Source organism: Teleopsis dalmanni, chromosome X, assembly GCF_002237135.1.
Source record: "Teleopsis dalmanni isolate 2A chromosome X, ASM223713v2, whole genome shotgun sequence".
Taxonomy (NCBI): domain Eukaryota; kingdom Metazoa; phylum Arthropoda; class Insecta; order Diptera; family Diopsidae; genus Teleopsis; species Teleopsis dalmanni.
The window spans coordinates 53,038,317-53,161,437 of NC_051848.1; the positions used below are offsets into that span (position 1 = coordinate 53,038,317).

At 28.0% G+C, this 123,121-nt stretch overlaps 2 protein-coding genes across 2 annotated transcripts in view; one reads left to right on the forward strand and one right to left on the reverse strand.

Moving 5' to 3' along the window:
• Positions 1 to 1,922, forward strand: part of LOC119687968 (leucine carboxyl methyltransferase 1) — a 6,897-nt gene extending 4,975 nt beyond the window's left edge. The window contains exons 4-5 of the mRNA XM_038102539.1: positions 1,260 to 1,564; positions 1,642 to 1,922. Coding sequence (XP_037958467.1) covers positions 1,260 to 1,564; positions 1,642 to 1,678 — 342 coding nt within the window. The 3' untranslated portion in view covers positions 1,679 to 1,922. The remainder of the gene's footprint in view (positions 1 to 1,259; positions 1,565 to 1,641) is intronic.
• A 20,693-nt stretch (positions 1,923 to 22,615) lies between these two features.
• Positions 22,616 to 104,312, reverse strand: LOC119662265 (neurogenic protein big brain). The gene is made up of 5 exons (XM_038071857.1): positions 104,087 to 104,312; positions 91,689 to 91,855; positions 88,175 to 88,301; positions 25,707 to 25,914; positions 22,616 to 24,101 (listed from the first exon to the last, which is right to left on the reverse strand). The coding sequence occupies exons 1-5, from the start codon at positions 104,272 to 104,274 to the stop codon at positions 22,767 to 22,769; spliced, it is 2,025 nt and encodes a 674-aa protein (XP_037927785.1). The 5' UTR covers positions 104,275 to 104,312; the 3' UTR covers positions 22,616 to 22,766.
• Between the last annotated feature and the right edge of the window lie 18,809 nt (positions 104,313 to 123,121).

Genomic DNA, 123,121 nt, shown 5'->3' on the forward strand with positions numbered 1-123,121 from the left:
ACAGTTCCTTGAAGTGTTACAAGAATATATTTTTTTCTAACTCTGAATCTCTTCTCGCAATCAAAAATGGAAGAACTGGTTTTTTTTTTTTTTGATATAAGAGTCTATTATTTTTATTATTTTTTTATACAATATATATTCACAAATAAAAAAAACTATTAAAAACATTAAAATTCCTATAAATGGAAGAACGTTCAACGTTACCAAATTGGCTTCGTTGATATACTAAAGGATTTAATCAACGTTACCGACAAGGCTTCTTCACCAAAAAAAAAACCACGTTGGTATACTGGGAAGCCAGTCAACGTTACCGATAAAGCCACATTGGTGGTATTTAGACTAATCTAAATACCTTGTTGAAATGCTGTCGTTGAATCCTCGGTGCTATCTGCTTTGGTAAGCGTTGTGTTGCGAAGTGTTCTTCAGTTCAGTTTTTGCCACCTTTTATATGCAAATCTTGTTACGGGACTTCTGGTTTCAGTACTCCTTTGTACTCTGTGTAGCACCTCTTGAATTTGTTCTTGCCTGCCAAATCATTCTATTGTCACCGAACTGATTTGTTAGTGTTCTTCTTCAATTGCAAAAACACCACAAATGATCTAGCAGTGCTCCAGTGCATTGGTTTATCAACAAAATTTCTATACTGTTCCAACGAGAAATGGTTAGTGTTATTGATAAAAAAAAAACTACACCCAAGAAAATGGCTGGTAAAAATAAATTTATTTAAAATTATTAATTAAATACATAAATTTATTGTGGTGACAGCTGAAATTAATAAAGGCGTCGCAGTATGTTATGTATATATAGCTTTTGGGTGCCCCTTTCCTTAACACATTCACCAATATTTCCGGGATTAACATTTTGTAGACACGCTCATTAATCAATGTTTACGGCTAGTGCTAACATGTTCATTCTTCTACCCACTATCACGAGAAATTGTGAAATCGAAACGACTGTTTTAGCTAGTTGAGGAGGATTTGTTCCTTCCTCCATTTCACTTAACCTAATCTAGACTATACTTCTCCTAAAATCAATCAATATTGATAAATTGTTTGGACTACAAATGATCAAACGATCGATATATTCTAGCGCATAATAGATCAATCATTTGATTAATTAAATTTTAATTATATACATAAATATGTATATACATTTATGTATATATTTATATATTATTTTATTGTTTTAAATAATTTTAAAACAAACTAAATAGACTTAAAGAGTGTAAGATAAAAATTCAATGTCTATATATCAATTAGGTAAATATGAAGGACAGATTTGGTGAAGTAATGCTGAACAATCTGCGCAGTCGTGGCTGTAGTTTAGCTGGAGTTGAGTCATGTATATCATTGGATACACAAGTTAATCGATTTTTGGAATGCGGCTGGAGTGGTAGCCGTGCATGGGATATGGTTCAAGTATATCAAAGCATCTCGCCAGCTGAACGTCATCGCATCGAAAGATTAGAAATGTTAGATGAGGGCGAACTGTTATTGCAACTATTTCAGCATTACTGCCTTGTAGTGGCTTGGATAGGTGAACTATTTCAGGACATTGAAATAACGTATGTTAAAAATTAAAACTATTTATTTTCATAAAAAAAACTTAACTTAATATTAATAATAATATTTATTGTTTTAGTGTTGAAAAGCGCATGTCTTCGCTGAACATCGATTAAAGGCTGAACAAATTTATTAATGGAGTGATGTTGATCCATTAAAATCGTCGTTATGGTTTCCATTGAATTGGTCAGATATAGTTATAGTTTTTCGAAAATAATGAAGTGGATGACGGTTTACTAATATAAATTCAAATAAATTTGAAAAAAAATTTTTTTTTGTTGGCAACTTAAATTTAAAAATATCGTAATAAAATTATTCAGTGTTAAATGTGCTTTTTTAATGAGCAGCGTCGATTTTATTTTTATATTTGTAATACCAAAATATATATTTTATATATATTTTTGTTTTTTGTTTTTGCTTATCATTATATATTAATGTGATTTTAATATTATATTTGTTATCTCTTTATGAAATTGTATATTCAAAATGAAGCTCAAAGTTATTTCTAAAGAGTTGGCATATATTTAAGATATCAATATGTTTATGAGTTGTAAACTTTATAAAACACATAACAAATAGAAAAACTATTAAAATTTAATTATTACACAAAAGTCACATATTTTCTATAATTTTATAATTAAACATTTTAATAATAGCAAAAAATAATAACAAATTGGTCATTAAATTAAACAATATATATTAAAAATTATTTTATTCTTACAATTATATCTTGTTGAAAATTATATTTATTTACCTATATTTTTTTATTGCTTTTTTTCTTGAGATTATATTAAAAATTAAAAAATTGTAAAATATATGAACAAACTAATTTGTTACCAATTTTATATAAGTTATATGGCCCTATGTTTCTAAATAAAATCATGAAATACACAGTATATATACATATGGAGATGTGTATTTATAAACTATGCATTATATATTAAAAATATTTGTGGTTATTTATATACTCGAGTTATTTTCTGTATATATAAATATTTACTTTATGCATACGTATGTATATACATCTTGTGTTGATGGTATGTCGGTGATAAAAAATTATTGATAATAAATTATTAAAAAATTACATAGTTTGAAAAACGAAGTTGCAATATTTTTTTTTATATATATGCATAGACGTATATATAAAAAATTTTTAGTATCAGTGATAAAATATTTTTGTCAGGATTTTTTTTCATATACTCATTGTTAAAAAGTTACTTAATTATTTCGAAAGAAAAAATGGTTGCAATATTTTTTTTATATAAATTTGCTTTGTTTATATTTAATTTTTAATCATTGTCTAACAATGCAAAAACTTTTTAAATTGTTATCTATTACTATTTGTTAATTATATTTATCAATATCTGAAAAATTTATTTATATCAAATTGTATAAATACATGTTTATTTAATATTTTTAAGTTTTCTTAAAATCGTTTTAAAAATACTTGTATTAAATATTAAAAATATTCCACATCAATTAAAAAATATATTTTATCTTCAATATAGCACATTGTAAAATAAACAAATGTAGCTTTTTTTAATTTTATAAAAATTTATACTGAATAATTTTAGTATAATAATGATTATATATTTTCAAAAATTTAAATTTTGTAAAATAATTAATGTATATATATTATTGTTATATATATAAAGAGCGTTTCCTAGTTACCACTTAGAGTTATAAGGTAATTCCTTGTTCAAAGAAACAAAGAAAATCGTACGAGAAGGCGGAACCATTTTTAATATTTACCAATATCTACTCGAAATGTACCTTAATTCAGAAACACTAAATATTTTAAAAATTGTCTGTAATTCTTTATGTTTATATAAAGCTCATACTTTTTTGATTTGTTTAAATTTATAAATTTATATAAAAAATTTTTGTTGTACTTTATAAAATTTTGTTATATTTACAAAGTCAAACTTATAAACTGTGATTTTTTTTTTGTTAAACTTTTTCCCCACAAAGCATAAGAAAATTATTATATATTTTTTAAAATTGTTTGAAATATGACCAAGTAAGCTTTTGATACCATATAAACCATATTATATGTATATACTTATAAAGTAAAAATTCTCTCACTTAAGAGGTGTGGCGAAAAGCCTTTAATTGTTTCTAGGTAAGATTAGACTTTAGGTTTCTAAGAGTTCTTTGACATTATCAAACAACAGTGTTCCAAGAATTATAGCTTTGCTTCTAACCAAGGCTGAACATCAACACAATATGTGGGCGCTTGATACTTTTTCATCTGAACAGAGGTGGTAAATATCTTCAATTAGAACTTTTAAGTCCCGATAATATCTTGCCTATTAAGCACTGATCGATACAATTTCGCCGGTTCAGTTCTACTCAAATTAATTGGTTTCCTAGTTTTAGATGGGGTTATAAATAGTCATATTCATTTAGTCTTTACACAAGTTACGTTTTCCCAACTGAATTCTACTTTTTGAAGCAAAGAGAGAATTTATATAGTCTTACATATAGCATAGTATTGATTACCCTCTAAATATATACAGAATAACTAATAAAGTTCATGGCTGCGCCTTTCATAGGTTTATGAATTGGTAGATTTGTTTTGTGTTGGCATAAGTTGCTTCAGTTGTGAGACAACTGTTTGCTTTTTTATAGAAAGAGGAGATTTACATAGATTTACAGGTATTGATATGATGAACGTAACTAAGCAATTCATGGCTGTGGTTTTCAGTGCTAACTGGTCCGCTATACAGTTGCTACGGTAGTCATTATATCTTGGAATCCGCATGGTGGATACGTTATTGTGTCTATTCATCTTGTTTAGATTTATAATACAGGACAGAACAATTAAAATTTTGATATTTGGAGAGTGTAAGACTATTATGGCTGCTTTGATGTCAGTAAAAAATGTAATATCGGTCTCTATTTTCCAAAAGCATATCATCAGCAACATTACGTGCTATCATTTCTCCTGTGTGATACTTTGTGTTTAAATCGGAGTTAATTCCTAATTTAACTTTAATATATAGTTTAGAGACGCTGTTATTAATAACGATAAAAAATTTTCCATTCAAAACGGAATTCGACTCAACGGTATAGCTTTAAAGAGCTATCCGCCCAGCAAGGGTGTTTGTTCAACACGACTGTCTGTTCTGTAGGAATGTCTGTTCTACAGGAGTGTGTTTTACAGACGTGTCTGCGCTACAGACGTGTCTGCTCTTCCAAAGCGTCCACTCTACTGAGGTGTTTTGTTCACAGAGGTGTCTGCTTTACAAAGGCAGCCACCCTACTGTGGTGTCCGTTCTACAAAGACGTCCGCTCTACTGACGCGTTTTCTTTACAGAGGTGTCTGCTCTACAATTGTCAGGAGTGTCTGCTCTACAGAAATATCTGTAGTAGAAGTATCTGTAAGTGCACCCGTTCTATAGGAGTGTCATCTCTACAGAGGTGTCTGTTCTACAAACGTGTCTGCTCTACAGAAATGCCTGTTCTATAACTGTATCCGGTCCATAGGGGTGTCTGTTCTACAGGTGTGTGCATTTTACAGTTGTGTGCTTTAAATAAAGTGGTCCGTATATATGTGCTTCACAAAAATTTTTTAATATATATGGATCTATATAGTAAATAATATTTACAGTTTAATATTTACTTTTTAATATTTACTGTATGAAGGGTATTAAAACTGCAGCAAAGCCCATTAATGTTTCAAATATTGTTTAATGATTTTTAAAAGATGATAAAATTCTAAATAAAATGTATATGGCAATAAAATCGTTATTTCTCTATCGTTATATATATTGAGAACAATGAGAAGCAAAACTTATTAAAGTTTAAATTAAATATGATATTATATATTTTGAATTTTTGTATACAAAATATAAGCAAAAATATGTATAGTTATATTACAAACTAATATATTTATCAAATCACGTTTTATTTTAAAAATATTAAATATTTTACCTTTAATTCAATTTATTTATAAAGTAAATAAAAAATCTAATTCTTAAATGCAATTACTTTATAATACTCCTATGTCTTAAGTATTCTAATTTATTTGATTTTATAAAATATTGAAATTTTTAAATTATGCCAATTCTTTATTAGATCTTTAACAAAAAAAATTTTAAAATTGTTGGAATATATTTTTATCAAAATATATTAATTGATTAAGTTTCATTTATGTACACATATTCTACTCTTTAGATTTGTTATTAAATATTTCAATATATAACAGAAAATAAAAAAAAATTTAAACAATTTGATTATAAGTTACAAAATAAATTAATTACAAATGTGCTTTTTTTTTAATGAAAAATTAATTGATTCTATTGAAGCCAACTTTTTAAAAATAAATTTTTTTTAATAATATTAAAAATGAATTTTTCTAAGCAAAATTAAATAATTTATAAATTTATAAATAATTTGTATTGAATTTTTTATTTCAATTAGAAATTAATAAATATTTAAATTTTTTTTATTTCGCTCACTAAAATCCTTAGCAAAAAGTTTTCTAAATGTTATCTCAAAATAAAATCGTTTTCATAAAAAACACTTATCAATTTTTAATTATTTTTTTCATACATTAATTATCACATAAATTATTAAATTTGTAAATTTATTAATTAAAATATATATCATAAATTTAATTTTTTGTTTTTCATATATTTCAATTATTAATAGCTACACATAATGCTGTTTTGTTTTTTGCAACGCCAAAAAAAAAAAAAAAATATAATTAAATAATAAAAATTAAGCGGTCCTTATTTTATTGTTATAATGTGTTATGTTTATAGCAATAATTTTTTCATCCTTTGTTATATAAAAGGTCAAAATTTAAACTACACACATGAAAAAATTAATGTTTTTTGCTATTGTTATTTAATATAAAAAAATTTAATGTAATTTATAAAAATTAAAACAAACATAAATATATAATAAAAAAATTTCAATTTGCTGTGCATGTAATTAATTGAATTGTATTTATCAATATATAAAAAAAAAATATTTGTATATGTCGTTAAAAAAATTTTTTAATATTTTTATTTTTTATTTATTTTTAAGTATGAAATTTAATTAAATTTCGGTACTTTATTTTTGATATTTAAATTTATCTAAAAGTATAAATTAAATAAAATTTTGAAATGAATTAAAATTACGAAAAAAACAAATTTTACGCATTAAAATTAATTTATAATTCAATTATAATTGTAGCTTTTGCTGTAACTGCAATGAATTAAATAATAATGCATACAAATTAAGAATTAAAAAATTTAAATAATATAATAAAGAAATTATTAATGCTTCAACATTTTTTTCAACTTTTGTTTTTCAATCTACAAAAAATAATTTTTTCCGTTACCATTTGTATGTGTAAAATGTGAAATATTTTTGGTAAAAACAATAAAATAGAATTATTATTAGAATAAAACATGAAAAATTCTATATTAAACAAATTTATTATAGTTTTATCTATAAATATATAATAGAAATTAAAGTTTTGCTCCGCAATACAGTTTAAATTTGAATTCATTAAAAAAAAATAATAAATATAATATATATATATACATATATATATATATATATATATACTATACTTTTACACAGTGCAAGCTCTCTTTCACGACCACGAACAGGACTACCAATCCTGTCCTTATAAGAGAATTATCTGTTTAAAAGAATGTATTTTGTATGACAAAATAAAAAAAAAAACTTAGGACTAGCAATAAGCCAAGGTTAAGACATATATCTGTTTATCGGAGTGTTCTTTTAACTGAGCTTCACTATTTATATTTAGTATGATGAATATATAAATTTATGTATTATTGTGTATTTATGATACTAAATAATGTATGTATAAGTATATATAATATGTAAAACCAGCTAAATGAAAATATACATAAAGACATGTAGTATTTATATATTATAAGTTAATAAATTTATTCATTGTTTATATATAAAATAACTAAAATTTCATATAAACGTATATTTCAATATATATAAATTTATATACACATTAAATACATATATAAATATGTCAATATGAATAAATTAATATATGTATATGCATATAAATTCAAAACTTCATATCTATACATAAATTAGTATTGTCCATTATAAAATATACGTATGTATTGTATATATATGTATTTACTAACAAAATCATATCTATATATAGAAAGAGTACTGTCTAATGAAGTCTTTAACTGGTTTATGCAATTCATATTTCTCAATATGATGGTATATATATATATAAATATTACACACATTTATATAAAAATAAAAATTTGCTTAAAAATATATATACAATGAATATTTATAAATATGAATGTATGTATGTTTATATGTTTACAATGATTTCTATAATTATATACATATAATATATATGTACACATGTGACGTGATCAAAAATTAATAAGTATTTTTATTTTTTGAAAAAAGACATTATTTAGCATTATTCTTGTTGTTGTAATGCATATTAACTGATACTTTTTGAGTACCTGCTGGGATAAATAATCCGAGTGGATCTGAATACTGTGTTCCGTTTAGACAGCATGCTTGAGCTTAAGTATTTGTTACAAGCCCAGCGAACCGCTTGAAAACTGTGTGAAGTTTATACTGGCTAGAAGTTTATACTACAAATTTTAATTCGCAGATAAAATTGGCAAGTGCTAATTTGTGTCATCGGTTGCCAAGTAATAAAAGTCTTACTCATTTATTTGGTAAATATTAACTCAATATCGCAGCTTCATAATAGCTAACATGCTCCTTAGCTGACAGTGCAACCAATACACAATAAAGGACACGACACAATAAACAAGATACAGTACGCGCATTTTTAAAATTTTCGTTACTTTTTGATCATAAATTTTATTTTGTTATAAATTATTTATATTTATTATTTAAACTCAAATATATACATTGGTTATAGATTATAAGTTACCATACATAATATATATATTATATGTGATTATCTATGAGAAAGTCGTTCGTTTATAATATATATTATATATTAATAATATATATAATATATTAATAATATATTTAATTTTTCGCTTTTATATACTTTTATATACTTTCCCTTTTTTAATTTTATAACTTTGACAAAACTACTATAAAAATATAAATATTATATATTTAATTTGAGGGCCAACGAAATAAGTGAATTGAAAAATATTATTAACAATTATTATGAACTGTACTTACATACAGACATACATGAACAAAATTTTACATCTCTCATAGAAGAGATATTATGAAGGTTTTAATAAATCGTATATATATATATTTTATCTTAAAGTATTTTTTTTTAATGAAAATAAAATTTATAATTGTGTGTATATTAAAAAATAAAATTAAATTAAAAATAAATAAACATTGCAATTTTATTAGATCTTAAAATATTATATTGTACAAACCTTATTAATCGAAATTATTCGAAAATCTGATCCATAAGCATAAAATAAAATTAAATAAATTTATATAACATTTAAAAATATTATATATGGTATTATAGTATTTGTCGGTTATTAATCATTTATTTTTCTTTTATTATTATATTTAAAAATTTTTATTATTAATTTTTGAACATGTTTCATTCAATAATTGCGGCTTTAAGAATCGTAGTACAAGAAGATTTTAAATTAATGTAGCTAGTATATTTAAATAAATTTTATTATATTAAAATATATATACATATATAAAATCATTAATTTAAAAAAAAAAACTGTATTTGCGGATATCTCCTTAGTTAAAATAATATGTAAGAGAACATATTAGAAATGGAAAACAATGATATATGGTATATAGTATGTACAAGATTAACAACATAGGGAACAGAATATAATGTATAACTATGTATGCAATATAAAAACTGAGTTAAATTTTAACAGATAGAAGAACAAAAATATTTTGTAAACTTTTTTGCCAATTATTGTAAATTAAAACAAAAACAATTCAGTGTCCTGTATATTATCAATGTCATTCGTTAGGCTTTCATATTGGAGATATAACTCCAAAGTAACTCTTTTAATAGTCTATTATGTAGTGTTTTATGGACAAGTTGTTATTAGTCTGCGTGTTCTGTTCGGGTTAAGATAGGGATCCACAAGTTATCAAATTTTATTTCGGCCTTCAGTAAGTCAATGGTTTGTTTGGATTTGGATTTGAATCAGTTAGTACTACTACATTAATTTTTTCCTTTTATTTTACATAGCCTAGCTTAAGCTTACTGTGTTTTAAGCACCGAGATATGACACTGATGACCAGTGTGATTCTCTTAAACCTTACCACTATTTTCATATAAAAAATTACCACAATACTATTATGAATTTTTTCGGAATCATTTTGTGAACTAACAAAATATTAAAAGATCCTGTGTTTAAATAGTATTGGCGAGTTTAATTTTGACAATACTTTCGACATAATTCTACTCGTTATTTCGGTATTCGTACTGAACTCCTCTTCCTTAACGCTTATAGAAATAGATTGTTTCCAGTTTAAATTCTTATAAAGGAACTATATGGGTATAAATGTTATTCAGATCACACTCGGTAGTTCGGTATTCAAACCAAATACTACATATGAGTTTTAAACTTCCATAAGAAATAGTTATTCTCCTTTTAAAATTCATATAAAGGAGCCTTATGATTTTTAATTAATTTTTAGAAAGATTTCGAACAGTAGTAAATTGTAACAATATAATTTTTATTTTTTTTTTAATTAATTGAATTTTTGTCTGACCATCTAAGTGGTTTTAGAAATATGTCTTGTATTTAATTGAGCGTGAATAATTTTTTTGCGACTGCAGGTACTAATTGTTGAACTCGTACCCTGCCAAATTTGAAGCTCAGAGTCGGTGTTCATTAGTCAACTGAACTAAAGCCCCATACTTAACTTGTATGTTTGCACTTTTTCCTAGAGTTTTGTAAATTTGCTGTGAAAGTTTATTAACAAATCCACTTGCTGTGTTTGGTATATTAGAACGAAGTCATAAACCAACTGTAGAGTTATCGAAATATTTAATTGTACTTATTTTTAAATGTTAAATTTTAGTTCTATTCTTTTGTAGATTAATTAAATTAATTAAAAATAAATAAAAAGTTTGTTTTTACAATTTAGTAGTGTTCAAAATGTCTCTATTAAATACAATAGTTTCTATTAAGTAAAATAGTCATTACGACATTATACCATTATTATTAAATACTAGACTATGAATGCACCCCGACCAAAAACATCTATTGTGCGATTAAAAGTCCAACTAAAACAATTCTAGACTATTTATAAATCTCGTTATTGCTGTGGGCTTAATTAATCCCACATAGTTACATAATTCTTCGATGCTAGAGTATTGAAAAGTTGAATGCTTTCCCCGAACAGCTTTGATTGAAATGAAGAGTTTGCTAAAGATTCTTTTAGAGCTGCGTGGCTAACTGAAGTTAAAATCAAATCTAATTAATTTCTTAATAAAAAATATTGGTGAGGTCTAGAACTCGGTAACTGAATATTCAGCCCTCTGAATATTAGCTCAGAAGTTTTGGGAAGGACGAGTAGTATTAAATGACTGTTCATATTCATCACAATTGGTAAAAGTATTTAAAAAAATAAGTCTAAAGATACAAAATTTTCTGAAATTGTTTATGGTCCTTAATCTTTACATTATATAGATCTACATTTATATAGATTTCATAGTTTTAGTTCAAAATTAATACATGTTTAAATAATAATTTTAATATAAAGTCAAAAAATTATAATTAAAATGAAACACAGGATATATTAGGATATATAAGTAACCATATATTTTAAAAATCCTGTTATGTGAACTTTATATATAATTAGTAAAGCTTTAAATTCGATCTATGTATATCAATATTAAGAAAAAAAAAAAAATAAGAAAATTAATAATTTTATGTAAATTGTAATTGTATTAAGAAAATAAAAGTCATCTATATACATAATTGTATTTGTTTCTGTAAATGCATTTTTTTTAGTTATTATATGAGAAAATATCAATATAGATTATAAATTTATAAGAACTATAAATTATAAGAAATGAGAAAATATCAATATAGTTTATAAAATTATAAAATAGAGCCTTGAGTTTGATACATTCTCCAGACAAATATAAAAAAATTCCTGCTAAACGACCGCTGTCCCAAACGGATCTCTTTTGATCTAGTCGTGCTAGTCTCAAGTTTAAATTATTGCATAAACATAAAATATGTCATCATATTCTTATGACTAAAACAATGAACTTGAACTGTATTAATGGTCTGGGTCTATAGGCCCTACGCTCGACAAGGAGATGAAGACTACAATAAGTAAGTAAGTAAAGGTCTGAGCCTGACTTAAAAGTTATATTTTTCATATCATTTTTATTAGTGTTAGTAATTTGTGGCGATTTTCGAAACACCTGTATGTTCAGCCCAAGAATTTAGCTTGATAAAAAAATTTGTTTTGGATTTGAAAATTTTCTCACTATTCATACCATCTCTTTCTAATCGATATACATTTTTTACCATATGACATAAAAGTATTAATACCAAAAAATTATTGAAATGAAAGAGGTGTTCAAATCTAACGTGGTTTCAAAATAAAATAAATAAAATAAATGGTGTCATTCAGCCACTGTGATCGAGATTTAAGTATAGTGACCCATAATCCCTGCGCCATATAGACCTTATCAAAATACTAACAATCGTTTTTATCATTTTACTTCCTTTTTATTGACAACGAAAAAACGATATATTCTATATGTGTTCAAGCAAATTACCTAGAAGAATTGATCAACAAGTATTAAAGATTGAAGACATTGCTTCAGTATAAAGATTTCCATTCAAAAGTGATTTACGATGTTCAGTAAAAACATCTTGATCCACTGTGGCTTTATCAACCCACATCAACCCGAAATAAGAGGTAAGAGCGTACTAAATATTGAAATTATTTTGTTGCAGAACTTTTGATTGTCACGGATATTGGGAATCATTACTTACTTACCACTTGGTATACTCGCTTAATCTTTTGTTTTTAGGCAGACGTCTCCGCTGTACTATATTAATAATGATATACACCGTGATATACAATAACGTATGCCATACGTTTGCCACCGTTGCCATAGACCATTCTCTATATTCAATTAAATTACGTTCAATAAATTTATTCAAATATTTGAATACAAATATAAATATAAATACGAAATACCAAATAAAACTTAATTAATAATTATTGATTAAGATACGCAGCTGATGTAATCTATACTCTAGTTTTTTAATTAATATTTTCCATTATTTTTCCATTAAAGCTAAAATATAAATTAATATATTTTTGAAAAATGTAGACAAAAATCATTTGAACGCACAAATAATATGCTTCGCCTATAGAAAATGTGTTCTTTTAAAGCACTATTGCAGTTGATATCAAAAGTTTATAATTCTCACTCTCTTTCAATTTTTATCACATAAGTACGAAACATTTCCTATGAAGAGTTAATAATTTTTAGTTTAATGGAGTAATAAATTAAGACATATATAAATTTCTTTTAAGTATTTTTATCTATTGCATGCAAGAATTTTTAAAAAATTTTAAATTAATAAAATTTCAGTATGTGTTGGGTTTTGATATGATATGTTTCTCTCATAGAAAATGTGCTCTTTTAAAGCACTACTGCAGTTCATGTTGGTTATTATGTTATATTTTATTTACAAAAATTTTTAATTCTCAGTAATTTTAAATTTAAATCGCACAAAGAAGAAATTCTTCACAAAGTGGATTAGTTTACAGTTAATATAAATCAAATAAGTTAGATTTTATTATTGATCCTTGCTGCAGTTTAAGAGTATACTTGAACCCATATTTAAAAACGTAAAACATAGTTATAAATTATGTCGTGAATGTCACGTGTTAATACTGGGTGTTATTTTTGCAAGATTCAGATTTTAAACAAGAGGAAAAATAATATAAGTTTAGTAAATGATAGAAATACATTTTTTACGTTATATACAAAATATGAATATAATTTATAACACAATTTATGATTAAAAATGATTTAAATAATTTGCCTTGACGGAAGCATCTTAGCGACTTCCTTCTAAAGTTCCAATTTTCTGCAAAGTTTTTGAAAAATTAACAATGTATCTCACAATTGGAGTCATTGTTGACCTATCCGGATTCGTTAATAGATTCAAATACTTTTAAAAAAAATTATCTGTGAAAGTAAATCACACACACAGTCAAGGAGTCCATGCCACAACTCCATTTATAGAGTTTTTAGAGAACTGTGCTAACTCCTGTTTGTATACATTTTGTTTTCATTTTGATGAATTTTGATGAGTTCGATGCTAATACTTTCCAGTCAGATAGAAGTTTTCAAAATTACTGCTTCGTCAATGATAATTTCTCTTTTCCAAGGTAAGGAACTAGCTTTTGTAAACTTCAGCTCTCTCCATTTTATCATATATTCCTTGACTGACAACATTTGTTTTGATTCAATCAATTCCGAATGTTTCATTTATATGCTATAAACTTAGTTGAGTATTGTAACATTCGTATGGAAAAACACCGAAAAGATAGAACTCACAAACAGAAATCTGAGAAATCTCAGAAATCCTCTCTCTATGAGTCAAACTATGCTTAATTACAAGTGTATTTTAATAACAAATATGTTTTGTACAAAGAATGTAGGGAATACTGATTCACAAATGAGTGGATTTTTGCAACTTAGATTGATTTTTTGTACAGCTCACAAATACTAAACAGAAGACAACCCGTCTTTTCAAATAAAAGCCACAATGTCATCTAACATCAGACGGTAATAGGATCTCCCGACTCAGATTAAATATGGACAGTCACAGACTTTGTGACTAGAGATCACAGACACATATATTTCGGTTTTTTTTTTGAATTTATAATTTACGAATTTAAAATAGAATATAATACTAATATTGGATATTAGAATATTATTATTATTACTACCTATTCACGGACGTAAGAGTATTAATATTATCAGACTTTTGTATAAATTTCTTAGAAAAAAATAAGTTTTTATAGATTCTAACTACTCATTATTTTGGATAACATATCTCAAATGTTTTTTTTAAGTGTTCGATGATGAAAACTTACAGTTGTGTATCAACTTATTTCTCCTTCTTTAGCTGGTTTGGACTCCATACGAAAATTATTTTATCTAGACAGCAGGTTTTTTTTTTATTAATTAATGTAATTGGAAAAAAAATCGTCAGCATGATACTTGTATTTGTATATTAGCAATCATTACAGCTTAGCCATGGCAAGAGTTATTGTTTCCCTATAATATTTAATTTTTCAGTTAGTGAAAAGCATCATAAGTCACAGTGTAAGTCTTTTAACCGCTGATTTGATTGATTTGTAATACCAATACATCATCCGGAATTCAGTATGTTTGTCTTCATCGATGCCGGTGTGAATACTTTATCACTCAACAATCTACCGGAGTAGATTGTTAGTAGTATTAACTTATCTTAATATACCTATTAAATCAAATAGATTTCTTGACAGTCAGAGTTCAAAGTTGTGAATCTAATATTATGAAATCTAATACTTCTAACACATTTTTTGCTTCAATAGACAACCAAACTTTTTTGTACTAAAGATTCATATTGCAATGGATCTGAGCAGTCTAAGTGCTGTAAATCATTTCATAATTCATTTATTACAGATTATTTTAATAGATTTATTTCATACTTCACAGCTCATAAATGAAAAAAAAATAAGATAATATAATAACATTCTAAATTTTTGTTTCGATTGTTTGCTTCAAAGATGTATTTTCTTCCCATAAACTTGGTTTCACTATATCATCAGAAAATCACAATATTATATAGTAAAATTTTAATAGTATCCTGCAATTTAGGCCCCAAGTTTTACATTAGAAATTTCTATAAACCTACAGATAGACGAAGCCCTGATTAGAATATATTTAAACCGATTCTTAAGTTGAGTCGATTATCTAGAGTTGCTTGCAAATATTAACATGTAGGTATGTATTTTAATTGGAGTCTTGTAGAGTTGTTCTTTCTATCGACAAAAACTCAAGATGTAGCTTGTAACTTTTTTAGTGGCCAATCATAGTCTTCTTTGGGTTAATACGTAGTCTTAACTTCATTTAAGATTCAAGAATTATGGAAAAGTGGTTCGTATTATATCAATAATTGGTATAATGTGTAAGTGATTGTTGTATCTTATTGAGCAGTTATCGTAAGTGTCAAATCAGACATACAGTCTAATTATCGATTAATTATTTTTAAAAAAAAAATTATTTTTATAAATTTCGTCTTTACACACTTTGCTGAGAATATGTATTTTGTAAGTATACCGAATAACTGTAATCCCATAGAACATCTATCTAGGAATTAAGGTGCTAGAAATCTATCCATTTAATAAAAAAAAATATTTTCCATGTATATTAAGCTTATAAATAATCGCACGATATATTATATATTTATATCATATATTTTAAATAAATATCAAACCAAATGAGAATCAATGAGATCAATAACATTTTCAAGACGTAATAAGCAGTTATATAGAATATACCAATAAGTGCTTACAATATCCTTTAAAGCATAAATAAGCTTTATTTATGACGAAAAGAAACTAAAAGTTAAACAGATTCGAATAGCAAAGAAAATACAAGAACAAAAATTTTATTTAATTTATTGAAATTTAGCTGACTATACAACACTGTTTCGAGTTTCGCCAAGTACTCATCATCAGTGGTCTTAGGAAATATTCGAATTTCTTAATTAGTTTATAGTCCGTATATAATTTGTTTGGACTATTTTTATGGCATATTCTGAGCTTCTTTAGTCGTTTAATAAGAGACATATCTTACCTTCTCAGATTGCGTATACCTTTGTCTCGGTCAAATACTTTCGTTAATCAGTGTTGGCACATGTATGAGATTCCAATATATGTAACATCACTATATATATAATTTCATAATATAATTATATTTTATTTTTAAAATATATGTTTATGTTATGTGATGGGCTTATGTTAAATAGTTAATAATTAAAACTACTTTTAGTATTTTTAAATTTTTTTTATTATTTCATGAAACAGCAAAACATTTATTACAATCAATTTTAATATGTTCTTTTTTATCTTCACATAATTACATATCTATATACTGACAATTTTATAATTCTCAATATTTATAACAATTTAATTTTGCTTTTGATTAAACATTTATGAGATACACATATATTCAATGAGTTTTCTTTTTTGTTTTATATAATATTAATTAAAGTTTGTTCGATATATTTATTTTTATAATATGTATATATATTTTTGAAAATTTCTTATGCATATACCTAAACAAATATCTTATATTAAAAATAGAAAAACTTTTTTTTATAAGAATATAATAAAAAATAAATAAACAATATCAATATAAAAATTATATATTTGTGTTTTATATACAAAAAATTATTATTTCTATATCAAAAATTTAATAAAAATAAAATTGATATGAAATTTAAAAACAAATTGTTTTTTATTAAATTATATAATATATGAATAACAAAAAATATGACATGTGTCCAATAAAAAGTAAAAAAATTCATACTAAAGTCATTTAAAATTTAATGTATTTAATGTATAATATTTAATTGTCATTCAAACTATCTATAGTTTAAATTTTATTTAACACTCTTTTCATACACTTTTTATTAATATATAAAATAATTTAATTTTGTTTTATCTTACTTTCTTATATATATTATATATATTTATTTATATATATAAATTATATATAAAAAGTACTCCATATATTTAAAAAAAAAATAAATATAGCGGTATGTTAATAAAAAAATAAAATTGATTTGTTAAAAAAACAGATTACAAATTAAATATTCCATATAATTTTTAAATTTTAACATTATTAAACTTTTTGATAATACATATATATACTTGTATATAATAAGCATATATAAGTCAAATAATTCATAAATGACTTTGTTCATTGATCTTGAACTATTTTTCCCTCCAACACTAAATTCAAATTCAGTCTAAATAATTAATTAAATATATATTTTATTTTTACTTGTTCCTTTATATATTGTGTTTATTATATTATATGTATATATGTTCAGATAAATTTAAAATTTTATTACTATATGCAGTTGTGCAGTTTTGTGCATTTGAATTTACATTTTAAAATTAATTTTTAATTAAAAAAAATTAATTTTTGATTAACAAAAAAAAAAAATTAATTTTTAATTGAAAAATAAACATAAATAAAGCTGAATATGTTAATGAGTGTCTAAACAAATGCATATGCATTTAATATATTATATAGGTAACTTTTTTAAATATTATATATGTAAATTACATATATTTTTTATTAATATATATAATTAATAAGAATTAGTAATGCATTACTATATATTTATTTTGTAAAATTTTTATTATACGTTTGTTTGCATTGTAGAACATATATAACATTTATCATATATTTATATAGTCACAATTAGTCTTATTTAGATACTCTTCTATATTTTGCACAAATATTAATATTGAATAAATGTACATTCAATAATTGTATATTACTTATCATATATAGTATATTACTTAATATATTAGTACATATATGAAAAGCATGTAATATAAATATTAAATATTAAACATCTATACAATTACAAAATTACATATTTCTTTTAATTTTTTAATATTACTTATTACTATTATATATGTATGTATTTTAATTTATTCTTTTTTTATACATAAATTTTTTTTATTTAATTTATTTTAAGATAATAAAAAATGCTTATTAAACCGAAAAATCCATTTGATACAACAATACAATACAACTATCTCCTTTCCTCTTTTTTCTTCATATCTCAATTTGAATGGCATTAAAAGTTATTTAAGTTGCACTTGACATCTCGCTCTTTGTCAAAAAATGTAAGTCTTTAGCACATCAATAGGGAAAAGAATTTCTTCCCCTACTATTTTAGATTGTAGCATTTGTCAAAGGAACTCTCCATTTTAATACTTTTAACATATATGAAGGCTTACGAATGTATATTCTGTTGTTGTTAATGTATCGTTACTTTAAAGTTTAAGATATTTTTGCATCTCCAATTTTTTGAATTTAGGAATCTATTTACATTTATATGTTAGCTAACTACTAGTAAAAATTCTAAAACTTTTACAGATTTTCTATTTGTATTTCTAGTTGTTGTGTTAGTCTCAGCCCACTCTGTCATTTACTTTCAGTGGTTTTAGAGCTGTAAACTTCTAATTCCTTATTTTGACTTTAAGAGTTCAAGAATCATCAAAGTGTCCCTATATCTTTTGATTTTTATTTAAGTAGACAGCTGTATGTTAGTAGATATAAACATTTAATGTAGAATTAAAGTCGACTAAGATTTTTATGTGTTTTATATTTATGATCGTCTTGAAACATTTGTAGCTTAGAAATCGGTGGTATATATGGTATTATAAGTCACCTACATCTATACACTGCTTACGTTAATTAATTTTGACTTTCGCACTGCTTTCATTTCCTCTACTCATCTCTCTAAATAAACTAAAAAATCCTGCTTATTTTTTATCTAAACCTTAGTACACTAATAATTTTCTTTAAAGGTATTCTCTAAACATCATTGATTCTGATTTTTACTACATATCCTAGATACGCCACTATACTTGCTCGATATAATATTACATTAGTAACAATATCTAAGCAGTTGTAATCGGTTTTTGAAGACCTCATTACCTCAAAACAAAAAACTATATTCACACTTATTTCTTTTTGGAGCTTTGATATATATACTAACAACTATCCTTGCATCTTTACTGGCTAGACTTTGGCATGCTATTTGAACTCACTCTCATTTATCACGAACACATAATATTCGTACGCATTTGCTATCCATACCAAAGTCTAGTCAGAGCAGACGTCATCCTTTTACACCTGACCTGAAAACCCGAAAACAAAAGATTTTATTCCCACTTTTTGTCTTTTGAATCTATAATGTATTAGTAACTAACTCCTAGTAGATTAGTCTGATTATTCTATAGAACTCCTACTTATCAGAATAACCTGAAATTGAAGATCTTTATTATAAACTTGTCATACTTGTTATCTTTAATACACTAATATTTATATCATAATATAATTAAGATTATCTTTTAGAAAACTATTTCACTGATCTACTCTTTTCTATCCGTATAAATCAATATTATTTAATTTTGATTTATATTATATCTATATACATTCACAATATAATTATATATAATTATATATAATCATTAATATTTTATATCGTATTCTTTGCTAGTCTTTTTATACTTTATCCATTTCAGTGCTTTGATGTTTCCTATTTTATTTTCATAAAAATGATATACCGACTTTTTTACAATTTTTACAATTTAGTTTTCCATATTGTGGAACTGCCGAAGTCATAACTCTTTACCTTCGACTCCAACATATATAGACTAGATCACTATAATTTGTAAGACTAATATTATATTTAAAAGATCTTTTTTATTTCAATATAAAAAAATTTAAAAAAAGATTAACCAATTCACGAGTATATAACTAGCATATATTGATCTTTATGAAACAAACGTTCAAGCTATAAGCAACACATATCTTCAACTAACAAGAGAACCAATCCTAATAGACAAATTTCTGATATGATACAGATTGAAGCATAACATTACGTTCATATCATTATACTATTAACGAAAACTTTCAATAATGAAGAGCAAACCAGAATAAAACTTATTGTTTCTCTCTAAATGTAATGCATAATAGATCTATTTTGGTCGCAATGTATTCTGGTCTCTAACAATAATAATGTATATATACAATATTTATGTGTTTGAATACGATTGATCTATCTAAGGTGAGATATCTGGCTAAAGTATGATAAGACATTTAATTACATACTTTGTAATAGTCTAGCTTAACTCTAGGCCAGAAGTAGGGTTCTAAAGCGTAAACTCTCTCACCGTTTAATATGTATTTTCCGTACATATATGTTAAAGATCATATACCTTATTCTGAAATAAGGTATATGCTCCACTTAGGAGAGAAGGACAGCAGTAAGTAAGTAAGTAATATACCTTATTCTATAGAAATGATACTTTTCTTTAAGGTTTCTGATAATGAGCTGTGAATATTAATTTGGCTGTTAAAGATATCAAAATATATAATACGTAGTTCCCATATACACTGAACGATACATATACACTGTTACTTATTATAATAAAATATAAGTATCAAATCAACATCAACATACTGACAATGTGTCATAGAGATTATATCAGATTTGTAAAATTTTTTTTTTTGCTATTTGACAATTCTTATCAAATTTAGGATCTTAATATATTGAATCACATCAAATATTAACAAAAATATCTACATCAATTTATTTATTTAATTTTAAGTCAGTACAATTATATGCTTTTTAATTTTTTGGAACTATTAAAAAAAGTGTTCTTTACTTAACTGCGATTTTAGTTCTCAATAATTGGCACTGATTCATAGTTCCTTCGGATTAATGAAGACTTTTACGTTAGGGCATTAAACTTTATAGAGAACTTAACTGAAGCTGACATAATATATATATATGTATATGTATATATATATACACTTTAACTACTATAAATAATTATCGTATAAATTGTTTTTCACCTTTTGGAGAGTTTTTATATATCCATCCTTCCAACATACTAATTCAGACTTCAGGTCTTCAATACGTTAGTGTTTTTTTATTTGGAAAACATTTGGTTTATGTAGAGATTTAGAAAAATGGTTTTTAGATATATAATTACTAATTAATTGATTTTATTAATTAATAGATTTCCATCTTATGTATACAGTATCAGGTTCCTCACACACACAATATATAAAACTTCAAAGTTATTATTAATTTAAAGGTACTAAGTTATTGTTTTTTTTTTGTTTGTGAAAATCTGACAGATGCAATTGGATTTATTTTATATATACACTTAAAGTTTACTATTGTTTATTTAATATGTAAATTCTTAAAATATGTATATATACTATTGACATTTTTTAGCTTAAATTAACTTCAAAAAATTATTTTCTTTCAAATTTTCCATAAGCCTTACTCTCTTTCTATATCATCATATTTTTTTAAGTAAATCCTTATATCTATAAAAGACCAAATTTTATTAATTGGTTCAACTTTATGAAACCCATATAGGAAATGTATATATTTATATGTTCAAAAATTGTTTTTTTTCTTATAAAATATATATATGTTTGTTTATGTAAATCTAAAACTACACAAAGAGAATTCCTTTGGATGACAATGCTATATGTAATAATGTTTAGAGGCTATAAAGCCAATCTAACTTTATGAGAATAATATATCTTTAAATCTATATTGACATAAATTTCTAAAGGAACAATATCCTAAGCATATATTTTTGACATCGATTATATATATATATTACTTAATAATATTTATATTTAAGTAGTCTTAAAAGTTAGAAGGATACAAGAAAATGAGAACCTGAAAGTAACAGAGTATGTGAGAGAGAGAAAGTAAGAAAAATGTTAAGTAGATAGTTGTGTGCAAACAATAATAGTTTATGTATGAATTTTCTATATATAACATAATTATATTATAATCATATAAATATATAATTCATACATTAAATATTTATGTACAAATTTATGTGTGTTTATTTACAAAATTAATTTTATACAATTAGGTAATAATTGATTAGTTCTATTATAACATATACACTTATATATCATATATGGTTCATTAACACATTTTATTGTATATTTACATATACAATTAAAAATGTGTTTGTAAACATTTATTTAACATATACAATATATATATACATAACTATTTAAGTTATGTAGAAACTATATATATTATATATATATATATTATATACATTTATATTATATATATATATTTATTATATAAATATTAAGTTATATATTTATATTTATATTTTATATATATATATATATATATATATATATATATGTATATATATATTAAATTAATTTAATTATATTTTTCTTTATTTATACTGATATTTCTCTCTATCTCTCTTCATCTTCTCTTTTTTGTAAGTCTCACTGTTCTCATTACTTACATCATGTGTCCTGACTTATAAATTTTCTGTACTATATCTTACACATTTTTGAAATCAAGTTGTTGTGGTTGTGGTGTTGGGACCCCAAGAGAGTCTTTTTCAGTTTGGTCGCATTGGCAACATGGCATAATGTTGGTGTGATTGCTGCTGTTGTTGTTGCTGTTGCTGCTGCTGCTGTTGTTGCTGTACCATAATATGTTGTTGTTGTTGTGGTTGTGTTTGTTGTTGACCCTGTTGTGTGGGAGTACCTTGACTGGTCGCATAGGTAACTGCACAAGAGCCAACTGTAGGTGTTTGAGACGCAACTACCGGTGCGGTTACTTTACGCTCAGATTGTGTACGGATGGCTTGATTGGCCAATACTTGTGTATGACTCGGTTGTGGTGGTGGAGCATACATTAATATTGGTTCTCCATTGGCGTTGCGTGCAGGTGGTGTTACAGCTGAACCGTGATATGAACCATAGGAACTATCATCTGATTGTGCAGATTGACCGCGATGACGTGGTACGGTCATGCCATAAACTGATTCTGGACGACGTTCAAATTTAAGATTACCATCTAGTGGTGTGGGATTATGACGTGTACCATAAATTGGTTGAAAACCCTGTTGACCATCTTGTGCAGTTTGTGTTTGTTGTTGAGTTTGTTGTGGATGTGGTGACATGTGATGTTGTTGAGTTTGGGTTGCATGTTGCATTTGTGTTTGATGTGCTTGTTGTTGTTGTTGTAGCGGATGTTGTGCTTGCTGTTGCTGATTTTGTTGATTTTGTCGGATCGAGCCACGTATGCCGTAAATACTTTCAGAACGTTGTTGTAATTGATTTTGAACATTTTGATTTTGTAGATGTGATGATTGTGCTGCTTGATTTTGTGTTACACGCATTGGATATAAGCTTTGTGCTGGTACTAAAGGCCCTGGGCGTGGAACAATTTCTCGATTGATAGCTGTATTGCTCTTGGCATAGACAGATTGTGAACGATTTAGATTTGTGCGAGTGAGAGTTGGTGAGCGACAGTACATAGAACGTGTACCGCCGTATAATGGTTCATTTTGATCAAATTTCGATAATGGTGGTGGTGCAGTATAAAGATTTTGACAATAGTTGCCGCTGCCCGGTAAAGTATTTGTAGTACCTGCTTGTGGTGTATTGCCTTTAGGTTGACCACGAGGATAGCTACCTTGATATTTGTTATGCATGTTAGGTTTCTCCATGTCCAAATCATAGTTAAGATCATCTTCAGAATGTATGGATGAGGAATCATTGTCAACACTTGTTTTGCGACCATTACTACGAGAATTGAAAATGTATTCATATATTATGCCGGAAGCAATACCACCAACAAGTGGGCCAAACCAATACACCCAATGGTGATCCCATTTATTGAGCACAAATGAAGGTCCCAAAGAACGAGCAGGATTTAAGTACGGCATCTAAAAAAATAAAAATCAATGCAAATGATAGTAATATATTTTAAGACGAAATGATTAGATTTAATATATAAATATATGTATATATATATGGAATTGAAGACCTTGTTGCAAGTAGTAGCTGGCTTTAATTTTTTTTGTTAATTATATTATCGTATGTATTATCGGACATTCTAAGGAGGAGGAAAGCTATTGAAAGGTTAGCCGCAATTAGACGACTGTATAGCTATTGAGTACCGCGCTACGAAAGTCATGAAGTAACAGTATATGATTGTGGTGTTCATTTAGTTCTATTCAAAGTAGAGGTAGTAAGTGGTGAGGTAGAACAATGATATAGACAAGGGTTGTTTTATCATTTTTACCTTAACGTCAACTAAATCAACTTAACCATATCTAGTACAGGTATAGGTATGTATAATCCAAAACCATTCATCAATATTGTACAGTTCAATTTATTAGAGCTTCATAATCTGTGAAGTAGGGAAACCTTTTAGGCGTGCGGCATTAACACAATATTATGGGAATAAGTTTGGAGTCTCCAACTATGGCAGTACAAGGAACGTCAAAAATGTGGCAAATAATTTTAAATAAAAGAAATGAAATGAATTTAAAATCTACACCATTTTAACGAAATGTGTTCTAAAAAAAAGCCACACACAAAGTTATTGGCGACACAAGCAATGTCTGACCTATCTTATATCAGATGATGTTGAATAGTCTAGAGCCACTTCAAAATGACATTAACTCTATATTTTTATATATATTGAGCGACGTTGAAGAATTTTTTTTTAATAATTAAAGCTTAAGCAATAATGATATAAAAGCTGAGAAAGAAAAAAAGTATTAAGTTGATTTCTGATGAAAACAACGTGAAGAGGCACAGCAGACGGTAGTAAACGAAATGCCTATCATTTCGCAGGATAGGTTAATAACGATGAGATGCAACTGTTTTATGGAGTAGGCAATCGAGGTGCCTGAATGTGTTTGCATTTGCTTCCGCCTTTGAAGTCAACTCAAGTAAAAAAACGTACTGCAAAATTAACAAAGTTGAAGTTGAAGACTAAGGATGCTTACGCTGTTGTTGTAGTCGTCGTGTTGGATGTCAATATCAGTGGCGACAATAACAGCAGCACCATAAATCTGCGTCCACTTGCCATGTACTAATTCTTGCTTCGTTTTTTTTTCCGTAGAAAAAATTCGAATGCATATGCTCTTTTGTAACTGTAAGTATAAGTATGTGTAAATCCTTAGCGACAGATCCGTTTGGATTTAATTTTTGAAAAATCATGTACATTCCAAAAAGGCAGGTGCAACACAGTTAGCTGTGCGGAGGCACCTGAAACCTGCACTTTAATTTAGCTGTGCGCGCGTGGTGCTACCTGCTACCTGCTGCAGGCACACCATGCAATCTTTTCCCTTAAAATTTTTTTTTCCTCTCTGCATGTATTTTTTTTTCACTTTTTATATACTCAAATTTAAAGATTTTAAACAGTTTTAGATTTACTGTTAATTATTTTTTTTTTGTACATTCAAGGATTTCCATGTAATTAAAAATGTCCAATAAATTTATTTAAAAATTGTTGGTTTTTTTGACTTTGTGGAACTTACCGACACAAAACTGCAAGCGCTGTATGCTGCACCAATAGAAATTGCTGAATTGCCCATGAACTTCTTGAATGCGTCCGTCGAGACAAAGTACGTCAACACAACGACAAAAGTCAATATAAACTCAACACCGAAACGCTCCCAAGCAGCCAAGGAGGCGCTATGCGAAATCGCAGCCTGTAAATTGCCTTGATAGCCCGGGACAGTAACACTGAAATTAAAAAAAAAATATAACTATTACTAACATGCGAATATATATCAATTAAATAATATATTAAATATAATACATATTATTATTATTATGGATAGGCTGTACATGCAGTGCGACCTAAAGGATCTTCTGTGCAGATATAATATATATAACACTATACATTTCAGAGTTACAAAAAAATTCAGCTCTCACGGAGTCACTTTTTTTTTAATTCATTAGAATTCCAAAGAATTCTACATAAAATAATATTAGTCAGTAATTATACCATAACACTAATACTGTGCATTGTTCAAGTTGATATCTACTTAATATTGTTCATTGCAGAATTCAATTTTAATATCAGATGACAATATTTCAATACCAATATTTTTGATTTCAAATTGATTTGCCATCGAAATCAAGAATTAATCACAATAATAGCTAATATTAAAAACAAACTGTCGTGTGAATACAGTATAAGATAAAATATAAGTATATTAGTTAAATTGATCTAATATAAGTTATATGAAACCTTGATATTAAATTCAACGTCAACGCTTTAACTACCTTTAAAAACTTAAATAAATACAGTCAAACTTCCATAACTCGAAGTACCATTTTGCAAAGAAATTGTTCGACTTATGTAAACTTCGAGTTGAAGAATTATATCTAATTTGTTCTCTAGACCCTGTTGCACTCTATTTAGTTTAAGTTATAGAAAATTCGAGTTATAGAAGTTTGAGTTATGGAAGTTTGACTGTATACATTTTTAATAGAGTGATTTCAGGCAAGAGCATCAAAACTCCAAATTTAAGAAGACAAAAATTTTGAGAAAATAAAATGCAGCAATTACAAAGAGAATGAGCTGTGCTTAGCTATAAATGCCATAGATTTCTAGGTTCATTTGTAAAAAAATATAGCTATATAGCTTACACCGGCGGTACCGCGCCCTGCTGCTTAATACACTCCCGAATTTTAATTCTTAGCAATTCTGACTTTTGTTAATCATGTCAAACAAGGCTTCCCAATACCTAACGATAAACTTCAATGAGAGATATTCAAAAGTATAGAACACCTCCGACGTTTCAACCACTAGCACCTTTATCTCTGACTTCTTGCTAGCAATGCGCCACAAGTCCCCGCCAATACTTCACCTTATACTTCGATGAGACACATTCAGATGCCTTCATAATCCCGCTCTGTGATGATGGCTTTTGTGACTCTAATTACACAGTCTACAAATAACATATACCACACATAAATTTCCCACTATACTGCGCCCATGCTTTCTGGTTCAGACTTCTAAGCATTATCTCAATTCTCTCCTTTAATTACTGGTATAAAGTTTCATGTACTGCTTTCAGAGCAGTGGTGGACATCTCCTTTATTTATAAGAGGCTCTTTTAGTAGGTTAAATTTGTAAATAAAATGTAAAATTTGTTTCTTTTTTTTCCGGGCTCTAGCTTGTTTTTTTTTTTGTTTCATGTTACTTTAAATAATATAAAAATTATATAAATAACAGTACTAGCACTGAAGATGGTATATGAAATAGACTGAGATATATCTGTTCTAAACTACAATTTTTATTTGAAATTAACAAATCGAATCAGTGTTTTTATTTATATATTTTTTATATTATATACAGTATAATATAAATAAAAAAATGACCTAAAACACGGAAAAAAAAAAAAAAACAAATTAATTTGTATTTAAATATAAGTCAATTTAAACCGAAGTATTTCTGTTATATTTAAGTAAACTACAATTTTTATTTAAAATTAACAAATCAAAATAATGTTTTTTCATATTACATAAAGTAATATAAATAAGAAAAAACGACTTAAAGCCCGGCAAAAAAAAAAAACAAATTAATATGTATTTAAATGTAAGCCAATTTTTAAAATCCAACAAAAGTTTAACATAGTTATGTTAAGTTATGAGTGATATTGATGTTATTAACATTATTTTTACAACACTGGTGCTGTCTCCGATCTATTGAGTGATATGATAAAATGTTTAATGTTCAATTAAAATTTAATAATAAAGTTATTGCTATTCTTTTGCTGTAGTTGCTGCATTATCGTAACTATGAATTTCGAAACTCAAAACAATTAAAAGTAAATCAACAGTAAAAATAAAGGGAATAAAAAAAAACACAAAAAAATGGAAACATTCAATGAAAAGTTCCCACAATATTTTGTGCAAAATAAATTTGACCCGGTCAAAAAGTCAAGCTTCAATGTAAAAAGGTGAGCTTCTCATTTCATGCTTTTTTTGTTTTTTTTTTTGATGTGCTACAATTTTTTCTCAGAAAAATTCTATAAAAAGAAAAGAAAAGAAAATATTAAAGATGAATATAAAAGAAAAAAATCACAAAAGAACAAAGTGAAAAAAGAAGAAAAAAACAATAGCATAGGGTTTTTAATGTTAAGTTTATTTGCTACGTTTACATATTTGGCCAATATGAGTTCAGGTTGAAACAAAATATTCCCATAATTCACGTACACAACGAGACACAACACGAAGAAAATTATATTGAAATCTCAGCAACGGCAAACGCAGCAAATCATGACACCATCGCCAAATCACCAAATAATACAACAACAATCACAATAACAAAAACAACAATAAAATTATAATAACAACAACAAGACGAAGAATTGCAAGGAATCCTATAGAGCATCGTTTGTAAATAAAGATCTTTGTTTTTGTTTCTTTGATTTGGAATCACTGCAACTACGTGTGACGTAGTGCAACACAGCATGCTGGATACGTAGTAAGTAAGAGGCGCGTTAAAGGGCGCAAGCGAACATTGAGACATGGGACAGAGAACAAAAGAAGACACGGTAACGCACAGCTAAGCAAATGCTGCTATACTGCCATGCTGCCCACCTTAGAGACGCTGGACACGTTAACACTATACTAAGCTTTGCGCGCAACAACGACATAATCGCATGTTTATGGTCTTGTTAATGTGCACACAATATTCCCACGGCCATTTGCAAGCAACGCGCTATACGATATCAATGAACAACAAGAACAACAATTCACATACCTACCACACAACAACAGCGCATCTTTGGTCAACGTAACGTAACGCATCGCATCGCATCGCAACGCAGAGCAGCGCAGCGTAGCACATTGTAGAGCAAAGCAACACAGTGCAACAAAACAGCAACAAAGTACAAAATATGCCAAAATGGCTTAAATCTTAAATGAGCTGTGAAACATACAAAAAAAACAAAAACAAAAACAGAAAAAAAAAAGCACAACAAAAAAAAACCAAAACGCTTTTGCTTATGCCGCTACATCAATGCCCTTTGTTCCTTGCTAGCCCAACTTCGACGACAGCAGATTAAATAACATAAGACTGCTTTTTTTTATTGTTTTTCCTTTCATTGCTTATCATTGTTGTTGTTGCTTGTCTATTTTTAATAATATTGCTTAGCTTTTTTTGGTTTTTGTCTATGCTGAAATTAGTTTTTTCTTCCTTTCCCACAAGATAGGCAGGTATCAAGTGCAGTGCATAATTACAACATTTGATATTTACCAAGCCAAATCAAGTTAGCCAGCCAAAAGCAACAACTATCAACACACATCAAGTGTTGATGTGCAAAAGTTCGCAACAAAAGGAATAACAACAAATATAATATAAAAAAGCTTTGACAAAACCAACATCTTTCACATTGTTATTAACGTCATAATCATGGTTTACCAAAGCAATAATTCTCATATAAAATTCAGCTATAATTATGTTCAAATTGACAGAAATGTTTTTTTTTGTTTTTAACAAAAAATAAAAAAAAAACAACAACAAAACAAATAACCAAATAAAGTAAAAAAGAAAATACAAAATATGTTGACAATATTATTACCAGGTTTTACTTTTTATTTTTTTTTTGCCGTTCATTTGTTCTTTTTGCTGAGATGCTGGCCAGGTTACCACCGCACAAGCAAAAACTATGTATGTATGTATGTGCATGATTTTGTTATTTTATTTTTATTTTAAACTTAAAACAATTTTTAAAAGTTTTTATTTTAGAAAATATTTAATTAAATATTTGGTTAGAAAGTAAATCTTTGTGTCCTTCAGAATTTATAATTTTCTCATGCTTCAAGCAAAGCCAACAACAACAACAACGCAATTTTCAGCAAATCTGTCTGAAGATTGTCAACATACACACACACATATACACACTCACTTCTTGTTGGTGTGTTGAGTTTCGGCATGACTTGTTTGTTGAAAAATGCAAAGGTTAATTAAACTAACAGCTGGACTCAAGCTCAGGTTTTTGTTGTCTTCATATACCTTGACTTTGATCGCTTTATTGTGTCTTGCACAAAAAAAAAAAATAAATAAATAAATATAAAACACAGAACACAAATAAAAAGTAACATAAAAATAAAAGTAATATAAATATATAAAAAATAAAATAAAACTGAACACATACTAAATAAAATAATGTGATCAAAAATATCCAAATAGTTTTAATAGAATGAAATTTCGTTAATAAATGATTTCTAAAAAAAAACCAGGGTTTGAATTGCTTGCTGAAAATTAGCAAAAGCAACCATATTTTGACATATCATCAATAGCATGGTCCAAAAATTGCGGATTTAGTTTAACCATGAGAATGTTTTCTAAAGTTTCATGATTAAGACGATTCCGTTGATCAGATAATATCAATTTTAGTGACGAAAAAGCACGCTCGATGGTAACCTTAAATGTAAATGACATTAATTTGATTATTCATATTATGCTAAACGAATATTTTACCTGAGTTGGTGGAATTGCAAAACATGAAAATGTTTGTCTAAAGTATCACGTATTAGACACATAATATATATATATATATATATTTATATATATTAATATATATATATATATATATTATATATGAATTAATAGTTCATAATTAATATATATATATATATCTATCTATATATATATATATATCATATATATCATAAATTTAATAATTAAAATAAACATAAGTTTAGGCATAATCTAATTACAAATAAAATTATATTAATTGCATACAAATTGTACGCACACATCATAATTGACAAAGAAATAATGCGTACACATTCCCTTAAAACAAAAACAAAAAAAGAAATCCATACACATTTGCTAATAGCAAAACACAAGCAACTAACGCATAAGCAAGCACGTTGCATATATTCCAAATGCATAATAGTCAAAAATGTAAAATTGACTATTAGCAAGCAATCAAAATGAAACCAGTTTACGTTTTTTGCTGTTGCTAATGCATATTCTTATTTCATTTTCATATGCAATGCGTTAGCAATTATGCAAGCAATGCAATTAGCAACAGCAATTCAAACCCTGAAAAAAACTATTTAAAATATTTTACTGCAACGCTTACTACAGTTCTCTCTGGTCACTGGTATATAGAAAATCAGTGAAACTGAGCATTTAATACGCTCAACGAGTTTTTTAAACCTTCGGAAAAACAAAACAATTCAGCATTTCCTCTGTGAATGCCCGGCTCTGGCTTCCAGAAGAAATAGGCTTTTTGGGAACTACTTTCTTGACAGTATGTCAGACTGTTCATCGGGAAGGAAAAAAGATTTAATAAATTATCTAAATTCGACGGGATAAATTTAGTTATCTTTTTATATTTTAAGGTTTCTTGCGAGGAATGTGGTACCGAAACAGGACAAAATCACTAATTCAAATTAGCGAAAAGTTGTCTGCTAACACATCACTACAACCAACCATTGCAATTTTTCTTTCCCATACCCCATAGACAATTTTTTTTTTAAATAATGTGACAATATTTTATTTGATCAGTTAATGCTTAAACAAAAAGTACTAATGAATTTTTTTTATCATAAAAACAGTAATACATAAAGGAAAAAGTAAATAAAATAAAATAAAAGGATTAGGAGAAGCAACAAAGTTAGATTTTAACTTAACATCTTCGAGTAGTTATTCTAGGTAAGGTTATAATAGTAATTATAGGGTTTCACTTATCTCTATTTGTTTATTGTGATGTCGCTGATGTTTAATTTTCTACGCGCTGGTTAAAAACGCGATAGAGAATGTCCACATCGTCGTTGGATAGTCACTGATCGTGCTGGCTAGCTGGCGGAGACTACTGGATGCGGCAAAGAACGATTCATCTCTACAATGGACAACAAAGTAAGGTAAGTCGCATAAGACTTTGAACCTTTAATGAAATAAAGTATGTTCTCTAAAATGAGATCTTGCAGTTCATTTAGATGATGAAGAACAAGAAAACAACTGTGAAACAAATAATTCATCATCCTAGCGACTGTAAAAGGAATAACTAAAAAGATTATTTAATTTCCTAGCAGAGCCTTTCCTAGCCCAACGTTTTTTAATCAGAAACTTTCTGACAGTCAGGTAACACAATAGGATAATTCAATAGTAAATTTTTTGTCGAAACTAAAAATTGGGGCAGTGCTTCGCTGTCGTACATCGTTTTTTTCTATGATATTCGGTATAACAAATATATTTTGTGAAGAAACAAGGTAATGCTCCGTTGCTGTACATTGTTTCTTTCTATGATATTCTGCATAAAAAATATATCTTGTAGAGGAACAAGAAAGATTTATAATTAAAATAAAATTATTAAAGTAATAAAGTCAACGTTATTGATAATTTATTTCATAATTCTACAAATTTTTAGTAATATTTCTTTAATATAAAGCTTTTTAGTAAAATACCCATTGACGTCTCCTACATAGTAATATTTTCCTTTATTTCATAAATAATATTTCTACTATCTCCTAATAAAAAAAAAACGTTTTTAACAAGAGCAGTTAACAAATTTATTTACTAGTAAATTGGACTTCTACGCACCTTATGCGTTTAAAGTGTATGTTGTATATTTCAGCATAAGGTGAAGACCAATTCCATGGCATTCAATTTTTTTTAGTGATTCCAGAGAATTTGTTATCAACACGAACCTGACGTTATACAAACACCACAATAGCATAACAACCCCAATAGGCATTGTTATTTCTTTTTTTACAATTAAAAAGATTAGCGGTATTACCACTTGTAAAACCATTTAAAAGTAGAAAAAGGTCGTCGTCGTCATCCGCTCTAACAGCGATCCTTAAAAAGTTTAAAATTGCCAGCAGCGTGTTAATTTGATTAATTGTAAATGTACATATTGAACGACTTGTTTTTTTTTTGTCGTTCATTGGACTTTTGCAGTATTTGCATTGTGCTTCCCTAACAAAGGGACGAATACTTAAAAAATTGAAACAAATTTTTTTTAGGGGTTGTGGTTTCATATTAAACTCGACAGTGGCAGCACAAACAAACCGGCCACATAATTTTAAATCAATTACAATTTTGCGGCGTGATAAATTGTGCGCTCTTCATAAAACTATGTTATAAACACACACTCACACAAAAACGACTAAATGCACTGTTATCATTTGCGTGTGGTGAGTTTGTACACAGGAAAGCAGAACAGTATGGCAAATGCTGCTGTTATTTTCTGAATGTTAGTTGGTTGCATAGCTAAGCATTTTGAAGTGGTGGCAATTTCAAAATTACAATTGAATTTAAATCTTTTTTTTTTTCTACAAAAAAAAACAACAAGTGCAGTTTTAATAGTGATTTTATTTAAGTGGTTAACAATTACCAAGAGGGTTTCAATATCTCGCATAAACGCATAAAAAAGGAAAAAAAAATTGACTAAAATTTAAATATCACATTTCGTAGAGACTGACATTGATCCTGTGATAATCACACTTTGCAATCAAAATTGCTTGTCTCATTTAAATTCTTAGCAAATATTTTTAAAAATTTATTCTACAACAAGTGAAGTTTTCAATAATGAAAGCGTTGCCGCCCGGTTGGATAACTGTCAGTTGAAATGTTGAGTGCCCGACGAGGGTGGTGCTTGTTAGTTATACAATGTATAATTTTATTCCGAAGTTGAACTTATGTTAACATATCCTATGAGACAGACGGATTTTAAATACTCAAGTACTATCAACATAAAATTTTTTATAATAAGTTAAAAAAAGAAATGCAAAATAATTTTCGAACAGATTTTTAAGAATGTAAACAATATTTTTTAGTAGTATTAGGTAACCATATACATTATATTTTACACAAAATGTGTTAATAAATGGGGTTAAGCGAAAGAAAGAGACAATGGGGAAAAGGTGCATTTCATTTTATTACAAGAAATGGTCTTATGAGGCAATAGTTCTTCGAGCATAGTTTTTATAACAAAATAATATTTTGAACAGAAATTGAAAACGGATCTTTACCACAAACGGATCCCCCCTGATTATGCATTTGTATCAGGCCTTTGTTCATTTTATGTCTGATTTATTGTAAACTGATTTAAATTAATACAAACTGTTACAACAAAACCCCAGATGGGGTGGTCATTTACCTAATATAAATACGAAACCTTCTGTAATTTTGTGAGCTCGTTAAGCTGTTTAGCGTAACCTGATGGATAAATCAATTTTTGAACCGATTAAATGATTCAGAGTATTACTTAAATGCCTAAGTAGATCCTTCTAGGATCGCCAGTATAATCTAATATAAAAAATATTGTATATCATGTTTTGAAATGTAATAAAAAAAACCATGTTAAGTTATTGTTGGTGCACAATTAAACTGAATTGTTAACGTTAACACGATATATAGTGGAACGCTCAACGCCTTTACAATAAATACATTGGTAAGCACTTAAACACGTAGAGATTTCGTAATAATAATAACGGGCCTTACCTTAATAATACTTTTCTGCTTCAGAAATACATACGGGTTTCACAGTCTTATTTTAATTAGATATTTCAGCAGATATGATTTATTATGTGTCATACTTAATTGCTTTTCTATCAGACTTGATCCTTTTGTGTAAGACCCAATTTAAGTGTTGGACTTATTGGGTATGTATCAGACCTAATTGATTTTTTTATTAAACTTGTTAGGTATAAGATCAAATTAGTTTGTATCAGATCTTATATTACTATTTACAGGAACAATTACTACTAACAGGAACAATTTATATATATATATATATATCTCCAACACCATACAAAATAAATGTCTACCAAAATTTTGCAATACGACCGTTCTTTTGCCATTTAGTCTACAAGAACGTATCGCCCTTAAGTCTATAAGAACGTATTGCCTTTCACACATATACTACAAATCAAAATACAGACGCATTTAATTAAAGAAAGTGTAAAAGCATAAAGATTTCAAAAAAGTAAGTAATAAAAAAAATTGAACTTTTAAAATATATTACGATTCAATATATTAGTAAGACAAATTTTGACTGAGAAAAAGGTATTCTCTCCACCTTCATAATCCTTGTTGTTTGTTTGATTGGCTTTGGACATCTATGTATCAGTTGTCTCCATACCTTGAAAATCCTTGTCGATTGGGTGGCTTTGGATATCTACGTTTCAGTTGACTCTAAATCCTTGCCGATTGTTTGATTGGCTTTAGATATCTATATATCAGTTGTCTCTACACCTTTAAAATCCTTGCCGACTTTTTGGTGGGCTTCGGATATCTATATATCAGTTGTCTGTGCTATTGATTTGTGTATAGATGAAAATTATCAAGAAAAACCAAAACTAATGTTTGAATTTAATATAATAAATCGAAATGACCAATTAAAACGCCTTTTTCGAAAATAGTGATAGTTCTATTTGTTATATATCAAAACTAAATTAAACATGTCTATATTTGTACACATTCTCAGGTCCAACTTCAAGTTAATGGTTAATCAATATTAAAAGAATAGTTTTAAATGTCTAACTCAAGTAAATATAATCCAAAAACCATAAAAAATTACTAACAAAATGATTTTTATATAAAAATGATAAAAAAAAATGTTATTCACCTAAACCTTAACATAATTCCAACCCCACACTTTTGTCTCTATTGCAAACGAACACAATTCGTTATAAGTTGCCAATAAAATGCATTTCACTTAAAATAAAAAATTAATATAGATATAAAATTTAAACGTATATTTCACGGTAACTTTGAAATTTAACATTTGATTGAGAGTTTTTTACAAAAAAAGTGATATGAACACACACACGTATATATATATATATAAATATATAATTATTTAACAATAGAACCCGATGCCATCCATAGAAGATAGTAGGACACTTGTCCATTAAGTCATGTGCGATGTGCCTACACACAAAGGCACATGTGTCCGAAAAAAAATTTTAGTACAAAAAAAAATTTATTTAAAAAACCATTGTTATTTTTATTGTACAAAGTTTAAAATTCAACCCTACCCTACGTCTGTACTCGTACTACCTCTTCAAACCATTTAGACCGCAGAAATTTTAGTTTCCAAAATTCGACCGCAGAAAATTGCAATTAGTACGGATTATGCTGCCTGTCAAAAGGTCAATTTCATAGGCGTCGCGCGGTGAACATAAAAATCAACATAGACACACAACCACACTTATGGTCGAGGGGTAGCAAAAGCAGATACTAGGCACGGAAACTGACTTGACATGTATGTTTGTTTGATTAACGGTTTTTGACGCCATTTTCGATACATGGTGTGTTTATGTGTGTGTGTGTTTTTGTATTGTTGCTGTTTGTTTTTTTTTTTTTGACAATCATTTTTTGACAATGCGAGTATCAATAAATTGTCAAAAAAATGTCAGTAATTTTTAATGATTCCAATGCTATATATTTTTTTATATTTTTAAAAATATATATCTATATTTGTAACTGATATATATATGCATTTACTTTTTAATTGATTTGCTAGTTTGATTAAAACTTGTGAACATTTTTTATGGAATTGCAAAATGGTTTTCATTTAGTTTTTATTATTTCTAATTTAATTTTATTTATTTTTTTAACATGTGGGCACATTAAACCGTGGTGAATATATTTTACATGCAATAAAACTTGGTGAAGGACGTGAATATGATATTTTGCTAGGGTTATGTGTCGTTTTATGATATTATATGTATTTTTATTAAATAGGAACCATTGCGAATTCTATTATATCAATATAATAGAATTACATATGTCTTTTAGCTTTCAACGGAGTAGAACACTGCAATTAAACAAAGTGTAGTTCCTATTCGTCTTAGGAATTACCTTCATGAGATCAGATCAATAGATCTCTGCGGACTATGCAAAGAACAACAACACTAAACCAAGTCTTTTTTCATTCAACTGATTGCAACTGAATAGGATACGTCGAGACTTTCAAATGTAGAACAACGGAGGCAAAAGCTCCGGAGGCAGAAGAGAATAAATCTTTTCTTTAAATATATAATTTAAAAATATATATTCTTTATGTTTCTCAGCAAACAATAATATATATGTTTTTAAATATATATTTTATTTTAAATTTGAATATATTTAAATATTTTAAATATATATTCAGTAACATGACTCTGTTAGTTTAATATAAGATTTATGAACAAACAAGTTCTTAACTTGTATAGTATTATCTCTTGTGTTCATTATCGGAAAGATTGTCTGTTTAAGACTTTTATGTGACGAATAGTTATATCAGTTTTACACCTTTTCTGGCCACGATCATCGAAGTATGTTATGCCGACAGTTAAATCAAAATAGTTATTTTTATACTCTAACTTTTAATTTAATATTTTTTGGTTTCTGTTAAAAGGAAACATTAATAACATATTTCTTCCCAAAAGATAGACTCAAATTCTGAAAGAAACACCCATCATCGTGACCAAAGTTTAATCGAATTTTGACTTTTGTTCGAAATGTCAAATTTTTTTATTACATTGAAAGCAACATCCATTTCAAATTTGACTTGACCATATTAATTTCTATATAACGTTTTATAAGTCTATAAAATTAATTTGAAATTAAAAGAAAAATAAGCAACTTAAAAAATCTATTTTATTAGACATTTTATTGTTTTTATTCTGAACCAATTTATTTTTTTGGATTCTATTAAGGGAATGAACTTTCGGCAGTGTATTTTTTTCCTAATTCAGTTAAAAAAGTTTAAAGTCCTTCCAGACAAAGACGTCTGAATTATTAAGTCCATCCTAAAGAGCTGTTATAATTCACAGACCCTTTTGCAAAACAGATCTCTTTTTATTCTTCAAGAGAACAAAGAAATATATATCTTCAAAATATGTCCTCACAACAATATTTATTGAAACTGTTATTATAATTAAATTATATTATATTCTTTTTTATATTAATTCTCTCATTTTTATTATTTTTTTTTTAGGTTTTGATTAATATATATTTTTTATTATTAAATTTTTATTCTATTTATTTTTTTTTTTAATATTTGTAAATTCGTTTAATATTTCAATTAAAGAAAATTTGTTAAATTCTTCTTAAAACTAAAATATTATTAAGTTAAATATATACGCAAAAGAGAAATTTCATTTTCACACTCACATATTATATATTCCTTAATACTTATTCTTATTTTAACAAATACTTTTAAAAATTAAAGCTATTAAAATGTTTTCCTTTTATTTATGTTTGAAGAATATATTTCTTATCATAAGGAAAAATCATAAATTGCATGAAACTGCTATAGAATAAAAGTACACTGCAAAAAATATAGTTAACGCATATGTAAAATACAACTGCTGTTGGAATAACTGCTATTAACAACGAGTGTTGCCAACATTATTAATTGAGGATAAAATTGACGATAGCTCGAAAATAGATAATTATGCTGAATTACGAATTAATTCAGTACTAAAGACACTGAAGGTATAGTAGGCTTGGTAGTTGGAATTGAAACGGAAAAGATAACACTCAAATTTGCAGTTGATATATAATAAAAACAGATATATTGAAAACTGAAATTATGTTGGATCCTTCACTGTTCCAATGTCACCATATGTCACCATATAACATAATAATGATATTATAATATTACCACTACTACTATATAACATAATATTGCAGATATTACAACGTATCTATTATTTAAATAATAGTGCATATTGACTGTTATGGCAATGTATCTATTATTCTTTAGATATTCACAAATTAAGCAGTATCTGTATACATTAATTATCTGTAATAATTTTTTTTTTAAACGGATGGTTCACTTTCAAACTAACTACTGTACAAGCATCAACGAATGAGAGAAATAGATAACGTTACTATCGTGGTTCATAAACTTTTGCAAAAAATATTTTAAAATAATCTATTAAAAATTTCTCTTTTTTATTATTTTAAAATACTTATTTTAAAATATGTATAAAAACAACACAAGTATTAAAGAATATATTTATGGAGAAAAAGCTTAATTTGACTTAACTAGTTAGTACTTGTTTTAACGCTGGAGAAGTTGTGAAAGCCTGCATGAAAAAGAAACCATAAAACACTTTCTCTGCGAATACCCGATTTTGGCGTCCAGAAGAATTAGGTTTTTAGGAAGATACTTCTTTGACAGTTAAACAGAGTGTAAAGATGAAACACCTATTAAATTATCTGAATTCGACAGAATGGGTTAAAGCTATGCTCCTCTATATTAGGGGTTCTTGTGCGGATTATAAAACGGCGAAAAATCGCTAATTGAGATACATGGAAGTTACCTAATGTCCTGCCAATGCAACCAATCAACCAATGGAATAGTGTACCCCAGTTCAATTTGGGATACTCTTCCAGAAACGCTTGTATTCAAGTGTAATAAACAGGCTCTATATATTTTCTCAAAATATTGTTAGTTTCTTTGTATTATGCACGTTGCCATTTACTTGTATCCACTACTATGGTTTTTTTACAGTGTACTGTATATGTTACATATATATATATATTTGCAGGCAAGTATAACTTTAACTAAACTTGGTATTTGTGTTTCTTCTCACATGTTTTGTGGGTGTAAATTGTATGTTTGTACTACACATGCATTAGTCTATTTGTTTATATTGTTTGAAAGAGATCTGTATCTTTGAAATTATTATAAAATGCTCTTAAAGAAACTCAACAGCAGTTCACGAAAATTTTTGCCAAAATGTGGCTTATTACTTATAGTTTTATATGAATTTCATGAAATATTCAAGACAACAAAGTGACAAGGATTTATTTGAAATAAAATGAAACAGATTTTAAAATACGTATTTGTTGGGATTATGTGATGTGTCAAAATTTTAAGTAATTAAATTAAAAGCTCAGAGCTTTTAATTAAAATCTGCATTGCAGTATAAAAATGAAGGCAAATAATAACTAACAAAGTCAGAGCATATAATGTAAAATATATTAAAAATATTAGTTAATGTGCTATTAGCTTAATTAATTTTAAATATTCAAATTAATATATATTTTATTTAATTTTCATAAATATGTGACAAAAAAAAACTTAAAATTAAAAGAAGATTAAAGGAAGAATTTGTAAGAAAAAGAAAAACAAATATTTAAAAAATATATATAATACGTATAAATTAATAAGGGAAATATAGAAATGTTTATTTAAAAAAAAATTATATTAATTGTAATAGAATAAGTCAAAAAAAATTTAAAAAGTAAAAAAAAATAATATTCAAGAATTAAAAAAAAAACAACATAAAAATTAAAACACATGCAAAATAAAGGATAAAAAAGAATATGAAATAGAAAACATAAAAATAGATGAAATATTTATTTATTTATTTATTTAATATTTATTTATATAAATTTTTAATAGAATAAATAGAATAAAATATATAATATAAATAGTATTTATATTATATATTTAAATATATATTTATAAAATAAATAGAATAAATAGAATAAATATTTGAAAGACAAAAAAAAAGACACATAAAAAATATAGAATTAAAAAGAATATAAAATAGAAATGAAAAAATAATAAGTAAATAAATAACAAAAAAAAAACAAATATTTAAAAAATATATACAACAAGTATAAATTAATTAGGGAAATATGAAAATGTATATTTAAAAAAAATTATATAAATTTTAATAGCATAAGTAGGAAATAATTTAAAAAAATAAAAATAAATTAAAAAAAAATAATTTTGAAAAAATAAAAAAAAATTAAAAAAAAATAATTTTGAAAAAATAAAAAAAAATTAAAAAAAAGTAATTTTGAAAAAATAAAATGATAAGAAAATAAATAAAAAAGAAAAACAAATATTAAAAAAATGTATATTTAAAAACCATAAAAATTAAAACACATGAAAAATGAAGAAGAAGAGAAGAATATGAAATAAAAAACATAAAAATACATAATATAAAAAAAAATTTATAAATTTTTAATAGAATAATTTAGAATAAATATTTAAAAGATAAAAACAATCGAAGAAGTAGGAAAGAAATCTGAAATAAAATATGAAATGGAAATGAAAAAATAATAGGAAAATAAATAAAATAAAATATAAGAAAATATATAAAGTAAAAAATGAAAAAATAAAAAAAAAAATAATGCAAAAAAACAAAATGAAAATCCTATTAAAGAGTACTTAAAAGCACATAAAGGACAACAATAATTTTCATTGTTAGTTGGTTTAGTACGCCAAAGATTAAAAAACGACAACACACAAAGTAAAATTTGGCCAAAAGCATCGCCAAATAAAATTACTATATGATCAGTCATGTGTGCATAAAGGACAAAAATAAAGAGGAAAAAAATAAAAAAAAATCAAAGAAAATAATTCAAAAAAAAAAAATATAAAAAAAAATATGAAAAAAATAGAAATTAAATACAAAAAAATCTACTACACAAAAATTAAAAGAAAGAAATTAAAAGTTCAAAAAAAAAGAAAATATATAAATAAATAAAAAAAAATAAACAAAATGTGTAAAAAAAAAAATTAAGCAAAAATTTTTTGACCAAAAATCCTGTACCCAGAAAAGTGACAGAAAATTTTTATCAAAGTAAAAAAAAAATAACGAAAACGAAAAAAAATTATAGAAAACATATAACAACCTAAGGCAAGGATATCATATCAAGAAAAAAAAAAAAACTGTATATATGTATATAACCGCAAAAGACAAAACTTGAAAAATTTTTGCCATTATTTTTTGGGTAAGCAATTTCCGCATATCCGCGACAATTTTTACACAGCGAACATTTTTATCACCCCATGGCAGCAGAACGAGTCATACTAACTGCATCCTTTCAGGAGTAACTACTAGTCCATGACATATGCGTTAGAAAACCATTCCTCTAAGTTGTTGGTTGTTTAAAAAATTTAAATTTTTAACAGATTTGCATTTGGAAAATAGTTTTTTTTTTCTGTTTTAGACTTTCCTTGCGAAATACACACAATTACATATGTTAAGGATAAAAACTGGGTTCAATGTTGTTAGGTTTGATTTGTTGCACCCCTCGAAAGTGTGTTGCCCGGAAGGCACGCATTTTGGGTTTAATTGATTTAAGTGAAATTGAATTTGTTGCTGCATGCGACAATTTCAATTTTGCCACTGTCGAACTGTAAAATAATCGTAATCAAAAGTTAATGATGCATTATTAAAACGGATTAAATGCCAAACACTTTGAATTATTTCAATTTGCATGTCCTTATCGCCTTGGGCAAAGTCCTTACTTACAAACTGTGTAGCGACGCTGCTGTACTCGTATGTACTCGTATGTATCCTGATAGCTTTTCAACGCGTTTATACTTCATGCACAGTGTGGTGTTGGTGTCGGAGTCAGATTTGGTGTTATTGGTGCTTAGAAGTCGGGGTAGGTCAACTAAAATGTTGATATCCTTTGCAAGGAAGTGAAGCGCATAAACTGATAAATGTATTTAAGTATGAGGATATATGATATTCTGTATGCAGTACGATTAAATACAAATTCTAGTTTAATTATAGTTTCAAATAAATTTATTTGTTATATCATATTAAATTATTAGCGTAAATTACGAGTATACACATGAGACCACATCGGAAAGGAAATCCTCTTCCCGAAACACACTGAGATACACATGAAAATAACGCTTTAAAATGCATTCTTTTATTGATTAAATTGATAAAATTGTAAATAAATTGGATAAACAAAATTAAATAATAAAAATTCAAAAGTGAATAATAGCCAAATATATCATTGAGAGTTTAAGAATTCTCAAGCTTTCAAGTTAAAAAAAATTATTTAAAAATTTAATTGATCTCATTTTTATTCAAGAAATTGAGAACACCAGAATGATTACATATGGACTATACTAAGAACATTTAAGACTTTACAAAAGATTACGAATGTTTTTAAATATCTAAGTTCTTATGCGGTAACACATTGACCAATAGGCTAAAGTAGAATCTTAGGGTTGCCGGTAAAACTTGACTTAATCCAACCATTATATGCAACCATAATGCGAAAGGCCACGTTAGTTTTATTGAGACCGTAAATAATATATAAGCTAATCTAACCTAAGCTAGCAATTAAAGACCATATCATGCAGACAGTTATATGACGAATGGTCACGACAGTTCTGCGCTCTCTCTCTCATTCATAACCTCAACTAATCTAACCTAACCTAGCAGCTGAATACCATATTATGATGATGATCATATAATCAATGGTCACGTTTTGTTTTATTCAACTAAATCGAGCCTCCTCTTCTTAGTGTAATAGAGCTGAGTTTGCTGGATGGCTAACTTAAAGGATACCATCACTGCGCTACCATTTTTAAAAAATTGGTCTGACTGAGATGACAGCGTCCAGAGACGGCATGGTGAAGTCGAAGCAATGGTAAAGGAAGTAACACAATAATTTTAATATTAGTGAAGTATTTAATAAAGCTTCTTTGTCCCTATACAAAGTAAGTCTAGCTTAACAGCAATGCTAATACTTTATTAGTGAAGTAGGTTAGGACAGATTTATGTGACAGTCGATTTAGTTAACCAACTCATTTAGACCTTGCAAGTCTATTGTGATTCCATTCTGATAATTGTTACTAGATATAATAGATTTGTTCAAATACAAATAGTGGTAAATAAAGTAATACAATATGGTAGTATTAATATTAGTAAAGTAAATTACGTTCGATTTATGTGACAGTCGATTTAATTGACCTGACCAACTCATTTAGACCCTGCAAGTCTATTGTGATTCCATTCTGATAATTGTTACTAAATATAGTAGATTTGTTGAAGTAAAAATAGTGGTAAATGAAGTAATGATGTTAGTATTAGTGGTGTAGAATAAACCACATGATTCCACTTATAATTTTTGTTATTACTTATTTGCTTATTTTTGTTTTAATTTAATTTTATAAAAGCCTATTCATTATTTTGAAATCCTCAGAGTTTATTTTAAAATGGTTTAAAGTTTTTTTAGGGCAAGATCATACTGATAGCAGTATCGTCATAAATAAGGTCTGTGTTCAAAAGTCACTAAGCTGTGATCTAAAGACATTCTTTAACAAAACTTTGCTTGGTGCCTCTGTCTCAGAAAAAGACATTAAATCATTTGTACGATACGCAAAAATGGCTGCTAGAAAATCTAAAGGTCTACTTATTCTTATTATACTATTTATGAGTTGTATGAGACATTTATTATTATGAAAAAGGGATAGTACACTGCAATCTAAAAAATCTATTGTGCGCCTTAATCGGATTAGAGTGTTTCTCCAAGTCCGATTTCTTCAATGAAAGACAGTATACGGCCTTTTTTTCCTAATCTTGAATATCTTCATGTTCGACGAAATATTCTCCTAGGCACTACTCTAGCATATGTGATATGCGGTTTCTCTCTCTCTCTCTCTTCTCCAATAGATTTTATATTTATGCCATACTTTAGTACACGACTAAAGCGTTATCCTTATAAATATGTACGCACCTAACACTCAGCCAGAGTCAGAGAATGGTGAAATATGTATATAAAATGGCAAAGAAAACAAGGGAGATACATTTTACTATATGTATAAAAACCCACTTAACTTTGCCGTAAACTAAAAACTACATCAAAGCAGCAATTTATATTATCCTTCAGTATTATTGTGCACGCGTAATACTCGTCGCGTTGCATTCACTCAAAGATACAGACATGTCATGCTTATTATCCTGCATTAACACCAAAAAGCTGCAATTTATTAACGTATAATTTTTTGTAGCCTTTGTGGCTAGCTTTTTGTAATTATAAAGCAAACCTCTGAAGCATAATTTTATACATTTTTAAACCGTAATAACATCAAGTTGGAACCTGAAGTTAAAAATAAAAAAAAAAACTTTAAAAAATAAAGGAAAAACTGGAGTAGAGTGGAAAATATTTATATGAAAATAAAAAGAAAAGAAAAAAAAAACAACAAAAATTAAAAACAAATGTGAATTGCGTGAAATCAACAAAAGTTTAAATAAAAATGCAAAAAAAAAATACTAAATTAAATCATAATAAAAACCACTTTACTTGATTCTTCGCCCGAGGATAAAAATGTACCACAGCCCGGAAACAGCGAACAGCAATGGCTTCAGCAGCCATTTTTGCTACTGAAAGTGCTGCGAAAATGCAAGTGCAACTCTGTGCTCCGGTGTGTGTGTGTGTTAGTGTGTATGTGTGTGTGTAATTGGAGCATAAGAAGCTTGCACGCACCCACACGCTCAGCTTAAGCTGTTGTGCGCGGAGCTATGTTTATGTATATTTCATTATTTTTATTTTCTGAGAAACATGGCTTCAGTGGAAATAGAAAGCGTTAGTGCACTAGTTTTTGTGTTGAGAAAAGAATTTAATAAAATATTTATTTCCTTCAAAGCGCTTATTTATGCATGCATTACGAAAACAATTTACAAACAGAAACGGAAAAACAGAAGGAAATCATATACCTCTCAGCTGCGTAATACGAATCTTTCTTCGTATATTATTTCTTTCTGATAGAAATTTTTAACACGCCATAGATTTTTTTTTTGTTTTCCTCTAGATTTCATCAGATATTTATTACAATTCTTGAATATTTCCTCATGATTTAATGATTATTTTATGAAGTATGCAAAATAACACGTGAGAAAAATAAAAATAAATATTTTACTTTAACCTGTAGTTAAAATTAAGAATTAAATTATTAAATTATATTAAATACTAATGTTTCTGCATATTTTTCAATATTTTTTTAAACTTAAATGTGGTCTTTAAAGTCGGTTTTGTTTTTCTAAGAATTTTAACTTTTATTTCCAATACGTATTTCGGTAAATTCGCTTTAACCTTCACCAGAATAACTCCTAATATTAAGAACATCTAAACCAAATAATTCAACCGCCACTTCTATATGGATGTGTAGTGTTTGGCAAGGCCTCAAACACCACTCAAACGCTAGCTAAAAATTGTACAAATCCAGGCTCTGAGAAAAATTTTCAAGGTACCATAATACATTAGGACGAAAGATGTCCTCAGCGATTTCAAGATTGATCCGATCAAAAAATACATAAGTGATAGAGCTCTAAAATTATTTACGAAAACTGACAGGCTGACCAACATCGCATTATCGAATCTCAAAATGGTTACAGGATCCTCGGGGCAGTATGCAGATTTGAGGTCAATTTTAGCTTAGTCTGATGAAGTGATAAATAATAATACAGTCAAAGCATAGAGAGGGGTTATGAAGAAACTTCACAGTTAATAGAGAGTAAAAGTGCTCAAGTACACTAACTTAACTAGTCTCAACATAATGATAATAATAAAAAATTTACAAAATATTTATACTTATTACAGTTATTATTATTTTTAATTAGTAGGGTTATTATAGTTATTGTCCTTGAGGGTAACAAGTAAAAATGATGGTCGGTCATTTTCATTTGGTTCAAAGAAAAAAAAATATAAATATAAATTTTAAAATTAACTTTAATTGTGTTTAAATTTCAACAATTTTATACATCATTTGTGAGAGCATTGGAAATATGACAGTAGATATTTGTGGGTATATTTAATTTATATAAATAAACAGGTTATCAGTTCGCAACGGAGCGGAGCACCTCGACCATAGTTGATCTGTTGTGCTGCAACAGACTAACCGAACAGAAGACATTTCACCTTTCAAATGAAATCCAGAATGCCAGCCGTTGAAGAATTCATAATGTCAGAAGTGGAGAGCAATTCTTGACCCAGTGACCTCCTCTTGGCCCAGATCAAGACTGGGTAGTCACAGATAATGTGACAATCTGTTTCTTCGGACATACCCATTTTAATCCAATTTATATATGACACATATATTAAACTACGAAAAGTATTTTGAAACTATATATAAAATATTATAAATATTAATTTTTTATTTAAAATAAAGAAGAAATATTAAAAATATATGCATACTTTAGAATGTACTTTCAAAGGAAAAAACTAAAATAAATTTTTTAATTCTTTTTGGATTATGAGTAAAACAATTGAGTTGACTTTTCTTGCCCGAACGCTTCTAATAATTTTATTTGCGCCACTCTGTCTATTTGCTGAATTTACTCTGTTCAGTATCAGATAAAATCAGTTTGTTTAGGAACTTGAAAGTTTAGCCAAAAATAGTAACCCTATTAGCAAAAAGTTTGTATTGCCAGTGCTCGACATTTTGCGTAAATTTGCAATAGGAAACTTTATTTGGTATTCCCATGCCTGGGCTACGAGAAATTGTAGTGCTCCAAAATCAGCAATGTGTTTGATATCTAATGAAGGAAGTATGAGATGCAATGCGTCATTATAGGAGAGCATTACGATTACCAACCAAAACGTATATTTAAGCTGTCAAAAACGTGCCAGGTTGTACTATTATCCTTGGTAAATTAGCTTTTTTCTGCGTGCTCACTCACTGGCGCTTTGGCGTTTTGGCGTTTTGAATGGCACAAGTAATTTGATACAGTTTGATGAGCAAATTAATTAGCAAAGTGTTTTATGTCATTGCAAATGAAGGCGAAATAAATTCGGTAATGTTAAAAATAAATTAAACTTTTAACATCATCGACTACTTTATATTAATCTTCAAAAAATCGGATCATTTTATAGAAAATGACAGTAAGAGATATTTGTTAAATAAATAGATTGATATGTGTCAACAAATAGTTATTGAATAGTTAAAGTAAAATAATTTTATATATTTTTTTAAACTCATCGATTAACTAAAATATATAATAAACAAAAAAAAGAACGATAAAAGATAATACAAAGGTATAAATGTTATTTATATGAAAAATTTGGATCAGTTCCAGGAGAAAGTAGTTAGAGAAAACAGTAAAAATTTTTAGCTACACCGACTTAAAGGAAATGACTCCATAACGCATTTTATAAACAAAAAAACCAAAAAACTACGCTGTTTGAGGCACAAAATTAGATTGTCTATCGAAAGATAATTGGAGAATACACTCGAATGTGAAATTGGGGTCACATGATAGAGAGAAGGATCAGGAAAGAGTTGGACTAACAAACTTTAAAAAATGTATACACCAATATTAATTGGTGTATAACTGCAGTGTTGTTGGAGAACATTAGTTAGAAATAAAGATGACTGGAATAAGCTTGTGAAAGAGGTTTAGGTGCACAATGAACTGTTAGAAAATGAATAGTGGTTATAAAGGTATATCATATATTATATGATTAACAAATTTCAAATCAAAATAAACTATTAGAAAATGGATAGTGGAGATATAAGTAATTATATCATACATATATTATATGAATAACAGATTTAGAGTCATAATAAACTAATAGAAAATGGATGATGACTCCATTTATATCATACATTATATGAGTATTAGATTTAAATTCATAATGAAGAGTTAAAAAATGGATGATGGAGATGTAAATATTTATAACATATTTTATATGAATATAAGATTTAGATTCATAATGAATAGTTAAAAAGTGTATGATGGAGATATAAGCATTTATGTCAATAATTATATGAATAATAGATTTGGGTTCATAAAGAACTGTTAGTAAATAGAAGACTGAGATATAACTACTTAAATCATATTTTATAAGATAATCAGATTTAGATTCAATATAGATTATCAAAAAATAAAGATGATTTAAGTATTTATATAAAAATTACTTGCTAGAAAAAATATTATTCAACAGGTTAATACGCTTTATGTACTGTTAAACTTGGCTTGTTGAAGATAAGTTTGTATCAAGAGTGCTTAAAGCATATATTAGAAAAGTTATTGAATTTCAGTATACATATTTGCTGATAAGACTTTAAACTTTAGTAGTTTTTCAAAAATATAACAACTCTGTTACTTAAAGTTACACTAATTTCAAGCACAGTAATAAATTACTTAACTTGTCCTTTGTGTGGTGAAAAATACTTAACTCACCACAAAAAAAAGTTTTCAAACTAAAATATCATAATTCATAACTTTTGTTTTCTGTTGATTTTTAAATTAAATTTTTAACTCAGTTTAAATACACTAAAATTCCAAAGTCACATAAAACAATAAAAATATATCATAAGAAAATATTTTCAGTAACGTAAGAAAATAGTCAAAAAAGTAACCCAAAAACAAAAAAAAAAAAAACAAAAAAAGCGACAAGTGTCATACTTCACTGTCAAGCTGTAAAGTGTCTGCATGGTTTCAATACCTAAGGCAGCAAAAGGAGTACGAAGTCAAACAAAAGGATTTATGTATGCATAAGTACATCGACTGACTATTCGTATAGATGTTGTCTTTGGGGCATAAAACGCTTACACACCCACAATTCTTAATTACACTTAAACGAGCTTTAAGGAAGAACAGAAATTATAAGCAACGGACAGTAGGCGATAGACGATAGGCGATGGCAATGAGAAAATGTTACGAACAAAAACGTAATAAAATCTTGAAAAATTTCTTCTTTGAAGCGTCTGGGTTGGTGTTTTCATAAGTTTCTTCATAGTGTCAACATTGTCTTTTCCAGCAGCACAATTAGCTTTACGTTTAAGTGTTAATGAGACGGGTGTTGAACCGTTCTTAAGGTGGCTGACCGACTTAATTTGCCGCAAAACATTTCAAAGAATGCAGCAAGAATCATTATAATTATATTAAGACAATACATTAAGTTTGAAAGCACTAAAGTTAAAGTAGCGTAAGGACTTGAGTGAACAATGAATGCACTAGCAGAAAAAGGAAATAAAAACACACTTTCCTTGATAGTAGTTTTTGAACAATGACAATGAATTACTTTGGAAAAAGAAATTTAGAACATAGGTTGACAATTAAAGTCATAGCTTAAAATACTTATAATGTAAAACTCATATTAAATAGTAATAAAATAAATTTAATTAATAGTCTTGATACATAAATAATTATAAAAAGGTTTGTTCGAAAAGTAATAGATCTACAATAACAAAAATTTATTTTATATTATTTTTAATTAGTTGAACTTTTGGCTCGAGTATTGCCAAATACCCATCATTAGTGGTCTTAGATATAATTTCTGTATTTAATTTCTGTATATGTAAATAAGTTTTTGGGACTGCAAATAGCAGGAATCGAACACGTGTTCTGCTAATTTTGAAGCTCAGAGTCAGTGCACCAAAACCGTACTTGACTTTTAATTCGCACATTTTTCCGGAGTTTTGTGAATTTGCTGTGAAAATTTTTTTTTTTATTAACAAATTCGCTTACTGTGTTTATATTAGAACGAAATTATAAACCAGCTTTAGAATGATTGAATTAATTAATTATATTTAGTTTTTTTATTTTAATTCTGTATTATGTATATGTGAAAATTAAATTTGAAATTTCTAGAAAAATATACTCCTTACCCACTTTTTTATAGATTGCATTTGATTACTACAATATGGAAAGACGATTTATCAAACTAACAAAAATCTATTCAGATTTTATTGTGCTTTGCTTTTTCACTAATTTTTACATAAAGTATTAATACTATTGTATTATTAACAAATTCAAATCTACAATCAAAGAGGGTAAGTTATTCCCTCCCTTGCTTCCTCACTCTACTTAAACAAACCACAAATAAAAAAAATAAACTTATTATAGCCTTTTTTATGATATAAGTAGCCGCATAAAAAGTGATTAATTCTTCTTAAATACACAACATAAATTTAGAATAATGCGAGGCACTTCAATTGATTACGAAAATTGCCCAAAAATGTCCCTTTTTGTTGGGTGCAAATGTGCAGACTTAAAAAAATATTATTTTAACCCAAAACAAGCATGCAAAATAAATTAGTCAAACAGAAAAATACTTAAAAAATACATAGGCCAAATATCAATAACAATTAAATTCGAGTAGGCATATCAATAAATCAAATATGCAAATAAGGCGTTATGCCTCTTCGCTCATAATCTGTCAGTTCGCCTCATTGAAATTAAAAGGTCCTGGCTTATTGTTATTGTGTTATTGTGCAAGAAAGACTGCGGTAGCGTGTCAATTTGCCAATTGACATGGGCGATCCATCAAAAAATCTGTGCAACACCTAAAACGTACATAAAAATCCACCACAAATGTACTTTGCCTACTTCGCTGGGCAAAACAGACATGTGTCCTACTACTACTAACTGCTTTGCATAATTTTCCCTATTCCCATACTCAATAGTGAGTAAGTAAACACTGAATTACAAAATTTTGTCACATGTCTCAATAGAAATTGCATATCTAAATATTTTTTTATGATTTTAATATTTTTGCAATAATAACAAATCATAAAAAATGCAAATTCACCAATAAAAAAACAATCAACAAATGCAAATGTGCAAATTATTTTTCACGGTTAATCAATTGATTAACGCGAAACTGATTTGAGCACACAGGATTGCAAAAACAAGAAAAAAACAACAACAACAACACCAATAACAATATTCTAATACAAATATAATGTAAAAATTAAGTAAGAATAAAATTTTAACAGGCATGAAAAGAGCAATTTATGTACATCTATGCAATGTGGTGAAAAAGCATTTAACAGTGTACAACACACACTGAATACACTAACAAAAACAGTAGCTGCACAGCAGCAGCTAAAACAGTAGAGGAGAACTTACAGTAAATTTTGTTTGACAAATTGAACTTGGGAATACCGCAAAAATTATGTGCAAAATAATTTTATGCAAATTTTGTCATGAAAGCAAAAACAAAATGTAAATATAAAAATATGCATAATCAACTTTAACAAAAATGTAGGAATCTAATTAAGGTTTTAGTATCCCACACTAAAGCAGAAACTGCACACACACACACTGTCGGAGTAGCTGCTGCGATGTAGCATGTGCAGGACCCAGCGGGACTTTCAGCGCTGAGGGAATCGATTCCCTCAGCGCTGAATGGTAATGCCTAGCGCTGATTATTCAAATGAAACTCCTAATTACTTTAACACGTGCATGTCATTGCGGGCAAGCGCTGAAATGTTCGATTACCTTTTCAAATTTGTAATGCAACATTTCAGCGCTGACATGCTCGCTTACCTTTTCGAATTTGTAATGCAACATATCAGCGCTGACATGTTCGCTTACTTTTTCGAATTTGTAATGCAACATATCAGCGCTGACATGTTAGCTTACTTTTTGGAATTTGTAATGCAACATATCAGCGCTGATATGTTAGCTTACCTTTTAATTTTACCTATGCTATTGATTTTTAAATAAAATACTATAAATTTTTTTTGGATAAATAATATTTTATATTTATGTTTCATAAAATCAAAATATTAATATTTACATAAAAAAATATAACATACTTATATATATGAATATTTTTCTGTGAAATTGTTACTAAAACCTTGAAGAGATTTCCAGACTCAACTCGATCACTTGTTCCGGTTTACCATCTGTACTTAAAGCATCTGTAAATACAAAAATATGTTATTGTATACGCTAAAGTTAATTATGTACAATATACCATACCAAAAAGTGCTGCTGTCACATTCTCTAACGCTCTTAAGGACTTCTTGTCTTGGGTACCATTCTCCAAAATTCCACGGAATCTTTCGCGTAATTGGTTGTTTTTTAATAACGCGTCTCATTGATGCAGTCTATAAATAACGTAATAGATGAAAAGAAATATATGAATTAGTAAAATTTTTACATGTGAATATATTAATAAGTTGAAATTGAAAGTAAGAAACATATATAATTTAACTTACAACTACTTCAACGGCAGTGATTTCTTCATTAAATTGAATTAAATCCTCCTCAGTTTGAATTGTAAAATTTTCCAATTGAAACAGCTGACTACATTTTACCCCTTGCTTTAGAATGACTGCATTCGCAGCACATTGGTAAATTAATCGTTCTTGACGCAGTAGCATCTACATAATACAAAACAAAAATTTCAATTATCATTTTAAATATATTTACTTGATTTTGCATATACTTACAGTGAGTTTATGATAAATTCACAAATTTTATTTATATTTTTAGATTTTATTTTAATTTTAAAAATTAAAAATTGTTTACTGCACGCACTTCACTAAAATCAAAAATAGACTAAATGTATACAATGCAGGCAAAACAAGAAATTCTTAATACTCCTTTGCTTTTCTTCTTCATTCTTTTATAATTTCAACCCCGAAATTGCCTATGTCGAAAACAAATGTCGAAAACAAAGAAAAATAAAAACGAAGAGCTATTACCTCTTCGCTTACTTTTTCAGCGCTGGCATAATGGTGCCGCTGGGGACAAGCAAATCCTGCTGGATATACATTTTATGCGCTGTTTACATGTGCCACTAAAAAAGTTTAATGAAATTTTTCCTTATAAAAAGTCCACTGAACATGCAATATTAAAACAATAATAATCTGATTAAAGTTAATTTCAGCATAGTAGATTTGGGGGGTGATGCAAATGTGTTGTGGTAAAATTGCATTTTGCACTTAACAATACTATATTATTATATTTAAGCTTAATAATATTTCAATGCAATCAGGTGCAGCATTTTTTAATATGATATTTGAAAAAAAAACCACTGTTTAACACAGTTTTTAACAAATGGTGTGGAGTGACCGAAACTAAATACATTTTTTAATATATATTATAATGTTGAGGCTAGTTGAGTCAGTGCATTTGAGCACTTTTACTTTCTATTAACTGCAAGGTTTCTTCATAACCCCTCTCTACCCCTTGACTAGACTATTATTACTCACTTCATCAGACTAAGCAATAATTGACCTCAGATCTGCGTACCTCCCCGAGAAGCCTGTAACCATTCTGAGATTAGATAAAGCTGTGTTGGTAAGCTTGTCAGTTTTCGTAAATAATTTCAGGGCTCTATCCTCTATGTCACCTTTATTTATTATAACTTTCAATAAATACTAAGAAGTAACCGCAGCTATCGAAGAAAGGACAACAGAATATGTGTCTATGTTCAGGCTTGGCCAGAACTAGGCTTCCATTAAGTAAAAGCTGTAGGTATGTTAATTTCTACTTCTGTTCACCTTATACGCAACAGTTAGGTGTTTTATAGTTTCTGACTGTCGATTATTTCCTTAAATCTACTTTTAATATTTATTTCCTCAAGTAGGAATATATTGTCTGTCGGAGTGAACATTCTATGAAATTCTTAAGACTTTATTCAATATAAACACATTTCGAAGATTTCTGTCTTCTACTTATCACATTTTTTAACTGTCGTACTTTGGATTATATAGATAGTTATTGAGAATGCTAAAATATTTGCTAAGTGAAATTTCGCAGATTTTCTTTCTTTTTAACAATCGAACTTTGGGCTATATAGGTAGTTATTAAGAACGCAAAAATATTTACTAAATGATATTACGCAAATTACCGGATGATTCCAAAATATTGGCAGTTTTGTGGTAACAACTGTATAGGTAGCTATTGCAAATACCAAACGATATAGATTTCCAACATTCCAATACACGTTCAGTTTTTTCGGAACTGTTGTCTGTGTTTTTAGGACGTGTGCGAGTTAGGCTAAGTTGCGTTCTAAATGAGGGAAATTCTAAGATGAGCCGATAATGTAGTGATGTATCGATACGTGTTGATAAATGGCTAAATGTGTGCAGTGCAAAAAATCCCAAAAAATCTCCCATTTGGTTTAGCATCAACTTAGCCTAACTCGCACACGACCTTAATACAACTTAAGGCAATTCTAAATTATTATTGGGGAATTATTATAAGTTGACTTATTAAATTTTCAATAAGAGTAAGAAATAATAATCTCATGTCATGATTTATTTCTTAGTAACTCAATATTTAAGATAAAATTCATCGTAATGCGCAAATCGCAGACAAACAGATTTTTTGCGCTTAGTTTATTTAAATAGATTATTGTGGGTATTTTAAAATTATAAAAATCAATCTACACATGCACTTGTGTCAACCGAGAGTGTAACGAACTGAACTGGTTTCAATTTAAATGTAATTTAGTGAAAAGATACAATTTTTTAAAGAACGTAAGGCTATTTAAGATAATCAACTATACAATTAAGCACTTAAAGCTTTATACCAGACTTGCAACTATGTAAGTGGAAGAGTTTTAAAAGTTCATGTTATACTTTATTACTTCATTACTGCATCATAAAATTAAAAAATTTTTATTTACCTAAATATCTGAAATATCTGAATAGTTTCTACAACTATAGAATATGGTTTTTTAAATATGCATAACAATATGCATAGCAATATATAAATAACGCAGCCTAAGCTAACTTTAGATAGTTATTTTGTATTGGTGCTACCTATTAGGGTTGACTAATCATCTCTGTCTGTCTAGATTTACAATATAAATTAGTTAATGTTAACTTTAACTAAATTTAACTTAAAACTATAAAGCTAGTGTCATAAAAAAGCGATCAAAATTTTGATAACCAGGTAAGAAGAAATATATACAGTCAAACTTTTATAACTAGAAATTCTATAATTCGAATTTTCTATAACTCGAACCTAATAGGGTACAACATAGTTTAGAGAGCAAGTTACATACAATTCTTTAACTCGATGTCCCCATAAGTCGAACCTTTTCTTTCCAAAATGATAGTTCGACATCTATCTCTTTCTTATAATACACAATTACAACTTAATTCCATAATGATTATTGTTATTGTTACATTGTAAAAACCAGTCGGGAATGAAAGAATGTTATACAACAAATTGAAGTCCCTTATGAATTTTTTCACCACAGAACTACAAATTTCAACTATTCCAATTTCTGGCAAGCAATCAAAAACTTTTACCAGAGAATTGGACTAATTTTTCTATACACCTGTGCAGCTTGAATGAGTTAAAACACCATATTATTCATATCGATGGGTTTGTTGCTGATGCACCTGTGCAGTTTATTGGGTTAAAATACCATTTGTTTGCTCTCACTGCATGACTCCACTGAACCAAAGTGATTAGGTTATATTGTATTTATTCAAACAAATCGTGCGAAATCACTGTCAACACGTAAATATAGAACTCTACGCGGAGATGTAGTCAAATAGTGGTCGATATGTAACATACCCACTAATAGATGCCACTAAGTCACAGCGTGTATTTTATTATTACAATTAACTAGCCTTTAGGGAACTGCAACATAAAATGAGCAATACTATGATAAAGTGGAACCAACTGTAGGACATCGAACAAAATCGTACATATGGTGCAAGGATCTTACAAGTGGAAAATAACAGTAAACAGTAAATGGAACAGTAAATGAAAATTCGCGAAAAAAGGAAAACCTAACAGCAAAACAACAACAACAATAAGGACCAATTAAGGAAACTTTTTGTGTACGATAAACAAGCGTTGTTGTTGTGCAGAATTGGTGACTTCGATGCACGTAAACAATTGTACACCACACCATGTTTCCGTGTACCAGCAATAACAAAAAGTACTTGCAACTTTATGTTGCATGCTTTGGGTATATATATATATATATTTTTTTTTTTTTTCGTTTTTCACTTTTGTAACAATTTTTGTTTTTGTAAAATTGCTCATAAATTTTAACATAAATTTGAATGTGGTTTGCCGCTTATGACACCAAAGCCAACACCAAATAAAATGCATGCAGTATTCAAATAAAAATTAAAAGAAATAAATAAAAAGTAATAAAATGCAACATAAATGAGTAAAGTGGTTGCTACCACCACAACAGTTGTGGTTGTTCACGATTATGGTGAGTTTGCTGCTATTGCCACTGATGACGACGACAACGACGACGATGATGATGATGACGATGATGATGATGTTTATCTTGGCTTGGTTTGTTGCAAGTATGCAACCCTCATAATTGATTCGATGCATAAATATATGCACGTATGGCAACACTTTGATTTCTGTGGTTAAGTTGTTAAAATGGTTGTTATAGGTACACGCATAGAGTAAGCATTTGAGACAGACCCGTCGCACCATCTCTCTAACTGTCTGCGTATCCTATTATGACAAGAACACATTCGTTGTTGTCTGTGGTTGTTTTTCAATTTGTTGATTCGTTAAACTCAATTGAGAGGTGTTAGTCAAATACATATAAAAAATTGAACTGAAACCCATAAAAACAGTTACACAAAAATTAAACCACTAAAGCCTTATATGCTTGTTCTAACGAGCAGAACACCAATTATACCCATAAATTATAATATTTTTGATCAGATCGGTTTTGTACAGGCATATTTCTGCTCTCCAAATATTTTTCCTAACAAAGTAGTTAGTTGGAATGGAAGCAAAGTGCCGCAATTATTTTGCCCTTTTTTTTATTTTAATTAAATAAAAATGCATAATGTAATTTTTTTTTATAGGGTAAATGGCTAGAGGAGACAAAATACATACAGATATTAACCCCCTATGTTAAGTGATATGAAAAAAAATCACTGTTACCTACAGACTATACAACCCACATAAAACAATTACAGCACTTTTTTTAGAGATATAAAAAATTATGTTAAACTTTCATTAAAATAAACCCATCTATTACTTAAGTTTTGTTCTTAAGTTTTTTTATTTAATAAGTTCTAAACTCAGTAAGAAATAAACCCATTTATTACTTAAGTTTTGTTCTAAGTTCTTTTGTTTAATAAGTTCAAAAATCAGTACGAAAATAAACCCATCTATTACTTAAGTTTTGTTCTTAAGTGCTTTTATTTAATAACATAAGTTCTGGATTTTAAAAGAACCAGGATTATTTGATATTTTTAAAAATTTTAATACCAATTATTAGTGAGGAGTGAGGATTTGTTTCAATTGTAAACAATATCGTAACAGTGGGTAATGGTTAAGGCCCTTAGAACAAAAGCAAAATTATACAGATGATGTTTCTTAAAACCACATAAAATAAATAAAAAATAATTTTAATTATGAATTTGACAGGCACGAGTTCTAAGCCTGGCACTTGCAGTCCAAACAAATTATATACGGACTATAAACTAATTAAATAAAATTCTATTATTTCCAAAGACCACTGATGATGAGTACTTGGCAATACTCGAAACAGCGTTGTATGGTCACCCAATTTCAATAACTTAAATAAAATGTTTGTCCTTGTCTTTTCTTTGCTATTCGAATCCGTCTAAATTTTAATTGTGGTTTATTTAGAAATCGAAGTATAGTTCAGGTTTTCTAAGATAAGAATGGATTTTTTTCTGTGCAAGTTTTGTTAAGAGTGCTTAGGTACAAAGCTATTGGCACTTTTCCGGAGATTTAGGCCCTTGGTAGATGTAAGTGAGAACAGCGGCGTCTAACAGGCGTTTGTGGGATATGAACTTATAGCATAATTTGCACCTAGCTAATCCATTTTTATGTATTGAATATTGATGTGTAGTTTTAATGTGACCAAGCCTTAGTCTTATGCTAAACTTTAATTCCTATATAAATTTAAAATAAATGTTTGCAAAAATCTTTGCAATAAATTATCATATAATAACTATAGAATTAGTTATAGGAATTAATGACTCCGAAAATTGTACCTCTCTTTTGATGTTTACAGGCTTATTGTCTTTTTAACAAACGCTCTTAAGCTTTAAAGGATTTAAAGCGCTTTAAAATTCTTTAACGGTATGGGTTTTATTCTCTGAGAGTTTATTTTCAAATCTTGTGGAGGTTAACTTGGTAACTGGCAACACTGGGATATGTATAATGTAGCTATAATTAAATTCATAAGAATCAGTTTAGACAGTTATATGGCGAGAAGTATTATTACGGACTTTTCTGGTGGTTTACATTAAAGGTTCTAATTGAAGATTAAATAATAATTAAAAAATGTTTCTATTAAAACAATGTTTTAAGAAGCTGTTATTTCATCTCTGATCCATAACCAAAATATCAACTGTCTGTTAAATTTATAAACTTATGAGTTAATAAATAGGAGACAAACATTAACATAACATATTATACAAATTTAAATATTTTTAAATTGGAATGGTTGCGAGCTCAGTTATTTTACTATATGATTTATATTGTCAAAAACTTATGTGTGAAGCGTAATAATAAAAAAAACTGTTCATTTTTATTTTATCTACTTATTTTCTATATAAATATCGCCGACGTTTCGAAGTTTATTTGACTTCTTTCTCAACGCGGAGTATTATTCCAACTGATGAGGAAAACTTACAGAAGGTTATTTATTTTAATATTTTTATTTATATTTTCGTGTTTTTCTGACATTGTGAAGAATACATAAAAATATTAAAAAAGTTATAAAAAATAATGTCTATTGCATAAAATTAGACATGACGAAATCGGCACAATAACCCTAAATAATTGATTCTAAATTTGAAGACATATAACCGAACTACAGTCTCTAAACATAATTATATATAATTTTTCGAATACTGATTGACAGAAGTTGAAGATTATATAAAAAAAGGTATATGTGTTGCGCACGTTCCAATGCCTAAGAGGAATTTCAGAATTTTTTTTTTGTTTTTTTTTTGTGACGAAAGACAAACAAAAGCGCAAATGTAAAAGGATCGGGTCTTTTAGCCAGAACTGTCTTATAAAAGCGCAACATGTTAGCTTAATTAGCGATTTCTTATGTATTTTTCGTACTCTTGATGACTAAAACGGTTTCGGATTTTTTTTTTTTTTTTGTCGATCGAGGTGGATTTTGCAGTTGCGCATTTGACGTTGACTTCAATGAGGCGCAGGTTGCCAATTTGATTTTTTGACTTAACAAAAGGCATGAAATTAAATAAAGCAAGCCAAAAATAATAAAAAAAAAAAGAAACAAATAAAAATTGAAGAAAATAATATAAATATAAAAATGTAAATAAAAATAAAACTATGAATACAAAACCAAATGCGGTAACAAATTGAATTTCCTGCAAATGGACTGGGCCAGGAGCCACTAAATTTGTATGCGACTTTTGTGCTCGGCTTGATTGTCATTATACACTTGGCTGCGTTTTTTCGGTTAACAAAATTTACAGATTATATGTTGCACATGCTCGGTGGATCAATGGACATCGTGGTCAGCCTTTAGTCATCCTGCATAATTCGAATACGAAATGAAGTAAGAAAAAAACGCATTGAATTGTGTGGCATGGCGACAACGGCGGCGGCGTGAAGCTTGAACACGTGTCTGCATTTTAAATGGTATTTTTTTTTCATTGGAAATATATATATGCTTTGTATATGTAATAATTTCGAAACATCTGAACTTGAAAAGAAACGAGTTAAATTTTTACTTAGTAAAATACCACCTGCTCCCTGAAATTAACTCGTTTGACGGAGGATACAAGGAATAAAAAATGCAGTACGAATAAAAAACAAAAGATTTTAATTATACAGTAGTCATGTAGAGTTACAAACTACAGGCGTCTATAAATACTTTTCAAAATACTTGTATATGCGTATGACATAAAATCCTTTGAAATATACAAAAAGATTTTTCAAAAATTCTTAATAGTATATATACATACATTATATATATATATAGATGTATATGCCTGCATATACGTATACATAGACTGTTGAAATATAGATTCTTTAAATATTTTAAAGAGATTTCTGCTCTTTATAATTGTATCTTTATAAACTATGTTATTTCTTGAATTCTAAAAGTTAAGCAATTATTAGTTAGAGAAATAGATTTTGAAATGATTGAGAACTATATCACCACATCATTGCAACCTTTGAGGATTATTGTGACAAACCCACTTTAGTTCCATAGGCGCATATTATTTAAAAATGCTATTATGTCCTTTCTAGAGCTATTACCTATTTCCGTTATAGGTGAATAGACACAGTGACACAGAATGTTTCCTCTTCTACGTGACAAAGTCTGCAGCTATAGTCCTAAAACCAATTGTTAAGTATATGATCTATGGATGGTGAGCGATTATAACAAGAATAGTTAGATGTAGCCATCAAATTCAGAAGGTACTACCGCATTAATCGACTTGTAGCGATGAATGTACGTTAACTATTCCGGTGTTATTGCATTTTTAATATGTTTGTTTATAATGTTAAATATGTCATTCTTTTTTGAATATGTATTGAATTATTGCCTAAATTACAGGCTTTAATATATATATGTATTAAAGGTCTTTAATAGAAATTGTGTTCAATACAAAGGAAAACTAATGGTGACAAAGACAGTGTGATTGCCTTTGAATCCCAAGTAATTTGTAAATTTACTGTCTATACATATCAAAATTTGTCTTTCATGCCTTTTGCGTGATCTGTAGCAACTGTGATGACTAGAGCCTCTAAAGTAAAGATAATCTGTGTCTTATATCATTGGTTATCTTATACATTGTCGGTGTGAAATCGTGTTGCTAACTGAAACCTATGTAACCTATGTTACATGTAATATGAAACCTATCAGCTCCATATAACCTTATTGGTTTAGTAAACAAAGTTATAGATTTTTTTTTTAAATTTATTAGTATCGAACAAATTTTTTTTTTTTTGTAATTTCATTTTCATTTTATAAATCATTATAATTTATTTTGTGTTATGTTACAACTTTTCTGATTATTTTTATGTATTTTTTTAATATTTATTAAATTTCATCTACTTCGCACGTTCATTTTACATGGCTTTTTGAAGAAGACCGCGAGCAAGATTATTATCGAATAAAATTCACTTCCTCTTGCTCCTCGAAAAATCTTAAACAAATAAAATCCAAAATCACTGATAAAGCAGGCATGTACGCGTATCTATAAATGCCAACATATGTATGTGTGGATGTATCTATGGATGTATGGATGTATCTATAGATGTGTGGATGTATCTATGGATGTATGGATGTATCTATCGACGTAACATGTGAAGCACATAACGAAAATTCAAAAAAAGAAACAAAATTAAAATGCAAAGTACAAAACTACAAAGCAACAGGAAATAGGGATTGACTTTTTGACGAGACCCTGCGATATGCGCTACTTTGTTTTGTTGCAAGTGCAAATGGCAATGCTAAGGACCATGAAACCCAAATACACTACATATACGAAAAAAACTGAATGGTAGTAAATTTCTCGTTGCATTGTCAAACAAATTGTAGGGGACATTACTTAGTTACTCTGTTACCGAAGAAATTGAAATTTAATAGGTATTTTATTTCTTCTTCTTATTTGAGAGGACTTAGCACAGAAAAATATAAATGACCTCTTTTTACCAAAGCATCATATGTAATACTTCCAAAAGATTAAAAAATAAAGACAAATTATTTTTATGAACATTTTAAAGTTTTCAGGTCGTACTGTAAAAATAATAAATATTTAGATAAAACAAAGTCTGTTTGTTAAGAGAAATAAAAATTAAAAATTAATCATAAGATCCTACATAATCAGAATGAGATATATGTATATACTATTACAAATGACAATAGTACAAATATGAGCTATAAAATCTATTGAGCTATACGCGGAGAGTCTCCTTAGCTAACCCGGATAAATTAAGCCTACTAATAAACACAACTTAAAACTACTACTGATACAACAATATCTCTTGGTTTAAGCTTCCATACAATAAAAGTCGTATGAAGTTACTGAGACCATTTCTTGACAATCGCAGGACTCGAACATAAAAGATGAGTAGACATTTGTCTCTGCATATCACAGAATCTGCGCATTTTAGTTAACTTTAATCCCTTCTTATAAATGTAGTAATCAACCAAAATATTTCCAAACCATAAACTAAACTGACCTCAGACTATTAGAACTATTGGCATTCGTTTGTTTGTATTTACTTAGAATTTATCAATTTAAAGCCAATGTTTATAAGTATTGTTTGAGAACTAGATTTCTTTCAAACTATTTTGGGTTCTATAAAGAGTGTAAGACATCCCTCTTTTTAAGCATTTTAGCTGTTTCGTGTGCTACAAATATTTTTTGGCTATATTTACAGTTGAGTTGTGACTTCATTCGTACCAAACAGTGAGAATAAGGTAAGATGAAATGCTTTAAAAATATTTTTCAAAACTATGGTAAACTAAATATTTTTTCAAATAATAAAGACAAACTTTTATATCATAAAATACTGAATTTAACCAATTGTGGACTTAAGAGGTAATTTATTTTCTTAGTCCTTTTTCGTGGAGAAAAATATGCAAAATGGTAAATAAGTATTTTAGCTATAACTATCCAATAGTAGTAATTCTCTCCTTTTTAATAATGACGATTTTTTCTTTTGGATAATTCTCTTTTTTTTACCAATTATCATAAAGGATCAGTGCTGCAACGATTCTCTATCAAACATTATCCATCGAATCTTGCATTCCCATTATTTTCTAATCAATTAACAATTAATCAATCAATCTTTTTTTTTTGGGTTACATTAGTTTTTTCCACGAAGGGCATTCCGACAAAAGCTTCTTTCACTGCTTTATCACTAGACACTCATACACTCATTGTGGTCCAACCAATTCAAAAAATTCAACTTTATTTAATTTTCTTTAATTTTAAATAGTTATCGTCGTACAACATTAATACTGTCTCTTTGGTTGTAAATTTTATTAACAGTCCTTAAATACTATTTTTCTGAAATCTTGGCATGTAAATATAAAAGATATCTATGTTCTGAAATATAGAAAGCACAGTTGTCTAGAAGAACTACAACAGTTTCGATAGAGCTTCGAGTAAAATTGAGACAAACTTTAAGAAACGACTGTATACTGACGGCACATTCAAATACTATAATAAAATTAAGGCTTAAGCTTGGAAATTATAATTTATTTTTACCAAATAAATAAATAAATGAAGGAAACGCATTAGCAAAAGATAGGAAAAATCTCTACACAAAGATTTTCTTTAACAAAAACAAGTTTCACCATTTCAGAAAGGACTAAAGCATTTGCCATCACAGAAAACTATAGTATTACCATAGATATACGTATAATTATTCTTTAAAAGCAGCAGACAATTGAAAGGTAGATATTACCTATAGCGACATACATATATGGGAAGTTTCGTATATAGATTTTTGGAACATCTTCAAAGTTCAGCTCGTGCGATATCAAGCAGACATTTAAAATGCGGACACTTTGGAATCTCTCTTATATTTCCGTTCGAAATTATTAAGAATACGTCTAAAATATTTAGAAGCCCTATAAATTGGAAGATTTGAAGATATATGAGGAATAAAACTTGAAATAATTTTTGAATTCTTTTAAAATAGGTTGACATGCCTACCACAAGTCTACATTGAAGACTGGTACCTTTGAAGTCTATGGGCAGTTTTCAGTTATACAGATATTAGAAGCTAGTGTTATACTTCCATAGCTGGAAGTACAATTTTACAAAAAAAGGTTCGACTTATGAAGACATTGAGTTAAAGAATTTTTTTGTAAGTGTATGTAATTTGCTCTCTAAACCCTGTTGCACTCTATGCAAGTTATGCAAGTTTGACTGTATTTGAAATGTAAAATGCTTTAACCTATTCAGCTTAAATTCACTGGATCTTCTGTTTTTGGCGTTAGAATTCATTTTAATAAAATAAAACTGCTTCCAATTTTATAAGTGTTATTATTATTATGGCATGTTCTGTACAATATTTGATTGTATAAATTTAGCCTATTCACAAAGAGTTGGTACAAAACTTTTCCAATTTTGTCTATTTCGAGCGATATACCTCAGTTCACCTAAGGATTTCTTTGTTCCATTGTTTATAGTTCTACGCCTAGGATTGCGTGATCGTCCTTGGGTTTTACTACCTTGGGAATTTCAAGTTAATACCGCATGTGTATTTATAAGTGTTAATTTATAAAGACTTTTTGTAAGACTTTTTATAAATTGCAATATAGATATAGCCTTATAAGTTTGAAATTGTAGAGAACAAGCCTTTGTTTTTAAAATTATATTGAATTTAGGATTTAAAGTAAATTTGCTTAATCTGATACAATTTCGAGAAGAATTACCAACAAAGTTTAATAAATTTTAAACTTTGTATATTCAATTTAAGTTAATTGTGCATTCGTACAGCAACCACAGCTTTTAACAATTGCAGGCACTCATCTCTTAAACGACAGTAACCACAATTGTGGGTTTGATACAAATTTCATCCAAATTGCAATTTCAGTTTCATATCCCAAAAAAAAATTTATTCGTTGCCGTGGTTATGGCTTAAGTAAAACATGCTTCACTTTAAAGGAAGCTTCACATGCTGCATGGCTACACATGTGAATAAATACATATTTGCAGAATGGAAATTTTATTCTTTCGCTCATACATCCTGAATAAAGAAGTATACAAGTAGCTGCTAAGCAGACCTAAAAAAGGATGAAGACAGGTGGTGGTCCAGCGCATCAAATGTCAAAAAGTCTTGCGTATGTACTCTTAGCGTTTTGAGTGTTCAACAACGTTTTAGCCTTTGAGCTCGTAGCCTTTTATGCATTTGTTCGTGGGGGAACTGTTTTTTTTATTGCAGAATTTATCTTTGTTTTTATGCTACTCAATTTGATGTGAAAAAGCGAATTTATGCCAGCAACTCTATTTACCTTTAAATGTTGGCTTTGTATCCTTTAACCCTAACAGCAAACTTCATATCCACAATGACTTAAAGCCAGCAACTCACTGCTGTAAGTAAGTTGCCACTGATGTATAAGGATTGAGGTTGAGAAAGAATTTTATTTGCAGTGAAAAGTGTTGCCGAGCACTTCCTTTATGTACGAACTCGCTGTCCTGGTGAGATTTCTGCTTATAAATATTGTGTTTCTTTCGCTCCTTGTACTCCACATCCCCTCATCAACTGTTTCGAACTAAACAAATAAACTTTGGCGTATTTGTTCAGGTTAAATTTTAAACAAAAGCAATTTTTGTCTACTGTAATTTATGCCTCATTTGGAAAATTTGCAAATGCTGACAAGCTTCCATGCTTCCATACTTTCATACTTCCACACTTCAATGTGGCAAGATACATTTATAAATATGTAATGTTTAACATACAAACGAACAATAGACATGTATATTGTTTGTTTATATTGTTAAGATGCTTTCTGCATAAATTACACATAATTTACTAGACGCATAACCCGCCCACATCTAAACTGTTTAACCGTTTACACTTGAAATTTTTATGATTTTTACTTCAGAAAACAAAACTTCACGTTGTATTCGTTTTTATCCTGAAACATTCTGAGCAGAGTTTTTTTTTTCACTCCGGTCCTAATGACTTCTTTAACTTTTAGTACAGAAATTTATGACATTAACGCATATGTGAAGGATTTCATTATTTTAATGTCGAAAGTTATTACAATTACTCTAATGAGATTACATTTCAGATTTTTACAATAAATTTTCTTTATACATTTAAACTGGCATTGAGAATTCAATGGTATATCATTTTAAATGATTTGAATTGTGATTAACATATATACAATATAAATGGAAAGAGATATGGCCCTGGCTATATGGTACTTATCGCTACTTTCTTCAACTTGCCAATAACAGATGAAAAACACTTAAAGGATCTACGAAGATCACGGTGATCCGCTCTGTTGGTTTCTATTTTGTTCTATATATAAATGTAAGAGGAGTATAGTACTGAATAAAAATACATATAAGCAATGCTTGATTTTATGAATTTTTTTAATGATTTAAATTGTTAACCGTTTATTTATTTTTGTCGAAGACAACTTTGAACGTATGTATTTATTTCAGCAGCCCTTCAATCTATACAGTGATTTGCATTGGCCCGCGATCGCATCTGGTTTGGACAGCTCTGATTTACAACACTGAATTGATTTGGCTGCAATTAACCGCGAAAGAAATACTTTTTGATATTATCCCGATCACACAAAATACTTCGACCTACATACCATAAGCAATTCTGGCTGATTAATGTAAAAAATGTTTTAAAAATTATTTCCCAAACTTTGTTGACTTGGAAGATTGTGCTAAATAAATAATTTTTTTTTTGTTGAGACCAGTTGATGTAATAAAAGCCAATTTCAGTCTGGGGAATTACTCTAGTGTGTTCATGTTGAACAAACAACATAATCTGTATTTCAATCTGGGGAATTACTCTAGTGTGTTCATGTTGAATAAATATATTAGTCTGTATTTTTTTTTGTTGAGACTATTTCAATTCGGGGAATTACTCTTTCAAAGCATCAATTACTTTCAAAGCATCAATGGCATTTAAGAATTTATCTCTTAATTGCAAATTTGCAAACAATTAAGTAATATCATCATTACATGCATTTTTTAAAAATGTAATAAATTCTGTAAACTTTTTATTGTAACTTAAATAACAAGTTTATGTTAATTGCTGTATTTTATTTATTTTTTTAAATTGCTGTTTTATCATTCTTTCGATTTTTAATTGCTACTTTTCAGTCAGAGGCACCGAGAGCAGGTTTAAGCACCAATCTAAAAGGACTCGCTTTTTTATGCACACTTCAACACAAAATTTGATACTTCAGTTTGTCTTTCATATAATGTATTCAGTCAGTTACAAAAGGCAAGTAATAACCCTTCATTCAACAACCCTTTCACCTCATCAGTTTAGAAGTTGCCACTAGTGTGGATGCTGTTGATGATGCTTTGCAATTAAATGAACATATTTTTATGTTTATTGTAATTTCTATGCCGTTTTTATTTTATTTATACGAAAACTAAACGAAAAAGGTCGTTACATACCACATAAATCTTTGCTAATAATAATTTAATGTAATCATTTGCACCCCGTCTAAACGTACACAAACACAGAGATCCTTAACCAAAAAAAAAAAAGGATAGGCGGCTCGACTTAACCGCCTAAGCATCCTCCACAGAGCACGCACTAAACTATAAACAAGAATGTACAGGCATAGCTGCTGATTGCTGTAAATACTGACCTTTCATCTTATTCGGTTCAGAGTGTTTAGTCATTGTTGACGCAGTGCCGTTTCAGTTTCAATTGTTGGCCTATCGTTGCTATCCTTGCCATCCTTGCCATCCTTGCCTGTTGAGATCTTTTTAATCGCGCACTTAACCTCGTTGGTTTAATTGTGGAAAAAGGGTTCGTTAAAACTGTGTTGGAAAAATGGACTTTTTTACCCTTTTTTGTGGCCATTTAATTTGTTCCTTTCTGGCTTTATCCGCATCATTCACATTTTGTTGTTACTTGATAAATTCTTTTGCAATTTGTTGTATTTGTCATTGAAATTGTTGCGGCTACTTAACGCAACATAAAACTTTCTTTTCACATTAACTTTTATTTAATTTTCATCCTTTTTTGTTTGCCAAACATAGATTGTTTGATATTTATGAGGATTAAACTTACTACTTTCTCCGCAGTGTTTCGAGGTGGATTTGTGGTTATGACACAAATTTATTTTTCGTTGTTATTATGTATTTTATTTATTATTGTTGCAGTCGGTACTGTTCTTATATTATTTCCTAAGGGTTAAATTTGCACTAACAATAGCTGCCAACAAAAAACTAATAGAGAAAGTTAGTTTCTAGTTAAGAGTGGCTTATTTTTTTTTTGTTGGTCTGACGAGTAGCTCAGGATTTGCTCTGCCAGGATTTGCCAGAATGTATAGCAAAATTGTTGCATAAGGAGTGCACTTCAGGCGTAAACAAATAATAAAAAAAAAGAAAGTTTCACCTACGGCGATGAGTGTTATTTTCACTTGCAAGCATTTTACATTATGCACTACTTTATTTCAGTGCGTCCTAGAGATTGATTGCTAGAAATCAACTGCAGGAATTATAAAATCTTGAAATACCATATTTGGTATTTATGTTAGAAGTACCAAATATTTATGTTAGAAATACCAAATATGGTTAAATAATTCTATTAAAGTCACTTAATAACGAATAAGATATTTTCGGAAAACCAATTTAATTTTTTGATTGACCATATATACGATTTCGAATGTTTTCAAACATCTATCAGCAGTGATCTTCAGAAATATTTTATAATTATAGCCTAGATACTCTTTACTCAGGAAATCTACTATAAAGCTAATTTCATTTAAAAGCGCAAATTTAAAGCGCAAACTCACATTTAAGAGACCCCTGAAGCATACTAGATTTGATTCCAACATTGGAATTTCAGCAGTTTATTTCTGATCTTTAGCAAGAAATTATCTTACTATTTTATAGAGAGATTTCGGAAACTGTGAACCACTACAACAAAAAATACAATTAATTAAAATAATATAAAAGGAACATTTGTTGCTATAGTTCACACCTTTTCGAAATCTCTCTACCAAATGTAATAGTTTCTATAAAATAAATGGTTACTTCCATCATAAACTGACGTTAAATTACAATTTACTATTTTATATGTGTGTGTGTGTGAAATCGAAAACATAAACCACAGCTATACGTAAATACCATTAACTACTATTATATGTTAGTTGTCGTTGTTGACCGAATTATAAATAATAAAAATTAAAGTTCAAGTTAACGTCACAGAAATAATTGTAAATAACGTGTACGATCCAAAAATTTACACAAAAAAAAAATTTACTGAAAAAATTTTCAATATTTATTAGGTGAAAAATAATAATGTTAAAAGAAAGTATTATTTGTTACTATTAAAATCGTTTTTGTCTCAGCAGTACCGCCGTAAGTATATCAAAAAATTCCTATAAATTTGTATACCATACACAATGCTAACTCAAATACATGCGCTTCTAATGAATTACCAAAATAAATTGTTTATAATCGTAACTGATGTCTACAGATGTTGTGAAATAGATATTGAAAACTTAAGAGTATACTTTCTGTAAATGCTATATATTGCTGAAATTGATGTCTGCTGATTCTATGAAATAGACATTAGCTTAAGAGCATAATATCCGCAAATGTCCTACTCTTCATAAAAAAAACACTTCAACATTTAGGTGGAGATGTTGTATTTCCACAAAGATCTTCTAACAACAAACTATGTTACAGACTGTGCTAAAAGTATATATTATATATTTTTTATAGTATCGAATATTAATAATAATAATACTGCGTGATCTATTATTCTAAGGCAACTGACAAGCATTTGTATGACGCCGAACACGCACCAAATGCAATAAAAATACAAGTGGAAGACACAATACACAACATAAAGGGTTGCAAATTTTGTGTAATTGTGCAATTGTTTGTTTGTAAATTAATTTTCCTTTTGGTTTGCAACTTTTGTAGTAGCAAACTAACCCAACAAAGTTGTTACTCATGCAAACTGTGCACTATCAAGATTAGAAGTTCAGAAAAAAAATGTAAGTGTAGTTGCACTTAGCTATATATATATATTTATCCGTAAGCACATGTACGCTCTAACACAATGCATGGATGTATCTATACAAATGTATCTGGAGGCTAAATAAATTGCAATTCTGCTGTTTTTAGATTTTGCAACAATTGTCAACGATAGAAACTTTGTGTGCGCAATTTTTTGCAAGGATATTTTTTAAGTGCATTTCGGTTGCACTTGAATTACTTCAACTTAATCAAATCAACATTTAAGTTCGTTTTTATAGCCGCAAGACGTCCTGAAGGGTGGAGTGGAGTTTGTCAATACAAAACAAACAACGCGGCAACAAAATATTGGCAAGTTTCAGCGAAAAAGGGTTTTCGGTGATACTGCTCTAGTTTTATGAATTGCATGCTGTTTGTTGCAGTTAGAAAAAAAGTTATGCATGAAAAGGATTTTTTATTTTTGCCAGGATATGTTTATTTTACATTTTTTCCCAAATGCATGCGATGTATTACACATATTGAAGCAAAAAAAAAAAAAAAATAACTTTTATTTTCATAAATCTGTTCTGTTTATCCTTTTTTTATGATTTTTTTTTTTTTTGGATTTCCAGTATCTTTTGCTTTAGCAGAATTTTATATTAAATATTTTCTTTAGACATTTGCTCCATTTTTATATTTTAACGTTTATATCATATATATACTCGTATATAAAGAAGTATACTTTAGTTAGCCTCTTGAATAAATATTGTTCTACTGTGAGTACTGTAAGGTTTGTTAGAGTTTGTTAGAGTTTGTGCTTTGGCAAAGCTGCTTATCAGCTTCTTATCTGAAATTTATTAACCCAAAGATCTCACAGTAATGTGAAACTTTTTATTAAAGCAAAAATATAAAACTACAGTCAAACGAGAAGTTTGTGTCTGAGATAAATGAGTATGAGTTTTGAATGGCAAAGGTGTTGATGTTTGGTCATTCTAGTTAATAAAGGAGATATGTGTGCTACAAAATATTTTTGTAGGCTATAGAGAACAAAATAACACCACTGAAGTACTTATAATATCAGAAAATTTTTTAAAACCAAGCAATATTACAATAAATAGTTGAAATGAAGTCTGCATAATGCAACAACATCTATTACGAGAACCATTTTAAGAACCACTTTCATAATCTTCTCAATTATATTTTTTGTTAGCAAATATCTAATGAAAATATTTAACAATATTACAATAAAGAGTTGAAATTAAGTCTATGGAATGCAACGACATCTATTACGAGAACCATTTTAAGAACCACTTTCATAATCTTCTCAATTATATTTTTTGTTAGCAAATGTCTAATTTAACAATATTACAATAAAGAGTTGAAATTAATTCATTGAGAACACGAACCCAATCTATTATTGATACCAATCTACATAGTTACAATCTATTATTGATACCAAAAATCACATATTATTATTATTTATTATTAAATCAAAAAAACTAATACAGCACTTATAAAATTTTACTTAAATATAAATCGACAACAAAAAATTGTGACTATTATTAACATTATTTTTAGCTTTTATTTAATTTCTCAATATACATAAATCCTTCAAATATTAGCCTTTTATAACATAAAACCCTTTTCATAAATTTGTACAAGTTATTAGTAATACTACCATTTTAAAAGTGACTTTTCAAAAAAAAAAACAAATTTTTCTATATCTATATATCAAACAAGGAGGAGAAGGAGGAGACGAGGAGGCCATCCGAAAATGACTTGGAGAAGATCCACACTAAACGAATTTAACATTAGTATTAACGTAGGGTCCAACAGAAACAATTACAGTAGCATCAATGAACTACGAGACGTCGCGTTACAAAGAAGTCAATGGAAATTACTTGTAGATAGCTTATACCCAGTATAAAGGCAGTGCGAAATGATTATAATATCAAATTTTTTTAATCTTTAGTTATCTGATAGAAACTTTATATAAGTTCAATATCAAACAGAATAGATTAATTTATACGAGTTCTAAACTGAATCACAAGTAAATATTATATTAATATAAGCAAGCAACTCATTTAATATATTGATAGCATATATGTAATTATTTATTATTAAACTTAATACGAATTATAAATTTTTATCAAAACTTTACAATCTTCTATTGTTATACAAATAATATACTGCAACAGATGTAAGTCGCGAGTAGCCTCCGCTAGTCAGCCTGATCAGTAGCTTGCACCGAGCGCCCACAAATTGTTGGTGACCTGGTTCTGTCATTGAAGATACAGATATTCTCTACCGCGTTTTACACCTACGGCTAACGAATGAAACACCTTTCTAACCGGAATACTTTCTTCCATTTGCACGACACGACCAAACCAGCGAAACCGCTGAATTTTTATGCGTTTAACTATGCCAATGTCACGGTATAGGTCATACAGCTCATTATTCCATCCAATTCGATATTCGTTGTAAATGCGTGAGGGACTATGGATCTTCCGAAGAATCTTTCTCTGGAATGTTCCTAACACCTTCTCAACACTGTTGATAATTGTCTAAGCTTCTGCATCACATAGCAGGACAGGCATGAAAACAGACTGGTAGACCGTGATTTTTGTTTGTCGAGAGAAGACTTTATTTCTCAATTGCCTACTTAGCCTGAAGTAACATCTGTTAGCAAGAGTGATGCTTCGTTGAATCGCTAGGCTGATGTAATTTTTGGTGTTTACGCTGATTCTCAAATAAACAAAGTCTTTCACATCTCTTAACTTATAATTGTCAACAGTAACGTGTGGGTGCCAAGAAAAACTTCTCACATATATGTCAAATTGTTAGATAACATTGTAAATGATCAAGAACTAATTACAGTAATAGCTCCGGATCATAACAAACAAAGAAAAAATTTTTTTTGAATTAAGAAATCGCTTGTCATATGTGTATATATTATATATAGTCGTATATAAATACGACTAAGTTACCTTTAATAACTTTGTAATTTGAATGTAGTGTATCGATATATGTTACTACTATTTAATCGTTTATATATTTACATGCCAATATGAAAGACTTAGAGAAAGCATATTTCAAACAATGTGTGACATAAATGCAAAAGTAGTTATGTCGATTTTGACACGACTGGTTCACTTCACATCCAATATTCACGTTTACGATTCATATTATTGTATATCTAACGTTTGTGAGTTTGTGCGAAAGGATTTTCCAAAACGCCATTAAAGTAAATATTTCCGGATTTTATTTAAAGCATCTTTTATTTGTGCTCTTACGTATAAATTCCTCGACACTAGCCTTACTTTGGGTCGACTCCCCACAGAAGTTTATTGCTGTTGTTGTCGCATATCCTTTGAGTATTTTCTCATCTTCAGCTTACTGTTGATAATATACTTTAAACTACCGTACTTAAGTATTTGATTATATGCTTTTCATAATACTCAAATATACACATTTTCACATTTTTAAAAATATATATTTCTTCCTTGTGAATAAATTTTATTTTTTTTGGGTTTTTTTCCAATAATTTTAAATACTGCGCATTCTGTGGAAAAGCATTAATGTTTGCTCATGACGTTGACACGTTAAATATAAAAAAGGATAAAAATGGGAAAGCTGAAAACAATATAATAAAATGGTCAAAATGACACGTAAACGAGTACAAATACTTTCCATCAGAGCTTACAAATGAATTGATATTAAAAAGGATTCGCAGTATAAATAATTGGCGGTTTTCCTGGCATTCAACGTCGACTTCATGGAATTCTTTTCATTGTATTGGCAATAAAATAGTCGTTATAGTCACTACTTAAGCACTCAAGTGGAATCTTATGAGTATATGTAGACGAGATGAACATTTTCCTTCATCTTTAAAGGAGGTTTTAAATAATTGTGCAATACTCTTTGGGAATTGGGAATGAATTAATTAAGATTGTCGGAAAATGAATGGAAGAGAAATTTAATTTTTATCAACATTTCTTTATTTTATCTAAATGTAGCAAATAATCCATTTTAGTTTAATGACAGATGAGGAGAAAGTAGATTGAAAATAAAAGATATATCATATAATTTTTTTATATATAAAATAATTTAATATATTAACGTAAGCAATAGAAATAAAAATCTCTTTTAGAACGAAAAAAGAAAGAAAGAGAAATTATTTCGTTAAAGCTGAAACTCCTTTTACCAGGCATCCTACTCCTTTTACCGAGTCCTACTCTGTGCAACAATATTCCTTAAGAAAATAAAGCAAACTATACCATAATACTTTGGTTAGTATGACTTAAAAAATAAAAAAGTAAAAAAAAACTTGGAACTAGAGCAAAACTTGAAAGTTTCTGCAGCCTTGGCTACTTGTGGAAAAACACAATTACTCATTGCTTCTAATTTGACAGACACCGAGTTCTTAGCCTGACACTTATAGTCCAAACAAATTATATACGAACTATAAACTAATAAAGAAATTCGGATATATGCTAAGACTACTGATGATAAGTACTTAGCAATACTCGAAACAGCGTTGTATGGTGAGCCAAACTTCAACAAATTAACTAAACATTTTGTTGTTGTCTTTTTATTTCTATTTGAACCCTTCTAACTATCACTATTTGTTAAGTTAATTGCAGAAACTTATAACAGAAAAACTATAAAGTTTATACAAAAACCTATTATTCTTATTAAATTGAAAATCATACTACTTCTCATAATTAACTATTGTTCACCGTTTTAAGACCGTATTCCTAGCAACCAACTTGCGCAGAATAGGATTAAAGACAACATGTAACTATCAGTAAGAAACTCTGCTAAATAGGATTAAAAACAGCCTGCAGAGTTGAAGTAGTTTAACCTATCTTTTGTCCTTACCGGTGAGCAGTCCATACAAACTTTCCTCAAAATTTTAAAAGAACTTTTAGGCTCTCTAAACGCCTATTCCTTGTAATAATAACAAAAGCGGGACAAACACAGAGAAAGCACATGATTATTTCTGCAACTTTTAACATGACTTTTAATCCCTTTTAGCCTATTGCGTATTGAAATACCCAAGAAATTATAGACACCTAAACTATTCTAACGCGAACTAAATAAAAGATATCACGATAAATTTTTTTATACATAAAGAGGAAAAATGAACCTTTAGTTTTTTCAACCTGAATCACAATTTTTTTTATCGGAAAATGCTTGGGAAAAGTGCTGCCAAATATTGGGAAATTAGAATTGAGCTATCCTTACTCCTATTAGAGAGTTTATATGTGTTCTCTAAATATGTCAAATTGATAGAAAAATCGGTTATTTAAATACCCATGCTATATCTCAGGAATATTTCAAGGTAACAAAAAAATTTTTGTTTCTTTCAACTTCTATGATCTCTAATAGATATACATTAAAATATTCTCTAAAACAGACTAGCGGATCTATAGACAGACTTTAATGAGTTAAAGAAAATGCGCAATTTTTCTGTTTGAATTCCTATATAACATATATAGATTGTTCCAGAAACTTTTGGCATGACTATTTAAACGTATGCATAAGTTCTCCGTTTGGATTCCTATATATTACGATTATACCCAAAACTTTTACTATGACATTAAAAGAAATGCATAACTTCTGCGTTTGGATTCCTATATATAATGATTGTTCCAAAAATTTTTGTAATAACTACTAAAAGAAATATACAATTTCTTTGTGTGAATTCGTATGTACCTATAGCCTAACAGAACTGCAGTTAATCTTAACAGTATGAATATGGTCCCTCTTAATGAGTTATGAGTTTCTTGATCCAATTATGCTGTGAAAATCCGCACTGTGATATATCCATTTATAGTTCCATTTTTGAAACTGCACTGATTTTTTGTTCCATGTCCAGTGACACTACTGCTCATACTCAATACTCGTATTCACATTCATAAAAGAACAACCAGACATTGTTTTTCTTTCAGATAACCAATCAATTTTGTTTTAAGTGACACGCATGCGTGCGTATCCGCTACTACTTGAAAATATTAAAATAATTTATTAAGTTTTTGTTTTTTTGTGACAAAAATGTACTTAAAAAAAAAAAAAGAAATGTTTGTTGTACGAGGAACTTGAGCTACTGGTACTTAAAATATTGTATATATTTTATGAGCAACTAAAAGATTAATTTATCTCTTATTTTATGAAGGGAGGAATGTATTGTATTGTGTATTATGGATTTTAGTTTTTTAAGCAATTTAACGCATATGAGCAACTGAAATTTAAAGTTGCTACTTCAGCACTTAAAAGATATACACGAGGAAGATACAAATGCTCTGAAGAAGACAGCGTCCGGAATTTTTTAAGCAATTCAAGTGCCCTGCACATGTGCAACATTCCTTTTTTCCTCATATCAAAAATAAATATACATTGTATATAATATACAGATATATAGTATATACATATGTTTGCAGTAAAAAAGTAAGTATTAAAAATATCCAGTTTGGTACTGAAAGTGAAAAAATGACACAGGATAAAACATGTGACAAGAGGATGTACTCTGCTTGGATATTACTAACTACAGCTGTTTGGAATACACATCGTGTTGTGCTAAAATTTCCTTCCTTGCATTGATGTTCATATGTCGCCTTCGGTATTCACCCACAGAGTTTTTGACGATCACAGCAGCAAAATAAAATTCCGATAAATGCAAATACACAAGTGTAAATGACTTTATAAAGCAATTCAATTAAAATTAATTTAATTAAAAGCAATAGTAAAATTAAAATAAATTAACCGACACAAAGAAGTGCCATAAACAGTTTAATTAATTTCAGAAACGCTGCCGCTGCCACTGCCACTGCCACTGTCACTGCCCCGTAATCACAGCTGTCAATTGAACAGAACACTGTATTCAAGAAGTTTAATGGCTTAATTAACTTAGTTAAATTTAGTATAAACTGATAGCGACATGGAATGCGTTACGCGGGTGGTATACTAAGTTTGATGACAATTATGACATTAAATATTATACATAGAGATAACATACATAATTTTATTTATGTTTTTGGAATATTGATTTTCATGCAAAAACGAAAGTTAAACTAAACATAATCCTAATAGAATAATTTGTAGAAAATACAGAAGTATTGACTCTGAAAGTGCTGACTCTAAAAGTACTGACTCTAAAAGTACTGACTCTGAAAGTATTGACTCTATTTGGAAGGGAGTCATCCAACCGCTAGCATATGCAGATGATGATGATATAATCAGTAGATCAGCAAAGACCTCCTGGGAATGTATATTCTTATGGAAGAGGCAATAAAATTGTGCAAAGTAGGTTTTCTACTACTTTTTATAGACGCAACAGGGCTTAGAGATCTACTCTAAATACAGAAGGGATACAAAAGACCCGATGGTCGCAGTGCCACATCCATTAACAATAATAAAACAACCATTAAATTGACCAATAAATGTACTGGCATTTCACACAAAGTTGTAGGATGTTTTGATGGGGACTATTAATAAATGAGATTATAATGCTATTTACAAACTAGTAATACTAGTAAAGACAAGGATTTGAATTGTTTACACCAATTAAGATTCACCCATATACAAACTTAGTTGTTGTCAGAACACCAGCTAAGGGCGCAATATGGTATACTCGTATATAGACTAATATTTGTTAATATGAATAAAAAATTTATACAAGGTATCTAGGAATTGCTGCTATTAAGAATAAAATTAATAAAAGTAATGCCAAATACTTATTTGGTTGATTAATTAATCACCTAATAACTAATTGGCCATAAGTCTTTTGGATGATATTCACGAGTGCACTTGCCTAAAAAGCTACTAGCTAGAAAAATACCAGGTACTACGAAATATAAGTAACTTATAACTTAAAACTCGTTACTCGTTGTTGTTGTAGTTGTAATTGTAACGATACTGTTGCTGGCATTTGCTATCGACATGATCGATTAAAACTGCTACATCTATTATATGTGGGTCTTTTATTTAAAGTATCACATTTTCCCTTTCGAATTCGTAATACATGAGCTTATAAATTGAATTAGCATTTGGAAGAAGGTAGAAGGATATAGATATAGATATAGATATAGATATAGATATAGATATAGATATAGATATAGATATAGATATAGATATAGATACAGATATAGATATAGATATAGATATAGATATAGATATAGATATAGATATAGATATAGATATAGATATAGATATAGATATAGATATAGATATAGATATGGATATAGATATAGATATAGATATAGATATAGATATAGATATAAGATATAGATATAGATATAGATATAGATATAGATATAGATATAGATATAGATATAGATATAGATATAGATATAGATATAGATATGATTATATAGATATAGATATAGATATAGATATAGATATAGATATAGATATAGATATAGATATAGATATAGATATAGATATAGATATAGATATAGATATAGATATAAATATAGATATAGATATAGATATAGATATAGATATAGATATAGATATAGATATAGATATAGATATAGATATAGATATAGATATAGATATAGATACAGATATAGGTGTGGATATGGATACAATCTATACAATCAGCAAGAATATGTGCAATTTGTTGCATGAAGTTGATATGTGTGTGACTGCTGTTGCTATTGATACTAAAGTTATTTAATTTTATTTGTAAATGAAAATAATATATAATATTAGTATGCGTTTGAGTTAAATTTTAACTTCAAATTTTTTAATTAAATTATTTTCCCAAATATTTGAAGTAATAATTGGAAATAATATATTTAAACAACCAAAAATATAAAATAATATTTATATTATACATAAAGTTAAACTAATTCAATTAAATACTTTATTAAACTAAAATTTATTTTAAATATATAATTTAACTAATAACTGTGAATTGAATACTTCATTAAATATTAAATTTTTATGAAAAATTGAAAACAATTTTCTCTCCCCCATCATCACCAAAGCCAACAAATTGAGTCTGAAACCCTGCGTTTGTAAGCTACGAACTTGGCATTCCTCGTATCGCTGCAATTTAATTGAAATGCATTGCAGCAGGCATTGACGTTGCCAGGCAATCAAAAGTGCATTAATGTTGAATTGCAATAAATAAAAAAGAATTTGCAACACTTGAAAATACTTCACATTAAAATTTTATATTAAAAACTATAAAATCAAAAAATAATAAAGTAAATAAAACTTCGATAAGGAAAAAAAATTTTATAAACCATGAAAATAATTTCGCGTGAAAAATTATTAAATGTATCACACATTAACTGAACAAAAGGGAAGTTATAGAAATTAAATTCACCCAACAACCACATCTATCCATCGAGTAACAGTTCGAAAAAGTATAGGATTCACGAATTATTTACGAATTTAACGCTTAATCTCAATTAAAAAGAATTTTTCGTATGTTAAATATTATACAGTATAGTTTCTGGGGTATTTTCTTACATACTACATATGGAATTGTCGAATGGTCATACATTTTAGGAGTATGTACTTTATTTTTGATAGGACTTGAACTCGAAACAATTGTTATAACGTACACGAAGGCTATCATAGTGGGACTTACATTTATTATATGTGCACTTACAGCACCAAAATAGGTTGAAAAGGTTGATTACTTTCTCTATTTTGTGCGTTATTGCAGCACTTATGCATTTATTCAGGTCCATACTTCTTTTCTTGCTTTTCCTTAAAATCAAAAGGCATTCACGTAACAAGATTTATGTAATATTAAAGCAGAAATATAAAAATATTACCGAAAATACCCGAAAAACAATATGGTTCTACCTTAAAGCATCTATTTTAAATTTATATTTTATTTAACATAATTAAATGGAGTTTAAAAGCGTTATGATATGAAAGAGACTCATTGCACCAAGCGGAAAATTTATTGAAATTCTTACAGGAATCTGACAAAGTACTGTAGTTAGAATCTAAATAAAATTATCCTATCATCTATTTTAATGCAAAAATTGAAGATAGATTTGAAATATAGTATTATATACATACAATCAAACTTCCATAACTCATGCTTCTATAACTCAAACTAAATAGTGCAACAGGGTTTAGAAAGCAAATTACACATAATTACATAAAAATTCTTTAACTCGAAGTCCCCATAAGTCAAACCTTTTCTTTGCAAAATTGTACTTCGATTTATGAAAGTTTGACTGTATGTATCATAAAAAACAAATTTTTACTTCCGACCAAAATAATTATAATTAAAAATAAAGAATATTTTATGGAGTTCAAAGCTGGAAATTGGGCTGTCATTTAATTCTAAACCCAGTTTGTGAATTTTTTATAATAACTACCAAAGTTCAAGCATTTTTTCAGTAATCACGACTTAAAATTCACCTAGTAATATTGCAAAGAATGTTAAAGATATTGTGAGACTATTTTATTTATTAGAAATCCGTCCTTGTTATCGAAACAAAAAAAAAACAGTAGTCATAACCTTACTAGCTAATGAAGGCTATAACACAGTCTACATCTTTTTTAGAGCACTTTGGAACACCTAAAAACTCTATAAAAACTTTAAAAAATATTTAACCGATTGTTGATTCAAGATGGAGAGATTGAACACTCATCTAGCAATGTATAGGTTTGTTCAAGAACTTTGTCCTTTGAAACTGTTTCATAGCCGTTAAGATATATAATATACATATGTACAGATTTCAAAACTATTGAAAAAATTATGAAATTTTTGAGAAAAAATAAATATTTAAAAGGATTAATTTGAATATATCTGAAGCAAATCTAAGAAAGCAGAAAAAAGCAATTAAAAATCAGTATATAAACTAGCATTGGAGTATAATCATCTGACTCTAAATCTAAACCAATTAATCTCGATCATTTGCCATTCAAATTAAAAGAAAAAAACTAAAAAAAGCATTTTAAAACTACTCATTTTTAAAATCTTGGAACATATGTTCCAATAAAAATGTACCTCTTTACACATTTTTTTTTTCGTACCTTTCGGAATTCATTAAAGTTATTAGGTTTGCGTTCCGGATTTGTTGGCACTGTTCTACTTAAGATTTGGTACAATTTTTTTAACTGACATAAAAAAACATTAATACAGAGTCAAAAAATAAAAAGATTAAGCCACAAAACATTGGCTAAAAAGAGGAAAGGCCTGAAAATCCAAAGAGCAGCTGAAGATTGCGCTCAAGAAAGTGTTGTTAAGGTGAACGGAACGTGACGCACTATAGAGAAACAGGAATAGGCCGCAAGCAAGCAGCAGGCACAAAAGTTGATACAAAACCAAAAAATTAAAACTGGATAAAAAAAAATCAACTATATAAAAAAAATATCCGAAAAAAAAATTTTTTTTTAATATCTGTTTTAAAGAGACCAAGGAACAGATGTTACACCGGCAATCTGCGCTCAATATGTACAAGCTTAAAGACGGAGTTAAAGAAAATTTCGTAAAAGTAAAAACTTCAATAATAAAAAAAAACAATGTATGGACCGAAGGGACAACACACAAAAAATTTGGATTTAAATTTCTCCTACAACAAAAAAAAAAAAAAAAAAGAAAACAAAATCAAGTCCTTTATTTGCTCTTCTTTATTACGCACAAATGTATACGAAAAAGGATCAGTGCTTTCATCAAGTCAGGTCATTGTCATATGAAGGTAAATAATTTATCTATAAATCTATAAACACATAATATATATATATATACATATAGTATATATAAATTTGTGGGATGCATATCCTGCGCAACATCTACAAAAATGCCAGGAGAGAGATACATTGGAAATTATAATTTTCTACCTAGGATTCCACACAAATATATTTTATGCGTGCTTAATTCCATTTGTTTTATATGATAAGTGCGTAAATTCCGTAAGTCCTTACAAATAAAACGGTATAACAAATAGTTATGTACTCCATAGTATACTCGTATGAATATGTGTGCTGTGATATTTTTAGTATTGCCTAAATACACGTGTACCTATTAGGGTATTTCTACACCTACACAAATGAAATATATACAGGCTGTCAATGAGTTTCTCAGTCAGGTGATGGTTACTTTATCGTTTCACTATCCTTCAAGCAAAATAAAAAAAAATTGCTATGCTATGATCAGCAAAACAATCGTAGGAACATCATTACAGAAGTATATAGTAAGATATATATATGCACATCACCATCACTTTTATAATGTCATTATGTTCATAGCATAAACATCATTATGTCGTACATTTAGAATGTCATTATGTTCATCATCATTATAGCTAAAATTAATCCTAGACGAAACCGTACATCATCGTATTGCCATTATGATTCAAATGCACATGTTTGATATGTGTCGGATATATCTTGGTATCACAACTTCTTTTGCTAACCCAAATCTTTTCTTTATTAATTTTTTATTTCACCAGTTTTTTGTGTTTTTTTTTTTTGTAAGCTGTAAATCACAGCAACAATTCTTCAAATAGGCAATCCAACAGGCAGATGTTTTCCATGATGAGTTTCCATTATTTATGCATGCTTCATATCCATGTATTGTTTATGTGCATGCACTAAAGGACGAAAGGACTCGAATAAAAACAAGTTATATTTGTGTGTAATTGTATATCTTTGTTTTTCTTATATTTTTGTTTTTTTTTTTTCATATTCAATATGAAAATAGTAAAAGGTACCTATTTAAATAGCTGAGGCAGGATGTAACTATGTACCAACAACTCCAACATGAGCAACAACAAAAGGCGAGCAAATACAGATTTCATATGGAGAGGACATTTGCCCTAAGTGTTGTTCGCTACTACCTATAGGAATAATATCCATATAGCAGCAGCAGCATCAAAACATCTTGTGCAGCAGGTTCTTCCCTTCAGCACTATTTACTTTTGTTGTAATTGTATAGCATCCTACCTGCTGAAGCACTTAGCTGGTTATGACAACAGCTATCAAATAGCACTACGCTTGCGAGTATATACTAGCGAGTACCTTCAAATATTTTAATATGAACATTTATATGCACATATATGTATATTTATTTATATAGATATATATGTTAATATGTTGATATATGTATATAAAATTACTGAAATAATCTTTCCGATTATAGCATTTAGAAGCATAAAGTGAATACTAAAAAAAAAAATTAACGGCACGTTAGCAAATGTAATTGAATTAGCAATGCTTGTATGTAAAATTATTTGCTAAAATCGGAAACAAAACATTGCACACAGAAATGTAACTAGTATTATTAACTAGTATTAGTTTGTTAAATGAAAGAATAATAAATTAACGTGAAGTACCAAATGAATGATTAAAAGACCGATTACCATGTATCTATCTCTTATATGTTTTCTCTATGATATAGTAATTAATATTGTAACTAGTTATTTTAAATAAATAAAAAAATAACTAGTATTATTAGCTAAAATTAGTTTGTTAGGTGAAAGAATAAACTAACGAGAAGTGACAAATGAATGACGAAAAGACCGATTACCATGTATCTATCTCTTATATGTTTTCTCTATGATATAGTAATAAATATTGTAACTAGTTATTTTAAATAAATAAAAAAATAACTAGTATTATTAGCTAATATTAGTTTGTTAGATGAAAGAATAAACTAACGAGAAGTGCCAAATGAATGACGAAAAGACCGATTACCATGTATCTATCTCTTATATGTTTTCTCTAGGATATGGTAATAAATATTGTAACTAGTTATTTTAAATAAATAAAAAAAAATAAGTAAATGTTTATAATTGGAAAGTATTCAAAACATGGTAGATTTTATCTACATCGAAAATTATGTAAATTTTGTTATAAACATTTTTGAGAATTTAAGAGAAGTGTTTGCAATTATATTCCTGAGATATAGCCATCAAGTTTTTTGTAAGGCATGTTTTTAGACTAGGTTTTAGTGAAATCTGAACACATATCCTATGTAACATAGTTCTAGAACATAAACATCATACTATCAGACTGGTCATTTGTATATATGACTATTCATTAATATCGGTAATAAAACATAACACAAAGAAAATTAACTAGTGACCTAGTCGTAAAGAATAACTAGCAAGAAAATATTGAATTATTATTCTATATTATGATATAAATTCATGAATATCTAACCTAACACATTCTCGCATAACGAAAAGTATCCGTCCAAGTTTAATAAGTGAAAAGTAGAAAAAGTCAAATTTAGCAAAATTGAAAAACTAAACAAAAAATTATTTGTTTCAGGCAACACAGATCCATACACTGCCTACTTCAACATTAAAAGAAAATATATACACACATACATATATTCTTTATTGCTTTCCAATGTACAGATATCAAATTATTAACACAATCCACAATTTTGCTTAACTGGTGGTTTCCTGGAAATCCTCATACATTTTAATGGCAAATCTGAACACGAACAACGCATTTTTCCTACCTGTTGCACGTGCTAGCAAAACTCCTAACCTTGGTCGGAAAATTTTTCAAATCAACTGTACTGCCTATAATCCTACTGTTTAGGGGTTTGTGAGCACTACGTACACAGATACATTTATATCTGACTGACTGTATGAATGACAAATGATGAATGAATGTATTTATAATATTATTAAGAAAACTGTATAAATAAAAATCATTGAATATGTTAAAATCAAATGTGTTAGCTTGTATCTTATTATCGTATGCAAAAATTAACCTATCGAAAGAAAAAAAAATTAAACAGATAAATCTATCTATAGGTGGCAAATAAATTCCTTGGGCTTGTGTTAAGGATAAGTATGTACTTTTTAAATTGAGTATGAAATAATTTTTAAGTGGTTACGTGTTTGTGGTTTCGTTTGCTAAATGTATCTGTAGCGATTATTAAAAATTATTAACTTTATTTGGAGAAAGCACATCAGACTCACAGTGAAGCAAGTACATGCCAAGCACGCAAATATTTATGCCATAAATACCGACTTCCTTTTAAATCTCCTGGCTGCACCATGCTTCGTTGACTAATGTAGCTTCCTTCATTCGGTTAAAGCCGCATGGATAAAACGCATTTTTCAAAATGAAATAATAGCGTACAAATGACGAAACAAGCACATCTCTTAATGCCATTCCATTTGATTTTTTTTTTTATTTTTATTTTAGTCTTCACATTTAAGTTATACAAAATAACGGTTTTCATGCAGTTTTTTGGAAGATATGTGCTTTAAAGTTAAGTATTTTTCTGGAACAAATTATTTTATCTTAGTGGATCGTAGCGTTTAGCAGCCCAGGTTTACGATTCCGTAAGGCAAAATAAGTAAAAGTTAAAATAAATAAAAGTTAAAATAAATAAAAATTAAAACAAATAAAAATTAAAATAAATAAAAATTAAAAAAAAATAAAAGTCAAAATAAATAAAAGTTAAAATAAATAAAATTAAAATAAATAAAAGTAAAAGTAAATAAAAGATAAAATAAATAAAAGTTGAAGTAATTAAAAGCTTAAATAAATAAAAGTTAAAATAAATAAAAGTTAAAGTAAATAAAAGATAAAATAAATAAAAGTTGAAGTAATTAAAAGCTTAAATAAATAAAAGTTAAAATAAATAAAAGTTAAAAAATAAAATTAAATAAATAAAAGTTAAAGTAAATAAAATTAAATTAAATAGAATTAAAAAAAAATAAAAGTTAAATAAATACAACTAAAATAAATAAATGTTGAAATAATAAACGTTAAAATAAATAAAAGTTAAAATATATAAAAGTTAAAAAATTAAAGTTAATAATAAAAGTTAAAATAAATAAAATTAAACAAATAAAAATTAAATAAATAGAAAAAAAAAAAAAAAAGTTAAAATTAAATAAAAGTTAAAAAATAAATTAAAATAATAAGTTAAAGTTAAAGTAAATAAAAGTTAAATAATTAAAGTTAAAATAATAAAAGTTAAAACAAAAAAATTGAAAAAAATTAAAAATAAATAGAAATTAAAAAAATAAAAGTCAAAATAAATAAAAGTTAAAAAATAAAATTAAAATAAATAAAAGTTAAAGTAAATAAAAGATAAAATAAATAAAAGTTGAAGTAATTAAAAGCTTACATAAATAAATAAAATAAATAAAAGTTAAAAAAAATAAAATTAAAATAAATAAAAGTTAAAGTAAATAAAAATTAAAAAGTAAATAAAAGTTAAAATAATTAAAAGTTAAAATAAATAAAAGTTAAAATAAATAAAAATTGAAACAAATAAAAATTAAAATAAATAGAAATTAAAAAAAATAAAAGTTAAAATAATCAAAGTTAAAATAAATAAAAGTTAAAGTTAAAGTTTGTTTTTTTCTTATCTTTTTTTATTTTCTATTATATCATTTTTTTTTTGCTTTATTCCTATACTTATATTTTATATATACAGTCAAACTGCCATAAATCGAAGTACCATTTTGCAAAGAAAAGTTTCGATTTATGGAGACTTGGAGTTAAAGATTTTTTTTTTGTAATTGTCCATATGTAATTTGCTCTCTAAACCCTGCTACACTCTATTTACTACGAGTTATAGACAATTTGAGTTATAGAAGTTTCAGTTATGGATGTTTAACTGTATTTTAAAATTTAGTACTATAACATATTATATTTAAAGTATTAGAAATTTCAAATTTATACCTCTGCTGATAAATTTGTGGACAATGTGGTGGTGGACAATGAAACCCTGTTGCAACTCACAAACCAAGAAAACATAAATATACAAATAAAACGACGGAAATACAACTGGGTCGGGCACACATTAAGGAAACCCTATGAAGAGGTCTGCCATGCTGCCCTGCAATGGAATCCACAAAGCAATAACAGACCCGGCAGGTCTCGCACCACATGGAGAACAACAATCCGCCAGGAAACTAATAAATCATTCAACGAATTGAGACATAGTCTATGTTCCTGATGGAATACGGCTCATATTATTATTTATAAATTTGTACATTTCTTCAAAGTCCACTGGAAACCTTGCTAGTCATAACCGAATGGTTTGGAAGGACGCCCCAATTTAATATGCGATCTGATACGCTCGCTCTTCATCACTTGCTGAGCATAAAGTGGCACAATTCAGTTTTATTTGTATTTTTTTTTTTTAAATATTTTGGAACCACGAAAATGGAGCAAGTGTAGTGACGAAATAAAAAAGGAGTAATGCATAAATGCAAGTATAAAGGAGAGCGAAAGAAGTGTCTGCAAATTGTTTATGTGAAATTTTGGAAGTGCAGAAGATGTTTGGCACATGTGGCGTGCCAAATAGTTGACTTTAATTTTTTTTTTATTTTTGACATTTCATTTCTTTTATCTTTTCATTTTAAGTTTTTTAATTCCGTTGATGAAAGTTTCTTTAAATGATTTACTTTTGATACTTGCAATGTTTTTAACACCAAAGCATACAAGTTGCACTTGAGAGCAGCACTTAGACGTTTACCTAAAAAAAAATATGTCATGTAAAGCAAAATGCAGTTGGAAAAGACAATCGTATTAAAGGATTGTCATATTAGGTCTTTTGATTTTATTAAAATATTTAAGTGGGTCTGTAAGTAGAATTTTGGGAACTTACTCAAATAATAATTAAATAATATTTTATTAAATAAATAAATAATAATAATTAAGATGCAAAATATCTGTCTATGTATGTACAAATGTACGAATATACACACTCATATAAAAATCAAATTTCGTATTTGTTTACTGTTTAGTTTTCGAGAAACTATGTGTGGACCCGATAAGTGGTCCAATATGGCAATAAATACTAATATATGTTATATATATACTCGTATTCAGTATCACTTAAGCATGTAAAGATAGGTAATATCAACGACTTTCTTAATCGTTCTTTCTTCTTAATTTTTAACGACTTAAATAATCACAAAAGAAAATTAATTTTGTTCTTAACTTACCCATACAAAAATGCTGCACCTGCAATACCCCCACCACACTGAGCGGTGATGTACATTGCAGCTCGTATAGGAGATATAGCGCGTATAACACAAGATGCTAATGTTACTGCAGGATTGATATGAGCACCTGTTAGAGACAAAAAAATATGAAAAATAAAAACAGCAAAATAACAAAATATTTATTTTACAAAAATTTATATTATAAGAAATATGTTTATTTTAAAACTTTAACAGATGAAACAGATAAACTTAAAAGATTTAGATTGCCACTTATAGACACTAGAACCATCAGATTTTTTTTACGACAATTATACCTTATATCTAATCGAAGTCATTTTGTATGAAAAATACAATTAAAAATATATCTCCATAATTTCTCGCAACTCCTCCCACAAAATAAATGATTAGGGACTTAATCTTACTACCGAAGCTATATTTCTTTTTAATACCATAAATCCCATCACAGATCTTGAGGAATCAGATCCGATAAATTGTCAGCGTGGCATATTTCACATTGTACCTGCCAAAAATATAGGCAGTTGATGTATATTCTAAACGCTTGGAATAAATGATTTCCAAGTTAGTGCTGTAACCACTATTTCAATTATGCAGCAACAGAAATATTTACTACGAGAGTGAGAGAGACATTTACCAGATATTTATTAATTATTATAAACACAAATTACACACAATGATATCTGTATATGTATTTAGTTAAAAAGTACAATTTAATAAGAAATATACAATACGGCTTTAGCACAGGAAATATGTCTAAAGAAAAAACACACACTTACGATAAGTTGTAATAAATTTTAAGAAGCCTAGCTATTTTACCTTCACATTCACTATAGTGGATTTAACTACTGTTCTATTTTAAAAAGAAATGCATATATTAAGTTCTAGTAACCTTGCGTTTTATTCTATTTATGCTTTATTCCACAATGAAGATTTCCTCTTCACTTTGGTGGATTCAACTACTATTTAAAAAGGAACCCAGATTCAGTTATGGTGGCCTTACGGGAAAAATCTGAATTATGCACTAAGTTTTTAAATCAATACGAATTTTTTGCTGATAAAATTTACCGCTCATATTAAATCCAATATGCTTGTTGTATGAAACGAATACATTGCGTAATACACGTCACTCTCTTATGATGCCAGTATATCCTATGCTGCCTAAAAGGATGTAGTATCTATTCTCTTATTGCACTGATGAAAGTAGTTTTGTATACAGATACAGAATATATAGGAATAGGTATTTACCTATTTTATTGTTGTTGCTACTATCCCACAGCGCACGTTGGGGGTTTTGCGTATGTGTTTATTAGAATATTTAGAGTTAGAATTTATTTCTAGCTAACACAAAATATGCATTTAATAAACTTGCAAAAATAGTTTTATAAATTCCAATTAAAATTTGCTGGAACACTAGAAGCCAAACATTCCAACAACAATTAATAAAATGTGTATAAATACAAAAAAAATAAATCCTATGTATGTATGTTAAAGTAAAAAATTCAATTAAAATAAAAATGTGAAATTGCAGACATTGTTTTGTATCTTTTCATCTTTAGCTTTCAATTACAGATACATACAAACAACACATATTCAAATTATTATAAATATTTTTAAGATTACAGAGAAATATAAAAAGAAAATTAAAACAATTTTATAAATGTATATATTTTTCATTAAATCCAAAACACATGTTTCAAACAAAACAAGCAAATTTAATTGACATAAATGTCAACAAATCGGTATATATAATATACATCATGTCCCCCCACCAATTAATGTATACCAAAACACTGAGACAAAAAAAAGACTGAAAAATTAAAAGAATCCCCAAACAAACCAATATTCATCACTACTGAAAAATAAGAAAATCCACACTGTAAGAGTTCCCCTTAGTTCCCACGCACATATTTTTAAATTTACATCTGCATACAAATCGAACTCCAAAATAGAGAGGGGGCGCACAATCGAATTGGAAAAATACTCCCATACTTCTTTTGCTGCTGGTTTTAGTCGTACTTGTGCGAGACATCACACTTACACCCTAGGCCCAAGTACCATGCATTCGACAAACAAATGAACTTCAGCATTTAATTTGCTGATGTCTTTTACTGCAATCTTCTTAAGCCCACGCTTGATTTACAATTAGTGAAAAGACATAGTAATTGGATTCGTTTATATTGTTAAGATACAAATTTGTCAAATACAATGCACTAATGCGTTCTTTATGCTTTGATAAACAATAAATATTTTTCTAGATAAAACTTTAAACAACTCTTAAGTTTCTCATAATTAGTTTGAAAAACTTCAATACAACGGAGCCATAGAATACAAAACATAATTGTTTTCATAATTCTTAACGCAGCCTACACAACATCCACTTGAATTATGTGATAGAGTTTAATAGAGAATTATTTTACTATTTTTTTATATATGTATAATGTTTTGAAAATTTCTCTTGAGGCGCATGGCCAACGGGGTAACTTGAGGAAATGACATTTCCTAAACTAAATTAAAGGACAATAATTATATACATATGTATGTATATGTCTATTCAGTACAAAAGTATAATCGATCCAACAGCAAAATAGTTAAATCCGATTTCACAATGTATTTCATTGTTGCGTCACTCGCCAACTTTACTGGACTTCACTATAACAGAGCATAAATTCAAATTCCTATACATTGTCCTATTATGCTAGGTATAGAGAAGTACTTTTCAACGGGTCTAATTACATTTATTGCTATTTTGTTTTATTTTTATAATCGTTAGTATGTTGTTGTATCCATGTATTTTTTCTTGTCCATGATTACAGAAGACCCAGACAATACATGAAAGAGGCAAATTGAAACAGCGTTACAACTTTATGTGAAGAACAGAAAAAAAGTTAAGCGTTTGGCAGTTCATAGAGTTCAACAAAAATTCTTAACTACGGTTACATGTTACATATAGGATATAAGACATATAATATATGTATAGTCATAAACAAACAAAGCAATCTAAAACTTGTTGGTTAAATGTACTTCTCGAAAAAATGTACCAACATAGTAACATTGTCTCTCAATCTCTCTCTCTCTCTACGTTCACATTAAATTAAGATAGTGCAGTACTCATAAGCACGGTTGCCACTTGAAAATTTATTTCTGTAAATTGATTTCTTGATAAATTGATTTAAAAAGGTACCATTTCTGTAAAAAAAGGTCCAAAATTTCCAAATATAGTGTTAATGTCAATTACATTAGCGTTACTTATAGTTACCACGACCCCCTAAAATATATTAAAACAACTAACTATAGTTTGAAATTGTTAAAAATATTGCCTAAATTAGTTACATACATAAATAAAATGAATTCAAGGATATCTTTAGTCCCTATTTCAAACTTTATTATCATAATACCGAATTACACCACCCCACCATTAATTTTTCATACACTTAGAATAATCTGTATTATTTGTATAAATCTATTATTTTATTTGTCTAAGAACTTATGCACATACCAGATATGTATAGGAAGCATTGGGTTAGTGTAGCCATTGCCAAGCCAGATGCCAATGCCGTTGCTAATAGCACTGAAGAAACACTGGCACCCACTCCGGCGCCAGCAGCCGCTCCGCAAACGATGAAGACGTAAAAAAATGAAGCCAAGCATTCACTTATGATGGATCTGCAAAAAGAAATGATGAAAATATGCATAAGTAAATATGTATGTGTTAAAAATAAAAATAAAAATATTTATTTATTTTTTATGTTATTTTTTTTTTTGTTTTGTAACAAACATAATTCGAAAAACAAAGAGGATTTTGAGTTTTGGCGCGAAATGGGTAAGTTGAAGGCATTTATTGGATGATGCAAATATTTTGGATACTCATTGGATTTTAATAATGATTTATGAACAGTTGAAAAATTTCTTTGGCTCCTTTTGAAGTACTTTGCAAAATATAACAGTTTAATTTTTGATTTATAAATGAATGTACATACATGTATGTTATGTATGTATATACATACGTGCATTAAAATATGTTTATAAAATATTTATAAAAATATGTTAAAAATTTTTTAGATATTTTTTGGTTTATTTCAAATAAACAAATTAAATTACAAGTTTTTTTCTTTCTGCAATTTTGTGCAAAAATTTGCAATATTTATTTTTATTAACATATTTGCATAATTCTACTTGCACGTATGTATGTACATATCTATGTAAACGCTAATTGTATACACTTAATATAATCAAATGCAAATCAAAAACAATAATAATAACAACAACAATGAGCAATAAGGATTATTATTATTTTTTTTGTTGTTGTTAAGCATAAAAAACGCAGCTGCGTGGCGACAATATTGGTAAGTATGTAGGATCTTATATGTGTATGTATGTATGTATGAATATAATTGGCATAATCACACATACACATTACCCAATGCAAACATAAACAATAAGTGCATGTGTTTGATTTAATGTGTAAGGTAGTAGTAGTAGAAGGGCCTTCTTAAAAACTGTAAGGCACCAACAACAATTCAAACAGCAACAATTGTTACACACTCAAGACAAGAAATGTAAATAAGAATAGTGACTAAGGGAAAAAAACAAATTATTTCTTTCTTCTTATCTTTCTTTTGAATGATAAAAAACAGTAAAAAAATAAAAGGAAAATAAAAAAGAATTGAAAAATTAGTAGCAGCTGCAACTGAATGTGACCAACCGAAACTGACCTCTGGACAAATGTTGTTTTTTTTTTTGGTTTTTCTTTATTTTTGGACTGTTTTGTTTTACTGATTTTTTTCTTCATTTTATTTTGTTTTTTGCTTTTGTACAGTTTTGGGAAGAGCATTTAACACTGTCAGAACGTGCTACTTCACACCCCACTCAAGAATACTACACTTGCTCAACACATGCAAAATGCAATCTCTGATTGGTCATTTATCAACATTTCAGAATAATTGCAAATGTGCTTTTGAAGACGAACTACTCACAAACAACAAAAACCAAAACTATGAATAATAATGTTAAATATGTATGTAAATTTGTCAAAACGCGCGTGTGTGTATGTATGTGTGCGTTGATGCATATAATGTATGCCAACAGTTGTGTGAATATTTAATTTGGCAGTTAACAAAAAATAAGTTGATGGATCACAAATTTGATTTTAAAGAGTTTTTGCTATCAAAACACCATGGCGTACATACCTCCCACCTCTATCTCTCTCTCTCTCCGCAGGAATGTTAAGGAGACGTTGAGCTAAAAGTCAATATATTAATGTCTCATTACTGTCGTCTGTTTGTCAAAGAAAATAAGAATTAAGTGCTCATTAAAATGTGTGGGCTAAAATATAATAAATGAAAAAATGGGAAGAGAATTTTTTTTTATTCTTATATCGATGAGAGTATTGATGATAAGTATCAAGAATTATAGAAATTAGACTATATGTATGTATCTCAGGGTATATTTGGTTAATATGGCTGGTCTAGTGCTCTCTTCTGATACCAGGTGGAGCAAGACCTTTATAAAAAAAATTTCATTCTATACAAAATGGAAAAATAACTTGGTCTCTATATTGATAAGTGCACCAAGACTATCTCTAATCTAAGAGAGGGAGATACCATATTTTTTCTAACTAAAAAAGTTTCTACTTATGTATTACTAACGTTCTAAGAATGGACAATATCACAATCGTGATATAGTAAATCTAACATAGTGCTCTATTTTTTAATAATTGAATTAAAAATATTAATAATAACTAACAATATCCACTGAATCAAGAGCCCACATACATCGTTTATTTATACGAAAACTGTAAAAGGTACCGTAACAAAATTTGGCTGATTCAAAACCACAGACCTCGTTCAGTTCCAAAACCAAAAGGTTCCAAAACTAAACTGTGACCAGTTTTGTCGCAGCGAAAACTAAACCCAAATTGTTATATTTTTTTTTATTAAACCGAAATGAATTTATATACCTAATAGTATCTACTAATTAAAGAGTCTAGAGATTGTGTAGTTCAATGAAAAACGTTTAGGGTACCTAAACTAAACTGGACTAAAAAATTTGTATGCTACACTCTTTTAAGAAAACAACCACTGCCCTCATTGACGTAAAGATATTAGCCTTATTGTCGTTTTGTTGACAGGTCATAGCCAGTTAAGGAGCCATGCTACATTCAATCTCCCGTTTAATAATTCCTGCTGCAGTTGTAGAGACAACGATGAAAGTGTCTCATATTTGCTTTGTTAATGCTCAGTGCGTACGTAGCGTCGATGTATTATTTTAAGGATTTTCTATTTTGATGATCTTGGTCAACTTTCTTTATAAAAAGCTTTTAACTTTGCCAATGATTCAAGGTGGTTTTTAAGTCTCTAAGTTTTTTTACGGTAACATAATGGGCCAATACGCCTAAATAGATCTATAAGATCTTCGGTATAACCGAGCCTAACTTATAATGATTGCAATTTACGGAAGTAGTGGGAAAATATTTTTTCATGTGCCTTTTAAGCAAACCTTTAGGAAAATTATTTGGAGTCGAGTTTATGAACCTAAAGTTGTCTATTTTGAATAAATTGCGTCGAAATGAAAAAAAAAAACTGATTCGAAGTTTGTGTTTTAATGAAACATAAATGAAGTAAATATTGGCATAGTATTTAGAAACTTATATAAAAGGACCTCAGCATATCTGACACCACACTGATATCTTGGGAAAAATTTTGTTTTGCGAACTTAAGAGATTATTTGAAGTAGAGTTCATGAATGTAAACCCCTTGTTTTTAATCAACAATTGAACCGTAATAAAGAAAATATAATTCGAAGTTTTGGTTGTAATGAAAGATGTACAGAAGTGAGTTTTCCGAACTCAAGAAAAAGTGCATTACCATGTTTCAGTTCATACTGGAGTGAAAAATGGAATTTTGCGAATTTATTAAACAAATCAATAGGATTAAAGAGCTAATGCCTGTGTTTCGATAGATAGATAACACTAAACAAATTATAGTAAAGTTATAGTTATGGTGTAAATAAATAATGTTGTTTAGAAGTAATTAAAGGCCACCATTTTTGCTAAATGTCTAGACTCTGTCCGACCTTACTGAGTCGAATTCAAGCAGTGATTTAAGCACTTTATTTTCCGTAATTAATTCAGTTTTTAAATTGCTAATTTTTTCTTCACTGGTGGTATCAAATAAATTAAAATTAATTGAGTTGTGCTATGGAAATAAATCACAGATCAAAAAACTATTAATGTCATTAATGGACGTTCGTCTGTTCACAACAATTACATTTTTTGCTTACGAGAATAACCAAAAATAAAGCTTTAATCAGCGTTTTCCATTGATAAACAAATCTCGACAGAATACGAGCGGGCACAAAAGATGGGACGATGGGACAATGGGACGACGATGTGATGTATCTGTGCCTTTACTATACGCATAAGCGCTGTACTCTATGGATGGAAATGGAACCTTTTGCCTTAAATATTTTTCAAATTTAAAGTAAACAATCGAATTCATGTTAATTATGTTTTTATTTAATACAATATTTACTCCGGTTCTTGAAAAAAAAATTTATGAAATGAACTCACTTTAGCTGGGAATGCTTTTGCGGCGTGACAAATGTACATATAGCACAAAACAACAGAACTGTATGTATGTATGTCGGTATACCTATATAATATGTGAGTAAATATTGGCATAGTATTTACGAGCATAAGTAAAAAGCACGTCAGCGTATCTCAGACCACACTGAGAGCGAAAAAATAAACAGAAACAAAAGTATAAACACCGTTTTAATTGAAATCTATTTTTAAAGATGTGCTTCAAATATCAACTTCAAATATTTCTAAGAAACACTTGCAAAAATATATATATATTTTTTTTTTACACAAAACAGTTGCTAAAATGCTAAAATGCTGAGATTGAAATGATTGAAAGCTTTCAATCGAAATTCTAATTGTGATTAATGCAACTGAAGCAAGGTCCTACGGTCCTACTGCAGATACAGATAGGAGATACAATGTAATTAGGCTGTTAATAAAGGCAAATTGTAACTTTGATTTCGTTTCAATATAAAGTAATTAAGTAATTTTATTATACCCAAAGCAAAATGACAATAAAAACAGGACACCACAATTAACCTTTGCAAAGGACGAAAACAGAAATATTTTCATAAATTTGAAATTTGATGAATTTAAAATTTTATTGCCATTTATTTAACCATTTTGTGAAAAAATAACAGTTCTCCCCTTGTTAAACCACAAGGTTAGAACTTCTTAATTTAAAATAATATACTCGGAAAAATAAGAAAATTAATAAGAGCAATTGCAATTCTGTTTAATTCAAGTTAGTATTAAATTTCACTTCGTCAGTTATTACTTAAACTATTTTTCTTAGAAACTAGCAAATATTTTTATAAGAAATTCATTCCCTCTTTTAATACTGAAATAAAATCGTTAGCATTCGAATTGTTTGCGTGGGTGTATGAAGTATCTGTGAAAGGCAAACTTTTAATTATAATCAAGTAAAGTTTAGCAAAGCGAAATGTCAAAAAAATCAAAACATATCAGATATATTTACAGATACGTGAATATTTTGCTTTATTCCACTTAGAGTGAAGAAACTTCGATATGCTGAGCTTCTACTGCAAATGATGAGGTATCGCATCGACAACAGGATTAGATGGAATTAAAATTTTAAACTTAAATTCATTTTATTGAAAATTAATTGAAATACGAGTTACGTGTTATTAAAATACACATTTATAATATCTCAGAAGTCAAATTTAATTAAATAAATGCATCTTAGTATAAGTAAGGATAATATTTCAATAGTATTTATCAAACTGTACTAGGTCAGATAATTAAATAAACTATGAAATATGAGCATAATTATAAAATTCCTAATTTAATTAGAAATGATTATAAAAATTTCGAAAAAATCATGTTTAAATAATAACACAGAATTACTGTTACTGGTACTCTGCCACTATTCATAAAGTCAGGGAGTAAATGAAATAATTAGTAATAAAAGAAGGATCTTACACCAAAAGACCACAAGGTGGACATTGAGTAAGTTTGAATAAATACTGGTACCAAAAATATTGGTACCTTAAATCTAAGTGCATAAAGTCGGAAAGTAAAAGAAATAATTAGTAATAAAAGTAAGATCTGATACCATAAAACCACAAGGTGAATATTAAAAAGTTTGAATAAATACTAATACTCTGCCACTATTCATAAAGTCAGGGAGTAAAAGAAATAATTAGTAATAAAAGAAGGATCTTACACCAAAAGACCACAAGGTGCACATTGAGTAAGTTTGAATAAATACTGGTACCAAAAATATTGGTGCCTTAAACCTAAGTGCATAAAGTCGGAAAGTAAAAGAAATAATTAGTAATAAAAGAAAGATCTGATACCATAAAACCACAAGGTGAATATTAAAAAGTTTGAATAAATACTAATACTCTGCCACTATTCATAAAGTCAGGGAGTAAAAGATATAATTAGTAATAAGAGAAGGATATTACACCAAAAGACCACAAGGTGCACATTGAGTAAGTTTGAATAAATACTGGTACCAAAAATATTGGTACCTTAAACCTAAGTGCATAAAGTCGGAAAGTAAAATTAGTAATTTTAGTGATAAAATTACTAATAAATTAGTAATTAGTAATAAAAGAAAGATCTGATACCATAACACCACAAGGTGGATATTGAAAAAGTTTGAGTAAATACTGGTACTCTGCCACTATTCAAAAACTTTGGAAGTAAAAGAAATAATTAGTAATAAAAGAAAGATCTGACACCACAAGACTACAAGGTGGACATTAAAAAAGTTTGAATAAATACAGGTACTCTGCCAGTATTCATAAAGTCAGGGAGTAAAAGAAATAATTAGTAATAAAAGAAAGATCTGATACCATAACACCACAAGGTGGATATTGAAAAAGTTTGAGTAAATACTGGTACTCTGCCACTATTCAAAAACTTTGGAAGTAAAAGAAATAATTAGTAATAAAAGAAAGATCTGACACCACAAGACTACAAGGTGGACATTAAAAAAGTTTGAATAAATACAGGTACTCTGCCAGTATTCATAAAGTCAGGGAGTAAAAGAAATAATTAGAAATGAAATGAAAATCTAACACCACAATATCACAAGGTGGACATTGAGTAAATTTAAATAAATACAGGTACTCTGCCACTATCCATAAAGTCAGGGAGTAAAAGAAATAATTAAATACGCCAAACATGCTATAAAAATATATTTTTAATTCTTATTAATATTTTTAAATTCTATAAATTTTTTTTTTTTCTTAATTTTATTTTCTTATATTGCGATCTGTCAATTCAGAGTAGACAATAAACAATATTTAAAAGTGACTAAATACTTAAAAGTCCATTTTGAGCTTGAATGGACTGATCTCAGTAGTACATCCGTCTGTTGAAGTCGGACACATTAAAGTTCCAATGGCGTTTGTTTGCGGAGGCGTGTGAACGTTCTTCCTTCTGCTATAATTCTGCTCATAAAGTGTTTGGGATGATGTAACATACGTTTTTTGTCATTAATTGAATTTTTATAATGTTTCAGATATCCTTATTTGTTTATGTTTCGCTGATTTTCGAAGCATTTTTTCTTTGGATTTTATTGAACTCCGAATATAAATAATCGAATACGAATGTCAAGACTTATTATTGAAACGATATCGGATCATAGCAGCAATGCAAAAAGGTTTTCATATCACAAGAGCTTAAAGTAAACCTAAACCCTCAGATTATGAGATCTGCTCTTAATTTTTGAGTTTTATCTATTTGTATTTGTGGACGTAAGCAAGGTGAACATATATTCTCATGCTTCTCTCCCTAAAAGTGTGCCATAAGTATGTTGGCTTATATAGAATGCAAATATCAAGAAATCATATAATCCGAACATTGAACAGAATTTTCGTTTCATCTAGAGATAATAATATCTGTTTGTGTTTCTGTAAAGAACTATCTATTTTTGTCTTTGCAAAAATATAGATTTAATCCTTTTTAATAAATAAATAAATAAAGAATTCATTAAAATCAGTTAAGAAAGAGAAACTCTATTTCATTCACCTTAAAAAATTAGGTAGTAAAAATAGCATTTGATTTCATAATATTTACATACAAATTAATATATCTTAAAAATATATATGTATATTCCAATTTTCTTTAAGGATAAAGAAAGCATCAAACATTAAGGAATGATTACTTCAGCGTCAAACACAACAACGGAGTTATTTATTTCTTTAAGAAAAACCTTGTCTATCCATTGAATTCAATAGTCACTTTCAGAAAAATATTATTAATTTCTCAAGGGAATATTTATTCATTTTTGAGTTGAAATATTTATAAGATTAAAAAAATCCAACATAAAAGTTTATGAAATATTTATTTTATGAAATCTACATTTACTCATATTTGATAAGTTTTTTTATTTCGTCTTCGTGATTTATTTATTTTAAATTATTTAAGAGACTTATTTAAAAATTTGTATTTAACATAAGTAATAATTATAGTGTCTTCGAAACTAGAAGCAACTTTAATTATAGCTTCAATTTTAAAATATTAATTTATAAATAATAATAACTTTAAAACTATGAAAAACTATTGCATATATTACATGAATTGCGTCAGTTAGCTAATGAACGCTGACTCTGAGCTTCAAATTTAGCTGGGCTGGATTCTTTGTACTTACAGTCTCAAAAATTTTTTTACGAATAATTAAATACAAAAATTATTTCCAAGTCCACTGATGATGGGTATTTGGCAATACTCGAAACAGCTGTATGGTCAGCCAAAATTTTAATTAAGAAAAATAAAATAAAATGAATTTTTGTTGTTGTAGTTCGCTACATTTCGAAAAACCTCTTTATGAAATACACATTAATTAATAAAACGGCTTAGCAGTTATTTTATTTTGTATAGGTAATTGGGTAAATTAAAACTTTAATCTTAGAATACCAACTTGACTTCACATAACTTCTACTTTACCATTAACTCTCATTGAATCATACGGCCTTCGCAACTATTCAAAATCTTATCATGTTCGGTGCTGTTGTATATATATATATATCATTTCATGTACCATATAGGTTACAGCCGCAAGTTCTCTTTCGAATGTTCTTCTCCAGATTTTGGATGTTGTTTGTGGTTTTTAGGTTAATTTGAGAGCTTGAAGGGTGATAGTTCATCATTTGAGATATGTTCTGAGCAAACTATTTTCAAAATACATTAAATTCACTTGTTTATGAATATTATATTGTTACTTAGATTAATTTTAATTTTGTACATCTCGCACTCATAGAAGAGCACTGCTTTCATCTTGAATATCCCATAACAGATAACTACTGACTTATAATAAATATTTATCAACAGCCAAAGATATTGGTATAAGCTTCAGTCACATCAATAAATAATACAATTTGTTAAAGCATCTCATATATATGAAAGATACCGTTCTGCATGTGAAGAAACTAATATTATTGCTACTTATATACTTATTAAGGATTTATAGGATTTTAATAAATTTTAAAGTTTATATATTTATTTATTGCTACAAATGTTTAAATAAAAAATCATTTAGATAACTATATGTTTTTTTAAAATCTTTGCATAGCTAAATTAAAAACTGCTAACATTTTAAATTTTCATAATATATACAATTCTTTCAGTGTTTTGCTACCTGTAGTTTCTCAACTTTTCTAAAATTGCATTTTGATGCACAAAAAAAAGATGTGGTGATTTATCGGAATACTTTGAACAGGTAGAAATGTTTAGAATTTCAGATTTTACTTTCAACAGGATATAAAGACAAACAGATACATTTGTAAGAAAGTTATATCCAGTTATAAATTTATTTCTTATTCATTTTTGTCATAATATTTTTATAACTACGCACTGGACCATAAATTTCTTTGATCCTTTGATCCAAAGAAAAAATAAATCTATTCCAATAATTATTATTAATTGTTACAACAAAAAAAAACGTTGCTATACTGGAAAAACATTACAGAGCACCCATATTTAAAAAACCTTTAAACTACAAATTCTCCCGAAACTCTAAACATTAACAAAAATCTTTAAAGTTTTTGCCAAAAAAATTTTGGAATGGTTTAGACATTAGTTATTTAATTTATTGCATATTTAAAGAGACTACATAAACAATATCGTATAATAATATTATAATGTGTATTTGTAATATTAACAGAGATAAATGGTATCGAAAAAAGGTGTAACCAAATAAATTCTTTATACTTCATAAACAATTATTTTAAATACTTCAGTTCGTATATCCTCAGTTTCTTAAGTATACTTTGATTTGATAAATGATACTTTTTTTAATTGGAAAAAAATCATTATTTTTTGTCCAGGAAAGGTGTAAGTACCAGGAAGTAAGCTTTAAGATTAATTTTTCATTTTTTTTTCCTTTTTAAAATTGAATATATATAGTAGGCTTATTGGTACGTAGGCTTCCAGAGTGAAATATCCTAATCTGGATAAACCTAGGCATTTGTAGACGAAATCTACGACAATTTAGAAAAGAGCGTTTATCTGCCACTGATCTATCCAAGATGCCACAAGTTTAGATACTTTGAGTCTAGCCCTACTTAAGAAAATTGTATTCTTTTCCAGATTATAGCTTTTCCATATTATTTTAAAGTTGGTACAGAATATAAAATATGCAAAAATATTAAACTGCAATAAACATAGAAAAACCCAAATTTAGGAAATGAAAATCTTACTTTTGACTTATATTTTATATAGCTAAAGTATATTGGTGTTTAGCTATATAGGTGATATATATAGATGACTATAGAATGTAGTCGAAATATTGGTTTGGTAAAAATAGTCGAAAAAAATATTACAAAAAAGTTACTTTTATAAAAAAAAGTTATTTTTATAAAAAAATTTATTTTTATAAAAAAAAATGATTTTATTTTCATAAAAAAAAGTTATTTTTATAAATAAAACTTTATTTTTATAAAAGTTATTTCATTCTTACAAAAAGTAACTTCATTTTTTTAAAAAAATATTTTTACTTTTTCTAAATAAAATAACTTTATTCTTTTTAAATGAAATTACTTTATTCTTTAGAAATAAAATAATTTTATTTTTATAAAATATAAAAAAATTATTTTATTCCATAATTTGATTTTTACTTGATTTTTATAAAAAATAAATTATTTTATTTTAATACAAGAAAAATAATTTCATTATCAAAAATTAAAAAAATATTGGTAAATATAATTTGGTAAAGAAAAGATATTTTAATAAAGAAAATAAGTTAATTTTTACCTAACCTTTTTAATTTTAATTAAAATTAACTTAATTTTTACAATAAAAAATAAGTTTATTTTTAGGAAAAAAAAATTTATTTATTTATTTTAATAAAAAAATAACTAATAACATTTTTTTTATTAAATAAGTACTATTCGTTTATTTCTATTATTTATTTTGTTGTTACATTAGCCTTTAAAAAAAAACAATAAAATAAATAATAAAAATAAATTGCTTTTTACAAAAATTAACCACTTTATTTACTAAAAAAAAACAATTTTATATTTAAAAATTTATATAGGTTTAAGTCAACAAAATATTAATATACTATATTCATAAAACATTCAATATATTATAAATTAAATAGGAACTAAGTATATATATACATATATAAGGACCTAAATATATTAAAATAAGCGCCTAATATATATACCATTTCACAAAACTTTAAAGGGCTTTGTGTAATCAATAATGAAAATGGTACAATAGGACTCTTCTGGCCGCAGTAATTTTATAAATGAAAAATAAATATATATATCATATATAGGAATTAAATGGATTTGCAGGCGATACCAATCCTAATATTTACCCTCTCCAAGTAGAGAGTCTCTACTCGCAACACTTTTTAAGCGAGTCATAGCTATACATACTCCAATTCCAAGTCCTATTCACTTCAAGCTACTTCCTTTCCAAACTATATCCTTATTAAATCGTATGTGGATATGTTTGCAAATTAGTCAGAGGCATATCAAAGTTTTTATAAATAAGTGTAGTCCGTCAGGCACAATTTTAATATTTATGGGCTAGAAGTAAAACTCCAGCAAATATACAAATTGGTGAATACAAAGTCAGGTAACAGAAATTAAGATGGATCAAAAATACTATAACTAAATCAAACAGTTTTTTCACAAATAGAATCCGTAGGACAACCGTCAAGCAGAAACCCCATATTCTAATAAGTTAGAGAAACATATTCATCGCTAGTTTGGCTACTACGCAATATATATAGAGTGCTGCGATATAGTTCTCAAGAAAAGAATTAATATTAAAAAATATATATATAATTTTATTTTAATTAATTGAATAAATAATTATAATAAATTATTATTACGACCAATACTCAATAAGTTTTTTTGTTAATACTGGACTTAGGTAGTCAATTTAACACATAAAAATAAAAAATGTTGTTTTTTTTTAAATAAAAAATTACATTTATAAGTTTATATTAAATATTTGATTGTATTTTAATTTTATTAAAAAATTATTTATATGACAAATATTTCGGTATAATTCGTAGACCATCTTCAGTGTAGAATAATGTATAAAATAAATATATTCATTTATTTATATAATAATATTTATATAATATAATACAAATATATATTTGATTGAAGAAAGCATTAGAGAATATTTTTATATATTATCATGAAATTCACAATTATGTTAGCACGAAAATCCCAATAAGTTAAAATCTATTTCGACCTAAAAAATTTTCTATTATGATTCGAAATAAGATTTAAAAACACTTTCACTCTTGATTCCATATCAGAACTTATGATTGAATAGAAGACTCACTCAACTCAAGGAACTCATCGTTCCTAACTTACCTCCAAAACTCCAAGGTTCTTAATTCGGCATGCATACTGCGTTTTGGCTGGAGTGTGCTCGAAAGACGATTATTAATGGCATTGCCATGGGAGTCCTTACGCATCGCTTCGAGTCTTTCGAAAAGTGTTACGATGTGGAAGTCAATGTTGTTATCCAACGGTATTGTGTGTAAACTTTCGTCAGCCATGTTATTTGATTTAAATTCTTTTATTGATTAAAAAATTCACTTTGATCTTAATTGTTGTTGTTTATGTTTATGTTTATATTTCGATTCAAATATAAATTTATTTCAGTTATTTTAATGTATATATTATTTTTGTTGTGTTAAAACCACATATTTTAAATGCACTTTCGAATGTTTTAAATTATTTATATTTTTATTGTTGCAATACGGTTGGGTCTTGCGAAAATGATCGGTAGGGGCGATAAATTAAATTAAATTGAATTTAATTGATGATCTTTTTATGTACGCGTTTAACTGCCTGCCGTGGTCACTACGAAAAAATGTTAAAATTGCGCTAAAACTTATAAAATTTAACCGCGGTTTTTTAAATTCTTTACTAAAACACTGTTATTATTATTGTTGTTTTTTTTCATATTTTGGAAATGTTAAATTTTTTCTAACATTTGAGCATAAATTTACTTTTATTTTAAGTTTAATGCACCATTGTTTGTAAATAAAATTTAAAAACAAAACGCGTAAACACTAAAATAACGTACACAAATGAAACGCACACAAATTTTGAACTCCTATCAGACCTTAACACCGTTCTAACACGACCGTCCTCAACAGAGAAATGCGAGCGAATGAATATCAGACAATTGCCAAATTTTCTACAAGTAGAAGTATAACACAAAATGTGCAGCGACGAACGCATACACAGCAACATATGAACAACATCAACACAACAGAATCGTACAATAAAATTCACCACTGTGCAATGTAAACCACTGAAGTGCAAATACACGAAGTAAACACACGAAAATAAAAACACCAACGCAATGAAATCACCAGTTCAGTACATGTTTACAGACACCACAAACGCATCACAACAAAGCACAGCAGAGAATGAAGTGATGAAAACAAAAAGCAATAAGAAATCAAAGGAAAACATTTTCAAAATATTAACAACACAAACATCCCCCATTCGCATTTACGGATATGGTTAACATAAATATTTTGAAACCTGCTGCTGCCGTTAATTTTATACTGCTATCGTTGCTGTTAAGTTTACAGTTGTGGTGAATTATTCTACATAAACAAATAATAGTTCAAAATTTTTATTAGAGGCTGCAGCAGATATAGGAATTAAATAATATATGTTGTAAAAATATTTTATACACATTTAATACAATTTATTTATTCAACATACATATGTGGGCGCACTGTTAAAAATATAACTCTTAACTGTTAGTAATAAATATGTTGAAAAATATCAATTCAATTAGCATTTCAAAGAAAAAAGAGTTGCAAATATCAACAAGTAATAGTAAAATCTATGGGCTATATTTAGATCTTAAGTTTCTGTTGATTTAGGTTGGCACTTACTTGTTTTTTTTTAAGAATTAAAAAGAAATAATAAATTGCAAGTTATCATTATCATGAAACGCTATCACACATTGGTATATTGCAAACTTTGCAGAACAGTACAATTAGTTGCCAGAATATCCATATTCAAGGTGATTCTAATCTACTGCAATTTCTTAGAACACATTTAATTTTTTCATTTGAAATTGACTATTATTGAATCAAGAAAAAAAAAAGGGAAAACAAATTCTTTGAAATCATTTTGAATTAACGATATAATTGCGCACTAAAACTCTTAGTGGAACTCAAGACGACAAATGAAACAAAAACGCAGTCTACACAAATATGAAAATGCAAACCCCTCTCATTCATTCACGAAGAAAAGTTTTCTTCAGCACATCTACAATCTTATATATTATTTTTTCTGCTAATCTATGTTTGCAAAACGATCCATATCCAGAAGTTAATCCCACGGCAACCAGCTGAAAGCCCGATCTGGAGACAGTGAAGACCACGGTGTAGTCAAAAAACATTGGCTCTCTGTCATTGTTTGTTGATGTGTGCTTTATGTACCGATGCAAAATCCTATTGAAACAATAATTACTTATGATTTTCTACTCATATATGACATAATCACACTGTTTTCTTAGGGACTATAATTTTTTTCAAAAAACTCGGACATAAATGATTTGGTAATATATGACCAAGTGCTATCACCGGTTTTTAAATTGAAATAAGTATATAGTTGCAGATATTTATATTTAAAACTTAGAGAATAGTTGAAATTAATATATTGTATTACAATCAAATTTGCTTTATTCAATCTGAGATTTCTTTAAAACACTGAAATAAGTTGACAATATTTTATTTCTTTGATGGTGTGGAGATGGAATGATTTAAATAATGTCAAACCGACCGTCGTCAAAATGATGTTGTCGGGCATATTAATATGTAGTATGCGGACTAAAACACCGCTTTTGAGCGTTGAAATTTCAACTTTTTTACCACAGTTTTCGGTGTTTACTCTAGTCATTAGTCTAATTAACATACTTCCTTTTTCTTTCTAAATCTAATTTATTCGCTTTAAGGACTTCAATCAGATATGACTCTATCGTTCGCTAGTTCTCTGGGTTCGATCTCAACTTTCGCTTTCAACTATATTCTCAGGACTTAGTGGTCCAATCCGAACATTTATTTATCTAAGCAATATTGCACCGTATTAATTTAGTTTACTAATTACACAAGCCTTGCAAAATATTTCTGTCCTCTTTCCTCTGGAATAAATATAATAAACAAAACAATTAAAGGTTTGAAATGAAAAGTTTCTTCCATACTCCAAAGTCAACTAGGCAAAATTATTTAGTTATTGAATTAGGCCCACTAAAACAAAATCAGTTAATTTCATATTCAAATTAAGGAGAAAATGTTATTCATTTTCAAAAATTAACGGAATCTACTTACCACAATGCAACGAAATGAAATTACCAGAAATGCAACTCAATACAAAATGGACCTGGAAGACATGGAATATAGTTGTGGGATATTGAAACAACATTTAACAATCAAATTCTGTAAAACTTCTAATAAAAACCTTAGAGATATTAACTAAGAGTTCACAGGAACTAATAAATACTAATAAGGTATTCCAAAGCAGCTGAAGAGAAATTCAGGCACAGATCGTCTCTGCTAATCATTTTTGAAAAATGGAACCATCTATAAGTGGTTATATCATACGTTGGTGATAACTGGACTAAATTTTTGTAAGTTGTAAAATATTTTTGTAATAGGTATATTTTTTATATGACAATATTTAAGTTCAGATTATATCGCCGATATTATCAAAGATACTGAGCAGACAGGACCCCAGAATAATTTAACAACTCCAGATAAAATAGATAAAGTCTATGATCTAATGATGCAAGATCTCTGAATATGAATGCGAAATATTGATGATAAAGTAATATTATATGAAAAATTTGTATATGAAAGAAACGCAAGATAGATGTCGCGTTTTCTCTCAGTGGATCAAAAACTTGTCTGTGTAAATTTGAATAAACTGCTTTAAGTTTCGAAGTGATCACTGCAACTAATGAATATTTTGAGGACCTAAAACAATCTTATTTTTGCGAAACAATAAATAATTATAATATAAATGTTGTTGCAGAAAATGTATACAGCAAAAAATTTAACTTTTATTGATTAATGAATTATCAAACAGTCCTTATATATGTTATATATATCAGATAAGTTAAAAACTTATTTATGTATTTTTTGTAATTAAATACAGATTGATTAAAATTGAAAATAATGTACCAGAAAGAAAAATATACCCTTTAAAGTTTAGTACGTTTACTCTATCGCAATTAATTTAACATATATACAACAATAAGAACCATTTCTCATAGGTGTACCAATGTCGAATAGACATCCCCTCCTGCTTTATTGCGTCACGAAAACGTTATATTGTTTTTACCCTACTTTAATTGTAAAAGGATAACATAGATACATTAAGACTGAAAAGTTTTCGGAAATTCTCATTTAAAATTCGCGCGCTGTATATTTTTCGATATTTTAAGTTTATGTAGTTTGGCAGCACTGTCCTTAATTACTATGCCAAAAATGAGCGCGATCTGTCAGACAGTTCGTTTACGGCAGCTTGTGAAACCAGTTCACCTCAGTAGTGCGTTGCGAAATGTCTTCGACGGTCTTACGACCGTCCTGAAAGGCTTTGTACCACTCATAAACTTGAGTTTTCGATAAAACTGATTCCCCATAAGCCTTTTGTAGCATTCGCAACGATTCTGCACACGAAATTCGTTCGAAACACAAAATTTGATGCAAACTCTTTGTTCAATATTTTTTTCCATTGTTTTTTTCGCAACGCACTACTGAGGTGAACTGGTTTCAACAGCTGCCGAAAACGAACTGTCTGACAGATCGCGCTCATTTTTGGCATAGTAATTAAGGACAGTGCTGCCAAACTACATAAACTTAAAATATCGAAAAATATACAGCGCGCGAATTTTAAATGAGAATTTCCGAAAACTTTTCGGTCTTAATGTATATATATGTTATGTATGACAACGAAATACATATGAAAATGTCGATAAGACTTTAAAATTCCTACACTCTCCATGTCAAACGGATGTACCCATTAAGCGATTTATAATAAAGAAAATTTCTGATTATATTCTTCAATAAGAATCGTCTTCTAGTTATAATAAAAAAGGGGCTACAGTACTTAAATCACTGCTTAAAAAAACAATAAAATTTTTGGTTATTATCTTTAAAACCATACACAATATCCTTACGCAATGGAAGTGCATTATGATCTCAATACCTGATTATCCAGAAAATTACATTTTGTTGTATAAACGTATATGTATATATGCTTTTTGGTACCGTTCTCAAACATATTGGGCGAAATTGTTAAATGTAAAAAAAATTCAATTAATCAATGTATGAATCCCTCAAAGTTAATAAACCAACTACACATTAAGATAAAATGTGTAGCATTCCCCGATTTGGGGAACCAATGTTTAAACATAGAAAAGCAATTAATATTAAAAACGAGGAAAATGTGTACTTACTTGGTTGTATTTCATGCGTTAATATTGCGTACCGATAGGAACTATGGAAAATAGCAAGCTACTCAAATCCAAAAATACTAGTGAAAGGTTATTTATCCCCATTATTTTTGTAACCAATAAAGCAATACGTAAAGACCTTATTGATAAGAATGAAATTAATATAACTATAGTATGGTATTACGGCACAGAAGAACAACTATGGACGCGATACCCTACTCCGTTGGGAGCTGGTACCCTGTTTATTTCTATTTCTAGCATGGTATTAAAATTAAGTAATCATTTTAATATCTTGACCATAAGTCTATTTAATAATATTGAGAAATATACACGTCTAACAACGTACCAAGTACTAGAATTACCCTATCGAAAATCCAATTAATAGTTTTTTATTTTAAATTATAGTAGGAAACGAGAGCGCAGAAGGCCGATTTTTGTACAGTTTTTTAACAGACAAATAGAAAGTAGGCTCATACTTCCTCTGCAGCCAGGTCAAGGGTTATATAACCAACTTACTCTAAATCTAAAACCTTTGACTTGGTACACAGAAACAAAAAATATGGCACTGGTCCATACGACGGCATGGGTTTCAGCTCCTACGCAACAATCTCTTATGTAATACATGCCTACCGGTGTTCAAAGAAAAGACACGAGAACAACTTTTGTGTCTATGTCATGGCTTGTCCAGAACCGAGCTTAAACTTTTGGGTGTCCCCTTCTTTAATATATTCGCCTATATTTCTAGCATATATTTTCTTTAAAAATAATGGTTTTTTATACCATTATTCTATCCAGCATTATGAGGATTTCTGAAATCAAAACGAAGAATAACAATTTATACAATTTATAACAAAATAATATACAATTTTGTATGTAAGTTCTGAATCGGTGAATTTTGTATTACTCTTTATCAAGGTTAGTTGTATACATTTGTTTATAATTTTAGTATAGGTTAGTAGTAAATATATGTTATGAAATCTACTTTTTATTATAGTACTATTTTTGAACAGTAGTGACTTACAACAACAGAATTCATTTTTTTTAATTTTAATTACTTGAAATTTTGGCTGACCATACCGCTGTTTCGAGTATTGCCAAATACCTGTCATCGGTGGTCTTGGAAATAATTATTGTCGTGAATAATTTTTTGAGCCTGCAAGTACCAGGAATCGAACTCGTGTCCTGCCAAATTTATAGGTTTATGTAATAGATTGTAAATAAATAGATTAAATTAAAAAATATTATTTATATAATTGATGAAGGCAAGAACATTAAAGAAAATTTTGACCGAAAACTACGCTCTGAGTCTGGGTGTCCATATATACTTGTATACTTTTTTTCTCAAAATTTAAATATAAATATACTGATGAGGTTTAATTATTATAAGTGCAAACATAATAAAACGCCATTCATTTCAAAGCAATTAAGTTCCTTGACCAATTTCAAAATGTCCATAGCAATATTATCATCAATAGGTATCAGACATACGAGTATACGCAAGCCTACACAAATTAAGGAAAATGTTTTTATTTTCGAACTTATTTTCATAGTTGAACTTTTATAATTGCTCTTCCATATGGACATACAAATTGTTACAATTTGCCCACGACTCTAAATTACCTTAAAATCGCATAATATTCGCATTTGCATCTCTCCAGATATTGGCACCCATTCGCTATGGCATGCAGCAACCATGCCATTCAGGTTATTTCTGCTGATTCACACCTTTGTTTTTAATTACAAAAGCGATAAAAATCGTAAGCTTTTTATGAGAAAACGCCAGATGCGTGAACAATGTGTCGAATCAACACTGCGCATGCCAAACTGAAACCCAACACGGCTGAGCACACATTTTAACTCTTTCACAGATTCACTAATTCCCACCTTAGTTGGGAGTGCGCATGACGACCTTGCAGGTCAAACTCGCAATGCGATGCCAAAGCAACTTGTCATATGACGGGCAGACTAGAAACAAGTGTTCTCGTTCTCGATGCGGCACCGAAACCCGTGAGCTAATGATACTGCATACGATTTGCATATGCCACCCAGCAGACGATGCATGAGCCACACAAAAGTTAACACGGAAAATCGAAAGGGTTGAAACGGAACCAAGGAGTATTTGGGCATTTAAGTCCGTTCATGCGATACCGCCTATCCATGTACGTACATACGACCGCTGCGTATGCGTCGTGGGCACTTGAAATTATGTTTGATTTATTTAAACATTGACTTACGTATGTTAATTTTTTTTTAAATATATCCTTTTTTTCATTTTTCACAATTAGGCAAAGGGTTAGAAGGGTTACAATTGAAAAATGATGAACAAGTATTTTTTTTTCGATATGCATATATCATGCGAGTATCATATGAATGTCCTTTGTACATCACAGTTTTGTTTGCTTTTAGTTTTATTTGCTTGTAACGATTTTTTATGGGCCTTATTTGTGAAAGTGGTTTGGAGGGGGTTGTTGTGGTCTATTTAAACAAAAAGTTAATTGCTAGAAAATAATATTTATATATTGGTTATATATACGTTTAAGATGAAATTTATGTTACAGTTAAAGTTCACGTCTGTAGAAATGTAAAATATATCATTGTATGTATAATAAAGATCAGAGGGATATCACTGACTGAACTCTTGTACAAATGTCTCAAGTCAAACTTATAATTACTGAAGTTATATATAAATACTAATTTTTTTTTGTGTAGTATAAATATTAATATAAATATTTAATTAATTTATAGATATTTATTCACTTTATAGAGACGAGGCCTGAACGCTAGCTAATGATGAAAATTATCAATGAATAACCAACATAGTGACTCTACCTAGAAATATTCACGATTAAGTTCCAGAGTATCCTACTAGGTATCATCGGAACTGGTATGGGAGTGCATTGATAAGCTGAACATACTTGGCTGGAACAATCAGGTGCACCTAATATGGATTCCGGAACATGCTGGTATCCAAGGCAATGAAATGGCAGACACACTTGCAAAAAGAAGCGAAACCTCAAGAATGATAGGCCCAGAACCATTCTATGGTCTAGGCAAAAGAACTCTATCTATAAGAACTAATAAGAAAGAGAACTCTATTGGGAAAGGTTACCAGGATTCTCACAATCTTAAATTCTGTTAGGGACTTACAACCTCAAACGCTTCAAAATTGTATAGCACAATCAAAAAACAAGCTAAGAATTATTACGAGATTATTGACCGGTCACTGTAGATTGCATAATCACCTAACGAAGTAAAGAACTCAATCCAACTAAGACTGCAGATACTGTAAGAGAAGAGGGAGAAACTGCATGCCATGTGCTTGTTATGAGGAATAACGCACCAAATAAACGTAAACAACGAGATAAGAAGAAAGAAGTATGATTGGATTGGGCACATAACTACGTAAGCCTTATGAAGGTATCGCGCATGCTACATTTACTTGGAATCCCCGGGGGACTAGGCGCAGAGACAGACCAGCAATGATCTGGAGACGGACAGTTCAACAGGAGACGGGCAAATCGTTTAACGAGTTGAGAGCAATAGCATAAAATAGAAACCAGTGGAAAACTTTAGTAGATTCCTTAAGTTCCTAATGAAGTATGGAAATAATAATAATATGTCATTATTATACCTTTATAATTATTATTTAACTTTATTTATATCTACCATTATAGTATTAAAAATATCGAATTTTAATATTTTTAATCATTTAATTAATGCTTTTATTTATCAAGAAATATATCAATTTAATATATAGTTATATGTATAAGAAAAGAAAAATATCAGCAAAAGAAATGATGAATTAAAATTTATATATTATTATTATTTAATTAATTTATACAGAGATATATATGTGTATCTTTTATTTTAAAATCAAAAAATTTAAAATAAAAAAATAGACAATAATTGGAAATAATTTCATTAATTATGAATGATATTACGTTAAATTTTAACATAATACTATATATATGGTCGGTATTAATTTATAAATAATTTTATTGATTATGGTTTGTACAAAGTTTCATTCTAAAATATTGCCAAATATATAAATCATTTAATTAATTAATCATTTATATATATATATATAAATATATAATTTATATATGAGTACATCAATTATTGTATTATTATTAATACACGTTTGAATTTTCGACGGGTTTTAGGTCGTGTTTTTAAAAAAATTACATTTTTATATAATAACTTATATTTTATATTAAATAAATATATATATATAACAATTGTTATATTTTTTATTTTATCTTTAGTTTGTCTTTATATAATATAAGTAATTTTATAAAAATATAATCTTTTTAAAAACACGCCCGGCAAAAATTTAAACACATAAGTATTGAGGTCGATACTAATATCAGCATTTTATTATTAATATTAATATAATATATTAATTTAATATATAAAATTACGTACATATACTTAAAGAAACAAAAATTTATTATTAAATTAAAAACTATAATTTTGTAAATTTTTTAATTTAATTATTTTACTATTAGAAAAAATTTCTTCACAAAAATATATTAAATTAATTTAAAAGTTTTATTATAAAATTTTAAATATAAAAATTAATATTAATTTATTAAATATTTTATTAGTTATGAATTACATAAAATTAAAATTAATTTTAAATTTTGTGGCATAAATTTAAATTTTTTATTTTTAATAATATATATTTATCACAAGATAAATTTTTTATTTTTATTTACATAAAACAATCTTATATTCAATCATATTTACAGAAAGATATTATCAATTTGTGTTTATGTGTAAATTTAAATTTTTTATTTTCAATAAAATATATTTATAATAATATAAATTTTTTATTAATATCTATATAAAACAATTTTGTATTTAAACATTTTTACAGAAAGATATCAATTTATGTGTATGTGTGTATTATCATATTACAATATTTTAAATAACTCAATATTTTTATTATAAATATATATATTAATTTTATAAATAATTTTAATTATATAATTATTTATTATTCAACTTATCAATTCTTTTTATTAATATATTCAATATTAAAAAAATATATTTATATTAATTATTATTTATAAATTGTTATTATTTATAATAATATAATAATTGTTTATATTATTATTTATAAATATATTTATATTAATATATTTAATTTAATAAATAATTATAGATGTGTGTGTGTGTGTGTTGTTTAATTTATTATATAATTAATTTATTTATATCATATATCTAACACTAATGAACCTGCTATGCATGATATATACAAATATGTCTTGTAAACTGTCATATATTAATTAACAAAATGCCTATATAACAGGTCCCATTACTTAGCATTATACGAGTAGTAGTTGTATAAGAGAGTGAATTACTTCGAATTGCTCTATTAGATGACTTGGTAGCTGATGTGGAATTTGCCTTCTTTCCTTTTTGAATAAGAATCCGGCGATCGCTCCATACTGCTCTGAATAAGTGAATAAGCATTAATTTAATTAACGACTTTAATCATCGCGTTATAGTACAGTATATTCTTTAATGTTCGGTTTTTATCTTAACGTCAGGAATATACATATTGCATATACATATATATGGATATTAGAATGGTCATATGTATGTACTAAACCTAGTATCCTTGCGAATTGGTATTTTTTTCAAATGTTTGTTTTATGCTAACAGTCAGTATTTAAACAAAAAACAGCTTCATTATACTCGTACATGAAAGCGATAGAATTAAATTATTAAAGTGCTGTAATGCAACGCTTTAAAGCAATATCAAAGTAATTTCATTTTAATAATACGAATATATCAACTATATAAGAGTTTTAGTAACTGAGAAATAAATGAACTTTACTTACTGTTTGATATAACTTATTCGCTTAAAGTGGTAATATGATACAATGGCATTCCGTAAAATCTCGATAGCTTCTTAATTTTATAATTTATTTGTAAGGATATATTATAATTTATATTAAAATATCAATAACTCAGTAAACCGTTACCTATATACATTGGTTTTTATCGAAATCCGTACATATGTTAGGTTAGGTTATACGGGCGATCCCTAGTGGATCCACTTAGACCTATTGGCCCATTGTGCTATCGTAAAAAATCCATACATAATAATGACTGATTAATAGTGGTTTTTAGAGAGCAGTATTTTGCGATCTAGAATAAACTTATCAAAGGATATAATTCAACTATCCAAACAATATCAGATGTTTTGAATACTATTTTTATTTTTTACACTTTCTATGAAAGATATGTGTTTAACTAGAAGTTAGGATTATGTTTATGAAGTAAGCTAACACCTATATAATACACAAACTAAGCTTTTATTAGAGAAAAAATCCAAAGTGTGCTCTCGTATTTCATATTTAATATTAGAGTAGCTGCATTAAAAAATTGATAGGCTTGTGGGTATAGTGGGAAACAGCTAAACCATTTTGGGCTATAATGCGAAGATTTTCACAATAATTTTGGTTTTACTTACCTTTTCATCTTTGTCACCAAAGCTATACAACATCTATATTACTTTTCATTACTTCAGTGAAACACTGGAACTCTGTATCAAGCGCAACCAGAAATACAAATAATTCAGTATCCTTTAAGAAGTTAGTTATTCAAGAACTAAGATTTTTTAGGGCCTATTGAATGAAAATTAAAATTCGTAACCTTATTCCATATCATATTCGTAAATTGAAAGTATCTAGGTGTTTCAGGTACGCAGATGTTTGCTTATCTGTATAAGATCGAAATTCTTTAAAAGAATCTGCGAGTTTACTCATCACCTTCTTCATCTACTAAAGTATGTTTAAAACTCAAAAGCTCTAAATGATCTAAATAACTTGAGATAAGTCGAGATTTTTCATTAGCTAAATGCACATTTTTCAAATAAATGACACGCATATACAGATTGCTGACAATCTTAAATACATTGAAGTTTTCTTCCAAGTACTGTTAATCATGTCAAGTATACTATTTAAAATGTTACAATCAGACATATTGATCTTAAAAACGTGCTACCCGGAAACAACGGTAAAATTAGTTTGTTATAAGTAACTCACCTTTGCCTTGTCGCCTTCTGCCTTTCTATCCTAGTCACAAGTTAGCTGTAATCAGATAGAATTGATCTGAACCTTTGAAAGAAGAGTTATATGCAATTATTTTAAATATTAACGCAAACATAGTGAAAAGCACCGCCCAAACTTTATTGCTAATGAAACTTAGGTACTCATGACGACGGCTACTTAGTCTCTACACCGCGATATACTTATTAATATTCTGTATAGTTACAATACCCCATAACTCCTTTTCCGCTATATCTATAAAGCCTGTAACCGAGTCTATCCGCAATTTAATTCCCACTCTACTCCTTTTACCAGACAGAAATTGTTATCTCAACTTTCACATTTCCTTAACTTTTTGGCTTAAATGAATTCAGTTTTCTAAACGTTTAGTGTATTGACCACTCCATTCTGACTTTTATCTCTGGAATGAAAAGACTTTTTTCATTGAACCGTCATGAATCACGGACTAGAATCTTTTTTATAATTCATTTCTTAGAAGTAGTATTACCTACTGTAAGAAAAAAGTGGTCCACCATAATGATATAGATTATTGAAATACTTCCTGGGTCTACAAAATCTAGTATGGGTAAGCTGCATAGAATTATTAGAGAGAGACTTTGTACCGTTTGGTGTAATTATCAATGAATGATATATTAAGAATGTTTTAGACCAAATTTACTATTTGAATGAAATATTTTGAGCATTATTTTTATTTTTTATAAAATAAAAATAAAAACCTAGTATGTTAAAACCTATGTTATATGGTATATAAACATACTAGGTTTGCCTATCACACTGAATATCATGGAGTTTAATTTTGTATATAAATTTAAAAACGGAATACACAGAAACGTTTGATTGCGACTCTAGAAGCATACAAAATATATATTTAGTATATATGTATTTACATATATTACCTATATATGTTAAAGACAATATTAAATTGTGACGAAAAAATGTATATCTATATTTTAATACATAAATGTATACGTACGACATGTATGTGTTTGTATAATGTGTGGATAGTTTTCGTTAGTTCACTAACTCTACTGTCTAGCCATCTAGTAGGCTGGTTCGATTTTATTCAAACTATTATGGAATTATATTTATTTTATAGAGAGTACAGGTCCTTTATTTCTGCGCAATTTCTTCAAAATAATGATAAGTTAAGCACTGATAATAAGTCTGTCAGATAATACTTCATTAAGGTTGCTTAATGTTTTACAAATGATCATGCAAAGCCTTTAATCCGAGCAGCATTGATATATACATACTTGACATATGTATGATATAAAAAAATATTCCAAAATTATGTTTACTGAACCATTCGGCTAACTTTTTTTGAGTTCCTATTTCAATAAAAAAGAATTGTTCCGTTTGGAATAAAGAAGTCTCTTTCAAGTACCGATTCTAATCTTGGAAGCAAACATCAAGTGCACTATTTGTGAGATATTTTTTCAAACGCTGAAAAAACTAATGGAAAGATTTATAATGTAGTTCCTGAGCAATTTCTATGAAATCCAATATGGCTAGAGTCATATCTAATTATAATAATAATATATTATTTACAAAAATTGAATAAAAAATGATTTGACCCATTTTCTTGAATTATGCTAGTTTTCTTTCCATTTCGAATTTTACACCCATATTTTTGCTTTTGATATTCTTAAAACCAGCCGAATTCGGACAGACATATAGTAATGTATTCTACCAAAAATATTCCACAAAGAACTCACTGAAAAACATCAGACTGTTCTCAGGTGAATAACAAATTTAAATCATTTTTTTAATTATTTCATTATTATTAAATTATTATTATTATAATCAGCATCATCTATTATTACTAATAGATTATGCTATATATTTTAACCTAAGCGTGTGTTACGTGTGCTGATCATGAACAATAGGGAAATACTATTTTATATAAATTAAATTTCAATAGATATTTATGCACATCTCGACGTGACTCCAATCTCTTTTGTAATCCAGTTAATGGGAAGTTCATATATTTTTCCGAAAAAAGGAAGAAGAGTTTTAACTTCTGCTGTTATTCTCTTGTGCAACTCAAGAATATAGCAGTATGATTGAATGAGATTGTGATTAGTTATTTCCATCAGTATTTCTCAACCCAAAACCTACTACGGTACCAAAAAAGAACACCATGACTTGTGCTAGCACCGATACCAATTGCCATAATAAATATATATATATAATATCGTTAAAGACTAAAAGAGAACGTTTTACAGATCAGTGGTGCTACTGGCATAAACTGATAATGGTCCACGCACCACGAACTGAAAAACCTTGGTATATACAAGCCTTAATTGATTTATTTTAGCATACCTTTCTGCATCAGTAATTTGGAATAAATAATTGGAATATTGGAATATGTTCTGTAATGTGCAATGTCATATGTTTAGCAAGTAAACTAATTATAAAAACTATATCTGACCATAACTAATTGTAAGCCTTACATTTACAACGTAATTGTAATCCGTTCTCAACCGTCGTATAACCTGTGAATTTAATGGGGCTACTGTGAATTTAATAGGCTATAATATATAAGAGAACCATAAAGTATGACCGGCTCTGGCCCTCTTTTTTTAGGGGTAATGTCTATTACTGCACATGAATTATTTTCTTCTATTCTTTTGTTATTACATTTATTTTTTCCTTAACTTTATTCTTACTATTTTACTATATTCTAATTTTCTTCGGTTTTTTTAAACACTCATTCTAAAGACGTGTAACCAACAGAGATAATTTTAATAATATATTTTAGTGAATATCTTTTTTATCTCTACCGAATCCATAATTATATGTGATATTATAATTCTGTAATCTATCACATCAGTTCATTGTATAAAGCTAGCTACAATCTACAGATTATATTGAAATATTAACTAAGGAATCGATTTAGACTATTAAATTAACTTAGATTAAAGGATTTCAACCAATTAAGAATATCCAATAATCTTAAAAACCGGACAAAATAATAGTATTCTATTGAGTAACAGATTTCATAGTGTAAATTTCTTTCATTTCAGTCTTAAACCTATTTATGCGAACTCTTAGAAAGCTTTTTCAATACCGACAAACAGTGAACCAGCCAGCCATTTTAAAGTTCAGATATTGAAGTAAACTTCCAACCGCTGGTAAAAAACATGTGGTTTTCAAAGATACTGTCTAAAACATGACATGCTATGTTAATCTATTTCCGGACGAACATTTTTGCAAAAAGGCTTAACCTTAAACAATTTTCTTGAAATCTGCATTTCTAGCACGAATTCATTTAATGTATATAACATATATTATCGCTTGTATATGTAGGCTTATTAATATAAAAATAATATACATAAATATATAAATCTATATAAAAAGTTATATATAGAGATAAAACGTTAAAGGAACGTACAATATTAAATGTTGGATAATTTCTGTGAAAAACATATATATATATATATCATAGGCCCAATTATAACTGTGATCTTAAGGCACATCCACAGCAAAACGAACGCTTACGAATATTTGCAGGTAATCGTACTTGCAAAAGTTCGTTCGTTCGCTTTGGTGTGGATGCACCTTTAGACACTTTCTTAGGTCTCAAGTTTACAGCAAGTTTAATATACATTGCTCAAGCACTGTTAGTTATAAAATAGATCTGAATAAAGCATACTGTTCGTATTCCTTATAGTAGTACAAGTCGTTGAGTATTCATAACTTCTACCATGATTTCCTAAGCGTCAGTCTTTCGTCAGATATTCTTAATGTGTTTCTAAGGTACCTGATATAACTGGTTCATTCAGTCGATATATCGCTTTGTCCCTATAAATATCATTTGGCACACATTATGCTTTTAATTGGAGCGAATGATTTATATCTGTTACAACCATATCGCATAGCTTTTTTAATCACAAAAGCAGATTTCTTTCTTGACAGATTTCATATAAGGATTCTTATAGTTTTATCTTTACTTTACATAAATAGTTTGTCTTACAAGTCTTTAGTGGAATTCCAACTCTAAACTGCCAAACAGCTTTAATTTAGAGTCCTTCAGTTCATTATGTATCTTTGCCTTTCATTATAATGCCCAACATCATAATTATTTAGGGTTTTTAGTTAAATGCTTCTAGGGTAACTATTGTGATAATACGCGGACAATAACTAAATTCTAAGTAAGCTAAAAGTCGAGCATTTTTAACTAGTACTAAGGTTAGAGTTGAACGTATACGTGCTAATAACCAATAAATTCCTAAGACTAAAAAATTTTATTCCACGGAGTCTATTTTTATGTTACTTCATAGATTCATCAAGAATATAAATATGCTTTGGTTTAGATGTGAAGTTTCTTTTTTTGAATCAATAAAAATACACTAGAACCGCTTCTAGAAATTCTGTATATTAATTATTATTTATTTACGCTCGTCCATTACTCATACCATACCTTAAGCCTCGAAGTTCCTAAATTCTCTGGTATTCAGATCCACCTTAAATTTTTTTTATTTTTACTTGTCCTTTCACTGGTTACAAAGACAAAAACAACAATAAATGTACTTGCTACCCTAGATATTGTTAGTTGGTACTTCAGTTGTTCAAAAAAATCGACTTAAGAGAACGCGTAGTATACGAAACTATACATGAGATCACTCTAGAACTTGAAGTTTCTTTTAGTATATTTAATAACATAGTCAATACTAAAAAGACAACCAACTATCTCGTAAATATTTAGTCAGTTATTAACTATAATCGAACGAGTATCTATGGTGTCAAGAGTGATACGGTACCACTCGTCTTTCATGTGACCGAGTGGGGCACGCTTCTCTCAAATGTAGGTTCCAACAACAAGAGATATCAGTGCTTAAATTTTAAAGAGAACTCAGTTTCCTTTTATCATACTAACTTAGTATCACAATATAACTAGCATCACAGTGAATCATAGCTAGGTATGTCACAAGTAATTGGCTAATATTATAGTTTTCTAATTATAAATATTTACAATATTCTTTAAGAATTAATCAATCAATTTAAAACTGATAAAATTAAAGAATTGTTATTAGACACTCTTAGTATTTCTAAGAATGACAAAAACATTTCTATACATAAATTTTACCATCACACAAAGAACCTTCTATGAAATATTCTTCCAGTGCCAGAATCTTCCAGTTCAATCTGCTAATAATATTTAAGCGCCCCTGTAAACATTGTCTCTCCATCTTACTTTTATGTACTTCAATATCTATTTTTCTCTTTCATCCAAGTCCATTATTATCCGACTCAATACGAACAGGTCATAGAATCTCATTGTAACATTAAAGAGAAAATCTTCTGTTGATAATTAATTAAAAAAATAAGCCTAACTTAAAACAATAATAGTTAACCATATCTCCATTATTAGTGTCTATATTATGACACAGAGATAATCTTATCCAGCTTCTACTCTAATCCGTTAAATGAAAAGCGTGTTGCAAGCTAACAATGTTAACAGTAGTAAGCTTCTTAGCTTAACAATCACTCATTTGTCGGCATCCGATATCATCATCATCGACACTACAACCGATGTCAGCTTTTGTCTTCTTTAACAAGTCTCTCCAACGTTCCAAATTGTGAGTCGATGTCAACCAATTAGGCACCCCTATGCTCCAAGCGTCTTAATTTACGGCATCCTTCCAGCGCAGATATCTGCATCGCTGTCCCTTACTGTAAATACTATACATTATAATTATACATGTTGATATCATTATTTATAATAACATTATATGGCTACTTTTATAGTAAGCGGCACCGGTGCAAATGTTCGTCTCGGAAGGATGCCGTAAATCAGAACTGTATAATGATAATATACATAATGATATTAATACTCATAAAAAGAACTATAAACACTATTAAATAATATTCATCAAACTCAGAGAACCTAAGAATACCAAGGCGGTGCCTCATTTTATTTCTTATATCGCTTGCGAAAAACTTGCAACAATCATAATTAATAATAGTCATAAAACTAAGTCAACCTTAAAATACTGGGCTTCAGTCTCGGTAATACACGTCTACACAGACGTCTAAGTACTGCTCACTACTCCCAAAACAGACATATCAGCAGATTCCCTCCAATTGTAACAATAACACCGAGATGTCTTGAGTTTTTTTTTAAAAATCCAGTAAAAAACAGTATAGTCAGCAATAAAGATCACTCAGTCAATCTGCCTTTGTAGCTTCATTCCAATTTGTCCTAAGACAATCTCGCACTTGGAAAACATCACGCTAAATCAATTTCAGAAAATATTAATCTCTATAATGTTATGGTAACACTTAATATACTCATCTTGTTAGAATTAATTCTAATTAGAAAGCAGAAATATTATCTATTAATATTTCAAAAATAGTATAATAAGATCTCTATAATACCTATTTATACAATTGCCTATATGAATTTATAATATGCACTTAATACGTTTAAATTAATCAATAAAAGGAATAGAGAACACACTCTGAATATCAGTAGTGGCAAGCCAATACACCGTCTCTCATCCATCATTTTAACGAAATCTTAGCTTGATTTATTTAATATGAATTATAATGGATTTAAAAAAGTAGAAAAACAAATACACAACTTTTCTATTCTAAAATAAATATATATGCATATATTCCTATTATTTTTATCGATGTCTGTACCCTGTTTACAGCCGTAAATTAGTGTTTCATTATTAACTATATAAAGTACTATAATATTAGAATACACGATTTACCAAACTTTGGCAGATAATAAATCATATATTATATGTCCAACAAGAATGCAAAACAGCTCTATATCAGTATATTAAATTATAAATATCTTATCAGATATGTATGTTTAAGATATAA

Coding starts and splice junctions, on each gene's coding strand:
- LOC119662265 (XM_038071857.1), bottom strand. CDS start 104,274: ATGGCTGACGAAAGTTTACACACAATACCGTTGGATAACAACATTGAC. Junction 91,856..104,086: donor AGAACCTTGGAGTTTTGGAG/GTAAGTTAGGAA, acceptor TTCTTTTTGCAG/ATCCATCATAAGTGAATGCT. Junction 24,102..25,706: donor GCGCTTGCAGTTTTGTGTCG/GTAAGTTCCACA, acceptor TTATTTTTTTAG/ATGCCGTACTTAAATCCTGC.